Source organism: Pan troglodytes, chromosome 19 (assembly GCF_028858775.2).
Source record: "Pan troglodytes isolate AG18354 chromosome 19, NHGRI_mPanTro3-v2.0_pri, whole genome shotgun sequence".
NCBI lineage: Eukaryota > Metazoa > Chordata > Mammalia > Primates > Hominidae > Pan > Pan troglodytes.
Window position 1 is genome coordinate 70,976,265 of NC_072417.2, and position 142,208 is coordinate 71,118,472.

Sequence of the window (142,208 nt, forward strand, 5' to 3'; positions counted from 1 at the left end):
GCTTGTGCCCAGGAGTTCACGGCTGCAGTGAACTATGATCGTGCCACTGCACCCCAACCTGTGTGACAAAGTGAGCCCTTTTCTCTAAAAAAAGAGAGAGAGGATTATATCAGGATCCGTTAAAAAAAAAAGAATTGTAGGCTTCCTGAGTCTGAGGACCAGGAGGATGAAGGGCAGGGAGGGCTATTAAAGGAGGAGGCAGCCAGGCACAGCTGCTCACGCCTGTAATCCCAGCACTTTGGAAGACCGGGGTGGGTGGATCACTTGAGGTCAGGAGTTCGAGACCAGCCTGGCCAATGTGATGAAACCCCGTCTCTACTACAAATATAAAAATTAGCCAGGCATGGTGGTTGGCACCTACAATCCTAGCTACTCGCTACTCGCTACTCGGGAGGCTGAGCCAAGAGAATTGCTTGAACCCAGGAGGCGGAGGTTGCAGTGAACTGAGATCGTGCCACTGCATTCCAGTTGGGGCGACAGAGCAAGACTCCATCTCAAAAAAAAAAAAAGGGGGGGGAGGCAGAGTACCTTCTCTTTCCTTCCGGCTGTTGGGCTTGTGCCCCTCTCCTGAGAGCTCCCCTTCAAACCCCCTTCCTAGGCTTCAAGGAACTGTCAAGAATCAGTTCAGGTGGAAAAGCTTTTCAGCCCCCAGCACACACTCAGTAAGATCAGGTGAGTGCCCAGACCTGCTCCCTCCCTTCCTATGCTTATCTCTTTCAGGGCTGTGTCTGTGTTGTAACTCTGTTTACCTGTCTGAGTCTGGCTACAGGGGCCTTTTTGAGGGCAGGAACTAGGACTTTTAGCTCTGCCTCCCCACACCCGGCCTGGTGCTTGGCCCACAGCTCTCAGAGTTTTCCAGTGAACAGCATGGATAAATAAAGCCAAGTTAGGACAAATGAGGATGCTGTCATCTGAGCCTTCCCTTCACTGCCTGTGCATACCCTGCCCTCCCTCTCTCCCAGGCCCAGCTTTCCTTTGAGGCCTTCCCCAGATACACAGATAGGGAGAGAGCTGTGGGTGAATGGAAATAATCCCCTACCTCACCATTCACTTCACATCGTGAGCATTTCCGGTCTGGCTGTCCTCTGTGCCTCACTGACAGATAGTTCTCTTTTACAGTCCTCTGGGCCTCAGCTTCATTTGTAAAGTGGGGATAATCATAGCACCTAGCAGAGGGTTTGTAGTGAGGCACCAGTGGGTTCATACCTGCTAAGTGTTTAAAACAGTGCCCGGTATATGGTAACTACTCAATAAATAGAGTGATGGTAATTTCGGACTATGCTTTAGAGCAACAGTGTCCTTCAATTAAATCTCACCTGAGGCTGGCTGCCATGACTCATGCCTATAATCCAGCACTTTGGGAGGCCGAGGTGGAAGGATCAATTGAGCCCAGGAGTTTGAGAGCAGCCTGAGCAATACAGAGAGACCTTGTCTCTATTAAAAATCAAAAAATTAGCCAGGCGTGGTAGTATGTGCCTGTAGTCCCAACTACTCGGGAGGCTGAGGTGGGAGGATCGCTTGAGCCCTGGAAGTCGAGGCTGCAGTGGGCTATGATTGTGGCACTGCACTCCAGCCTGGGTGACAGAGCTGAGACTCTCTCTAAAAAAAAAAACACCTCACCTAACAACATACAAGCTACTATTTTCCTTTCCTCTTGCCTTTCGTTTTTTTTAGATAGAATCTTGCTGTGTCACCCAAGCTGGAGTGCAGCGGTTAGATGGAATCTCGCTCTGTCACCCAAGATGGAGTGCAGCGGCACAATCTCGGCTCACTGCAACCTCCACTTCCTGGGTTCAAGTGATTCTCCTGCCTCAGCCTCTTGAGTAGCTGGGATTACAGGCGCTCGCCCCCATGCCCAGCTAATTTTTGTATTTTTAGTAGAGACCGGGTTTCACCATGTTGGCCAGGCTGGTCTCAAATTCCTGACCTCAAGTGATCCACCCACCTCAGCCTCCCAAAGTGCTAGGATTTACAGGCGTAAGCCACCGTGCCCAGCCTACAAACTATTTTCATTTAGCTACCCACTCTTTTCTTCACCAAACCTGGGCTTGCCCCCAGGAAGAATCCAGTTCAGGAAGAGAACTAAGTACTTTATGCCCTGGGAGGCCTATGTCACTGTGACCAGGGAAAAAAGGGCCAGCTAGGCCTGGAGCAAGAAGCTGGCCTTTTATTGTTGGAATTCAAGACCAGTTGCAATCACTCTGTGGGGTTTTGCAGCCCACCAAACCCCTTGAAGGCATACATTTCAGGACCAGTGTGGGCCCCTCTCTTCCTGGGGAAGCCACAGCAACTCGATCTTTAATATGCACATGAATTTGCTGCGGATCTTGGAAAATGCAGTGTGACTCAGTAGGTCTGGGTCTGCATTTCTAGCAACCTTCCAGGTTGATGCCAGTGCTGCGAATCTGCAGTTGGGATAACGAACCCACCCGAGTATGCCCACGACTTTCCCAGTTTTGGCACTGAAAGTTCTGCATCCAGGGAAACCAGGACAGTTGGTCGATGTATCCAAAGACCACACTTTGAATGGCAAGGTCAAAGCAAGGAAGCATGTGCTGTTTGTACTGAGTTTCATAGTTCCTCCCACTGGAGTCCCTGGAATAATCCTCTTGTCCTGATAAAGAACTGTGACTCTTTACGCTCTAGAAAGGCCACCTGACTCCAAGCCTCAGCTCTTCAGGGTAGATGCTGGTTTTGGGGGGCCTGAAGCTTATCTAATCTTAGTGGCTCTCTTAAGAAAAAATTTGGCCAGGCGCAGTGGCTCACGGCCTGTAATCCCAGCAATGTGGGAGGCTGAGGTGGGTGGATCACCTGAGGTCAGGAGTTCGAGACCAGCCTGGCCAACATGGCGAAACCCCGTCTCTACTAAAAATACAAAAATTTAGCTGGGCGTGGTGGCGGGTGCCTGTAATCCCAGCTACTCAGGACGCTGAGGCAGGAGAATCACTTGAACCCGGAAGGCGGGGGTTGCAGTGAGCTGAGATCACACTGTTGCACTCCAGCCTGGGCAACAAGAGTGAAACTCCATCTCAAAAAAACAAAAAGAAAAGAAAAAATTTAAAATATCTTTGTTTTGCAAATTTTAGAAAACATATAACCATGTGAACAGAGTAAATTTCCCTCTGTCTCTTTGGCCTAAGGCCAAACAGGTGCTCGCATCTTCTTTCTGGGAAAATGGTGCTGGGTGTCTCAGTGGCCAGTGACTGCCACTTCTGCAAGATGACCACCAGGTGGCAGTCGATTTACACAGCCCCCTTCACATGCCTGCCCTCTCCCGCCTGGCCACCTCCAGAAATTTCCAACTCTTCCTCCAGCTGGTGCAGCCCATTAATCCAACAAATTAATCTATGCTGTGATAATGGGCATAAGGAGTTCATGTGCTTCTCTCTCAATAGCATATTTGCCATTTAATGGAAATGCTGAGAGATTGTTTTTAAAATCAGATAAAGAATGCTAATGGAGGCGTTCCAGGCACTCTGTTGGATCACGGATCACTTTGGTGATGTTTTTGAGCAAGTGGGCCCTTCTGTGCTCCACAGATTGCATCTGTGCAAAGGTGCTGCATCTTAACCCCATCCCCCTGCATCCCAACCCGACCCCACCATGCTTAGTGTTTAGGTATCATCTCGGGAGCTCAGCTGCCTGGATTCATATGCAGGTACTACCACCTCTTACTGAGGGTAGATATTGAGTAAGGACTTTAACATCTCTGGGTGAAACGCACGTAGTAATACTGATTTCATATAATTGTTGTGAAGGATTCGGTAAAGTACCCTAGGAGTGTCTGGCACACAATAAACACTTGATAAAGAGCTACCATCTTCATACCACACCTTGCCTGCCTCCTTCATTCTTCAGAGCAAATTCTCCTGTTTTCCCCCCAGACCCTATCTCCAACCAGTTGCTTCAAGAAAACAAAGGGAGGATTGAGACCCCAGCATGGTAATAACCAGGCAATTCTTGTGGGCACAGCGTTTTCCAGACCCATGATCGCCTTTTAAGTTGGGGCTGATCCCTGAGGACATCAAAGCATCATCAAGATAGGGAAGGGGCCCTGGCTGGACCAGACTTCAGATAGCCCAGCTCTGCATTTTTGCAGAGGATAAATCTGCAAGTATCACCTTGTGGATACCAGGAGTTCAGCACTTGCAGATGAGCAAGCAATGTGAGGGTAGGTGGCTAAGGCAGTCATCTGGTCCAGCCTGTCCCTGCCCCTGGACCCATAGCCATCCTTAACCAGGCGTCAGCGGCTCCAGCAGAGGCTTCATCTCCTGCACTCCTTGTTAGACCTGGTAAGCATTCTCCCTCTCTTTCTCTCTCTGATTACAATCATCTCCAGTGTCATCTACACTAACAAGTAAAATGGTGTAAGGGTCTCAAACTTGCTGCATATTAGAAGCACCTGGGATTTTACAATCTGATTCTCAGGCTAAATCCCAAACCAATTAAATCAGAATCTCTGGGAATGAGACCCACACATCAGAAATGATTCTAATGTACAGCAAGTTTGAGAACCAGTGTTCTAGAGCAGTGTTTCTCTAGCTTTAATGTGCATAGAAGTCACCTGAAGCGCTTGTTAAAATGCGAATTCTGATCCAGTGAGGCTGGGGCAGAGCCTGAGATTCTGTTTCTAACAAGCTCCTAGGTAATAATGAATGTTGCTGGTCCATAGACCAAGCTGTGAGTGGTCAGATTGTGGAACTGTGGTTCTCAAATTTGAGCATGTATCAGAATGATCTGAAGGGCTTGTTAAAATGCACGCCAGTTTCAGATTCAGATCTGGAATGGGGCCTGATAATATGCATTCCTAACAAGTTCCCAGGGAATGGCGATGCTGCTGGTCCACAGAGCACACTTTGAGCAGCAGGGGTGTAGAAGAGGCAACACAAGTTTTGGAGTCAGGCAGCCCTCAGCCTCCTTTTCTGGCCTCATGACATTCTAGCTCTGTGATCTTGGATAAGTTACTTAACCTCTCTGAACTGTAATTATACTATCTGTAAAGTGATCGTTATTGGGCAAGATCAAATGAGCTAAAACACCTAACACATTGCCAAGTGGGCTGGTCCTCAAGCTTGACGGCAGATTTAATTACCTTGGGAGCTTTTTTTAAAAAACAAACAAACAAAAAACCCATAGTTGATTTAATTGGTCTAGGGTACTGAACATCAGGACGTTTTTTCTTTAATAGAGATGAGGTCTTGCTCTGTCACCCAGGCTGGAGTGCGGTGGCTCAATTATAGCTCACTGTAATGTCAAATTCCTGACCTCAAACAATCCTCCCACTTTGGCTTCCCAAAGTGCTGGGATTACAGGCATGAACCACAAGGGCTGGCCAGGATCTATTTTTTTAATTGAGACACGGTCTTGCTCTGTCACCCACGCTGGAGTGCAGTGGCATGATCACAGCTCACTGCAGCCTCGACCTCCTGGGCTCAAGCGATCCTCCCACCTCACCCTCCGCATGTGTGCCACCAACCCAGCTATTTTTTTTTTTTTTTGTAGAGATGCGGGGGGTTGGGGGATGGGTCTCACTTCGTTGCCCAGGCTGGTCTTGAACTCCTGGGCTCAAGCGATCCTGCTGCCTCGACCTGTCAAAAGTGCTGGGATTCTAAGTGTAAGCCACTGAGCCTGGTCTTGGCCAGGATTTTTTTTAAAGCTACTCAAGTAATTCTGTGCAGCCAGTGCTAGGTACTGGCCTGGTACCATGGTTCCCAAACTGTGGTGTGCATCAGAATCACAGGTTGCTGGGCTGCACCCCCAGATCTTCTGACTCAGTAGGTCTCGGATGGGACTGAGAATTGGCATTTGGAACAGCTTCCCAGGCAATGAATTCCACGCAGAGAACCAGGGCTGGAGAATAATCCTGGTTTGCTCAGGACAGCTCATGTGGAGCGTCACCCTGTCCCAGGTGTGCCACTTTACAAGCCCCCCTGGGTCTGACTGGGAGTGGGGCCAGACCCTGATGGGTGGGGAGGCCCCTGCAGGAGTGCAGGAGGCACAGGAGTTGTCAGGGAAGAGAGAGGGTGAGGTCACTGAGCTGAAACATGGCATCAGGGGCAAGAGAGGCAGCCTTGGCAACAGTGACCCAGAGCCCAGGAGTAAGATGTGTGGTTGGAACCCCTAGGAGGTCGTTGGCTCAACACAAGGAAAAACTTCGACCTTGAGAACTGCCCTGTCTGGAAACGGCACCAGCTTCCTCTTCTGGCAGCGAGGGCCCTGTCCCTGTGGCGGAGGGCGCGGTAGTCCTGCTGAACTGGAGGAGGAGGAGGAAGGAGAGATGTATCAACTGGGGCGATCTCTGAGTTCCCTTTGAAGTCTGAAATTGCACTTCCCTGCAACCTCCAGTCTGCCTTTAATCCAGAAGCTGTTTATTTAGGGAGGTGGCCGTCTGGAGCTTTCTCAACAGACTGGCTTTCCCCATGGTGTTTCCCTTGCCTGATACAGCAAGCGGTTTACAGTCCTGGGCCAAACAGGAAGGTGACAGCGCTAGACACAGCCGGCAGGTCCGCAAGGCTGCGGTGCAGCGGTGCCGCAGGTGTCACCTCGAGAGTGCAGTCGGACAGCGCCGCGGGTGAATGGGCCAGGCAAGGCAGGGGTACCCTAGGGATGCGACGCGGGGCTCCTGGGGACAAACCCTGCCCCAGGCCGGGAGGGAGGAGGGAGCAGGAGGGTCCAGCCCACGCCGCTGGCCACATCAGAGCACCAAGCGAACACCAACTCTTTATTACAGGAATTCCTATGAAACAGCTCCAAGAAAAAACCCACACATAGGAGGAAAAAAAATACAAAGCAACACTCAACAGACGTGGGGCTGGGGCTTCCCCCACAGTGCGCCGAGTCCTGGCGCGGGGAAGGCTCAGAGACCCGTCGGGAACTCGAGCTGGGGGACCGAGGCACTCCTCGGAGACCCCCCCCCTCGCCTCCAGGGCCCCAGGCCTGGCGCGGGGAGCAGCGGAGGGGGCGGCCGCTCCTCGGCAGGGCCCCCCGAGCCAGCGTCCTGGCCCCGCGCGCGTTTCCAAACTTGGTCACGCTCGGCGGCGGCTGCGCGTCCCGGCCCTCCCCCAGCTCGGCGTTGCGAGTCCGGGCAGGGTGGGCGGGACGAGGTGCGATCGCCGGCTCGCCTTCGCTACGCCCTTGTGATCTTGGGGCCACGGAGGCCACCAGGGCCCGGCCAAGGATCGGATGCCACTCCCAACCTCCCAAAGCCGCGCCGAAGCCTCGTGCCTGCCCAGGCTTCCCGGCTCTCCGGAAGGTCTGCGCCCTCCCATGTCCAGGGCGGGGCCACGGGCTGGGCAGCCTCCCTCCCCGTGGCAGTGGTCAGTGCCGTGTAAGCGTTCCTAGAATCAGAGTTCTCCTCCTCAGATCACCCGCCCTTCTCAGGGCACCCAGCAAGCCCTTCTGCCCTAGGCGCTCCCACCCAGGCTGGCGGCCTTTCCGCCTTGCTCTTTAGCCATGTACCTGCTCAAAGGGGTCACTCCAGGACCCACCGCTGCCCACCCTCGGACAGCAGGGCTTCCAGTCCAGCTGGGGAGTCAGAGCCCCTGTGAGCCCCTACTGTGGTGTGACTCCAGAACTGGCTTTTGTCTGCTGCCAAATTAAAGACCCTGCCTCCCCAGAGTCCTCCAGCTCCAGGGTGGCCACCCTCCCCATCCCCGCTGGGTGATGGGGAACTGCTGGGAGTGAGCCCATCCCTAACAGCAGCAGCCTGATGAGGCCAGACGGGGCAGGGCAGTTGGCAGATGCTGTGCAGTAGCCCATAGCTCCTCAGAGTTCCTGGGGGACTGGCCAGGGACCTCCCACCCAGGCTGGGTGCAGGGCTCGTGTGCTGGGCCAGCAGCCCCGGGGGGAAGGCTGAGATACAGGAGGCCATCGAAGGGAGGGGCACAAGTGCCCGGAGGGAGCTGAGGAAGGGGGACCAGAAGGGAGCTGAGGAAGGGGGGTCAGGCAGAGTCTGTGACAGGAGAGATAGAGAACGGAGGGAGGCAGAGACTCCACCTTCAGGCCAAAGAGCCTCTGGTGGGGTCATCTTGCCCTTTTCCATATTCCAACTTTTATCTGCTTTCTGGATTTTTTTTTTTTTTAAAGGGAGGTTGGTTCCTGCATTTCCACTCTTTGACCATAGGAACGCCTGGCTACAAAAGGGGCTGTAATTGGCTGCTGCCTATAGGGGCCCCAGGTCCTTCCTCCAATTGCAAGGCAGCAACTCCGAAGTTCTAAGTCCCATGGAAAGTGGCAGTGGTTGGGCTGGACTGTGGCTGGAGGATCACTGGGCCTCGGTTCTCAAGCACCATCTGTCTGGCTGCAGCTGGGCCCTTCAGCTGGGGGCCAGTGTTGCTTTCCAGCTGCCCCCACCGGGTCAGATCATCTCTGGCAAGGAAGAGCTGCTGGCATCTGGTAGGGGAAAAAAGGGATGGGAGGAATCTTTTTCAAAGGAGCCCAATGGTCTTTCCTGGTCACTGGTTCCTGGAGAGACAGTTTTGGGAGAAGTTACTAAAGACGTAAGCCCTCTCCTTTCTCCAGGGACTCGAGGTCAACCGTAGAACTCTGCCTGGGTCATCCCCCCAAATTCCTAGAACCATTCCAGCTTGCCCAGCTGCAGGGACTCTGACAGCAGGAGATGGAGTGGAGGAATGGAATCCTGGGGTGAAGCAGCTGTAGGGGAGGGCTTCAACGTGGGAGGGTACCTGGCCCATTCTAATACGTCATAGCTCAGGGGAGCTAGGCCACAGAGACCTGTAGGTGGAGAAAAGTAAACTGGGGGCAGAACTTGGTAGGACTCAGACACCAGGCTGAAGAGTTCCTAAGACTTTACTCAGAAGACTCATTCAGGCCAGGCGCAGTGGCTCACGCCTGTAATCTCAGCACTTTGGGAGGCTGAGGCGGGCCGAGGTCAGGGGTTTAAGACCAGCCTAACCAGCATGGTGAAACCCCGTCTCTACTAAAAATACAAAAATTAGCCGGGCGGGGTGGCACGTGCCTGTAATCCCAGCTACTCGGGAGGCTGAGGCAGGAGAATGGCTTGAACTTGAGAAGGGGAGGTTGCAGTGAGCGGAGATTGCACCACTGCACTCCAGCCTGGGCAACAGAGCGAGACTCCATCTCAAAAAAAAAAGAAAAGAAAAAGAAAAAAAAGATTCATTCAAAGAGCACAGGAAGAATGGAACTAAAGTGGTGTTTTGGTGGTGGGATAATCAGAGTAGGTAGGGGCAGTGAAGAGAACAGGGCTGTGACCTAGGTGATGAGCATCTATCAGGGTGGTAATGGAAGGAATAGAAAAGAGAATGAAAGGGGGCAGTCAGGAGGAGAGACTGAGTTGCTATCCAAGGCTGAAAAGAAAATCTTGGGTGCAGCTGGGGACACGAAGCAGCTCTGGAAGCCTAACTGCGATGGAGATTCAGATGTAGGAGCCAGATGCGCAGAAGTGTTGCTGGTGCTATAAAAGAGGGCGGAGGCACTGCCAGAGTGGGCAGTGAGAAGACTTCGAAGAGGGTCAAGGGCAGAGCAACAAGGAGAGCCAGTATTTAGGGAGTGGGAGGAGCAACAGGAGCCAGGAGAGAGGAAGGAGAACCAGGCTTCCTGGGATCACAGGAGCCAAGGGAGGGCAGCTTCAGGAGAGATCAGGGGAGTGCGTGTGTTAGAGCACCATAAGAATGCGGAAGACGCTAAGGCCCTGAGCTGCTGGGTGACCTCCGAGTCAATCCGAGTGATGGGAGGGGCTGTCAGCCTGCAGTGGATGAAGGAGGACGGCAGGGAAGACTCAAGGACCCTTGGTGTTTAAGGGGAGGAGGAGGAGGATGTCAACTTGCAGAAGGAGCTGGAAGGGGACAAGCTGGAAGTCCTAGGACAGAAATAAATGATGAGGTGCAGGTACAGTGGCTCACACCTGTAATCCTAGCACTTTGGGAGGTCCAGGCGGGCAGGTCACCTGGGGTCAGATGTTCGAAACCAGCCTGGCCACATGGCAAAAATCCATCTCTACTAAAAATACAAAAACAAATTAGCCAGGCAAGATAGTGGGTGCCTATAATCCCAGCTACTTGGGAGGCTGAGGCAGGAGAATCGCTTGAACCTGAGAGGTGAAGGTTGCAATGAGCCAAGATTGTGCCACTGCACTCCAGCCTGGGCAACAGAGCGAGACTCTGTCTCAAAATAAATGAATGAATGAATGAATGAATGATGAGCAAGTTTCTGATGTAGGGGTGGTTTGGACAGGACCCGTTCTCCCTGGGGACCAGTAGGAAGGAGAAGGGTGTGGAGATAGTAGCAGCGTGGGGTGACAGTGGAGGCGATTCCCTGGCAGGCTCTATCTGGGCATTCCAGGACAGTGGGAAGTGGGCTGTGGCTCTGTGTTTGAGGAAAGCCTGAGGGGAATAGAAGGGACTGCAGTGCCTGGTGGGAGATGTGGTAGGGAGTCAGGTGGAGTGGGTGTGGGGGCCAGCTGCCCAGGCAGAGAGGAGAGGGCACTTGTATTTACTTGTTCTCGGTTTCCCTCCATTGTGACTATCCTGAGGCAAGTGAGTATTTCTCCATGGTCTGACACAGGGCCATACCTGCCACACCATCAACTCAAGAAAGCCTTGTAGATGCTGCCCACTGGGACCAGACAAGTGGCTGGGGAAGGCCGGGCAGCTTCCCCTCTCCCATGGTAAACGGGGGCTGGAAAAGGGACAGCTGTCTTGGCCAACTCCTGGAGGAGTCCTTGGTATTTTCTTTTTCTCCCCAAGAGGGTGCACAGGAAGCGAGGAGGAGAAATGGCTTGGAGCCCTGGGGCTTCAGCCAGAAACCGCTGCCTCAGGAGGGTTTCCTCATCCTGGTGTGGCAGATCCCAGCCCACCCAACCCAAGCAGGGGGCTGGAGAGAGTTGTGTGTGTGCACAGCCGGGTTGAGACCACCTCAGTTTTTCTTTTCTTTTTTTTTCTTTTTTTTTTTGAGATGAAGTTTCACTCTTGTTGCCCAGGCTGGTGTGCAATGGCGCGATCTCAGCTCACTGCCACCTCCGCCTCCCAGATTCAAGTGATTCTCCTGCCTCAGCCTCCCAAGTAGCTGGGATTACAGGCGCTTGCCACCACGCCAGGCTAACTTTTATATTTTTAGCAGAGACAGGGTTTCACCATGTTGGCCAGGCTGGTCTCGAACTCCTGACCTCAGCTGATCCACCCACCTTGGCCTCCCAAAGTGCTGGGATTACAGGCATGGGATACCATGCCCAGCCAGTTTTTCTTAAATCGTCCTCTCAGTGTGCTATGTGTGTCCTGGACTGTCTTCTCAACTGGACTGTAAACTCTTCAAGGTCAAAGCTGATTTTGTTTTCCTGTTCTCAGCATCTGTCATAGGCAGGTGTGCTCATCTTTTGTCAAATGAATAAATAACCAAAAAAGACATGCAATGAACTAGTTCCCACGCCCGTGTCCCTGCCGCAACTATGAGGGAAGACGCGTGGGGCCTGTGCTACCCAGTTGCCTGAGCCCAGCGCCTCTGGACACCTGGGAGGACACGTGGGGTGCATAGTGTGGGGGGCCCTGGCCTTGGGCAGTCCCTGGGTTGCTATGGCTCCAGGCCTTACCTCTTACTGTCCTTCTCGCAGGCCTTCCTCCACCTTGGGTGCCTCCTGACGCCTGCCCCGGAAGTCTTCATCTGAAAAGGAGAGGGAAGCTGCCTCATCCTCTACCCTGCAGGGCCTCGCTCAGGCACGGCCCCCAGACTGGGCAAGAGAGCTGACCCGACTCTCTCTGCCCCCTTCATTTGGGGCCCATGCAGATCCCCCCAGGTAGACGATGCATGGGTCCAGGGAGAGAGGCAGCAGGACACTCAGGTGCTGGCCAGGGTCCACCACTGAGCTCTGAGACCTTGGACAAGTTCTCCCCTCGTCTTTGGGCCTCAATTTCCTCATCTATAAAATGGGATGGAAAAGCTGGACTATCTAGATGACCTCTGAGGCCCTTCCAGTCCTTGTTTCTGGATGCCTCCTGACCCTCGAATGCGGCATGAGGATCAGGGTTCAGCTGCGGGCCCAGGAGGGTCTGAGGCAGAGTCTTCTGACCCACGTGGCCTTTGGAAGGGACTGGGTGAAAGTTGAGAAGCCTCTGGGCCCACAGACTGAAGCTGCCCAGTGCTTGGTTCTCAGGCCGAGGGTCCCCCATGGGGGCAGGCCTGTCTGCCACCTCACACCCAAAAGAATATTCCCCAGAAACAGTACCTGGCACTTCATGCTACAGGTACACATCTAGGTGGAAGTAGGGCTAGGGCCCCCTTTCAGGGGTTGCAGGAAGGGGGAGGCAATGTCGACCAAGTCAGGGGGATCCATTTCTTTGGGTCACCTGCCCACCAACCCTCAGTGTGTTCCTCCAGGGGACAGGGCGGGTGCTCCCATGAAACACCCAGGAACTCCGCTGGGAGATCACCGATCATAGAGAAGTTGGAGCTTACGACTCCCCTCCAGCCTCACCACACGCGTGGCCCTCCACATCATCCAGGAGGTTGGCTGTTGACGCGGCAGCCCCCAGCCTGCCAGGCCATTCAGGAAAACCGTCCCAGGGATGAGGGGACACTGCCCTAGTCCTCCCAGTCCCACTGACTCTCTGCCCCACCCCTCAAAGCTCTGGAGGTACCTGACACACCCACCTGACCCCCCACACCCTTAGTACTGTCCCCCAGGCTCATTTTCCTGAGGTCAGTGGTATGGCCAGGCCCTGACACTCTCGCCCAGCTTACATCTCTGGGGATGGAGAAACAGCTTCCTCCCTGTTTCCCTCTGGCTGCTGAGCCTCTGCTATCCTAGGCCCTGTTTGAGAAGCATGAATAGGAGTTCTGATAAAAAGGTGGAAAGCCGTATTTCTACTCGAGGAAGGGAGCGCCAACATGCTTGGAGTGAGGAGGACTCGTGCACCAGTTCAACTAGAGAAATGAAGGGAAGGTTTGATATTGATGGAAGAACCACTTTTTCTCCCAAGAAGTACATAACCTCAGACCAAAAAAAAAGTTAATAGGACAACTTCTGGGCCTACAGAAGGGAGATAGGAGCTGCTGCCCTGCTCCCTAGGCCTGGTCCCTGGTTGGCAACGAGAGACGGGCAGTGGACTGGTGGCCAAGCTCATGGAGGAGAGGGGAGGAGGAAGGGAAGGCCACAGAGCCCGGTTCCACTCCCAGGGGAGGGCACAGCTGCAGGGAGTCCAACAGGGGTCTTGCTCCGTGGCCCTTGGCTTCCACCACCCCCACCAGTGCCAGGCTGGAAAGGATACGACTGATGCTTCAACAAGTGTTTCCTCTTTGACTTCCTCATTTTGGTCTTCTCTGAGAAGGCTCGGGCAAGTTCAAACAGTTTCCTCCGGGTGGCTGGGGGCAGAGAGACCTGTGAGTCATTCTCTTAGCAGCCAGCACACCAGATGGCCTCCTCCCAGGTGTGGGAAAGGCCAGGGGAGGACCAAGGCCCCCCGGAGTGGGAGCAGGGGGCAGGCAAGCGTGGGAGCTGAGGAGGGAGAGGTGACAGGAATCGCAGACCCCTGAGGACGCCACCCCAGGAGCAAGAGGCTACATCCTGGGTCAGCCTGCAGGGGCAGCACAGGACACCCTGAGCCAGGCCCAGGGACCGCAGGCGGCTCAAGATCCAAGTATTCCCTCCCCAGCTGCAACACACTGCAACGCATCTTGGCTAGCTTTCCCGCCGCCACCGCCTTCCCGCCCCTCCCCTAGCCACCTCCAAAGTTGGTTCTGGGATTTCCATGACTAATCCGAGATTTTCCCTGAAATGGAGCCTGAAAGGATCGCAGCCTCATTCACACATGACTGTGGGTCTGTGTGGCGGGGAGGTGAGGGGGAGGGAAGGGGGCATTCAAGGCTGGTAGGACTTTGTGGAAAGAGGTCCCCCACCCCCACAGAGGCTTAGCAAGGGCCTCTCTGTGCAGTCAGCTCCGGCCAAGCCTCCTCAAGCCACAGAGAACGTGAACATGAGGATTGCGGTGAGGGCATGTGTGGCACGTTATTTTTCTGCAGACATCTGGCTCAAGAGGATTTAAAACTTAATTTGTATCTAGACTCAGCTGTAGAGGGAAGTGAGGCAGGAAGGCTGAGGGAGCCAGCCTGCAATGAAAATGTCACTGGTTCACCAAGAGTCAGCTGCATTACACACGCTGAGCGGCTCCCTCACTCCTGGGAGGCCACAGGGCCTGTCTCAGAAAAGCTGGGGAGGGAAGCGGGGCCTGAGTGGGACTCACACTTTCCCATGTGTTTCAGCTTGTCCCTGAATAAGGCATCTTCAGACACAGCGGGGTTGGCGTCGCCAGTTCCTGGAAGGAGACACCTGCTGAAGGCCGGCCACCGTGGCCAGCCATGGCCGCTGTCCCAGCCCTACCCACCCATCTGAGGACAAATGCAAAGAAAGAGCAGGCTTCTTCCCTGGCCAGAAGGGAGTTTAAAGCAAGGAGGATGTGGAGTTCCAGGAGCTCCTCTTTCCCCTTGTGGACTTTGTTTCCTCCTCTGTAAAAATGGGGAGGGTTCAGTGGTCTACTGTGTGTGCGGACAGCCAGCTCGTGTGTGCTCCCAACTGTCCACGCCTCTGACCAACTCCATGTTTCATGACATCACCTTGGTAGCTTGGGAGTATTTCCACCATGGAGGTCACCAAGCACTACATATCAGGCTCCCGCTGCACTCAGAGTTGGCTGTGAAACATTCACCAGCACACCAGGGGCCTCCTGCACCCCGACATTCATGTGACAGTCAAATGAGGTGCTGGCTCAGAGCCGGCATTCACCTGTAGCAAGTCCCTTGTCCTTCCTGCCAGGTAAGCCCATCCATTGCTCCCTCCCAGCCACAGGGTTTCTGGCTATTAGACAATGAGTAGGAATAGAATGGGACTAGTCCTGGAGTCAGAACCCCACCGGCCACCCAGAGTCTCCCGGGCTCGCTCAGCATCCACTTGGGTTTTTTGCTGCCTTTCTGAAGCCCCTGCTCTCTGTCCTGCAACTTGGTTAATCCCCAGTCACCTTGCCTGCTAAGTCCCCTTTGAGTCATTCTGATCCATCTCAGCAGCCCCGGTATCTCTAGTTAATTCAGGATCAAGGACAAGAGGCTCCTGCTTAAAACTCCCAGCTGCACATCTGCTGAGCCCTAAGCTCCCAGCCTGCTGCTTATGAGTCAGTTCCACAGGATTTTCTCCCTTCAAGCTGGGATCAGCTCAGCTCCCCATCCCTCTGCTCCTCCACCCCCAACTCCACTGCATGATGCAAGGTCTATTCCAGGCAAGAGCCCTTCTCCGAGGTGGGCAGCTTGTGTACATGTGGGGCAGGGGGCACTGACTGATGAGGGGCCACTGTTCGCACACAGGCACCAGGTCATCGTTCCCAGCTGTGGCTCAACCCAGTAGTCTGCGCATCCCAGGAGCACTGCTGCCCCCTCACCCCCATCCAACCCTCCTTCAGCCATTAGAGCTTCTGAGCAGAAAGGCCTGGCCCTCTTTACAGGCAATTCTTACTTCCCACCACCTTGTACACAAAGCTAGAAATTCCTCTTCCTCCAACACCTAGGGCAAGGCCCAACAGATGGCAGATATTCTCCAGCTATGTCATGAATGAATGAGTAAACTCCCCAGATTAATCCTGCCCTCCTTTTTTCCCATGCATTTGCTAAAATCAATAAGTCCTCAGCTTTGCTAGTTTGTTCTACCTGTTTTCTGGGCATTTCTCCTTACAAGACCATAAGCTTCCCCAGGACACAGACCAAGACTTATTAGTCTCTGAGCCCCACCACGGGGCATTTTGGGGTCCTTTTCTTCTTTTTTTTTTTTTTTTTTTGGAGACAGGGTCTCACTCTGTCACTCAAGCTGGAGTGCAGTGGCATAATCACAGCTCACTGCAGCCTCAACCTCCTGGGCTCAAGTGATCCTCCCACCTCAGCCTCCTGAGTAGCTGGGACTAGAAGCACATGCCAATATGCCCAGCTAATTTTTAGTACTTTTTTGGTAGAGATAGGGGGGTCTCATTTTGTTGCCCAGGCTGGTCTTGAACTCTTGGGCTGAAGCAATCCACTCTCCTCGGCCTCTCAAAGTGTTGGGATTACAGGCGTGAGCCACCGCACCTGGCCATGTGTCGCTGACTAGCCTACACTCGAGGCATAGGTTGAGAGTTCAGCCAGCCTATGTTACTTGATCACAACTGTGGGCTCTGAAGCCCAGCAGTGGCTGGATTGGAAAGACCCCAGAGCTGCTAAATGGAGTGGATATGGAGGTGGGGGCAGAAGCAGCCCAGCCAGCCTGCTGAGGAGGCCCAGCCCCCCTCCCACAATCTGTTTTCTCACCCTCCTCTCAAACTCCAAATATGCAAAGCAAAGTTGGGTGTGAGCTCCCCGCCATGCCTCTAGGTTTTCTTCCCCAGAAGGCAAAGTTACCTGGGACAGGAGAGGGAAAGCCAAAGTCGTTTCCGACAGCCACGCTGCTGGATTTAGATTTCTGGGATTCGTATTTCAATCGATCTGGAAAAGGACCACATTCACAGGTCAGGGAGGTTAGCTCCTGGGCTCCCAGGGGCAGGCTGGGCTGGGACACAGTAGTTTGCTAGAGGCTAAGTCTCCAGAATCACACATGAGTACACACGGGCACCCAAAATATGAGTGCACACATCTACCAGCTCTCAAAGAACCAGCAGTAAAAGAAACTACTGCCTGACAGCCATCTCAAATGTCAGAATTAAAAGGACTCAGAGAGACTGTAGAGTCCAAACCCCCTCATTTAAAAAGAAAGGCATGGCCAGGGATGGTGGCTCATGCCTGTAATTCCAGCACACTGGAAGGCTAAGGCAGGCAGATCACCTGAGGTCAGGAGTTCGAGACCAGCCTGGCCAACATGGTGAAACCCCATCTCTACTAAAAATACAAAAATCAGCCAGGTGCGGTGGTGTGCGCCTATAATCCCAGCTACTTGAAAGACTGAGGCAGGAGAAACACTTGAACCTGGGAGGCAGTGGTTGCAGTGAGCCGAGATTGAGCCACTGCACTTCAGCCTGGGTGACAAGAGTGAGACTATGTCTCAAAAAATAAAAAATAAATGGAAAAGCCTTGAGGCTTCCAGCACCTTTGCTGCAGAGCTGGGGCTAACCTTGGGCCTCAGCCCAGCCTTCTCCCTCCACAACTTGCTCCTCCCCCACCAACACACCATCAGTTACACACACAAGCTCTCACGCTGTGGCCATCACAGGGACAGAGCTCCACAGCCCTCTCGTCTCCTCTACCCCAAACACACTGCCACCCTGCAGGGGAAAGGCAGCCAGGCTGGGGAGCAGGGTCTCCAACCCAGAGACAACCCAAATACCTGCAAAGTTCCAGAGCCCCTGCTCTAAAGTCTTCCACTCAAGAGCCTCCCCTGCCCTGGCCTTCATGAACCCAGTCGTTCTGTTTCCGGAGCTCCAGACACATCACGCCTGCCTTGGGGCTGGGGCTCTGTGAGGAGGGGCAGTGCTCTTCTCCCTGCTGCCTTGTGCTAAGGCCAGTGCCTGGCACAGAGCAGGTGTGCAATGGGAAGAAGGCCTAAGAGTGCATATCCTTCTTCCTCTGAGTCCCGAGGGAGAAAGGGGTGGGCTAGTGACCCAGGTCCCCATAGGCAGAATTCTGAGGCTCCCATGGGATAACTTGGTGGGAGTCATGCCTCAGTAGGACAGAAAGCACCTGGCCCCCTCAGCCCCCAGCTCAGTGTTTTCCTGAGCCCCAAGGCTAAAGCCAGCATCACCTCCCTTCTTCAGCCAGGGAGAAGTGGCTGCAGGCGCTGCCCACCTCTCTCCAGAGCGAGGAGGAAGTCGCGGTTCCGTTGCAGCTCCTTCATGAACTCCTCGTTCTGCAGGAAAAGCGCGATCCTCTCGTCCTCCAGGTACTGCTTCCAGCGGCTCTCCTGGTCTCGGGGCCCTGGCTCAGCCATGGCAGATGGACCTCCCTCTCCACTCCCAGGCTTGGGGCCCCCAGCGTTACCCTGAGGAGGGAAGCGAGCATGTTGAATGTGTACACACAAGGGTACATGTTGCACAAACGTCCACATCCCTCTGGTTGCACACACGCCCTGTCCAACATCCTCCAGCCCTCACCTGAGGCTCACACCTCCTAATGGAACCTGGTTGTGAGCCAAAATCCAACGGACAGGTCAGAGCCATTGCTGCAGGGGACACAGCAGTAGCCTAAAAACTATTTTTCCCCCACGCCACGGACCACCTCATACCTTCATCTACAACCTGAACAGTCCTGAAAAGAAATCTGCAAACTGTGGAACAGCCTATACGTCAATTCCCAAACTCAACCCTCTCCCTGCACCAGCAGCCTCAGGGTGGACCTGCCCCGCTGTGGGGCACCTTGGGGCATGCCAACATCTAGCAAGAAGCAGCCTCTGGCCCTTTCCCAAGGGAGGAAGGGGGGTGCTCTGGCCCTCCACCATTGGCCACCCCATGCCCGCCTCTCTCCAGCCTGAGGTGACTGCTGCAGCAGACAGCCTCCTTAGGCTGTCACCTTCCCTGGATAGAACAGGAAACCTCCAGGCCCAGGCAGGAAGTGAGGCTTTCAGTTCAGCATTCCTGCCCTACGAACCCGGGGCAACAGAAATAGCTCAGCCTGGGTTTAAACATCAGGAAGTAAAACTGGCTGGCACAAATTGTGTGGGCAAAGAGGGATGCTGGACAAGCAGGTGGGAGTGGAAGGCGGGGGCGGCCCCCGTTACCTGTATGCTGTCCAGCTGCTGGGGCAGGATGCGGAGAAAGTCATCCGGGAGGTTGCCCAGCAGTGGTGGGTTCCAGTTCCGATAGCGTCTCTGGCTTGTAGGGGCTCCAGAGCCCAGCGCGTCGATACTAGGGGATGGCAGGTGACAGGGAAGAGGAAGTCATTAAGCCCAACCCCAGGTCTCCTGGCCCCATCACACCAGGTCCTCAGGCAGGTCGGATCCTGCTCAGAGATTCCCATGGCCTTCACTGCCTCCAGAACAAAGGCCCGTCACTCTGTCTCATCACTGGAGATGTCTCCACCAGCCTCAGCGAACTCCCCAGCCATTCATGCTCTCCAGTCACTCAGTGCCCTTCCAGGTCTCTGGACCTACAGAGCTGTCTGTCCACGGTGCACATGTGGAACTCTGTGGATTTAGCCATAGATGTTTACAAATGTCCCCTAAAGACAGCAGGGATCGTATCCTTTCATGCTTCTATCCTAGCACCTACACAGTGCCAGGCTCATGGTGCTGAGTGACAGGTATGGTCCAAAGGAACAGACACATAAGCCACCAACAGCACAGCCTGCTGCATGTTGGTTTGCTGAGGAAGGGGCATATGGGGACGCCAGGATCCCTACAGAGGGTAAAGCAGATCTGAGCTCCAGTTCTGGCTCAACCACCAGCCGGCAGGGTAGTCTTAGGTGGGCCCCTGTTCCCTCTAGGGCTCGGTTTCCTTATCTAGAAACTGCTGCCTCCCTGCCCAGGTGCTGGGGAGCCCCTCAGGAGGCCGTGTCCTGAGCAGTGTTCTGAAAACGTGCGTGGAGATGTGAGTGTGGAAGGGATCTCGCTCTCAGGGTGCTCTGGGGCCGCTCTTTCCAGGCCCGTTGTGTGTGTGGCAGGAGCTCTGTGCCATGGCAGAGCCAACAGCTGGGCAAGGCAGTAGAGGAAGAGGGGGTGGCACACACCCTCCCTGACCTCCAGGCTCCCGCCCTACCGCCCTGGGCCTGAGGGCAGCTCGGAGCCCGGCCAGGAGCTCCCCACAACTCCATGGCAGCCTGCAGCGTGGCAACCGCAGGACACGTGTTCCGCTGAATCAGGGAAACGGCACACTGAGAAGGCAGCCGACGGCCGGGCGGTGGGGGCTGCTCTAGCTCTCGGGCCTGGCTTTGATTTGGTCTTCAGCTCTAGGAATCCCGCCCGCCCCCTCACTGGAGGGGAGCTTTTCCGGGCTGCAGCTGACTATGGAAATAACTTCCTTTCCTTTTCTATTTCGGGCGGGTGGCCGGCGGCGGGGGCGAGGGGAAGGGGCGGGGGCGGCAGCAGAAGGGATAACCAGCTGCTAAGTGCCTGGTGGGAGCTCAGCTCTTGCAGACTGGAGCCAAGGGAACCCCAGCACGCCTCGTCCACCCTCTCCCGGCACAGACACAGGGGGAGAGGGAATGGTCTGGAGAGCAGCTTGCATCACAACCCGGGACTCCCATTCCTAGGCCAAATTTTTTTCTACATCACTGCCACCTTCTGTCACTGTTGGAGGCTTCATTTTTCTCCAAAGGCCAGAGATGGGGAGAGAGGAAGCCTCATCTCTCAGGGACTCGCAGACCACCCCAGGCTACAGCAGGGAGGGACCCTCGCCAGGGGTATTACCAGTTCTTGAGGTCTCAGGGTCTTCATCTGGGACATGGGTGCCCACCCCCAATTTAACCACACCTCGGAGCCACCCAGGAAAGCAGTGGAGGGAGAACCTCAGAGGTGCACCTGGACCCCTCTAGCCGTGAAGACTCCAAGTGGAGAAGGGCACAAGGTGGAGGAGGCCCCTGTTCTCAGCTGAGTTTCCTTGCTGCTAGGCCTGTGGTCCTGAAGGAAGGCCAGGCCCAGCCCCCTCCCGGCCCCTTGGCTGGCACTGGTAGAGATGAGGTCAGCCCACAGCTGCGTGAGCCAGGGGGCCCTGAGCACAGGCAGCCCAGGCAACTCCATTGTGGTTGGAAAGGAATGTCAGAAATGAGCTGAGACGCAAATAAAAAAAAAACTTCCAAGGCTGTAATTTTAACGGAAAAACAGCAGGCGGCCTGTGTGGAAGGGTCCCCGGGGTTTCAGAGACTGACTGTCTTTCAGACAGATGGAGGGAAGGACAGACTGGGGGAGGGGAAGGAGGGAGAAGCTGGGGAGGATTTCCCAGCCCAGAGCCTCTGCCTCTGGACCCCAAAACTGCAACTTCAAGCCCCATCGGACCCCCAGGTTTACCCATGGAACATCAGACCTGATGGAAAGGGATTTCAGAGACAGGACTTCCAGGTAAAATTTTTGGTAAGAGCTGGACATTGAGGTCCAGAGGGGGTTCAAGCCATGTCCCAGTACACACACATCATCCAGGCAAAACCTGGGCCCAGGGATTGTGACATTTGAAGCATGCTCCCCGGGATGGCCCTGCCTCTCTGTGCCCTGGCAGGCCAATACCCACGCTCCCAAACTCTGCCCCATCTGCAGGTTCTCGGCACCCCAGTGACTGGAGGTAGCAGATGGGGGCCAGGCCATTCCCCGACTCAAATCTGATCTCCCTCAGCAGCCAAAGGAAGATTCCTAAAACACGAACCTGATCGTGTCGCTCTCCAGGTTAAGGCCCTTGAATGGCTCCCCGCTGGCCGCAAGAGAAGACGGAAGCTCCCTGGAGGGCCACAGGGCCTTTGATCTGCTTGCCTTTCCAGCCTCACCCGCCGTTAGATACTTCCAGGAGGTCTCCAGATGAGCCCTCTTTCCTGCCTCCAGGCCTCTGCAAGGGCTCCTTCCTTTGCCTGAGCGCCTCCCTGTCCTCTGCTTCTCCACATTACTGCCAATGTGGCCTTCAGGTCACAGCCTGGACATCAGTTTCTCCTGGCAGCCTTCCCTGCCCTCGTGTCTTCGGCTTCCCTAGACCCTGATCTCCTTGGCAGTGTGTGGGCAAACAGGCAGCACCGTATTCACCTCCACGTCACACACACGGCTCAGCACATGTTCACACACATGGTTCAGCAGCGCCATATTCACCTCCACATCACACACACGGCTCAGCACGTGGTTCACACACATGGTTCAGGAGTGCTGTACTCACCACCTCATCATACACATGGCTCAGCACCTGCATATGGCAGGCAATCAGTAAATGCTGGAAATGAATGTCCTGGATGGAGGGACTGGACAAGGCACTGGAGATGGCCTAGAGGCCCAGGTCTAGCAGAGCCATCCTGGGGCAAAGGGATCTGTGCCTCTACTGAACACTGGCCTCTGGGGGAAGCCTCGCCCCTGGTCTCAATGTTCAATGTTAGAGCTAAACTCAGAGGCCAGCCAGTGTAGCTGGGGGACAGGAAGGAGCAGTAAACCACTGATTATAGGTCTGGTCTATACCTGGGTCTGTGCTAAGTGCTCCACACACATCTCATTCAATCCTCCTAACAGTGCTAAGGTGGAAATTACTATTCCCGTTTCAGGTGAGGCAAACAAAGCTCAGAGAGGTTAAGCAATGAGCCAAAGGCCACATTGCAAAGGTGCCTGAAGAATTCTAAGCTAGGCAGCTGAAGGAAGGGGTGGGGAGAACAGACCGCTTCTGTCTGACTCCACAAGTCAAGTTCTCCTCAGTGCAACCACTCCCAGCCCAGCAAAGCCTTCATTTCCTGAGTTAGGCTCCAGAACCTCAAGCAAGAGCAGTAACTTGTCTAAAGTCCACAGGGTCTCCTGAGCCTTGGTCTGGTGCTGAGGTTACCTTGCCCCCAAGTGGGGCTCCCATCACCACCCTAGCCCCCACCCACAGCAGGCTGAACACCCAGCCAGAGCAGGGAGAGAGGATGTGGCATGGATATCCATACCACATTTATACTGGGATTTTCAGCCAAGCATGATGGTATGCCCTGTAGTCCCAGCTATTTGGGAGGCTGAGGCGGGAGGACTGCTAGAGCCCAGGAGTTCAAATTCGCCATGGGCAACATAGTGAGACCCTGTTTCTATTTAAAGAAAAAAAAATCCTTTCTCTTATGGCCTCAGTTTTCCCTTCTGAAAAATAGGTGGAACCACTCTGCCTAGCAGAAACTGAACTTTTTGCAAAAGTGTATTGGAATATTAAAAAAAAAAAAAAAGGTGGGGGTGGGGGTGGGGATAGGCCCGGTGGCTTACATCTGCAATCCCAGCACTTTGAGAGGCCGAGGTGGGCGAATCACCTGAGATCAGGAGTTCAAGACCAGCCGGGCAACATGGTGAAACCCCGTCTCTACTAAAAATACAAAAGTTAGCCGGGGGTGGTGGCACACATCTGTAATCCCAGCTACTCGGGAGGCTGAGGCAAAAGAATCACTTGAACCTGGGAGGCGGAGGTTGCAGTGAACAGAGATAATCCCAATGCACTCCAGCCTGGATGACAGAGTGAGACTCCGTCTCAAAAAAAAAAAAAAAAAAAAGTCAAAGAAAGGAAAATCATTTAGCCCAGGGCTCTGTGATCTATCCCAGGCTGCAAGTCCTGCCTAGGTCTCACCCAGACCCACCCACTCATTCCCCACCTCCCACTCCAGTACAGCCTGCCAGCTCCTGGTACCACTCGTGACAAAGATCCCAGCTCTCTTCCTGTCCCTGACTCAAAACACTTCCCTCCCTCCTCCCCTCAGTAACTTTCTAGGACTCTATGAGCTCCGTAAGCTGCATTCACAGAGATTTTTCTCATTCGGGAGGTGACAGGACACAGCAGTGAAGAGTGATTAGCTTTAAGTCAGAATGACCTGGATTCGAACTCCAGCTCTTAGTCTTGGGGAAGTTATGAAATCTCTCAAGGCTCAGTTTCCTCGTCCATAAATAGGGGTGATGACAACAGTGCCCGCCTCTCCATTAAATGTGATGGTGTAGGTAAAGAACCTGCTCCGTTTCTGGCATTGGAAGGGTGCTTAGTCAATGCTAGCTACACTTGTATGATAACAGAGTTCACCACTGCTCTGGGGCTGTTCTGGGGAGAAGGGAAGATCTAACTGGGACAGATGCCCTGTCCCATCATCTCCCCACCCCCTCACCACTCCAGGCCTGAGCCATTCTAAGAAACAGCAGCTCTAGGGCAAAGAGGCCACACCCCAGCTCCAGCAGCCCCAGCACAAATGTGGAGCCCAGAAAAACAAGCACCCCAGAGACCCATGGGATCTTCTTGGCAACTACCTTGATTATTTATTTATTTATTTATTTACTGAGACAGAGTCTCACTCTGTCGCCCAGGCTGGAGTGCAGTGGCACCATCTTGGCTCACTGCAACCTCCGCCTCCGGGGTTCAAGCGGTTCTCCTGCCTCAGCCTCCCAAGTAGATGGAATTACAGGCATGCGCCACCACCCCTGGCTAATCTTTGTATTTTTAGTAGAGATGGGGTTTCACCATGTTGGCCAGACTGGTCTTGAACTACTGACCTCAAGTGATCCACCCACCTTGGCCTCCCAAAGTGCTGGGATTACAGATGTGAGCCACTGTGCCCAGCCTAGCTTCATTTTAAGCTTCCAAATTAGAGAGTCTCTAACCTGGAAGAAGTTTCCAGGAACCTTGCAGTCTACCTCCCTGCCTCCAGTTATCAAACTACCTTAATGAAAGAGACTTGCTCTCATTGCTTAAAAATCCTCACAATATCCCTAGCCCAAGGATGGCAGCTAGCCATTCCATCAATTACTGATGACTGGCTGGGAATGCTGTGTTCTGTGTTAAGGAGGATCTGAGGCTCTGTCTTGACTCAGCAGGAAAGAGCACAGTGATGAATCAGCCATGTTTGCTGTGGGCTTGGGAGGGGAAGTGTCAATACACATTCGCTGTTTGTCATTCCTACTCTGGCATCTCCCTTGACTATAAGCTCCCAGAAAGCAGAGGCTGAGCTTTACTTAACTCTGTGTCCCATATGGTACGAGACATACCGCCTAGCCTAGAGTAGGAATTTAGGAAATGTTTGCTCTTGCAATCCTTACATTTTGCAAGTTCTCCTTGGTATCTAGCTAAAATGTCTCTTGCTGCAGTAGAAGCCTGTTCTTTGAGAATATACTGAGCGGTCCAGCCAAGTTTCCTGTTGTTTGTACACAGCCCCAGCCACTGATCCTCTTCCCTGCCACCCTGTGCTCTGAGACATGACAGATTCTCACCGGGGAGGCGGAGTCGGGGGAGCCAGAGGGTAGGGCCGGTCGAACACGTGCATGTGGTAGGCTGGTGGGGAGTACACAGGCGGGGGCTCTTCATCCGAGCTATCGGGTTCCAAAGTCCTTTCCAAGATCTAAATCAGAGGCAACAGAGAAAGAAATATTAATCATCCCTCCTTGAATTTAAATACCATTCAGACAAAATCAAGTGTGGGAGGGCAGGTATAATAAAGGAACCCTGTGTGTTGCTAGTGGGAGTGTAAATCGATACAATCACCACTTTAGAAAACTGCCTTTTTGAAAAAGCTAAACACATGGCTACCTCTGACCCTCCAGTTCTGGCAACTCCACAGACATCAAAGTATATGTCCCCAAAAGAATGTTCACAGCAGCATTCTCCCTCCATGTGCAGTTCAAATACAGGCAGAAACAAATACACAGTGGTAAGGGTCAGGGCGGTGTGCCCTCTGTGGAGCGGGTAAGGGTGGGAACAGATACCAGGGGGACTCCAGGTTCTGGGGATGATGGTTATTGAGCTGGTGCTGATAATGTGGAATATTCGCACTGTGAAACTCCACCGAGCTGCACGCGTGTGACTCATGTGCTCCTGTACCCATGCTATTCTTTGATGATAACATCATTCATACCTTCTCTCAAAGTACCTCCACGTCTCTGATCTCATCTTAACCTCGAACAACCTGGCGCTGTAGGATATGGCTCATTACCCCATTTGACACAGAAGGAAACTGAGGCCGAGGCTAAGTGACATGGCAAAAGCCACACGCTTTTTAGAACTGAGTCTTCAACTTGGACCACAAGGGTCCCTCCTTCAGGCACACTGGCTGCACACTCAGGTTGGACTCTCAGGGCGGAGAGTAGCAAGGGGAGTGCCCGGGATGCCTGCTCTCCTTCCCAAGCTCTTGTCTTTATCCAGGAGCCAAGAAGAGGGCCAGGGAGAGGCCAAGGACTGGGCAAAGTCTGGGGTCCTGCTCCACTGACCGACTTAGATTCTTCCCCAGAAGCCCATAGAGGAGTTTGGGGCAGCTAAACACATGGCTACCTCTGACCCTCCAGTTCTGGCACACTCCGCAGACATCAAAGTATATGTTCTCCTGCCTCGGCCTCCCAAGTAGATGGAATTACAGGCGTGCGCCACCACCCCTGGCTAATCTTTGTATTTTTAGTAGAGATGGGGTTTCACCACGTTGGCCAGGCTGGTCTTGAACTCCTGACCTCAAGTGATCCACCATAGGAGGCGGCCCCTGACTGGGAGATCCCTCACCACACAGCCCAACCTGGCCTACACCTTCGCCTCCCACTCACTCCCCACAACTCTGTTCCCATCTCCTCCAAGATCAAAGAATATGGGAGGAGCTCAGAGGCTGTGAATCTCAGGTGCCCCAGAGCCCCCGACCTCAAGTGAGTTTGCAGAAGTCACCATAATAATGCTGCCTGTATAAGCCTGGGCTGGGCCAGGCTGCACTGGTACATCTCTGCTGTTGAGACCAGCCATGCCCAGCACACACAGCCTCCCAGGGGCACCTGGTGGGTAGGGAAGTGAGCCTGTGCATGTGAGCACACATACACACACACGCGCACATGCACACACATGCACACGTGCACTCTGCAGTGCTCTGCGCTTACATAGCTAGCTAAACCCGAGGAGGCCTCCCGCCCTGGAATGCACTCACGTTCTTTCCTTTGAGGCCGAAAGTATTTAAACAGATGCTTTTGCAGGAAAGGAAGAATGTAGCGCTTGGCAGGCCACTGCTCTGCTTACCCCAAATTTCCACAAGAAAGGAAAAAAGAGAGAGAACACTGTAAGCGCTGCTCCTGTTCCCTGGCGACTCTCTGGTGCCTGGCACAGGACAGTGACCCAGCAGGTACCTGGTGCATTCTGAGAACTTGCTGCTGCTGTCCCCCAGCCCAGGCACCCTGTTTCCCAGACCCCTCTTCTCTGAGGGATAGGGCTCTGGGCTGCGGCCTTGAGGCCAGTAGTGGTGGGTCTCAGTGGCTGGCCTGGGCTGTTCCCACTGATATGGGTCAGAGTGAGGTGGGTGAGGAGGGGAGGAGAGCGCAGTAGAAACTGTCCCCTAAAGGAAGCTGCTTGGGGTTTCCCCTGACCGTGGCTAGTGGCAGTCAGCCCCCCAGACTCAGGGCAATCAGCCCTCCCCAGCCACACCAGGAGGCCCCCTCCTGCTCCTCTGTGCAGCCTCCCAGGGCAGCAAGACCAGACAGACGTTCATCAGAGCCTCCTGGAGAGGACTTGGGAAACACAGAGAAGGCAGGCGGCCGGCCAGGCAAGCTCCAGAATGCAGGGCCCGAGTCCCAAGGAGAGTAACCCCAGCAGCACTGCTGGCCTCCCTGGCCTCTCCCTCCCACTGCCACCGCCACAAAGAGGTTGTTCTTCTGGCTCTAAAGGTGCTGAAGTTTTTGGGCTCTGCAGCCTCCTGGCTTAACTCATTGTGGGTGATGGATGCCTGCCAGGTGCTCCAGGGGGCAGGGTCTAGGCCATTTATCTGACAGGAGATATTTCTCCATGGCAAGGATACCCCTCGGGCCAGCCCACCATCCATCAGTCCCCAGAAAGGGTTTTTTTTTTCCAGTCAGCAGTTATTGTCATTCCAGCTGTGGCTCATAAATTTTCCGAAGCACTTTCCGCTGGCTCAGGAGCTGCCTGCCTATGGGCCCAGGCAGAGTTCCAAAGGTGGGGGGTTGGGGAGACTGCCAAGGGAGGGGAGGGGTACCGGGAGGGGGCTCAATTTGGAGAGCAAGATTCTTAGAAAAACAGAAGTGCACACACAGCAAGGGCCTACCTAGGGGGTGGTGAAGCCTTGCAGAGGGCTATAGGACTGTGGGGGCCGTGGACAAAGGAGAAAATACTACCCTACCTGCCAGACTGTCAGGGCAAATCAGACTGCAGAAAGGGTCAGAGCTTGCAGAGAGCTTTCTTTCCAGTTCACACTTAAAGCATATACAGTTGACTCTCGAATAACAAGAGTTTGAACTGCGTGGGTCCACTTATAGGCAGATTTTCTGCCACCTCCACCACCCCTGAGACAGCAAAACCAACCCCTCCTGTCCCTCCTCCTCAGCCTACTCAATGTGAGAAGATGAGGATGAAGCCCTTTACGATGATCTACTTCCACTTAATGAATAGAAAATATATTTTGTCTTGCTTATGATTTTCTTAACATTTTCTTGTCTCTAGCTTACTTTATTGTAGGAATACAGTATATGATACATACAACACACAAAATATATGTTAGTCGACTGTTTATGTTAAGGCTTGAGTTAAGGCTTGAGGTCAACGATAGGCTATTAGCAGTCAATTTCTGGGAAAATCAAAAGTTATATTAAAAAGTGGATTTTTGACTGCACGGGGAGGATTCACTGCCCCAACCCCTGCATTGTTCAATGGTCAACTGTATCTGCAGACACACACATACATACGCATACTCTCACTCTCTCTCTCTCCTTCTTTCTACAAAGAGGATCCATATTTTCCAATATTCCTTCCCCCACCTACTCCAAGTAGATCAAAGGAGTGGTCTCCCAAGGAGAGAGAGAATAGAAAACTGTACAAAGACAGCAGCAACACGTACTCATTTAACAAACACTCCCTGAGTGCTTGCTATGTGCGTGGATTGTCCTGGGTGCTGCAGATGACACAGGGATGAGCCAGATGTCTTTGCCAACAGAGCTTTTCCACCTCTAGGGGAAGTCTCAGCAGCACCCACTAAGGAGGAAAAGCAAGGAGACTTCGCCCTGCAGGATGGCTGATGAACAAGGGTAATAATAATGCCACAGCACAAAGTTTGTGAGGATTAGAAGAGATGACACATCGGGCCAGGTGCAGTGGCTCATGCCTGTAATCCCAATACTTTGGGAGGCCGAGGCGGGCAGATCACCTGAGGTCAGGAGTTCGAGACCAGCCTGGCCAACATGGTGAAACCCCATCTCTACTAAAACTACAAAATTAGCCAGTCATGATGGCACATGCATGTAGTCCCAGCTACTCGAGAGGCTGAGGCAGAAGAATCGCTTGAACCTGGGAGTTGGAGGTTGCAGTGAACCGAGATCGCGCCATTGCACTCCAGCCTGGGCGACAGAGCAAGACTCTGTCTCAAAAAAACAAACAAAAAAAAAAAAACAAAAAAAGAAGATATGATACATCTAAAGCACTTAGGATGATGCCTGGCACGGGTCGGGACTCAATAAAGAGTGGAGTTAAATCCTGCTGGGTCCTGGTCTTGTCCATGGCTGCATGTCCCAGATGGCCCTGTGGACAACACCGCTCTGATTAACAGGCTCTGTGTGCCTCACCCTTCTGCACCAAACACCTCAGGCTCTGCTGATACTGGGTGGCCAGATGTCCACTGAACTCGGGTGGGACTGGAAAGGACTCACAACCTCCAGCAGGTGGGTACTGATGCAGTATGCAGGTCCCCTCTCTCCAGCCACTTCCCTGGAGAGACTGCTTGGCTATGGCTCACTACTGTTTCCATCAGGCCACAGTCAGAGGGATTTAACTGGCAAGTCTGATTCCTCACTCCCTTTCCGTGGCTATGCTCCCAGGATACAGCCGCACTCTTTTTCTTTTCTTTTCTTTTCTTTTCTTTTTTTTTTTTGAGACAGAGCCTTGTTCTGTCACCCAGGCTGGAGTGCAGTGGCATGATCTCGGCTCACTGCAACCTCTGCCTCCCGGGTTCAGGCGATTCTCCTGCCTCAGCCTCCTGAGTAGCTGGGACTACAGGTGCACACCACCACGCCTGGCTAATTTTTGTATTTTTAGTAGAGATGGGGTTTCACCATATTGGCCAGGCCGGTCTTGAACTCCTGACCTCATGATCCGCCCGCCTCGGCCTCCCAAAGTGCTGGGATTACACGCATGAGCCACCTCGCCCGGCCCCAGCCGCACTCTTTTTCTCAGCGTCAGGGCTTTGTCAACCTCATTGATCTCCTCTCACTCTAGGACCCTGACAGATGGTCCTGCTGCCAGTTCCCTAGCCAGTGAGGCACTATTTCACCTCCCAGCCTCTGCACAAGCTGTTCCCTTTGCCTGCACACCCTTCCCCCGGCTTCACTCTTCCTTTGGGTCTCAGCTTAGGGTTTCGGCTTAGCCATCGCTTCCTCTGGGAAGTCACTCTTTTCTGCTGCTTCCACGTCTCCATCGAGCACTTACCATTCTGGCCGTCAGTACCCGACTCGCGCTTCTAGTCCACACTGGACTGTGAGCTCCAGGAGGGCAGAAATTTGGTCTGACTTGGCCACTAGTGGACTCTACGCCTGGAAGTGGAGTTCAGTATGTTGGGGTGGGGCCCAGGCACCTGCATTTTTAACAAGCACCTTGATTCTGATGCCTCCTGACTCAGGGTCTAGTGCCACGTCTCGCACACCACTGAATGGGTGCTCAGTGTTTGTTGAACGACTGCATCATTTCTGCCCATAAAATAAGGTGACTGACGGATGGTACTTTTCCCTAGGGGAAGTAAGGCTGCTTGCTAATTAGAACCCAGACAGCGGAGTAACCCAGGTTCTCTTAGAGGTTCCAGTGGTGGTTGGAATTACCCGGGCCGTGCCCCTACCTCCGGGGGGATGCTGTCCTCCAGTGGTGGTTGGAATTACCCGGGCTGCGCCCCTACCTCCGGGGGGATGCTGTCCTCCGAGTCGGAGCTGTCCTCATAGACGCCGCCGCCGCCGCCACCGCCCTCCAGGTTCATCTGCAGCAGCTGGTCGATGGTGGCGTCCACAGCGCCGCTGTTGGCGCGCAGCACGCATTCGATGATGTCGTAATCCATGTTGGGGAACATGGTCTTGAAGTCGTCCATGGCCTGGTTGAACTCCAGGCGGCGCACCTGGCGGGCAGGCCGGCTGTTGTTGAGCTCCTGGGGGGCGGCCGTGCCTCCCCCGCCCCCACGCGCCCCGGCGGTGCCACCCCCGCCGCTGCCGCTGCCGCTGCTGCTCCGGCGGAACAGGCTGGTCATTTTGCGGAGCCGCTTGGGGAAAATGTTTCTAGCCGGCTGCAAAGCCCCTTCCCCAGGGTCTTTCCGCCGTCAGCCGCTTGCTTGCCCTGCGGTCTCGGGCAGCTCACTCCTGCGCCTCCTCCGCCCCGGGTAGCCAGGCAGCAATGGGCTGCCGAGAGCTCCGGGTTAGGAGAGTACAGGCGCGGGGCCCCGGGCGGCCCTTGGAGAGCGGTCCTCGCGGGGCGGTGGCATGCGGGACCGGGCCGTGCTGGGGCTGGGCGGCCGGTCATCCACACCCCCGGTGCATCCTGGCACCGGCTTCACGGATGGTCCCACCTGAAACCGAAAGAGATGGAGTCAGGGCCGAGGCTAACAAAACATGAGCTCAGGGTGGCGGCCAAGGGCTACTAAGAAATGAGGGCAGGGAGCCGCGACTCCTACCACGGGCAAGGGAGACTTGCTTCTTCCTCATGCTTTCTCCCCGGCTTCAGTAATGAAACCCCCACAGTTCTTTACTAGCACAGGACAGCTACCAGTTAGCAAGGGATTCCTCCGACCCAGGCAGGTGCCATCCTAAGTGCTCTATGTGGGCCAACTCATGACAATACTGTAAGGTATGTGCTAGTATCCCCATGTTGCAGATGGGAAAAGTGAGGTATAGACGCTGAGTTAGTGGAGGAGCCAGGATTTGAATCTGGGACATATGGCCCCCAAGTCACTGGTCTCTACCATTACACATACTGCCAAAGACCCCTGAAGACCTGAGTGAGGCAGGAGGGGCTCTTTAAAGATGTCCTGCCTCTCTGATCTCTAGTCCCTGTTCTCATCTTCCCACGTCACTGCCCCAACATCGTGGTCCCACCACCAGGGCAGGAATCTTGTGCAGAGCTCCATCGAACCCAGGGGACAGCAGTGATGAGAAGCGGGACCCTCCAGTGTCACCGGGAGCTTCCAGCCTGAGAGAGGAAACAGGGTTCCATCCTTGCAGAGCCTCGGGCTAATAGGGGAGGCCCAGTTCCCACTCTTGGAAAACTCATGCCAGGCCCTAAAACTCAGTCCATTCCCCTGAGAAGCACCAGCCCAAAAGAGAGATGCAAGGCCATTGTCAACCCCTGGACTTCATTTTCCTTACCCCAATGTCAGGCCGACATGTTTTATTTATATCACAGACACTTTTGTTCTTATGGAACACTCAGTGTCCTTACATATTTTTTAAAATTCTAGAAGTTTTTTCTCAAAGTTGTCTTGAGAAACCATATACATCATAAATTCTGTTGTGTTTTTTTTGTTTTTTTGTTTGTTTTTTTTTTGAGAGGGAGTCTCACTCTGTCACCCAGGCTGGAGTGCAGTGGCGCGATCTCGGTTCACTGCAAACTCCGCCTCCCAGGTTCACGCCATTCTCCTGCCTCAGCCTCCCGAGTAGCTGGGACTACAGGCACCCGCCACCACGCCTGGCTAATTTTTTTTTTTTGTATTTTTAGTAGAGACAGGGTTTCACCATGTTAGCCAGGATGGTCTCGATCTCCTGACCTCGTGATCTGCCCGCCTCAGCCTCCCAAAGTGCTGGGATTACAGGCGTGAGCCACCGTGCCCGGCCATAAATTCTGTTCTTATCCCCACCAAGCCCAGTTCCCCTGCCCCAGCCAATGTGTGTCCCTCAGCCCCCAGGGTCAGCACAGAGTCCTGGCAACATGTATAGGTGGAACTGAAAATCAAGCACAATGAGGGACCTTAATCTGCCACAGAAAACCGCCCGGCCCACTCAAACCCAGGCATGTAAATCACTGCCAAGGTTGCATTTCTGTTAGCACAGACCACTGGGAATGGAATGCGCCTAAAAACACCAACTTCTGACAGTGGCAGCTTTATTTTAAGGGACAATTCCATCAAATAATATCCTTGAGTTTGATGAAACAGGTGCAAACTTGTTTTCACTTTTCTAGGATTTGGAGTCACAATCTTAACAGCTGATATAGAAATTTTTTTTTTTTTTTCGGTCTCACTTTGTTGCCCAGACTGGAGTGCAGTGCTGTGATCTTGGTTCACTGCAACCTCTGCCTCCCAGGTTCAAGCAATTCTCCTGCCTCAGCCTCTCGAGTAGCTGGGACTACAGGTACACGCCACCAAGCCTGGCTTTTTTTTTTTTTTTTTTTTTTTTTTTGTATTTTTAATACAGATGGGGTTTTGCCATGTTGGTCAGGCTGTTCTCAAACTCCTGACATCAGGTGATCTGCCCACCTTGGTCTCCCAAAGTGCTGGGATTACAGGCATGAGCTTCAACGTCTGGCCAAGATGTTTTTGTGAGTACATCAACCCCTGAGAAAATCTGTTCACACTTTAGTGTGTCTACATCTCGATTTTTTCTTTTCTGTTTCTTTTTCTTTTTTTTTTTTTGAGACAGAGTCTGGCTCTAGCCCAGGCCGGAGTGCAGTGGTGTGATCTTGGCTCACCGCAACCTCCACCTTCCAGGTTCAAGCAAGTCTCCCATCTCAGCCTCCTGAGTAGCTGGGACTACAGGCACGTGCCACCACGCCTGGGGCTAATTTTTGTATTTTTAATGGAAATGGGGTTTTACCATGTTGGCCAGGCTGGTCTCAACCTCCTGGCCTCAAGTGATCCACCTGCCTCAGCCTCCCAAAGTGCTGGGATTACAGGCGTGAGCCACTGCGCCCGGCATTATTTTTTCTTTGCATATACCACCATAAATGAATTTATTTTACTAAAATGTAATCAAACCATAAATTCTATGCAACTAGTTTTTTCCACATAATAAGATATTGTGGCCATCTTCCCATGTCAGAATACGTAGGGCTACGCCATCATTTTTAGTGCCTGAGTAGCATTCTGTTGACTGAGTGAAGCATGATTTATAATCCAACTCCCTCTACCCCATCTCTTCCCAGATGAGCAAGTCAGAGCCCAGAGACGCCCAAGCCATTTCACAAGAAGACACAGAGGGGTGACTTCAAATGATCAGTCCAAGAGTTTTGCTGTGAGAAGGAACATAGGAAGGTAGCCAAGTATGACATGGCTTCCCATAGCTGGCTTTAGACACCCCAACACCCCTACACCCACATCTCCCACCAACCCACACACATCAGAAGAGTATGCAGCTTCGCCTCGGCCAAAATGCCCTCCGAGGCAGGGCTCCACCCTGACAGCTGCCTTTGTCCTGGGCTCTGGGGACCTGCCCTCAAGCCTCTAACACAGACCTCAGGGCCAGGAGGCCCCAGAAGCTGATGCCTTGGGCTACTGTCTGCTGTCCTAGTGTCATCACACACAGGGGTCAGTGACTTGTGTTAAGGCCTTCTGGAGTAAAGCCATCATCTCTCTGCCCCTCCAGTAATTTACTAACAGAGATGGAGGGACCCAGGTCTCACTCTGCCAAAGGCAACCCCTCGGAGAAAGATGACCTGGGCCACCCCCAGGGGAGGAAGAAAGAAGATGGCAAGACCGACATTTTCCCCATTAGCAGCCCTCTGGACAGCTCCCTCGGGTTCTGGGCCTCTCTGAGTGTTGAGAAGCTCCAGAAGCCTCGCACTCTTGCCACTTATAGGGAACACGCACCAGTTCAGACAAGGCCTCCGCACTCCCCAGCTGTGGGACCTCAGACAAGTCTCCCATCCTCTCCGTGGCCCTATGCCCTCATCTGGATGTATCCCTTAGGGGGTTTCAATGGGAATGAAATAAGATAATCCTCAGCACACTGCCTAGAACGTGGCTATGCTGCGTTCGAGTTATCATTGCCCCAGGAGGCTGGTAAAGAGCCAGGAGCAGTGGGTAAACTGGCCAAGCTGCCCTCACAGGGGGGATGGGGTAGGGAGATTCTAGGGGGGTCTTCCCCAGCACCTGGATGTCAATCCCTGGAATTCTTTCAGCCCTCTGTAAGGAAATATTGATCCTCATGGCCCCAGGGGAGGCTGGGCTGGCCTGGGCAACTGGAGACACAGCAGCTCAAGCAGCCGCTTCCATTTGGCCCAAGTGCAAAGCTTTGAAAGCATCCTTGTGGGGACCACAAAATGTAAAGGACTGACAACTCCAGCCCAGCCCCACACCCTGCCTCACATTACAGGTGAAGAGCCTGAGACCCAAGTCTAGGAGGGAGTTGCCCGAGGACACACAGCGAGTAAAGGCAAAGTCTAGACTTTTCTATCAAAGGGTGGTTCTGTGGATGAGGAGAGTGGCTCAGAAACAGTAATGGGAAACACAAGGAAGCAGTAATGGGAAGCATTTTGATTAACAGAAGTACCATTTCCACAGGACTCTATAAGGTCTCAGAGACTCCCAGGCTGCCTATAGTTAGAACCAGGTGGACTATAGAGGCCCCCAATTCTCAGAGCACTGTCCCTCTCTCCCCTGGCTAAGCTCAGGGCAGAGTCTGAGGCCATGGCTGTGGTGTGCCTGGGAGCAGGGTCAGAGCTGTCTATGCCAGGCTGCCTTTTGCAACTAGCACTACTCAAATGAAAAGCAGTTTAAAATACATGAAAGGATTAAAGCAAGTAGGCGACAGGTTTACGAGCCTGTGCCAGGTGCTTTCACATTTAATCTTTATTACAACTCCATGAGACAGGTGTTGCTGTCTCCATTTCATAGCTGTGGGAACCAGTTCAGAGAGGTTGGGTAAATTGCCCAAAGTCACACAGCCAGTATATGGAGAGGCCAGAATAGGAACCCACTTCCTAAGAGGCAAAAAATGCCAAGTAAGGCTCACAGGGCTATGAGCCAAGGAGCATAAGAAATTCAGCCATGTGTGCCCCAGGCTCAGGAGACTGGGCACAGCCCAGAGGACATTTCAGCACAGGAAACATGACCCAGACAGCATGGTAGCAAGGTCTCTTGGCTCTGCTCCAGAGCTGGCTCTGTGACCTTGGAGAAACCATACCACCTCTCAGAACCCCAGCTGCTGAGCACTGGCAGGGAAACAGAGGGACATAACCCCTGACTGGCTTCTGAAAAAGGAAGCAAACAACCCACTGGGCTCATCAGACCTCTCGGAGGCTGACTCAAAGGCTCCCCTGAACTCATGGTTGTGGATGACCTGGCGACTGGGAAGCAGAAACCCCACACCTGTCCTCCTCCAGGTCCCAGGAAGCCAGGATCACAGTGGCCCTCCACCTCCCCTGTGAAGGAATCCAGGCCTGGCAGGGGAGGCAAACAGCCAACCTCCTCTCCTAGCATAAGCACACAGCCAAGGCCTGAGTCACTCCCGGCTTGGCCCACGGAGGTGGGCAAGCTGCCCCAGTGCAGTTCATCTGGCCTTGCCCAAGGTCATCCCAGCCAGCCTCCTGCCTGGTACATCAGGGCCAGCGAGGGTCTGCATGGGGGCTGTGAGAGCTGGGGAGCCAGAGTCCCGGGTGCACTTTGTGACCTTAGTAAGGCTGTGTGACTTGGGGAAATTGTTTCATTTCTTTGCACCTCAGCTCCCTCATTTGTAGACATAGGGAAGGAGTATTAATAGAACGTACACGGGTACCTGGCGTATAATAAGCACCGGTGACACAGGCTGCTGTGGCTTGGGGCACAGGCCTGGGACCTTTTCCCAGGCTAGACTCACTCCCTGAGCAATCTCATCCAGCCCCATGGCTTGGAATACCATCTGCATACTGAACACTGGCTCTCATGTGCTCCGACCTCTCATGGGCACTCCCCTCAACTCCACACTCATACAGCCTTCTTGCTGCCTCCACTTGGACATCCAACAGCAGCTCCAACAACATGGATCCATCCGACCTGTGATTCCCTCCGACCCCAACCTGCTCCTCCCCTGCCTTCTCCATCTCTGTTAATGGCAACTCTCCCTGGCTCCGGCCAAAACCTTTGGAGTCATCTTGGAGTGCTCTCATTCTCTTATACTCTACGTCCAATCTATGGCGAAGCCTGTCTTCTCCGTCTTCCAAATGATTTCTGAATCTGGCCACTCCTTACCACCTCCACAGCTACCACACCCTCCCTAGCTCCCTGCCTCCCACATGTTGGCCTAGAGACCCCTCATCACAGGGGTCATGCCCTTCCTCTGCTCCATGCCTCCCAATGGCTCCCATGTCCCCAGAATACCCAGAGCTTTACTGTGGCCAACCCACATGGTCCTGCCCATGACACCTTGCTGTCAAATGTGCACGCACACATACAGACAGAGCCTAACTCTCTGCGGCCACCTGGATCCTTGCTAGTCCACCAACGAGCCAAGCACACTCCCACCGAGGGGCCTCTGAACTTACTTTTTCCACCAACTGCTACGTTCTGCTCCCACATATCTGCATGGCTCCCTTCCTTCTGGTCCCTACTCAACCATCACCTTGAGGGGGAACAGAGTGGCAAGTCCACCCCCCAACATCCCAGTGTTCCTAACCCTTTAGGCTTCCCTGTCTTCTTCATGAAACAGACCACCTTGAATATTATACATTTGTCACTGATATCTTCTCCACTAGAATGTAAGCTCCATGAGGGCAGGGGCTTTGCTATACTCACTGTGGTATCCCCAGTGCCCGAATCAGTGCCTGGCATGGTCAATAGACATTTATTAGGCGAATGAGTAAAGAAGGGAAGGAAAGATGGAGGAGTGCCGTAACTGTGGATTTCTCTCCCTTTCCTTCCTCCTCCGGCTCACAGCAATAATGGGAGGGGGCCTTTTCAGTTTCCAAAGCCCTCTCTCCCCTACACACTCATTTACTCCTCACAACAAACCTAGAAGATATATAAGGGAATGCGTTATTATCTCACTTCACAGACAAGGGGTCTGAGGCCAAGGCAGCCCAGTGACGTGGACACAAGGCTGATGGCAGGCTGCCCCCTTCCAAGCCAGTGCCAGCACCAGGGGGCAGGAGGCTAACCCCCTCCTAGATCTGACTTGACCTTCCATTCTGCCCCCCAGGAGGACCAGGGCCCAACCCTGAAAGGTGGGAGTTAGAACAGGAAGCCACAGGTCCCAATTGCCAGCACCTTCCTGTGTCCCACCCAGAGGCCACTCTTCTGGAAGGAGGGTAGGACTCCTCAAACCAGCTCTGTCTCTGTGCACCCCAGGCTCCCTCCTCTGAAAATCACCAAGGAGCAGACCCTACGTCCATCTGTGACTGCCGTGATGCCTGCCTGCAGAGGGATTTGCTTCTTGCCTAAGATCTGGCACAGCCCAGTGGCGCTGCCAAGCCAGGCCACTAGGTGGTGTCCCAGAGCTCAGGCCCGGGCAGCTCCCAGGGAAAGGGCCAGATTGGCTTTTCTCTCAGAACCCAAGAATGTGCCCCACCCCCACCCTTGGCCTGATTAAAAGGGAGAAGAACCACCCAGTTGCCTCAGGGGTCTTAGTACCCAAGACCCGCAGAGTTGTCAAATCATTTAATCCTAGGCGGGAAATCTTTGGTACATGTGCCACCACCTTCTAGCCCTCATCCTTGGCAGACATCACTAATCCACCCAGGTATTACTGTCCTACAGAACACACACAACCTCAGAACCCTTTGCAACACCGCCTCTGTGCAAGCCACGACCAAGTGATTAGAACTGGCCTGCAAGACAAGCCACTTGCCAGCGCTCTCATTTCCCGTATGGGGACACGCAGGCCAGGCTCACTCTGTCTCATTAGGAATCCAGGCTGCAAAAGCCAGTGGGGCCAGAATGAGGTCATATGACCCTGGGAGGCTTGTGTAACCATGGTTGAGTCCTGCGGAAACCTCAAGTGTGTAATGGCAGAGGCTGCTGGGCTGGGGCAGCTGCATTCTCGGCCAATTGTCACCTCAGAGCGGGTGGGGTGCAGGGAAATCTGCCTGAGCTTCTTGGCTTCAGAGCTGAAGAGGCCCCAAAAGGGGGTGAAAGGAAGGGAAGAGGAGAGCAAGAGACAGGCGCTCTCAGGGTGTGTGTGTGTGTGTGTGTGTGTGTGTTTCAGGCAGCCCTGACAGAGACGCCTTGTCCTCCTGCCCCCTGCACAGGCTTGTTTTCTTCCCAAGCTATTAATGTCGCTGCAGCTTCAAAAGCCGGGTGACCTTTAAACGCTGAGCCTCCTGCTCCTGCCCAAGGCTCGGAAAAGGCTTAATGGAAACTCGACCCAAATGGCCACAGCTGCCGGGGCTGCAACAAAGCCAGCCTCATTCCCGAGGCCCCCAGAGCTGCTGGGCAGCCACACCTGTGCCCACCCCCAGGCAGCTAGGAAGGGCAAAGAGGACCCTCGGGCACAGCCATTGAAGAAAAGAGGCCACTGGACCTTAGGGGAGGAGGAGGAGGAGCAGGGGAGAGACAGACAATGCTGTCATGCGCTGCTGTGTGACCTTGGGTACTTCTCTGGACCACTCATCTCTTCTACATCTGTAAAACATGAGAATTTGGCAGGGCATGGTGGCTCACGCCTGTAATCCCAGCACTTTGGGAGGCCAAGGCAGGTGGATCACGAGATCAGGAGTTCAAGACCAGCCTGGCCAAAATGGTGAAACACCGTCTCTACTAAAAATACAAAAATTAGCCAGGCATGGTGGTGGGTGCCTGTAATTCCAGCTACCCGGGAGGCTGAGGCAGAGAATTGCTTGAACCTGGGAGGTGGAGGTTGCAGTGAGCCAAGATCGTACCACTGCACTCCAGCCTGGGTGACAGAGCAAGACTCCGTCTCAAAAACAAAACAAAACAAAACCATGAGGATTTGATAAAAGGACTCCTAAACCTCTTTGCCAGGAAGAAGCCCCACTGCCACCCAGAGAAGCAGGACACCTGGTTTCCATGCCCACCCAGCAGAGCTGCCGGCAGGGGTGAGGCTGGGGGCAGCCCCTGCCTTCCAAAGGCTACTCCATGAGCTGTGCAGGCTGGGCATGGCATGATGCCTTGGCCACCCCCACCCCTATCACTTAGATCTGTAAGGGTGGGGCATTCCTTTAAAAATTGTTTTTAATCTTTAAAAATCAGAAGAAAGGCCAGGCTTGGTGGCTCATGCCTGTAATCCCAGCACTTTGGGAGGCCGAGGCGGGCAGATCATCTGAGGTCAGGAGTTTGAGACCAGCCTGGCCAACATGGTAAAACCCTGTCTCTACTGAAAATAGAAAAATTAGCCCAGTGTGGTGGCGCATGCCTGTAATCCCAGCTACTTGGGAGGCTGAGGCACTTGAATCACTTGAACCAGGAGGCAGAGGTTGCAGTGAGCCAAGATCACACCACTGTACTCCAGCCTGAGCAAGAGTGAGACTCTGTCTCAAAAAAAAAGTCAAAAGAAGAAATACGATTCAAAAAAGACCTTTTCTTTTCTAATTTTTCTCTCTCCTGCCTCAACACTTGTGGCCAAGTCTGTAGCCAATGGGAGATGTGGGGCAGGGACGAGGGCAAGAGGTTTCAGAGGAGGTGAATGAGGTCCCTTGTGGACAAATTGGTCCCAGAGCCTCAGTCCTAAGGACATCATCATTCATCTCTGCTCCTGAGGCCCAAATATCAGGTGTGGCTGCCACAAAAGGCACCATCAAGAAGCCAATTCTGCCTTCCAGTGAAAAAGATCCAAGATGAGGCTTCTCAGCCGAGAAACATGTCATTTGTTTGGTTCATCTTAGCAAGATAATGGTCATAATAGTCATAATGAGAATAGATAACACTTATTGCCTGCTTCCTTATATGCTAGCCACTACTCAAAGTGCCTTATTGCATGTTAACTCTCTTCATCCTCTCTACAGCTCTACAAGGTGCATATTACTACTGCTATTTCCACTTCATAGTAGAAAAATGAGGCGTAGAAGGGTTGAGTAACTTGTTCAAGGTCACACAGCTAAGTGGCCAAGCTGAAATTTGAACCCAGAAGGTCCGATTCCAGATTTAACACTCTGTATCCATTGGGCTTGATCACCATTCCATATTCCCTAGAGCCAAGCACAGAGCTGGGCACACAGCAAGAACTCAATAACTGTGAGTTAAATTGAATACTAAAGGACAGGGTTGCCCCTGGAGAGGCTGGGGGTGCCTGGGTGCCACTGGAGGTATAAGGGATGGTGCTTATGTCCAGGAAGCAAAGGAGAAGACAAAACAGTGGCTGTTTCCTCACAAAACCTTTTTCCCATCCTACTGAAGTTGTCAAGTTGCCTGAGCAACCAACTGTTTTCCACCACAACCTGGGCTGGCTGGGGACTATTTCCACAACAGTCCCTCACTCCATAAACAAAAGCCACCGGCTCAGCCAAGATATTCGACTCAGGTGCCTGGGAGGAGATCAAACCTCAGCGGATTAAGGGGGCTACTGTCCCCCTGCCCCTCCCCTCCCAGGTGCCACAGCTCTAGGGGACCCCACTGGGCTGGCAGGAACACGCGCGTTCATGCTACCAAGTCAAAGGGCCCACGCTGGAGGAAGGAGGCCACTGGTAACTCAGGTGCAGGGCCAAGGAAGCTGGGTTGGCTCCAGGCATGAGCTCATACTGGACCAGGCCCAGCTTCTTGGGAAAAGGGGTCAGCTGCTCCTCCCTGGGCTTCTCCTATAGGCAGTCAGGCTGAAGGCCCAACAGGCTGAGTTCTGAGGTCTGGACAGCAGCAGGAGACACCTCTGGGTCCCCGGACAGGCAGCAATCCATGCCCCACAATTTAGCATCCAAACATGCCCAGGTAATCCGGGTCAAGGAACCCATGATTAGAAAGGAGTGCACAGGATGGGCAGAGGTGCGTCCTGCAAACAGAACTCCCAACCCCTGCCCTTACCCTCCACACTAAGGCACACTTTGCACCTACCTACTGATTCAGGAATTCCACTTCTATGAAATTTACCTACAGATGATATGTTTGCAACTGTGTTGAGTATGGGCATAAGGATATTTCTCGTAATAGTCTAACAGCAGAAGACTGGAAACACTCTACAAGTCTACCCGTAGCAGGCTGATGAAAATATGATACATTATCAGCATCCTCCTCTCTATATATAATGCTATTCGATAACAAACAAAAATAAGGGATTTCAATATGTCTCTTTAGCCCAAGACCTAAGGGAACAATGCAAGATACAAAACAATGAGTATAGTCACTCTACTATAGTGCATTATGGTGTGTGTGTGTGTGTGTGTGTGTGTGTGTGTGTATGAAATCCGAAAGGATTCACAAGAAACTGATAATATATGTTTCCCCTGGGGAGAACTGGGTCATAAGAGATAGATCAAGGAAATTTTTCCACTACAGATTCTTGTATACCTCTAAAATTTTGATTGATACTCATTTATTAATTTAAAAATAAAATATGCAAATAATCCATTATTACTGGATTACTAAGAACATTAAAGTAATAGCATTGCCAGTGATTTTTATATCTTTTTCTTTTTTCTTTTTTTTTTTTTTTTTTGAGATGGAGTCTCTCTCTGTCATCCAGGCTGGAGTGCAGTGATGTGATCTCAGCTTACGCAACCTCTGCCTCCCGGGTTCAAGTGATTCTCCTGCCTCAGCCTCCAGAGTAGCTGAGACTACAGGTGCGTGTCACCATGCCAAACTAATTTTTTGTATTTTTAGTAAAGATGGGGTTTCACCATGTTGGCCAGGCTGGTCTCGAACTCCTGACCTCTGATAATCTGCCTGCCTAGGCCTCCCAAAGTGCTGGGATTACAGGCATGAGCCACCGCACCTGGCCATGTCTTTTGCATATTATATTATCTACAGCAGACATAAGTTACTATTTAATAATAATTATAGCAAATGTCTATGAGCACTTGGTAGGTACATGCATTTTCTATATACTTGGCATGCATTATCTCATCAAATCCCCACAGTACAGCAATGAATACATCCATTTCACAGAAAAGAAAACTAAGGCTCAGAGAGATTAAATAACTTACACAGGGTCACATAGTCAGTGGCAGGGCCCGATTTGGAATCCAAACAGTCTGGCCCCGGAGTCCATGATCTTCTTAACTTCCAACCTATAGTGTCTCTAATTAAAAGTTTTTCTAGCCGGGCGCAGTGGCTCACGCCTGTAATCCCAGCACTTTCGGAGGCCGAGGCAGGTGGATCACAAGGTAGGGAGATTCAGACCATTCTGGCTAACACGGTGAAACCCCGTCTCTACTAAAAATACAAAAAATTAGCCGGTTGTGGTGGCAGGCACCTGTAGTCCCAGCTACTTGTGAGGCTGAGGCAGGAGAATGGTGTGAACCCAGGAGGCGGAGCTTGCAGTGAGCCGAGACCGTGCCACTGCACTCTAGCCTGGTCTCAATGAAAAAAAAAAAAAAAGTTTTTCTAGAATGTCTTTACTCTCTAATTAAAACAAAATTTTTAAAAACCTGAATTATGGCCAGGCGCGGTAGCTCACGCCTGTAATCCCAGCACTTTGGGAGGCTGAGGCGGGTGAATCACGAGGTCAGGAGTTCGAGACCAGCCTGGCCAACATGGTGAAACCCCGTCTCTACTAAAAATACAAAACTTAGCTGGGCGTGGTGGCAGGTGCCTGTAATCTCAGCAACTCAGGAGGCTGGAGCAGGAGAATCGCTTGAAACCAGGAGGCAGAGGTTGCAATGAGCCGAGATTGCACCACTGCACTCCAGCCTGGGCGACAGTGCGAGACTAGGTCTAAAAAAATAAAAACTGAATTGTGGTAGAAAAAATCTTAAGAAAGCAAACCCCAGAGCCTCCAGGGCTTTAAAACCTTTTCAATCCTAAGAATCCCAACCCAATCCTTCCTGCTCTGATCATTTAGGCAGGCTTTCTTCAGTCACTGCACCCCATGGTGCACCCTCCAACCTTGGTCAGGGACTCACCTGCCTCCTGCTGGGGATGCAGGGAAGGAATGAGGGCCGAGTGGACAAAGTGCTGGCTCATAGCATAGCTGTTTCAGAGGTAGAACCACAGTGTGGAGGGCCTGTTGGGGCACAACAGGGCTGGGGGTCTGGCCAGGAAGCTGCCGGTGGAGGGGAGACCACAAGTTGTTTACTGGTGCTATGTCTGGGGTAGGAAGCCATGGAGCGAGTGGTCAGGAGTGGGGCTTTAGCCTGAGTGGTCAGGAGTTGGGCAGTCCTCTGCTTACCTCCTGATCCTGCAGCTTATGGGGCAAGCAGGATTGCTCTGAGCAATCTGTAATATGGGGATACCTATACCTTCTCAGATGGGGCTCCTGCAGGGGATTGACTGTGGTGGGCATGCACAGCACCCCACAAGGGAAGCTGTCAGTCAGAGGCAGCTGTTAGTAAGACTCTATGAGCACGGGCCATTCACACCCCAAGGCCACATAGTTCCAAGGGGCTGATTCTAGAGTCTGGCCCAGGCGTCTGGCCTGGGAATCCAGCCCTGAAGGGAGTGAATGTGGAGCGCAAAGGCCTCCCCACTCAGGGACCTCCAGGACCTCAGGCTGAGAGGGCTCAGGGACCCTAAGGGAGGAGCAGGGAGCTGGGCCAGCAGCCCTGTGCCCATTCCTGCCCATACCCTGCCCTCCAGCTAAGCTTCCAAGGGTAGGAGAAGTGATTGGAATAATGCAGGGTGCCCACTCCTAACCAGGGGAAGGAGGTGGCTTGAAGGGGCCTGTCCCCCAAGGGAGGGGCTCCATGGGCCCTGGGCAGCAGAAGCACAGGCAGAGTGGCCCTCTCAGAAATGCCTTCTCTGGCAGCTGAGGAATGTAGGCCCAGGGCAGAGGAACAGAGGCTGGGAGGGAGGGGTGGCTGGCCCAGGGCTGAGCTTCAAAAGAGCAGGCAGCAGCTGCGGCTGGGAGGCCGCCCGCCTCAGGCAGCCGGGACACCATCAGAAATTCCACCCAGAGTGAGAAGGGCCCAGCCCAGACAGCAGATGGGATAATTTAGAGCCACTCACTGCTGGGCCAGCTGCACCCCCCCGAACCACAGACTGCTCCCTCCACCCAGCCTCAGCCCCTGCTCCGCCTGTGTAGCAGCAGCGATCCCCTTGCACAGTCAGGGGCGCCCAGAGCCCAGCTGCCCAGGTCCCCTCTCCTGCCCATCCACATACCCACGTGCCCACACATATACTCTGGAGCTGCCACGGTTAGGGAGGCAGGAGAAACCTCATGTTTTCACTTCCACATGGTGCATGTTGCCAGAGGTCAGAGAGCCCAGTGGCTGCAGCACTGGGATTCGAACCCAGATCGTGAGACTCCTGGCCAGTGCTCTCTCCTTGTATGGGCACATACAGCAGCACATGCCAGCACACAGCTCACATGCCTGCATGTGCTAACAGGCTCCCACTCACTGCCACACACACCAGCTCACTCAACCCCATTCACTTGCACAGTGCTACATGCTCCTCCCAGGCCCTCGCAGCCATAGGACACAGACAACACTTTAGGATTTTTTTTGAACCGTCCCACACAGCCCAGGCACTCAATGTACTACTCCCCTCTTCGCCCAACTCTGAAGCTATGTTTTTAAAATTACAGTCACTCTTCTATACACACTCGCTAGTGCGCACTGACAGCACCCTCAGCCCTCCCACAGCCCACCCTCCAAGCCACCCCCTTCATTAGGCTGATAGCAGGGCCAGATGAGGCCCTGGGATCCCTCTCTTCCCCCATCTGCACCCAGAATGGGTTTTACAGCATTGGTAAGGTCAGGCTGACCTGACTTGCAGCAAAACTGGCCAGAACCAGGAAGTGGCACACCCTGGCCAAGACACCAGCTTCCTGGTTCCCTGCAGGCCCAGCTCCTAGAAGGCAGTGCAGGGAAGGACCTCAGGCCAGCTGGGGCTGGTAGCCTCAGCCCCAAATCTAACAATCAGGGGAAGGGGACAAGAGCTTTTAGGGGTCCCATAACCAGCTTCCTTTGCCTCCCGAGGGCCTCAATCTCTACTTCTAGAAAATGGAGAGAAACAGTCCCTGTTTGGTCTGATCATTGAAATCTTCCAGGGATATAGGTGGGGGCTGGGGGAGCGGGTCAGGACCAGAGAAAGGCACCACTGTTCTAGGCACAAACCAGGATGAGCCCTCTGCAGAAACAGCCTGCTGCATCCTAGTCCCCCAGGGATGGAAGGGTCTGTACACTTTCTTTAGCTACAGAACCAGAACCCCTTTCTTCAAATGAAACCCTCAGCAGAAGTCCATTATGTAAAGGCATTAAACAGAAACCTGCCCTCATCCACCCCCAGCAATTATGCATCATCAGAGAAGCTGCCATTTACCAAGTGCTAGGCAAAGTGCTTCTCGTGCATCACATCATTTAATCCTCGTGACAATGTAGTAGTGCAGGTTATTACCTTCCACCATCATCATCACCATTTTATAGATAGATACACTGAGTCGTGTGTGACCTAGAGGTTGTCCAGGACTGCGCCACATTGAAACTGCATGTACATGTCAAGTCTCCTGACATACCACTTACTTGCAATGCATTTTAAAGCCTGGGTTTAATCCCTCATGCTCTCATCTCTCAAGCTGTTTGCATCTCTGCCTGTTCTGCTCACTGCTACTGATGAGGCTTCAGGAAATGCAATGAGCTTTTCCATCAGTCTAAGAAGTCAAATGTTCTTTGCACTATAGCAGGTGTATCTCAGAGGACGGTGGCGACCACCTTCCTCAGACTCCCCTGAGGTGTTTGCTAAGAACCCATATTCTCTAACCCACTATTAAATCAGAATCTCTGAGAACATGCTCTGGGGATGTGCTTTCTAACAAGCTCCCTGGGTCATTCTGATACACAGTAAATTGTGAGGACCACTCTCTTGCAAGGTGATACAGTTCAGAGACCTGGATGCTGGTTTTGGTCCCATCACTAACTAGCCAAGTGACCTCGGACACATCATTTTACCGACTGGGCCTCCAGGTTTCCATCCGGAAAATGGGAGGGTAGGACTAAATAATCTCCAAGACTCTTTTCACCTCCAACATTCTCTGTGTCCACTCTAGGTTCCCAGCTGGCCCACAGGTATACAAACTGACTTTCACAGACTGCTTGGTCCCTGTAGCAGCCAGCGCACACTGTAGACACTCATGACATAAAGTTCCTGTCTGGTTGATTTAAGGAAACCTGCAAAAATACCTTACCTCTGGCTCTAGGCCCTAAACAGATGGCTTTTGGATCATCCATGCCACCTACCCCTCCCCTGAATATTTATTTTCTTCATTCCAGCCCCAGCCGTGAGCCAACCAGGACTCTGTAAACACTGAGTCTGCACACCTGGGCTTAGTCAACAGTCATCAAACAAAGGCACTGCCAAATCACCTCACAAGCCCAAACTTGCACCTACTCTGTCTGTCACAGGGAAGCAGCCACCTGGGAGGTGTGAATGGTGTGCTCCCCTTCTCCCAACACAGAATGGGCATGAGGGATTGGGCTGTATAGAGGATGTAGCCGGAACGGCCCCAGCCTACAAATGGGTTGCAAGTTTAATCAGACTTAAGGGATATGAGAAAACAGCATGAGAAGCAGCCAGCAGTTGCTAGAATCTTCCAGAAGCAGCTAGACATTTCTCAGTCCCTTGGCTTCTTCGATAATCATCATTAAAACATGATGCACTGGCCGGGCATGGTGGCTCACACCTGTAATCCCAGCACTTTGGGAGGCCGAGGCAGGCTAATCACCTGAGGTCAGGAGTTCAAGATCGGCCTGGACAACATGGTGAAACCCCATCTCTACTAAAAATACAAAAATTAGCCAGGCGTGGTGGCAGGTGCCTGTAATCCCAGCTACTCGGGAGGCTGAGGCAGGAGAATTGCTTGAGCCCAGGAGGCAGAGGTTGCAGGGAGGCAGAGGTTGCAGTGAGCCGAGATCATGCCATTGCACTCCAGCCTGGAAGACAAGAGCGAGACTCCACTTCAGAAAAAAAAAAAAAAAAAAAAAAAACCATGATGCGTTCAGTGCTTGAACCTGGGAGGCGGAGGTTGCAATGACCTGAGATCACACCACTCACTCCAGCCTGGGCAACAGAGCAAGACTCCATCTCAAAAAGAGAAACCATGATACATTCAGGTAGTGCTTGAACACTGCTTGCTGGTGGCAAACATATGACTGACTCGTCCTGCAAGGTCTGTGTATCCCTAACAGCAGAGTTGTGGGGATTAGCAGACCCACAGCCCGGACACGGGTTGAATTGAGATTCATGCTACCTTTGTGTATGGTGAACCTGTGTGCATGTGCAAAATAACTAAAGAGGAAGGATGAACAGGAAAGGCAAAGATGAAAACCCAGCTTCCACAGGGGAATCATCTGTGAATTGTAGCCAGGATCTGCTGATACTAGTCATTTGAGAATCCCAAGATAGATTATCCTCTCACTCTGACCACACTGACTGTCCACAATGATTGTGCTTTACGTGTTCACAGCACTCAACAGCTTAAGACGTTGCGGGAAAGTCCCCGAACGCTTTGCATTCAGCCAGGCTCCAGGTTGGGCACAAACCCTATAGCAGAGAGCTGGCCCAGGTGCCATGCCATCCTCACAACAATCCTATGAAGTAGGGACTGTTATTTTGCAGAGGAGGGGATTGAAGTACAGAGGAGTTAAATACCTTGCCCCAAGTCTCGCAGCCAGGAGCAACCAGGTCAGGATTCTACCCCAGAGCCCACACTCCAACCCCTCACCATGCTGTCACCCCACTTACAATAATGAATCTCTGCACCTCTGCATGGGACAAAGAGGGAAACTGAGTCTTCCAGGAGGGCTGGGCACTTGAGGCCATCCTGGCAATGGTCCCACCTCCAGCCATCCTGGAGGAGGAGCGAAGCCACTGCGTTGAGTGTGTGGGTGCAGTGGGCCAGCCAGGGAGCAGGGAGGTAAAAAACCAAGGAGGCACCTCAGCTCTGAGCTGGGCAGGCCAGGCCCCACCTCATGCTTCCTCTGCCACAGCAGTCCCAGGCCAGGAGAGCACCTTGCCAGGCTCCACTGCCACCCACAGCATGGCCTCCCTGTCCTGGTCTGGGTTCTCCTTGAGTTGTATTTCCATGGCAGCCACAATGGGCAGCAGCCAGGGTGAGTCAGGCCAGGCAAGAGGAAGTGGCCACACTTGAAAATTATTAACATGCAGGGCTGAGCTTGAGTCCTTTGTTCTTGAGCAAAGACTGTAGCATTTCACTTTCAGGAAGGAGCTAGGAGGGTGGGGCAGGCTCAGAATTGTACAACCAAAGCACAGGCTCAAACACACACAGGTCCCAGGTGGAAGTCAGCTTAGACAGGCCACCTGCAGAAAAGTGCAGGCCAACCCACAGCCCCATACAGCAGGTCCACAGAGAAAGTACAGGCCAACTCATCTCCACTGTTTTTTAAATCAGAGGCTGGGCACAGTATATGAAAACCTATATAATCCCAGTGCTTTGGGTGGCTGAGGTGAGAGGACCACTTGAGGCCAGGAGCTTGAGACCAGCTTGAGCAACATAGAGACCCTTTCTCTACACAAAAGGAAAAATTAGCTAGGCATGGTGGTGCACACCTGTAGTCCCGGCTATTCAGGAGGGTGAGATGGGAGGATTACTTGAGCCCAAGCGTTCAAGGCTGCAGTGAGCTATGATGGCTCCACTGCACTCCAGCCTGGGTGGCAGAGAGAGAGACCCTGTTTCAAAAAAAAAAAAAAAAAAATCAGAGAGGGTTTCCAACAGGGATAAAATCAGGGTTTTTGTGGTCAAAAGTGTTCCAAGTCAGGGAGACCAAGCAAAGGAGGCACAAGGCCGGCCACAGAGGGAAGGATGGGACTCTGGGCAGCCAGACCCCAGTGGGAGCCCTGCGTCTGGGAGAGATGAAAGACACCCCCTCACCCCAGCTGGCAGGGGGCAGCCCCAGCTCTAGGAAGACTGCCTTCCTGCACCCCCTTGCCAAAAGATGGCATCTCTCCTCCAACCATGCAGCTGTCCTGGCCCCCCTACCCCACCGCGTCTCCTAGGTGAGAAAAACACCCATAACCATCCTCACGGGCACCCAGCAACCCTGAAACATTGTGTCTCGGGCAACTTTTCGAGCTGCAGCTGTTCCCTGAAAAAGTCACACATCAGCCACCAGGATTGGTGGGAAAGGCTGAATTCTGGAGAAGAGGGATGAAGGTTGGGGAGGTGGGAGGGAGGGAAGGGAATATGGTCACCAGAGGAAAAAAGTCAATCAACGAGGAAAAATCTGTTTCTAAAAATGTAATGCAAACAACAAAAAAACAGGCTTTGAGCAAGCCTTATAAGCCCTGGGGCCCAGGCCTGTCCTTAGTTCCCCGGGAATGGCCCCTGCTCCCCGTCCCATTTCACAGGGGTCATCAAGAGGCTAAGATTTCACTCTGCTCCCCTCCTGCACTTCAGGAGAGCTTAACCTTGAGGCCTTCAAGGAAATTGGGAGAAATGGGACCCCTGTCCTTTGGCAATTACAAAGTAAATGGCCCTAGGGGCTAGGCGTGGGGGGATCGCCCTACCATAGGGGAGTGGGGGGGCCTCATTCCCACCCTTCCTCGGCTCTGCAGGGGTGGCTGCAGCAGAGGTGGCTTGTTCAGGGAAGCTACCTGCTCCATCCGTGCTGGGACCACAGGGGCAGGCCACCCACCGGGTCCAACTCATCCCCCTACCAAAGCAGCTCTTTTTGTAAAGGGCTTTCGGGGACAGGAAGCAATAAACAGAGTCAAGCGGCCAAGATGCAGGGGCTGATTATACAGTTTATGGATTTTCCAGGCCTTTTTGTACTCTCCCACCAGCTGCCCGGGGCTCTGCAGAAAAAGGTGCTGGAGAAAGACCGGCTGGTCCCTGGCTTTACAGGTGGCCTTTTGCCAGGCCTAACTGGGCCTTCCTGAGCAAGTGAGGGGGCTGTATGCCTTGAGGGTCCTGCAAGTCACCACGAAGAACACTGCCACCCGGTACCACTAGAGACCAGCAGTCTAATGGCTACAGCTTCTCTCTCTCTCTCTGACACACACACACACACACACACACACGCACACACACACACACACACACTCCAGCCTGCTGCTCAACTCTCCACCCAGCTCTAAGTCACTCTGGTATTCCAGAGGGGAGGGGATGCCTGGCTGCGCACTGCCTGCGTGCTGAGGCCAGGTGGGTGGCCCTCCTTCACAAGGAAGCTCACAGCTCAGCTCAGTTTAGCTGCACTGGGGGTGGCAAGCAACTTGGGAAAGACTGAGGCTGGCGGGGAAGATGGCTCTGGGCTGGAGGGTCTCCCCAGTGCATGCTCAGCTCACATTCCCCAAACAGGCTGTGATCTGGTGAAACACAGGCCCACGTGTGCAAAGCCGTAAATGCAGAGCTAAAATGGGGAACCACCCACTTGTCTCTCAATACCCCATATGCAACAAAAAACATAGGGCCCCATATGCAACAAAAAACACAGGGCACATCCACATGCAGCCAACACCTTCCAGTGCCAAATAGAATCGCATGAAAAAAACCAAGTGGCCAGGCCATGTGTACACCGTACCATTTTTGTTCAAATGTCTGGATGCCCATGTGTATACTTGGGTACACACAGGAAGACGTCTGGGTGGATATGCACCAAATCCAAGGCAGCAGTTACCTAAGAGGAAGGGTTGTGTGGGGGCAACTCCTGCTCTTTGCTTCATGTACCTCTGCAAACTTTGGTGTTCTTACAAGAAATATGCCTTGTTTCTGCAGTTTAAAATAAGATATTAAACAAAATAAAGTTCATTGTTGGTGGCAATGTAAAATGGTACAGCCACTATGAAAAAGATAGTGAAACACAGTGAAAAACTACAGTTTGGTGGTTCCTCAAAGTTAAACACAGAATTACCATATGCTCCAGTGATTCCATTCATGGGTATATACCCCAACAAATTGGAAACAGGACTCAAATAGGTAATTGTACATCAATGTTCATAGTGGCGTTATTCACAATAGTCCACAGCTGGAAACAATCCAAGTGTCCATCAATAGACAAATGGATAAACAAAATGTACTCTACATATTTAGAACAATGGAATATTACTCAGCCACAAAAAGGAATGAAATGCTGACACATGCTACAATGTGGATGAACCTTGAAAACATTATACTAAGTGACAGAAGCCAGACATAGAAGTACAAATATTGTATAATTCCACTTATATGAGGAACCTAGAACAGGTAAACTCATAGAGACAGAAAGTAGAATAGAGGTTTCCAAGGACTCAGGGAAGGGGGAGAATTGGGGAGTTATTACTTAATGGGCATAGAGTTTCTGTTTGGGATGATAAACAAGTTCTGGAAATGGATAGTGGTGATGGTGGCACAATAATGTGGATCTACTAAATGCCACTGAATTATATGCTTAAAAATGGTTAAAATGGTAAGTTTTATATTTAGTATGTTTTACCACAAGAAAGAGAGAGACAAATAAGGCACCAGATTGTAGAAGACACCATGAGTCAGGCCAGGTGCGGTGGCTCATGCCTGTAATCCCAGAACCTTGGGAGGCCAAGGCGGGTGGATCACCTGAGACAGGGAGTTCCGAGACCAGCCTGGCCAACATAGTGAAACCTCGTCTCTACTAAAAATATAAAAATTAGTCGGGCGTGATGGTGGGCGCCTGTAATCCCAGCTACTTTGAGGCTGAGGCAGGAGAATCGCTTGAACCCAGGAGGTGGAGGTTGCGATGAGCCGAGATCATGCCATTGCACTCCAGCCTGGGCAACAAGAGTGAAACTCTGCCTCACAAAAAAAAAAAAAAAAGAAGACACCATGAATCACCATCACCAGGCAGAAGAGGGCACTACTCGGGCTATTTAGAGAGAGGGCAGCCAGCACACAGGAAATCCTGGCCTGCACAGAGGGGCTCTGTCCCCATCTGCATGGAGTGGGCTGGAAGACAATGACACCCCTGTTGACGAGGGCTGTTCAGATGGCCTGCAGAGTCACACATGCCACAAGGCTGAGGGAGACAGCACTGCAGGGATACTTTGTGGACATTTGAAATCCTTGGGTTATGATACGCTAGGAAACAGTATTTTAAAAGGCTAGTGTGCTGGAAAACGAAGCATGCATCAGGGAACCTTGGACAGGAGGGGACTGGGGAAGAGAGATACTGGAGGAAGTGGGCAGGAGAGGCTGGGAGAAGAGGATCAGCAGTCTGTCCTAGAGGGCCCTCAGTCAGGCTGGATCATTCACTCCACAGACAGGAGCATGCTCCCAGGTTCAGGGTAGTGGGAAAGTGGGGGTAAGGGATAAGAGGACCCTATTTACATCTAGTAAATACCTCTGTACATCTTCAGTACCCCCACAAATCTTGTTCAAAAGTACATACTGGGCCAGGTGCAGTGGCTCATGCCTGCAATCCCAGAACTTTGGGAGGCCAAGGCAGGCGGATCACTTGAGGTCAGGAGTTCGATACCAGCTTGGCCAACATGGTGAAACCCTGTCTCTACTAAAAATACAAAAATTAGCTGGGTGTGGAGACAAGCGCTTGTAATCCCAGCTATTCAGGAGGCTGAGGCAGGAAAATTGCTTGAACCCGGGAGGTGAAGCTTGCAGTGAGCCGAGATCACGCCACTGCACTCCAGCCTGGGCAAAAGAGTGAGACTCAAAAAAAAAAAAAAAAAAATACTGTACCTATCTAAAATGAGAAGGAAAACACTGCCAGTGCACCCCACCTCCCAATTCTTGCAGAAGGCCCAAATTCCTGTGACTTGAGGCCAAGCCATAAGATCCAGAATAGGGAATAAGATAAAAACTGCCAGGGTGAGCTGAACACTGTTGTGACTGGACCTCGTTCACACACGCATGCCCACGGGCCAGCCACCAGGCATCAGGTTCTTTTTGAGACGAAATCTCGCTCTGTTTCCCAGGCTGGAGTGCAGTGGCATGATCTCGGCTCACTGCAATCTCCACCTCCCAGGTTCAAGTGATTCTTCTGTCTCAGCCTCCTGAGCAGCTGGGACTACAGGTGCTCGCCACCACACCTGGCAAATTTTTGTATTTTTGGTAGAGACGAGGTTTTGTCATGTTGGCCAGGCTGGTCTCAAACTCCTGACCTCAGGTAATCTGCCTGCCTAGGCCTCCCAAAGTACTGGGATTACAGGTGTGAGCCACCGCGCCTGGTCATCAGGTTCTTCTTGAAGGAGAGAAGCACAGAGGAGCTTGGGCACACCCAAGTAGGGCCCCACATGCTGAGAACTGTGATGCCAAGACAGGCTTCCCAGGGGCACGGTTTCCTGAGGTTTAGCCACATATCTCCAATCATGCAAGGGCTAAGAGAAGCCTTGTGTGGGGCACATTTGTGGTCAGCGGCAGCTCTGCCTCACTTGAGATAACGATATTTAAAGAGTAGATTTTTTAATAAAAGGATGTTGTATCCAGGGGCTTCCTGAAACATGCCAGGTATTATTTGTGGCTGTGTGTGTGCATTTGTGTGTGTGCACGCATTAGAAAGAAGACAGGTAGCTTTGAAAGATCATAATGTGACCAGGTGCAGTGGCTTACGCCTGTAATCCCAGGACTTTGGGAGACTGAGGCAGGTGGATCACAAGGTCAGGAGATCGAGACCATCCTGGCTAACACAGTGAAACCCCGTCTCTACTAAAAATAGAAAAAATCAACTGGGTGTGGTGGCATGCACCTCTATTCCCAGCTACTCGAGAGGCTGAGGCAGGAGAATCGCTTGAACCCAGGAGGCAGAGGTTGCAGTGAGCCAAGATCGCGCTACTGCACTCCAGCCTGGGTGACAGAACAAGACTGTCTCAAAAAAAAAAGGAAGATCATAATGTAGCCACTATGGCTGTCTCAGAGACCTACTTCTTCTAGAACCTACTGTCCAATAAGGTAGCCACTGGTCATGTATGACAATAAAAATTTTAATTTTAATTAAAATTAAATAAAATGTATTTATTTGTTAATTTTTTTTGAGACGAAATCTCATTCTGTCATGGCGAGACGGGGTTTCACCACGTTGGCCAGGCTGGTCTCGAACTCCTGACCTCAATCTGCCCGCCTCAGCCTCCCAGTGCTGGGATTACAGGCATGAGCCACCGCACCTAGCCTAAAATTAAATAAAATTTAAAATGCAGTTCTTTGGTCATACCATCACATTTCAAGTGTTCATCAGCCATTATGGTTAATGGCCATCATATTGAACAGGACGTATTTTAGAACATAAGCCCTGATTCACTATAACTGGAAGAGCTTTATTATGACTTTCTGAGGGAGACCAAGGACTATGGATGGTCAATCCCCAGCAGAGGAGCCCTTCCACATCTCCTGGGCAGACAGAGCTGGGGTGAGCTCTGTGTCCTCTCATCACTGAGTCCTCAGCCTCATCCAAGATCAAAGCGCTGGCTGTTTCCTGTGAAACTTCACACCCAGGCAGAGAGAAGCTGGGGTCCAGCTGGGAGCCTAAATTCTGATGTCCACACTGGCAGGGCCCAGGCCTCAGAGGACCAGGCTCAGAAAGGCTTTCCCAGTTTGTCTCACCAGGAGGAAGGATGTCTTAACATCCCCAGGCTCCTCCCCTGTTCCCTGTCCTGGGTGTGCAAATGCAAAACTGCCTCCTTGGGCTTCTCCAGAGCAATGGGGAGGAGTCAGAGAAAAAGGGCAGCTGAGGCGGGGGTATGCATGTGTGTGCGGGTAGACAGCAGGTAAGTGCATATTAAAGAGAACCCAATGGTCAGGCTGAGGAAATAACCAAAAGAGGTTCTAGCAACACAATGACTGGGTGTTTGGTTCTGGTTTTGTTTTGTTTTGTTTTGTTTTAGAGATGGGGTCTCTCTCTTCTGTTGCCCAGGCTGGAGTGCAGTTGCAGGACCATAGCTCACTGCAGCCTCAAACTCCTGGGCTCAAGCAATCCTCCTGCCTCAGCCTCCTGAGTAGCTGGGATCACAGGCACACGCCACCATGGCTGGCTCCCTCCATCCCTTTCTTTTCCTTACAATTTCTATGTTGAAGAACACAGGCCATTCAATGGCAGCCTTCTCCACAGACTGGAGTTCATGGAGTAAGTTTTTTTTTTCTTGCTAAACCTCAGTGACCTCCCCTGCTCAACCCATGGGGCCCCTGTGACAATAAAAAGAAAAAGTACACCTGAAAGCACATAGGGAAATGCTTACGATAGTTTAAGCAAAGAATACAAGATGCAAATGAGCACAGAATACAAATTAACATATATATGTTATGTTTTCAACTACAGAAAAAAAATGCATAGAAAAAAGGATCAAAAATATATATGCCTAGGGCGGGGCACAGTGGTTCACACCTGTAATCCCAGCACTTTGGGAGGCCGGGGCAGGAGGATCGCTTGAGCCCAGGTGTCTGAGACCACCCTGGGCAACATGGTGAGATCCTGTCTCTTAAAAAAAGAAAAGAAAGGAAAGAAAAAGAAAAGGGAAAGAAAGGAAAGGAAAAAAGAGAAGAAAAGAAAAAAGAAAAGAAATATGCCAAATATATCAATAACTGTCCTGGATGGTACAACTCTGTGAACACCCCCTTTTTCTTCCTTTCTTATATTTTTCCACAATTAGCATATCATAATGTGATCATGAGGTGACAAGTCTTCTTTAAAACATTTCAAAGAAGAGTGCCCTTAAAGTCTGGCATGAGACCCAGTGTGTCACCAGGCCTTCACAGTACCCCCTGGCTTTGCTCTGTTACCATGGCCACCACCAATCCAGCTAAGACCCTCAGCCTCCCAAGCCCGCTTCCCTGATGCCTTCAAGCTCCTCTTGCCATCTCCCTCCCATTTTCTCCCTATGCCACCAACGGAAGAGCAGGCCAGGTCCCCTCCGAACTCCTCAGTCTCTTATGTAAAGATCACATCCCTCCCTCTGCATCAGCGGTCCTCATGCTCAGCAAGCATCACTGTCACCTGGAGGGCTGGTTACACACACATTGCTGGCCTCCACCCCCAGAGTTCCTGACTCCCTGGGTCTGGGGTGAGGTCCAAGAATCTGCTATCTAACAAGTTGTTAGGCGATGCTGGCACCACTGGTCCAGGGACCACACCTGTCTCCCTAACTAAGCCCTGTCCATCCTTCAAGACCTCGCTCAAGTTCCCCTGTCCCATGAGGCAATCTCTGAGAACTTCAGCCAATATTGATCTCTCTCTTCCCTTCCAGAGCACCTGTTCCTCTTAAGGGTGGTTTGGTAGATGGGGAGATCACTTAGTGGCCATAATCAGGGGCAGTGTAGCACTTCATCACCTGCTGTCTTGTGTGGCTGGCTCTCCTTCATCCTACCAGCTCTCTTTTTTCTTTTTTCTTTTCTTTTTTTGAGATGGGGTCTTGCTCTGTCGCCCAGGCTGGAGTGCAGTGGTGCGATCTCAGCTCACTGCAATCTCCGCCTCCCAGGTTCAAGCAATTCTTCTGCCTCAACCTCCCGAGTAGCTGGGATTACAGGCGTGCGCCACCACACCTGGCTAATTTTTGTATTTTCAGTAGAGATGGGATTTCACCATGTTGGCCAGGCCTGACTCAAGTGATCTCCTGATCTCAAGTGATCCGCCCTCTTCTGCCTCCCAAACTGCTGGGATTACAGGCATGAGCCACCGTGCCCGTCCCTATCAGCTCTTAAGGGCAGACTGGGACAGACATTTCTTAAGTGATTCCTCATTAACCAGGAGGCATTCCTCATGTCCCAGGTGAATTGAATCTGTTTCATTCTCAGGCACCCCAGTGACATTCACAAACAGACTTCTAATTATTCACTCGCTCATTCACTGGCAGTCAAAAAACACTTACTGAGCACCTACTGTATGTCAGGATGCGCAAGATAAAAACCTCTTTTCTTCACAGAGGCCAAGAATTACAACAGCATGAATGGCAGAAGCCTACAGAAGGTGCTCTGTGAGGATCCCTCCCAACTGCAGCCCAACGCCCCCACCCCTGGCCCTGGAGACCACTACACACACACAACCTTGGCCCCAGTTGCAGGTGCTGGTGCCTGCCAACAAGCACACACAGTTGCAGTCACACCCTCGTGTAACCATGGTGAGGATTTGGCTGCCGGTCATAGGCTCCATTGTTCCCCAGCTAAGCCACCCTGGACTCAGGGACAGGATTTATGGGCAGACATTGTTAGGAGAACAGATGTTCGGGCAGGCAGGCCTGGGACCCGCTGGAGGGAGTCAAGAAGACACTACCTCCTAATTAATAGGCGGTAAATGTCTGAGGAACAGACTCCTGTCCCATTTCTTCAAACATCTGGGGTTCCGGACACTTAGGCCCTCTGCCAGGTGAGACATTTGGAGCAGGCTGAAGAGATCATAGATTCTGGAAGGTAGATGTTGGTTTCTCTGTGATCTTGGACAACTTTTTACTGTTTGTGCCTCAGTTTCACTATCTACTAATATTTACTACTTAAAAAAACATAGTAAAGCCAAAAAAAAAGATGATAAAGACACCGTTTGGAAGAATAAAGGGAGAGTAAAAAACAAACAATAATAATGCCACTGTGTAAAAATAAACTGCAAAAAGACCACTCAGGGAAGCTCCATCAATGCCTTGGCAGGAAAATTCTAAACGTATACAGGCCTACCTGGCACACTGATTCTCAACTAGAGGGGTGCATCAGAATCTCCGGGGAGCCTTTTTCTTTCTTTCTTTTTTCAGAGACAGGGTCTCACTCTGTCACCTAGGCTGTATGTAGTGCAGTGGTGCAGTCATAGCTCATCGTAGCCTCAACCTCCTGGGCTCAAAAGCGATCCTCCCACCTCAGCCTCCAGAGTAGCTAGGCCTACAGGCTCATACCAGGACCAGCTGCTTACATTAAAACAAATTTTTGTAGAAACTGGGTGTCTCCGGGCACGGTGGCTCACACCTGTAATCCCAGCACTTTGGGAGGCCGAGGCGGGCGGATTACCTGAGGTCAGGGGTTCAAGACCAGCCTGGCCAACATGGTAAAACCCCGCCTCTACTAAAAATACAAAAAAATTAGCTGGGCGTGGTGGCAGGTGCCTGTAATCCCAACTACTTGGGAGGCTGAGGCAGGAGAATCGCTTGAATCCCAGAGGCGGAGGTTGCAGTGAGCCAAGATCACGCCATTGCACTCCAGCCTGGGCAACAAGAACAAGACTCCATCTCAAAAAAAAAAAAAAAAAAAAAAAGGAAAAGAAACTGGTCTCACTATGTTGCCCAGACTTATCTCCATCTCCTGGGTTCATGCACTCCTGCCTCAGCCTCCCAAAGTGCTAGGATTACAGGCATGAACCACTGTGCCAGCCTCTGGGGTGCTTTTTAAAGAAAAAGGCCCATGTGTCTTTGTCAATTCTACTGAATCAGAATTTCCTGAGGTGCACCCAAACCCCATCCCCAAGATCCCAAGTAAGTCAAAGAGGAGTGCAGGGAGGAGCAGAGGCTGCAGGGGCTGTAAAGCAGGGACAGGGCCCAGGGACTCTGGGGAGGAGAGGTCAACATTGAGCAACCCCTCATTTCTGCCCCCCATCCCAGGGATTTCTAGCGAGGAAATATCATCCTTCTCGTCTGAACTGACCAGTCCTCCAGGGACCTGCTGATTCACACAATGCATGGCTGTGTCCTGGGCCACTCCTCCTTCTGGCCACCACTGGCCAGCACCCCACCCCAGCATACTTTCCTGACCCTGGGTTCTAACTCCTTGGCCCCAGAAGCCTCACCCTGGCCAACTGCAACTCTTTATTTCAAGGATTCAGGTTGTAGATCTCCTCCTCCAGAAAGTCTTCTCACATGCACTTCTTGGCTCACTCCCACGTGGCTTTGGCCTATTGAACCCTCTCTCTCCTCCACCATCAATGTGGCAGCACTAGTCACATGTTCTCACGATTGCCACTGTGCCCGTTGGTGGCCCCAACAGATGGTGCCCACCTGGAAGGCGGGATTTTTTGGATCTCATTCAGTTCTCGGTCCCTAACAACCTGCTCAGTGCCCAGCATAGAGCAGGCAAGGAATATGTCTATTTATGTTGATCAGAAGAAAGGGAGAGGAGGAGATTTTAAATCAAACAGTTATCCTAGGCACATTTTTCAAAACTGTAGGAAAACTATAGCAAATACTTGTATTAGCATGTCCTATGTGCCAGAGAGAGAAGCCTGAGACACAGGGGGTAAATAAGTCCACAGGGTATCTCTGCTTCAAAGAGAAAAAGAGTTAAACCTTGGGGGGTCGGGAGGAGCTACCTCTGAAGTCCTTGCTCCCTGTGCCTTAGAGGTCACAGTGACTCCATAACTTCACCCTTTGGATAAAGCACAGGTTTCAGGTTGCTGTGCACAGGGAGGAGCAATTTATCTCTGCAGGAGGTCTCTCTCAATGAGGTACCAGGGATCCTGTTGCATCCATTTGGGAGGGTCTGGGAGTCAGCAGTCCCAACTGGGAGCTCCTGGAGCTCGATTTAGAAAAGGGACAGGGATAATGCTATCTGGGGCCTTGGCATGAAAGGGCTTTTCTTTCCCATGTCCAGACTCCCAGGGGAGAGAGAAGGGTTCCAAGTCTCCTAGCCTGATGGTTTGAGAGAAACAGAGGGATGTGGCCTGCACCTGCCCCACCTGGCCTCTCTGGGTCCAGGATCAGGCCAGGGAGGAGGAGGCCCACTAATCCTGGGTGCATTACTCAAGAGAGACTGTGAAGAAAAGCAGGAACTCTGAGTGGCATTAAAGTAGGCAGGAAATAAAATTTATTCAGAGTCAGCTAGTGTAATTGAAAATGAACCATATGCCAGGCACTTGGCAAGGTGCGTCCCCACAGTCTTGATTTAATTTTCACACCAGCCCAATGAGGCAGCTACTATTCTCCTTGTTTTACCAACAGGAAACTCAGGCATTGTTCTGCTGGAAGGAGAGAAGGCCAGGAGGCAACCCTCAAAACCTGGGTGTGTTTGGCCAAGGCCAAGTAGAGATTTAAGAGTCTTCGAGTAAAGCATTAAGGATTCTTACTCTTCATTTGCTATCTTTCTTAAAGACAGAACAAAATAAAATGGGATTTAGGTTGGATTCCAAAAAAAACTTCCTGACTATAAAGAGGTATTAGAAAGTTCATTTCCTAGGACAGATCCCTGAAAGATGCAACCACATCAAATGCCCACTCTGCAGGCAGGAGACTGGACAATTTGACATTTACCACCACAGGCACGCTCAGAGGTCCCCTCAGGCAACTGGGCTCTAGCTCCCATCTCAAGTGAGGCTTGTGGACAATGCAAAATCTAAAGTCAAACACATCCTTTGCTAAATTTAACAAGCAGATAGGCATAGCGTTCAGATATTAAAATGAAGTCTTTTTTTAATGAATGGGCAGGGCTTGGAGTTTGCCAATGTCATCAATGAGGTTAATGTGGCTACGTTAAAGTTAGCACATGAGTGTTGGATGATGCAGTTTATCAAACCAGCAGGGACTGAGCAACAGCTGAGGCAGAAAGTTGGCGCCTGGCCTTAGGGAGCCCTGTCCGGCCTGGGTATCCTTGCCCACGTGCCACAGCTAAAACGCTGGTAGGACCTCGGGGACTTAAGGCAGGGTTGCTGCTACCCCCGGCTGTTTGGGCCAACACTTGAGCTCCGGCCTGGAACAGAAGGCTCCCTAATAGGTTGTTAAGAGCCTGGGAAGGCGGAACAAGCTGGGCGGGGAGGAGGGGGCCTCAGGGGGCTGTTATGATAAGCAAGAGCTCAGTCTAAAGACAGGCTCCCAAGCTGAAGGTTTCATTTCCTGCCAGGCAACTCACCGGTTTGAATCAAACACAGAATTTAGTATTCACCATAGAACAATCATATGACAAAAACTTTGCAGAGTTTACCCAGATGTAGGTTTTCCTTAAGGTAAAAGAGGAGTCATATTACGGAAGCCTCATCTTCTTACGAGTTCAAAACCTCTCAGGAGAAACCAAGGGCCGGAAAGGTTAAAGGCCTCACCCTCAAGGTCCCACCAAAGAATCGAAGCTGGTGCCAGCTCTCCGACTCCTACCCAGCAACCCGCCCCAGGTGGCCAGCAGCTGCCTCTGAGAATGCAGAAGGCCGAGGGGGGCTGAGAGTGTTTATAAATCACAGCACACTTGCTCCATCCCGATGGCCTTGTGATGCCTGAGGCATGAGGGCAGGCCAGGACAGGAGCCATGCAGCGGGGTCTCCCACCCCAGGCCCTCCAGGCCCCCAGAAGTCTTCCTGTCAGGCCCTGCACTGCCCCCTCCTCCCACTTTGATCCCAGAGAGGGGAGGGGGTGGAGAGTCCAGAGAAGTCCCCACTTGGCATCGATTTGCCCAAAGCAAAGGCAACACAAAGGCTGCACCTGTTTCCATGGAGATGCGACGGGGAAGCAAAGGAACAAAACAGGGAGAAACACAAACCCGTCACCACCTCCCAGGCCAGTGTGATCGATGCTGGCAGACCAGAGCCCTGACAGGAAGACAGCGGAAGGATGAAAGGTAATCAGTGGATCTAGAAGCCACACTGGGAGCCCTTTCAGGCCACAGAGAGGAGGCCAGCAGCCTCGCCCACCCCCAGGCTCACAAACTCGCCTGGGCCCCGCTCTTGAGAACCAGTCAAAGCAAAAACTCCCAGATGGAAATCCACAGCGAGCACTTACTTTACCAAAGGATTCCTTGCTTGACTAAGGGATTCCTTCAAGCAGCAAAATCCCACCTGGAGTGCACTGTCTGTTTTGTTCCATTATTCACTTCTCTGAGCAGGAGGAGGAGGGGGTCAAGGGAGTAACTTCCAGGGGAAAGTTTGTGAGAAGAGATGAGGGGATGGAGGGGTGGGGACTGGACTCTGTTCATAAAACATCTCCTAGGAGAGGCCCACAAGAAAATGGAGACGTGGTGACTTTAGAAGAGAAAGGTGAGCAGGCTGAGCACCTGAGGCCCGTCCAATAGGGAGGACATGGGAACCTGAACAGTGGAGAAGAATGGGCGGCAACAGGTGTCCCACTAGGTCCCTGAGGTTGCCACAGGTCCCATCAGGGCACACAGGTGCTCTCAAAACCACTGGGCTATGGGGAAATGTGGGGGCAGCCTCATCTCCCCCAGGGCAACAAGAAGGCCAGTGGCTTGATGCCTCCCCGGGTGAATGTTGGAGGAAGATGACAACAGGAGGCCCAGCAGATGGCAGCGGCTCAGAGGCTGTCATAAGGGCCTCTTGACTGGCACTCATTGTTCATCAGGTGACACATACTAAGTGCCACTTAGCACATTTGGTCATCCTGGGACGAAGGGGCAAGGCCATGCACCAACACAATCCTGCCCTTGGAGAGTCTCAACCAGGCCTTCACTCCACCGAGTCTCTTCCTGACTATAATTCTTACAGGGAACAAAAACCAAGGATAACAATAATACTTCCTGAGCACGCCATGTGGGCCTGACACTAACACTTGTCTCATTGATCCTCTCAACCATCCCATGAGAGAGAGGCCTTTCTTCTCCCCATTGACTGATGTGGAGACAGGCACAGAGAGGTAAATAACTCGCCCAAGGTCACACAGCGAGTAAGTGGCAAAGCTAGGATTCAAAAATAGGTCTGCCCAACTTCAGAGCCTGTGAACAGCAGGCTCAACACCTGCCACATCAGCCTCATTTAACAGGCAGAGACACTGAGGCTGAGAGAATGCAGGTGACGTGCACTGAGGCAGGGGCAGAGGCTGAACTCTGAAGACTACTCCTCCTGACCCACCCCAAGGCTTTTTTGCCTTGTGATGCCTCCACTAGGAACGCCAGCTGGCTTTTTTGGTGGGGTACATGGACTGCTCTGTGTAGTCACTCTCCTGTTCTGGACCTCAGTTTACCCCCTCAACAAGGTGGCATCGTTAGAGTGTGAGCCCCTGCTGTCTCACTGAGAGGAGCTGAGAAGGAACATGGGGCATGCATTCAAGGTGTTACCAGGGAGCTGGTGGGAGAAGCAGTCTCAGTCTCAAAGATCCACAAGCTCTGTAATGTCCACAGAGCAAAATCCTAGGTAGGATATCCAGGCTGCTACTCAACAGTCTTCCCACCAGAGTACATGTGCAAAACCCTCAGGGAACCTGGGGACTTCCCAGAAGTATTCAGACATGGATGGCTTCCAGGGAATCAACTTCTGAAAGCTCCACTTCCTGTGCTTCTTCCTAAAACTGATCAGCCGGGAACCCTCTGGGTCTGCCAGTTCTCCCCTCACCAAGGCCCTCCTAAACACTTCCCAAAAGAAAGGCCTACCCCCAGTCATCCCAACCTCACCCTGGTATCCCGCCCTGGGTTATAAAAGCCACCAAAGAGACAACGGAAGAATGCAGCCCTCATGGGAGGAGTTCCAGCAGGACAAAGAACTTCCTTAAGATGTTGAGAAGGGGGCCTTATCTATCTTACCTACCCATCCGTTTATTTTAGGATTAGAATTAGGAAGCTGACACAGGGACACCTGTTTAACCTGTTTAATAAATATTTGAATTAAAAAGAGGAGTCAGAGTTTTTCCGACACAAAGTATGATTTGGCTGGCTGGTCTAACCACAAGATCCAGCCTGGCCAATTAGGAATTATGGTGGATGTTTTCCACAACTGCCTGGGCTGGGTTTGCTGTTCTAAGGCTTTGACAAAAATAAATTTGAAGCAAGTAGATGGCATACAATAGGCCTGGAAATACATTCCACTTAAAGTTATGATAAAACATTTTATAAGTCAATTTTTATTTTTATTTTTATTTTTCTGAGATGGAGTCTCACTCTGTCACCCAGGCTGGAGTGCAGTGGCATGATCTTGGCTCAGTGCAGCCTCCACCTCCCGGGATGAAGCAATGCTTCTGCCTCAGCCTCCCCAGTAGCTGGGATTACAGGCGCCTGCCACCACGCCCAGCTAATTTTTGTATTATAGTAGAGACAGGGTTTCTCCATGTGGGCCAGGCTGGTCTCGAACTCCTGACTCCAAGTGATCCTCCTGCCCTGGCCTCCCAAACTGCTGAGATTACAGGTGTGAGCCCCTGCACCCGGGAATATATGTCAATTTTTATTTTTTCTTAATTAATTTTTCTTTTGTGAGACGGAGTTCTGCTCTTGTCATCCAGGCTGGAGTGCAATGGCGCGATCTCGGCTCACTGCAACCTCCGCCTCCCGGGTTCAAGCAATTCTCCTGCCTCAGCCTCCCAAGTAGCTGGGATTACAGGCAGGCACCACCATGCCCGGCTAATTTTTGTATTTTTAGTAGAGACACGGTTTCACCAAGTTGGCCAAGCTGGTCTTGAACTCCTGACTTCAAGTGATCTTCCCTCACTGGCCTCCCAAAGTGCTGGGATTACAGGCATGTGCCCGGCAATATATGTCAATTTTTTAATATATGAGGGGTTAGACAGTTGTTCAAAATTCTTTTGAGGTGTACAAGTGAAAGAAGTTTGAAGCCTGTTGCTTTCCTTCCCTGGAGCCATGATCAAAGGCTTAAGCTCCCACACCGACAAACCCACTAAGCCATGCACATAGTAAGTTTTCAAGAGAAGGCAGCTGCAATGTATACAACAAGCACTAGACCTGAAACCTGGGTGTAACTTTATTTCTGCTACTTCTTAGCTGTGTGGCTCAGAAGGTTAAGCCACCCAGCCTCCTTGAGCCTCAGTTTCTCCCTAAGTACATGGAGATAATACCATACAAGATATATTCAAAATCCTGATGACGAGGAGGACATTAAATGAACAAGGTAAAAGTGCATCAGCACAAACAGCCCCCAGTAATAGCCAACCAGCAAGCATTTTCTGTTTGGCTTGGACAAATTGATGGTATTTGTCTCTAGACAATATTAATAACTAACATTTATCGAGCGCTCACTATGTGCCAGGCACTGGACTAAGTGCTTCACAGGCCCCGGCTCATTTTGTTTTCACAACAACGCTGCAGGAAAGATGCCATTCTTATTCCTGATCCACAGGCATGGAAAGCTTAAAGACTTGCTCAACTCACTCAGCTAGCAATTAAGGGCCCAGTAGGTCTTTTTGATTCCAGTGACTGTGCTCTAAAAACCCTCCCTACTCAAAGTGCAGCCTAAAACCAGCAGCATCAACAGAGACTGGTACCTTATTAGCAACGCAGGATCCCAGGAGCTACTCCAAACAAACTGAATCAGTATCTGCATTTTAGCAAAATCTATGAGGGATTCATATGCACATCCAAGTTTGAGAATCACTGCTTTAAACCTCTAGTCTGGCTAATTTTACCATCCTGGTTTTATCTTGCTGAAGGTAATATTACTATGTTTGCTTTCTCCATGCACACACACACACACAGCTGTCAATTAAAGCAAGCAAGATGGTTAGGGATTACAATAATCCATCAGCAACACATGCAAAATGCATTTTTAGAAAAGGGCTAGGAGGATCCACATCAAACTGTCATCAGTGGTCACCTCTGAGAAATGGGATGGGATTGGGGGGTTGTTAGGAGGAGCCAAAGAAGGCTTTTTATTATCTGAATTTTCTTTTTCTTTTCTTTTCTTTCTTTTTTTTTTTTTTTTTTTTTTGAGATGGAGTCTTGCTCTGTTGCCCAGGCTGGAGTGTAGTGGTGCAATCTCGGCTCACTGCAAACTCCACCTCCTGGGTTTGAGTGATTCTCCTGCCTTAGCCTCCCTTAGTAGCTGGGACTATAGGCTCCCACCACCACCATGCCGAGTAAATTTTTGTATTTTTATTAGAGAACAGGGTTTCGCCATGTTGGCCAGGCCAGTCTTGAACTCCTGACCTCAGGTGATCTGCCCGCCTCAGCCTCCCAAAGTGATGGGATTACAGGTGTGAGCCACCATGCCCAGCTGAAATGTTTAATAAACAGAGTATAGTTGTATATAGGTTATACAATTTAAAAGGAAAGTATGTTTTAAAACACATGTACAGATCACTGGGAATTAGTTGTACTTTATGAGCTCCGTCTATCCAAGGTTATTGTCAGCTACCCAGCCTCTGACTGTGGAAAGCCAAGGTAGCGAGTTAATAGGGAGGTATTGGTGGAACAAAAGGAGTGCTGTGCTTGGAGCTGGAAGACAACAGTCCAGACTCTGCCCCTGATTTGCTGTGCGATCTTGAGGCTCTCCTCCACGGGCCTGTGTTTCCTCTGCTATAAAATGGGGGGAACCCCCTTCCCCTCTCAGGGACCAACAATGCAGTGAAAGGCATAAAAGTTCCTTGTGAACTGCAAGGTGCTTGGCAATGCAACGGCCGAGTGTTTTCTTGAAAAGAAAAGAGATGAAAAAAAAAAGCAGTGAAACATTCACCCTCACTCATTCCATTCCCCAAACACAGATATCCCATGACTTTATAAGGAAGATATACGGAGTAACCTGGATTTAGATTCCGTGGGAGCCTCAGGCTGATTTTCAAATCCTTATTCGAACTTAGAAGTTAGGCTTGGACGTGGTTCAAAATATGAAAAGAAAGGGCTATTTCTCAATGTCTGGCCCATTTGCTTTGTGCTTCTCTCCCGGTTTCTCTGCAGGCTCACGAGTGCTGGGGAGCTTCTGTCCCAGGGTTCTGTGTGCTTCCTGTCTGGGCGCAGTGGCTGCCCTCTCCTTTGCTTTCATGGCTTTCTACCAGCACCTGTCTCCAGTGCTACCTCTCAGCTGCTCTTAGAGCAAAAGACCTGGGGTCTGTGGTTCGGCTCAATTCTCACCACTGCCTCTGTTTTCCACTTTGTATCTTAGAAGTCAGATTTGGTCAGGCGCATTGGCTCACACCTGTAATCCCAGCACTTTAGGAGGCCAAGATGGGCGTATCACTTGAGGTTAGGAGTTCAAAACCAGCCTGGCCAACATGGTGAAACCCTGTCTCTACTAAAGATACAAAAATTAGCCAGGCATGGTGGCACGTGCCTGTAGTTCCAGCTATTCAGGAGGCTGAGACAGGAGAATCACTTGAACCCAGGAGGTGGAGGTTGCAGTGAGCCAAGATCACGCCACTGCACTCCAGCCTGGGCAATAGAGACAGACTCCGTCTCAAAAAAACAAAAAGAGATCAGATCTGCAGAAAAAGCAGCAAATGTTACCCCTGGCTCATCTGGAGGGTGTGGAGTTTGGATATGGAGGGATAAAGTGACTTGCTCAAACTCATATAGCCGGCTTAAAACAAACACAGTTGGGTGGGGTTCTCTGGCCCAAAAGTCCAGGCTTCTTTATCCCTGTTTCCTCTATGACCTTTGGAAATAACCTCCTTTCCTTAAGACTTGTCTACCATTCATTTGCAACTTGTCTGTCACTGACCTCCCCCCTCTGTTCATTCTAGGAGACATGAATCTGGGGATTAAAAGTTTCTGTGCTTTTCTTCAAACAGAACAATCCTAAAACCACATACTCTGAAAGTATCATTGAAACTGACCGAGAAGAGAATCCTCAGCCAGATTTTCCATGGAGAACCAGACCTGTCTAAACCAGTATGAGCTTTCATTACAGTAAAGTAATGGCAAAAGAAGCCTCGGGGCAGACAATTCCAGATTCACTATTTAAGTGGCCTTAGGTGACTGGATTCACCTCTCTGAGCCTCCATTTTTCTCATATGAAAGACAGGAAGAGTGCTACCACCTTTCAGTTTAAAAGGAAGATTACAAAAAAGGATAAAGCTCTTCCTACATAGCAGGAGCTCAATAAACAGCATCTATTACCATCATGATCACTGTCATTCCAGACCATCCATCCCAAAGACAGGGGTCTAAATCAGTTCTGCAATCCAGCTGCACATTAGAATCACCTAGGGAATTTCTCCCTCTCTCTCTCTCTCTCTTTTTTTTTTTTTAAATAGGGTCTTGCTCTGTTGCCCAGGCTGCAGTGCAGTGGCATGAACATGGCTCACTGCAGCCTTGACCTCCAGGGCTCAAGCGATTTTCCCACCTCATTTTTTGATTTTTTATAGAGACGGGGCCTTGCCACATTGCCCAGGCTGGTCTCAAGCTCCTGAGCTCAAGCAATCCATCCACCTCGGCCTCCCAAAGTGCTAGGATTACAGGCATGAGCCTCTGCATCTGGCTGTGAATTTTATTTTTTGTTTACAATTTCCAACTAGCTCCCAGGTGATGCCAATGCCACTGGTCCATGGCACCCAAAACTCAAGGTGTTGGGCAGATGGCTGGAAAGGTTACATGAATCTCTGTCTAGCCAGGCTAGAGTGCACTGCCTCCTGGAAGCAGACAGTCAACTATATGACCTCAGATTAGGGCATGAAGACTCAGAACCAAAGCTTGTCCTCAGTTGACTCTCTCTCTCTTTGGCTTCCTGTTGGCTTTTTGGGTTCTACCAAGAGCTGCAGACAAGTGTGGCCACAAAGATGCACTAGCAAATTAACCATGGTGCCACACCCTGCTTTCACATAGAGTTGCCATCTCAAGATCATCCAAGGGAGAGTCAGAAGGCAAGGGCCCTGGTCACTTTCACTCAGATAAGCAGGGTATAGGACAGCATGGCCTGCCTTGGCTGGATGTCCCAGCCAGAAGGAGCTGAAACAATGGCAACTCTGGTCAACCAGACTTCTCTGATCAGCCAACCAGGAAAGCTTCCCACCAGGAGCTGGCAAAGTAAAGGCACAGTTGATGGGCTCCTGTGAAACGAGAGCTGGTGGGGAGCTGGGTGGCAGGCCCTTCTGACTTTGAGGTTGGTGCATTTTGTGACCCTGAACATCAACAAAACAATACTGACTGGACACCTACTATGTGCCAGGCAATGTTACATAAATATTTTCATTTGATCATCACATCAACTTTGCAAGGCGGGCATCATCATCTTTATTGTACACATGAGGAAACAGGCTCGATGGATAAGTAACAATGGAACTTACACAGGACAGAGCCAGAAATGTAACTAAAGCCTGTCCAATACTTCCTACTTCTACTTTTTTTTTTGAGATGAGGTCTTGTTATATTGCCCAGGCTGGGCTCCTGGGCTCAATCAATCCTCCTGCCTCAGCCTCCCAAGTATCTGGTTCTACAGGCACACACCACTGTGCTCCGATTCTTCCTGCATTTTTTTTTTTGAGACAGCATCTCACTCTGTTGCCAGGCTGGAGTGCAGTGGCACGATCTCAGCTCACTGCAAGCTCCGCCTCCCAGGTTCAAGCGATTTTTATGCCTCAGCCTCCCAAGTAGCTGGGACTACGGGCGGACGCCACCATGCCCAGCTAATTTTTGTATTTTTAGTAGAGACAGGGTTTCACCATGTTGGCCAGGATGGTCTTGATCTCTTGACCTCGTGATCTGCCCGCCTCGGCCTCCCAAAGTGCTGGGATTATAGGCGTGAGCCACCACGCCGGGCCTCTTCCTGCTTCTTTACATTGCTGCTCAAAACTCTTAAAAATCTCTGTGACTCATTTTACCCTTTCATTTGGGGCAGAGAAGAAAGGGAAAAGTGTGTAAATCAATAGAACTGGAAGCGGTGTCTATCCCGTGTGTTGCGTGGCTAAGCAAGGCACCCAGCCCCAGGCCCAGGGAATGAGACTCTATCGGTGCACTGATGGGCACCGAGAGCCAATCTGAGCCTGGGTCCCATCACCCCACCCCTGTATAAGCCACAGGAAGCTTCCTGAAGCTGTCAAAGGGCGCTCAAATGAGTGTCCCACTTCTATGGAGCCAAGGGCTGAAGAGGCCATGCTAGAAGCCGCTGTCCCATCAAGGCCCCAGGCCTGTACCACAGCCAGGTCCCTCCTGCTAGCAGTTTGGCAAGAAGGGTCCTTGGCAGAGGCCCCAACTCTGGATTAATATTACACCAAGAGAACCCAAACAAATGGCTCCTGACTTTCACGCTCCATAAAGTTCTGAGGCTTAAAATAAAGATGAGTTTGGAGGGGAGGGGGTGTCAACAATAGTCAGCATAGCAGAGCCACAGGATGAAACACTGTACAGCCACTTAAAAGAGTGTTTTAAAACCACACCGTTCCATTAAAAATTCTCATTACGTAGTGTTACACCAAAAAGCTAGATTCAAAGGTATGTAAATCAGTAAGATCACAACTAGTTTTTAAAACTTGTGCACATTAAAAAAAAAAAAAAAAAAGAACAGAGGGAAATATAACCAAATGTTTTCAGCCGTAGTACTGAAATTATCAGAATGATCAATTTTACTGGAAATTAAACATTTTCCAGTTTTTCTTTAACGAGCATGTAAACTACCCAGGGGGCAAGGGGAACACATTCTGACTAAAATCCGTGTGACTGAGAAGTCAGGATGAAGAGCTGCTGGGATGGAATAAACCCCTCCAGGCAGCCCCCAGCAATGAGATGGGACAGGCACAGCTGTAATCTAGAGGCCCTCGGGCTCTGCTGTGGTCACACCTCAACAAGCAAGCCAGTGGGGTACTCTTCCCAAGGGGCAGAAGTTCTCCAGGGAACATAACCAAAAGCCCATTAGCCCTTAGAGTGCTCTAAAGGAGTTTGGCAAAGACACTGCAGTGAAACACAGCCTGCTCAAGTGCTCTGCCCCAGGCAAAGAGACAGAAGACAGCTGCCGCTGCAGGGTCCAGTGTCCCTGAGAGACCCCCAGCAGACGAAGATCCCTGCCAGCGCCGCCACCCCCAAGCATGAGGATATAAAAGAGATAAGCTTCACCATCTGGGGCACAGGAGCCTCCTGGGAATGCCTGCCTGAATGAGGGAGAATGGCAGGTCCCTAAGCCATGTGCAAATGTGAAGGAGGAAGAGGGTCAAAAGAGAAGGAGCCACAGCAGCTGTCTCTAAAAGAACACTAATTACAGGGCCGTCCTCCCTTACCCAGGCCTGGTACTGCCAGCAAAGATGCTCTCGAGCTCAGCGTTCACCTGACCGCCTGTCCTCTGCCACCTGTGGTTGGCCCAGAGGTGGCAAGGGTGGTCTGGCTGGGGCTGCAGGCCTGATGGCTCCCCAAGCTGGGTGGGGAGGCCCCAAGCCCAGCTTACTGGGAAGTCCTCATCCTAGGGTCAGGGGCCCTGTGCCAGGAGACCCTGGAACATGGGGATAACTAGAGAACTTCCTTCTCTGGAAATGTTAGAGACCCACCAATACTGGAATGGAAAAAGTGACGTATTCATCCCTCAAAGTTGCGAGAGGGGCAGAGTCAAGTGCAGAGGTGAGAAATGCCAGTTCTCCAGGGGTCCCTCACCTGCCACTCATAGCAAGGAGCTCAAGTTCACCATCACCAAAGGTGCCTCTGCATGGCCTCCTGCTGCTGGCATTTTGCTGAGACACTGGAGAGGACTGAAAAAGGCCCACACCAAGCCAAAAAGGTGGGCAGGAGGAAAGAGCATTGGCCTAGCAGTCAGACTAGCCGGATCTTGTCCCCATTCAAGCCCCTTCACCCCCTGAAATAGGTGTGATTCCCATCCTAGATACTACATCAAAACATTTACAGATCGGTGAGAAATGTATGGGATGGGACTTCTAAAAACAACCAAATTCTGGCCGGGTGCAGTGGCTCACACCTGTGTAATGCCAGCAATTTGGGAGGCTGAGGTGAGTGGATCACTTGAGGCCAAGAGTTCAAGACCAGCCTGGACAACATAGCAAGACCCTGTCTCTATTTACAAATTTTAAAATAAAAAATAAATTTAAAGCTGTCAAATTCTAAACAAATGGAAAGTGTGGTTAAGATGCACGGGAAGTCATTATAAAGTGAAGGCATTTTGCTTCTCTTTCAGGACAATATGCAAATTAGAGGCAAAAATATAACCACATCGTTTTTCTTTTCAAACCACTCATGTATCCACCATAAAACAGAGTTATGGGGCTGCTTCTGGAACATAGGAAATGGGGCTCAGCGGCTGGTGCCACACCGGGCCTCTTGGACCAAAGCGGGAAAGGAATGACTCAGACAGGGAAAGGAAGAGACAAAACCAATGAAACAGGAGGAAACGTAGGGAGGTTGGAACCCAGCATCTCTGAGAAAGAGGCCCAGATGAAAGGGAGGCGCAGCTGGGGGAAACAGGCCGGCAATTGTTTGTAGGGATGGCCGGCCCTGCTGCTTTGTGTGTTAATGTAATTAAGGGCTCAGTGGGGGCCAATGTTTAGAATCCTTTAACTCCCTGCCATTCTCACAGAGCGGCTGGGACAGAGAGTGGGGCTGTTATGGAGGGTGCCAATGGGTTTCTGGGCAGCTCACTTAAAAGGGCATCCAGGGGCAGGCGGGCCTGGGCAGCAGGAGGGGAAGCCCTCATTCCAGGGTGCCTGAGAGGCACTTCCTCCTCCTCCCCACTCCCCCCGGGAGTCTCCAGAAGCCCTGCCATTGCCCTGACCCCAGTTAACACTCCTGGTAATTGCTGGGGCTGCTGCAGAAAGCCTAGGGAGAAAGAAAAAAAAAAAAAAAAGCCAGAGTTAGAGAGAGAAAAAAAAGTCTGCTTCTCCAGTGTTCATTGAGGCTTCCCTCCTGCCCACACCCTCTGGGTTGGGGCATCCAGTTTCAAGGACGCTCCCAAGGCAGGGCTCTCCATGCCTGAAGCCAAAATCAACAACAGCACATGGAAATTACTGAATAGGAGCAGCTGGGTTTAGCAGGCTTCTAGGAGCCCTGCTCCAAAGCTCCCAACCCCTCAAATTTCCAAGAGGTATGTCAGGGGATCTGCCCCCCAACCCCACTCATCCAAAGAAAGCCTCACATTAACCCACAGCCCAATAACCTGTTGCTCTGCAACAAAGACAGTGCAAGTTCTTGCTACCAACATGAGATTCCTCTGGATGGCAATGGACATTCTGTAGGCAAAACAATTCATGCAATGTAAGCTTTAAAAATATTATCCCATCTAACTTCACAACTACCCTGTAAGGTCGGTACTGTTCTTTCCTCCACTTTATAGATGGGGAAACTGAGGCTTAGAGAGTCTAAATAGCTGTACCCAAGGTTAACAAGCCCACAAGTAGCAGAGGAAGGATTCAAACCCTGGCACCCTGACTCCAAAGCCTGTGTATTTAACCCCTAGTCTATGCCACAGGGCACTCAGGTAGTCACTGGGCAGTGGAAACACGCCTTGTGAAGCTTACAGCCTGGCACAAGGTTCTTAGCGAAGGCTCTGTGAGATTTCTGTGAGGTCTATGGACCCCCTCGTCCCCAAAATCGAATGCAATTTAATGTGTTTGTGTGTGCCTATGCTTTTTGGGAGGGGTGTCAAAGTTCTCTTTAGATTATCCACGGGATCTGGGACCAGAAAAAAGCTTAAGAACCTAGGGCCGATGGGCGTGGTGGCTCACGCCTATAATCCCAGCACTTTGGGAGGCCGAGGTGGGCGGATCACGAGGTCAGGAGATCGAGACCATCCTGGCTAACACGGTGAAACCCCATCTCTACTAAAAATACAAAAAATTAGCCAGGCGTGGTGGCGGGCGCCTGTAGTCCCAGCTACTCGGGAGGCTGAGGCAGGAGAATGGCGTGAACCCAGAAGGTGGAGCTTACAGTGAGCTGAGATCGCCACTGCACTCCAGCCTGGGCGACAGAGTGAGACTCTGTCTCAAAAAAAAAAAAAAAAAAAAGAACCTAGGGCTAATAAGGTAACAACCCTCCGATGCCTTGTGAAGTACATTCTAGAACACAGATCTTCCGATTTGAGTCCTCTACGTTTTCACGCAACCTCTTTGCTATCAAGAAATAGCGAAGAGGGCAACTTGAGTTTCTCCAGAAAGGGAGAATATACTGGCATTCGAGAATTAGAGGTACCTGGCACTGAAAGTCCACCCAGCCTGCCTGGGAGACAGTATCCAGGATATAAACTCGGGGTGGGGGGCGGGAGGGAAAGGGTTAAGAGTCAGGTCCTGTGGGATTAAAGGATTTCCTACTCTGTGTTTATTACTTCTTTCCATCACTTAAAAACAAGTTCCAACATTGTCCCAATTCTGATCCTGGGTTTTACTTGGATCCACACTGAGAAAAATAATTCATTACGGCAGCCCCAAACTATCAGAAATTAGCAGGTGGGGAAAAAAGTTTCCATTCCATACTAATTTGCCACAGTTTTAAAGGCCACCGTCTGTCTAAAAACAAGGGTGTTCCTTAACTGAGGCCATTGTCCTCATTTCCAGATGCTCCAAGACAGCAAACAATGACAATGATGCTGCTGCCAACATTTGACACCCAATATTATCAAGCCCAAATTCTGTGTGCTGGGCTCTTAACGATAAGCTTTACCCAAACTTATCTCATTTAATCCTCACCCCAGCCCTATGAGGCAGGGGCATTATCATCTCCAATTTAGAGATGACAAAATTAAGCCCCAGAGAGGTTAAACAGCTGCCCAAGAACACACCGCAAGTCAGTGACAGTGCCAGGATTCAAACCTGGATCTATCTGACCCCAAAGACAGGGCTCTAGACCAGGGCCACTAAAAGTATGTCCACAGACCACCTACAAACTGTTAGTTGTGGGTCCTTACCAAATAAGTACAGAAAAAGAAAGGAAGGAAGGATTTTAAAATGCTTCTAGCAATCTGACCTTAGCACAATATCCAAGCATGTGATCTGTGGACTTCCCTCTTAGAACAGGGTATAGACCAGTCTGGATGTTCTCAGACTGGCTCAGACTGGTCATGCTCATCGGTTCCTGAACTAAGGAATAGAGCATATTGTCCTTCACCTCAGATACTTTGAGAAGCACTGTTTTAAAGCACTGCAAAGACGGGTCATACAAGACACTCAAACAAGGTTCAGCACGTCCCCAGCTGTCCCTGCAGCATCCAAAGTCTTCTAGCACAGCGCTTCTCAGTCTGTCTCTCTCTCTCTTTTTCTTTTTTGAGATGGAGTTTCGCTCTTGTTGCCCAGGCTGGAATGCAGTGGCGCGATCTTGGCTCACTGCAACCTCCACCTCCCAGGTTCAAGCAATTCTCCTGCCTCAGCCTCCCGAGTAGCTGGGATTACAGGCAGGCGCCACCACGCCCAGCAAATTTTTTTTGTATTTAGTAGAGACAGGGTTTCACCATGTTTGTCGGGCTGGTATCGAACTCCTGCCCTCAGGTGATCCACCCGCCTCAGCCTCCCAAAGTGCTGGGATTACAGGCGTGAGCCACTGCGCCCGGCCACTTCTCAGACTTTAATGTGCACACGAACCACTGGGGACCTTGTTAAAATGTAGATAGATTCAGGAAGTTCAAGGTGGGGCCCGTGATTCTCCATTTCTAACCAGGTGATGTCAGTGCTGCTGGTCTAGGGACCTGACTTTGGGTAGCAAGCACAAGCAGACCAGAGCCAACGAGGCTGATGCTGTGAACTCCACCTGGCAAACAAGTCAGACTCCAGCAAAGGCTCACCAGTTAGCACTGGCTGTGAGGAGGCCAGAAGGTAGCCCTTACAAACACCTTTCCCCAACTCAGGCTGAGTCTGGGATGCCCAGGGGCCCTTTTATCCTGAGTCAGAAACCAAAGCCCTCTCCGTCCCAGGGGTTTAACAGAAGGCAGAGAAAAGCAGCTCAGAAGCATTTGCAAACATTGCGAGGAACGCTACCCACAACCACAGCAAGAGGAGGGAGCATTTTGAGAAAACTGTGCCCACTTCTTTGGTTCTGCTCAAGCCAGACTGAAGCTGGGTCTCCGACAGTGATGGCCTGGGAGAATCACTACACACATGTGTTTGGACAGCACTTTCTACTTCTTAAAAAGAAGATATCCACATCTATCGTGAAAGCTGAGAAATCTAAGAGCTGGAAGTCTCGGAGGAAGGGATGTGCTGTGGCCAACACAGGAGGGCAGAAATGACCCCTCTGTGACCGCTCCTGTAGCCAGAAAGAGCCACAAACAGTCCAACTCCAAAGGGGAAATGGTCCCCATTTCCTGCAGGTAACCTTCTCATGACCTGCTCTACTCCCTGGAAATTCTTGACACTAAAGACCTTCTTCCTTAGTGCCAACCTCAGTCTCTCCTAGTTCCATTTCTGGCACAAGGACTGAATGACTTATTAAAGGGGCTGGCCGGGTGTGGTGGCTCCTGTCTGTAATCCCAGCACTTAAGGAAGCTGAGACAGGCAGATTACTCGAGCTCAGGAGTTCGAGACCAGTCTGGGCAACATGGCAAAACAGTGTCTCTACAAAAAATACAAAAATTAGCTGGAGGTGGTGGCACACACCTATAATCTCAGTTACTTGGGGGCTGAAGTGTGGGATCGTCTGAGCCTGGGAAGTCGAGGCTGCAGTGAGCTGTGTTCACACTCCAGCCTGGGTGACTAAGTGACATCCTGTCTCAAAAAAAAAAAAAAATGAAAGAAAGAAAAAAAAAACAAACAAAAAAAGGGGGAGAGGTACAATTCGCAGGAAAAAACCCAGATCTCCCATTCATTCCGGGCAGTCGCTCATTCATTCAAAAACACTGATGAAGCCACTGCCACATGCCGGGCACTGTCCGGAAATGGGCATAGAGGCACAGGCTGGGGCCTTCTCCTTACCCTCCTCTAAAGAAGTGGGGAATAAGCAAAAAAGGGGTCATGAGGGCATTAACTAAGTCAAAGGGCACTGCTGTTCCTGCAGTGGGGGGAAAGAGAGTTCCTGGGCAGAAGCTCTCACATATGCACGGACTCAGGGAAAGCCAGTCCGAGGGTGGGACTGGGTATTCAAGTTGATGGTGGCTGACAGATCTCCTTCTCTTTACTCACACAGGGCCAAGAAAGGCCTGAGGGTTAGGAACACACAAAGGAACACAGTCAGAGGGACTTCCTGTCCCAACCAAAGGTGGCTCAATAAGACACAATCCCGAATCCAGGGAGGATCCGGCTGAAAAGCCTCCTCTGGATTGCAGAGGACTCCCGTGAAACCACGAGCCTCTTTCTCCTTTGCAAAAACCAAATCGTATTCTCCTACCTCCAAACCCTGCCATGTGCTGCTTCCCTACACGATGCCCCCACCCTGCTCCTCTCACCCACATGTGTCCTTCCCTCTCTCAGAATTCTGCTTAAAACGTATCTCTAGGCTGGGAGTGGTAGCTCATGCCTGTAATCCCAGCACTTTGGCAGTCCAAGGCAGGCACATCGCCTGATGTTAGGAGTTCGAAACCAGCCTGGCCAACACGGTGAAATCCCGTCTCCACTAAAAACACACACACACACAAAATAGCTGGGTGTCGTGGTGCATGCCTGTAATCCCAGCTACTCGGAAGGCTGAGGCACAAGAATCTCTTGAACCCGGGAGGTGGAGGTTGCAGTGAGCCGAGATCGCACGACAGCACTCCAGCCTGGGCAACAAAGTGACACTGTCTCAAAAAAAAAAAAAAAAAAAAAAAGGCCAATGCCTGTAATCCCAGCACTTCGGGAGGCCGAGATGGGCAAATCACGAGGTCAGGAGATCGAGACCATCCTGGCTAACATGGTGAAACCCCGTCTCCACTAAAAATACAAAAAAAATTAGCCGGGCATGGCAGTGGGTGCTGTAGTCCCAGTTACTCGGGAGGCTGAGGCAGGAGAATGTTGTGAACCCAGGAGGCAGAGCTTGCAGTGAGCAGAGATCACGCCACTGCATCCAGCCTGGGTGACAGAGCAAGACTCTGTCTCAAAAAAAAAAAAAAAAAAAAAAAGTCTGTTGGAGGGCCAAGGTGGTTGGATCATTTGAGGTCAGGAGTTCCAGATCAGCCTGGCCAACATGGTGAAACCCCATCTCTACTAAACATACAAAAATTAGCTGCGCATGGTGGCAGGCTCCTGTAATCCCAGCTACTTGGGAGGCTGAGGCAGGAGAATTGCTTGAACCCAGTGAGCCGAGATTGCGCAACTGCACTCTGGCCTGGGCAACAAGAGCAAAACTCTGTCTTAAAAAAAAAAAAAAAAAAAAAGTCTGGTCCAGGCGCTAGAGCAAGGGTTCTCAACCTTAGGCACTACTGACATTTGCGCTAGAGAGTAAGGGGCTGTCCTGTATATTGGAAGATGTTTAGCAGCATCCCTGGCCTCTACCCACAAATGCCAGTAGCAACATCACCCCCAGTTGTAACACTGCCAATGTCTCCTGGGGGGCCAGATCATCCCCACTTGTGAACCACTGCACTAGATAGATGGTTCTCAACCCTGGCTGCCCAATAGAAACACCTGGGCAATGTATAAAATTTACCCCTGCCTGGGCCCCACCCAGCACTAGCAGAATCAGACAGCCTCACGGGCAGCAAGGGGGAGAACCACTGAACAGAGCTGCTCTGGACATTTTGGATCTCTTAGCCAGTCTAAGATTCTACAAGTAAACAACAATGTCTGTAACTTTATATAGCCTTGATGTTCTAACATGTTGGTCGGTTCCTCCATTAGACCAAATCTCTCCAGAAGCAGGAACCATATCTTCTTTTTCCCTGTCTCCACAAAGCTGTATGCAGTGCCTCTTATTTTATACTAATCAAAAAAGCTGGGCAAGTTCATGAGCCCCCCTCCACCCCAATTTCAGATGAAGAAGCCACTTTCATCTCCCCCAGTTCAACAGCATATGACAAGGGAGAATTTGCAAAGGGAGGAAGGGACAGAAGAGATGGGAATCCAGGAGGACCCAGCCACCTGATCTAGCCTTGGAACGAGACTGCTCTCTGCCAGCTGTGGGGAAAGCTTGCTGAGTTGCAGGGATGCAGGGCTAGGTATACTCATACTTCCTCAGCCCCACCTCTCCCGGCCAGACTGGAAGGCATGAAGCTGGGGTCTTCAGCAGTAAACTCTAGTCTACCAGATCGGATGCTGCATTCCCCAGGCCGACAGTGACTCGAGAACAAATGAACACAGGCCCAGAACAGCTCTATTTGGAGCCCGACTTATGGGCTGGGATCTTTCTCCCTACACCTCCTTCAAGACTCCCCAGGAGCATCTGGGGACCTGGCTGAGAGAGGCCAGCCCAGTGTTAACAGATGCAGTCATGTCTGCCTCCTGCTCCCCTCCTCATCCTGCTCACCACCTCTTCAGACAAGGCAAAGAGGAATGCAGTGTCAAGAAAGAATATTTAAAGCCAAGGTGGGAGGACTGCTTGAGCCCAGGAGTTTGAGACCAGCCTGGGCTGGGCAACATAGTGAGACCTCTTCTCTACAATATAAAAATAAAGGCCAGGTGCGGTGGCTCACACCTCTAATCCCAACACTTTGGGAGGCCAAGGCAGGAGGATCATGAGGTCAGGAATTCAAGACCAGCCTGGCTAGTATGGTGAAAGCCCGTCTCTACTAAAAATACAAAAATTAGCCAGGCGTGGTGACACGTGCCTATAGTCCCAGCTACTCGGGAGGCTGAGGCAGGAGAATTGCTTGAACCCAGGAGTCGGAGGTTGCAGTGAGCCAAGATCACACCACTGCACTCCAGCCTGGGAAACAGAGCAAGACTCCATCTCAAAAATAAAAATAAAAATAGCCGGATATGGTGGTGCACACCTGTAGTCTCAGCTACTTGGGAGGCTGAGGCAGGGGTATAGCTTGAGCCCACAAATTCCAGGTTATAGTGAGCCATTACTGTGACACTGTACTCCAGCCTAGGCAATATAGCAAGACCCTGTCTCTCTAAAAAAAAAAAAAAAAAAGGAAAGACAATATTTGGATATGAACCCCTATCTTTTTTAAGAAGTGGAAGTGCATTTGTTATCTACTCATTCCTTAACAGATATATAGAGAATACTTAGAGGGGCAGACATGCCATCCTTCCCGATTGTTTTTTTGAGACAGAATCTCACTCTGTTGCCCAGGCTGGCATGCAGTGGCGTGATTTCGGCTCACTGCAGCCTCTACCTCCCAGATTCAAACAATTCTCATGCCTCAGCCTCCCGAGCAGCTGGGATTACAGGCATGCCCCACCATGCCCAGCTAATTTTTGTATTTTTAATAGAGACAGGGTTTCGCCATGTTGCTCAGGCTGGTCTCGAACTCCTGAGCTCAGGTGATCCACCTGCCTCAGCCTCCCAAAGTGCTGGGATTACAGGCATGAGCCACCACACCCAGCCCGTTCCCCATTTTTATACTTGGGTTAAGCTCACAGACAAAATGATGGGGATAGAATCCAGGGACCAAGCTCCCCAAGACAGCAAAGGCTATTCAAGTGCTCGCAATCAGCTTTCTTACTAAAACTCACTGGCTAATACACAAGAATGCAAATTGCCAATGTGTTTACCTTACATTTAATGAATGGTTTAGTGTTTTCTCTGAGATTTTACTTATTTGATATTCCATGACAACAGGATGAGCAATCCTTAAAGATCTGCTTCAGGCAGCCCTGGCTGGCTTGCTGAAATCAGTGTAGAGCAGTGAAGGCTTCCATCCTGAGTGACCAGCGTGACAGTGATTTTTTTTTTAAGCTTCCCTCCCTTCCATTAGACACACACACACACACACACACACACACACACACACACACACACACACCCTGTTGCCTAGAGACTGGACACATTCCTGGTGCTTACTCTTCTTTTCATTCTCCAGAAGCAGGAGCTTTAGAAACTGGGGCCTCCAGGAAATATGCCTGGGGCCGGGGTGAAGGGGGTCCAGGAGTGACATTTCCTCATAGCCAGGCCCGCCCCATCCCCGCTGCCCTCCCTTTCCTCCCGAGGTTTGAAAAGCCCCAGCAGGCTGGAACTGAAAGGCTTCCACAGGGAACAAAACAAGGCCCCCTTTGAAAGCCTGTGTTTACCCCGGGTGCAGCCAGGGGTTGCCATGGCCACGGTCCACCTTGGCGGGCCAGGCCCGCCTGGAGCAGCCTCAGCGCCTGGCCGTCCCACCCCAATTCCTTCCTAGGGGACCCTACTGGCACCCCTCTCCTGGGCCCCCTTGACTGCTGGAAGCATGGATTTTCATCAAGTCCCCCAAGCTGAAAACATAATCCTGGAGAGACTGAAAGAGGATTAAGCCTCCCTCTGGGGCTCCTGAGAGAAAGACCAGGGGACTTGACCAGCCCTGTCCACACCCACCTCCGCTGCTGCTGTCCTGTCTCCTGGGCCAGTGACCCACCCGCTGCTAATGAGAATGACTTATTTATGTCATTCATTATCGCTATGTCCTGGAGCCAAGCAGCATCAGGGGAGGCCAGACCAGGAGCAGGGCAAAGAGGAAAGGGAGGGTCTCTCCTCTCAGCCTCAACCTGAATCTGTCAGGCCCTGTGGGCTGCGGGAAACCACAGAGGCCTTGTGACCCAAGGACAAAAGCGGCTGAGGACATGGCAGGACAGTGTGGACTCCCAGGGCCCCTGAGTGCACAAGCCTGGCCAGGGAAGCTCAGCCCTCCCTGGCTCCACATTCCTCCTTTGGCCCTTCCCCAGGAGAAGCCAGAGGGAGCAGAGGCTCTAAATAATTCAGCCCTCAAATTGCTCTGTGGTCAGAGCTTCTTCATTTATTTTTTAACTCTCCAGGCTCCACAGTTTCGCAATGGAAGCACTCTAATCCCAGCCCTCACAACCAGGTGCCTCTCAAGCCCCCAGCCCAGGATGGCAGGGAAGGAGGCACCCAACTTCTAGGATTCTGCAGACTCATCCCTAAGGTTCAACACATCTTGAGGCCTCAGGGACAGTGGCTGGGATGCAGATGGGCAGCGGGAGGAGAGGAGGCAGTGCTGGCTCCAGGGCTGTTTCCACAGAGCATGGCACTACTGCGCTGGCAGAACTGGATTAATAGAAAGACCTGAGCCGCAACCCGGGTGAGGCTCAGATCCACCTCTGTCAGCAGCTCCACTCTCCTGCGCACTGCTCCTCTAGCCTCCTATCTATCCTTTCTCAGGGCTTCTTCCTGCACCCCCAGCCCATCCCGCCCCCACACAGCCCTCCGTGTTCATTCACACTTTTTTTTTTTTTTTTTGAAACGGAGTCTCGCTGTGTCACCACGCTGGAGTACAGTGGTGTGATCTCGGCTCACTGAAACCTCCGCCTCCTGGGTTCAAGCGATTCTCCTGCCTCAGCCTCCGAAGTAGCTGGAACTACAGGCACACACTACCACGCCCAGCTAATTTTTGTATTTTTAGTAGAGACAGGGTTTCACCATGTTGGCCAGGATGGTCTCCATCTTTTGACCTCGTGATCCGCCCACCTTGGCCTCCCAAAGTGCTGGGATTACAGGTGTGAGCCACCGCACCCAGCCCTCATTCTTACTCTTAAAGGGCCTGGGCACTCTGCCGTGGTTCCCTGGAATCAGCCTGGCCTCAGCTTCTATTAATAATATTAGTTAACATTTGATTGCACATTCATTTCATGTGATCCTCACAGTAACCACACAAAGCAGGTACTATGGATATCCTCATTTCACAAATGAGGAATCTAAAACTCAGGGAGGTTTAGAAATCTGCCCAGAGGCCTGGCGCGGTGGCTCACACCTGTCATCCCAACACTTTGGGAAGCCAAGTTGGGAGGATCACTTGAGCCCAGGGGTTCAAGACCAGCCTGGGAAACATGGTGAAATCTCATCTCTACAAAAAATACAAAAATTAGTGAGGTGTGGCAGCATGCACCGGTAGTCCCAGCTACTCAGGAGGCTGAGGCAGGAGGATGCTTGAACCTGGGAGGTCTAGGTTGCAGTAAGCCGAGATTGTGCCACTGCACTCCAGCCTGGGTGACAAAGTGAGACCCTGTCTCAAAAAAAAAAAAAACAGAAAAAGAAAAAAATCTGCCTAGAGGCTGAGCACAGTGGCTCCTGCCTATAATCTCAACACTTTAGGAGATTGGTAGGATCACCAGCCTGGGCAACATAGCAAGACCCTATCTCTACAAATAATTTTTAAAATTAGTCAGGCATGGTGGTGAGTGCCTGTAGTCCCAGCTATTCAGGGAAGCTGAGGTGGGAAAACCCCTTGAGCCCAGGGGATCCAGGCTTCAGTGAGCTGTGATGGTGCTACTGCACTCCAGCTGGGACGACAGAGAGAGACCTTGTCTCAAGAAAAACTAAAAAATAAATCTAAAATTCTGCCTAGGTAGGAAATAAGCATGAGAAGCCAAAAAATAAAATAAAATAATTGTAATAAAAAATTTGTTATAATCTGCCTAAGTCACACAGAGAGTGAAGAACAAGACTCAAAGCCAGCTGCCTAATCCCAGTCTTCAGGCCTTAACTCCCATGCTATATGGACACATGCTGCACACACACAGGATCCTCAAGCCCAGAGTCACAGGCACACAGCCAGTTGAGACAGTCTGGGGACAAGGACTTTGGTCTAGGGACCAAAGTGCCATATCCGGCCTAACATCCTTTCTCCATTACACAGTTTCAAGTGTAGAAGCATCTGTATTTACGCAGGTGATAAATACACGTTTACTCTCTGGTTTATGATGTCATGGCCTAACACCCTATAAACCTAGCTTAACCCCAGCAATGCCCTATGCTGGCCCCGGCCCTGACCACTCCCTCCCATCCCTGCTCCATGGCCTTCCAACAAACAGCTCGCCTGCCTCCACCAAGACTTTTAAATTCTCCCTCACAGCGTTATAATCCTTCCCATGCCCCTTTAGGGCAGTACAATCTCCATGATTCCTAATGAGAGAGCTGGCACCACCATACCAGAGCACACGTATGCAATACCTGATAGTTCTCAGTGTTCTTACAGACATTACCCAGCCAGCTCAGCAACCCTGAACCAGCTAAACATGGACAACAGCTTTTTATTTTATTTTTTAATTTTATTTATTATTTATTTATTTATTTATTTTTAAGACAGAGTTTTGCTCTTGTTGCACAGGCTGGAGTGCAGTGGCGCTATCCCAGCTCAGCGCAACCTCTGCCTCCCGGGTTTGAGCGATTCTCCTGCCTCAGCCTCCTAAGTAGCTGGGATTACAGGCATGTGCCACCACGCCCGGCTAATTTTATATTTTTAGTAGAGATGGGGTTTTTCCATGTTGGTCAGGCTGGTCTCGAACTTCTGACCTCAGGTGATCTGCCTGCCTCAGCCTCCCAAAATGCTGGGATTACAGGCACGAGCCACTGTGCCCGGCCTTTTTTTTTTTTTTTTTTTTTTTTTTTTGAGAAGGAGTCTCACTCTGTCACCCAAGCAGGAGTTCAGTGGCATGATCCTGGCTCACTGCAACCTCCACCTTCTGGGTTCAAGCGATTCTCCTGCCTCAGCCTCCGGAGTAGCTGGGACTACAGGAGTGTGACACCACGCCTGGCTAATTTTTGTATTTTAGTAGAGACGGGCTTTCACCTTGTTGGCCAGGCTGATCTTGAACTCCTGACCTCAAGTGATCTGCCCGCCTTGGTCCCCCAAAGTGCTGGGATTGCAGGCATGAGCCACCACGCCCGGTCTAGCTTTTTATTTTTTTGAGACGAGATCTCAGTCTGGGTGAAGACTGGAGTGCAGTGGAACAATCCCGGCTCACCGCAGCCTTGAACTCCTGGGCTCAGGTGATCCTCCCACCTCAGCCTCCCAAGTAGCTGGGACTACAGGCACACACCACCACGCCCAGCTAATTTTTCAAATTATGTGTAGAGATGGGGGGGGGGTCTCACTATGTTGCCCAGGCTGGTCTCGAACTCCTGACCTCAAGTGATCCTCCCACCTTGGCCCCCCAGAGTGCTGACATTACAGGCGTGAACCATTTCGCCTGACCTGAACAGCTTTTGGAGATGTCTGGCCAGCTCATATCCCTCCTGTGAGGACCGCCTCTACTCCCATTCACAGGGGAAAGCTCCCACCCCCTGGTGCTGCGTGATCATGCCCTCCTGGCCCCAGCTGACTGGCCCAGTGGTAGATAGCTGATCCACACGAGCCCATCAGACTCTCTCCTCAGGAGTTCACATCAAGGTTCAGACACCATTCAGTAACTAAGGGTTACTGGAAAGCGGATGGGTGTATTTGGGAGCTGAGGGGCCATACCACCTGTTGCACATCCACAGCAGCAGCGGCGTCCTGCAGGTGCACCATGCAGACTCACTGAGAACAGCTGCGTCGGCCACCCCCACCACACCCCCACACACACCCGGCACTTGGGAGACCAGGTACTTCCTCCTTTGAGTCTTCAATTCCCCTATGGCTTCAAATAGCTCAAGCTGGTTTCTGTTACTTGCCTTCAGTAGAGTCTGAACTGAGAGACAAGCTGGCATCACTATCCTCCCTGTACAGATGAGGAAAGAGGCTCTAGAGGTGACTAAATCAACATCATATAGTCAACATGTAATAAAGGAGCCGTTAAAAACCCTGCCATGTGACTCTTCTTCAGTGCCATCCCATGCCTCCTTCCCTGGATTAAAGGAAGTGGCAGGTATTCCATTTCTGTCAGTGTTTAAAAAAAAAAAAAATGGTGGCACAGTAAGCGATTCAGCCAGAGGCACTCCAATGGACTGAAGCTGGAAACAAGAAATTCAAAATCCTCTCCTTTAGATCGGCAAAGACAGCTCTTCTCTCCTCTACATTTGCCAGCCTTCCTTGCAGTGAGGTCGGCCCCATGTGACCAGCTCTGGACAATGTGAATGGAAGTAACAGGTGTCAGTTTCCTCCATCTCTCTCCTCCCCTCCCGCAGTAACCTTGAAGGCCCTATATTCCAGATGATGTGGCTACAGATGGAGGTGCACTGCCTGACCTACAAGACTTTCCATGAGCAAAAAATAAACCTAGATGGTGTCAAGCCCCTGGGATGTCAGGATTTGATTATTCCTGCAGCATAATCCAGCCTCTCCTGACTAAAGCACAGGAATTTTTCAGCCTGGGCCCTTCAGCAGGATGCTGCATTCATTTGTTTAACATTCATCTGTTTAACAAATATTTCTGGAGCAACAGTGCCAGGTGCTGTCATGGGTATAATCAAGGGCACAGTAGTTTTTTTAAAAATACAATAACTACCCTTAGGAAGCACCCTATCTGGTGACTCATAAGCCCCACTTGGGACTAAAAGAAACAGTTCTACAGGTGCAAAGCAGAACTCCCACGCAGCCCCTGGCTAACCTGAGCCCCAGAGAAGCTAAGCTGCCAGGAGGCAAAGACAGCTTGTCCTAGTGACTCCAGGAGGGTGGCAGCCAAGAGTGAGTTCACACCAGGCTTTCACACCCAAGGCTCTACCAACTCTACTCCTGCCAGCCGTGTGGCTGTAGACAAGTGCTTCCCTTGCTCTGGGCACAGACACACGGGAGAAGGCATCAAGGAGGAGTCATCAAGACAGCAGGTGGCTGATGGAAAACAGAAGCAGCAAAAGACACCGCTCATCTTCCCCACCCTCGTCTGCAGCAGAAATGTCTCCTCTGGGAATCATCTCCCTGTTTCATTTTAACTGGAAAAGTCCCCCATGACTGAGCTTTTCTCCCCCTATCCCACATAGCAGAGGACTGAGCAGAGAAGTCATTATTCTGTCAGGAACTGGTGTCTGGGTATAGTCTCCTTTCTTTATGCCAAAAGCTAGATAAGAAGTTAGGTAGACAGGGTTGCCATATACAGTTATGCAGGCTGTTCACTACAACGCGCCCATCCAAAGGGGCAAATGGAGCTCAAATCCAGCCTACACTCTGCCTACCAAGCTGTGTGACCTACAGGAAGAGCACCTTCTTCTAATTCACCCAAAGGTGTCTGCTGTATGCCACAGAAGAACTGGAGCCAGGGCTTCTCCATAACAGCAAAGGGAAGTTACTATACTAACCTCTCTACTTTTGTAGATGTTTGACATTTTTCACAGTAAAAGGTTAAAACCAAAACCAAATAAACACCTCACCAAGTGAGTGTGTGTGTTACTTGGCCAGGTTACTTAACCCTCAGCCTCAATTCCCACAACCAAAAAGACAATAATCGCTGGCTCCTAGGGTCAGTATAAGGACTAAACTAAATTACATAAGTAGCATGTTTGACATGGAGCAAGTCCTCTTACAAATGGGAACTATTAACAGTAGCCACTGCTGATGGCTGGGGCCAGGAAGGAAAACGAGGTGAATGGGGACAGAGGGACATTGTCTAAAAAAACAAGCCTTTGGGAAATGTGTGTGGAGAAGCCAGAGTCCGAAAACAAGACCACCCTATTCATGTTCCTAAATTGAGCTTGGGGGGCAGGGCTGGTCTGAAGGAGTTCTCATGCAACCCCTTCTTCGGTGGCAGCCTTTACACTTCCCTGGGGACCCCAGGCTCGGCTCAGAATCCAAATTAAGGTCAGTGATCCACAGAAAGACCACAAAGAGTGGCTTAGAAAAGGATGTGCTCCCGGCCTCCCGGCAAACTCAGAGAAGGGCCCGGCAGCTGGGAGGTGGAGCTGGCTGGGCTGGGAGTGCTCACATCTGAAGTCCTGAAAGAGAACGGGACTTTTCCTAAGATGTTCCAGGAGGTCAGCCATTAGCACAGAGAGGACACCTGCCACCTTCATGGGGTGCGAATGGCCCACTCACATCCCTGTAGGTCAAAAACTATTTTTGAATTGTCTAGTTTTTTTTCGTTTGTTTGTTTGGTTTGATTTGTTTTTTGAGACAGAGTCTCGCTCTGTCACCCAGGCTGGAGTACAGTGGTGTGCTCTCAGCTCACTGCAACCTCCGCCTCCTGGGTTCAAGTGATTCTCCTGCCTCAGCCTCCCAAGTAGCTGACACTACAAGCATGCACCACCACACCCAGCTAATTTTTGTATTGTTACTAGAGATGGGCTTTCACCATGTTGGCCAGGCTGGTCTTGAACTCCTGACCTCAGGTGATCCACCCGCCTTGGTCTCCCAAAGTGCTGGTATTACAGGCGTGAGCCACCACACCCGGCCAAATTGTCTAGTTTTATGAGATGAATTTTTATGTTAATGTCTTCAAAATAATCACTGCTGCCGGGCGCTGTGGCTCACGCCTGTAATCCCAGCACTTTGGGAGGCCGAGGCGGGTGGATCACGAGGTCAGGAGATCGAGATCATCCTGGCTAACACGGTGAAACCCCGTCTCTACTAAAAATACAAAAAATTAGCCAGGCGTGGTGGCAGGTGCCTGTAGTCCCAGCTACTCGGGAGGCTGAGGCAGGAGAATGGCATGAACCCGGGAGGCGGAGCTTGCAGTGAGCCGAGATCGCGCCACTGCACTCCAGCCTGGGTGACGGAGTGAGACTCTGTCTCAAAACAAAACAAAAACAAAAATGATCACTGCTATATGTGAATTTTACCAGTAGTCTATTTTTAACGACATGCCTCCCTATTCTTTTCCCTTCAAGGCCTTAGGTTCCAGAGCCTTACCAGGATGAGAGGGCTGATGGTGACAGTGGCAGTGACCGGAAGCTGGGAGCCCTTCCCAAAGCCCCTGGAGGGAACTCACCACTAGCACGAACCGCCAAGGCCCTGGGTGCCAGCCTAGTGCCCGCGCTAGGAGACTGACATGGAAGGCTTCTGGCTTCAGTCAAATGCCATCTCACTCATTTGCCTCTCCTTTCTTTCTTTTCCAGAATTAAAGCTCATAGGATGATTCATTCTCTTATTAAATCAGCTCATGAGAAAAAGGGAAGTCACCCGAGTTCCCATCCCTCTCTCCACCAAACATAAGCCACGCTGTGGCTCATTCCCCATATGCATTTAATAGAAATGCTACCACAAGGAAGAAATTCCACTAAGAACCCCACCCTTCACCTTTCCTTTCATGTCTCAAGAATTCACCATCCATGGCAGTTTTCTAAGTTTCTAAGGCTGCCAGGGGGAGAGGTGAGTTGGAATTTAAAGATAAGTTCCCAAATAAAATGGGATAGGAGGGGAAAGAGTCACATGGCTCTTAAATCCACATACATGCAACCCTCAAAGCAGATAGTAAAAATCCACCCCAAAAAAAATCCTTCTCTATCTCTGCCAGATCTCCTCAGCTCTGCCCCACACTTAGAAACAGCTGTTTCCCCAGAACTCCAAAAAAAACTCTCATATATTCCATCCCTCATTCTTTCCAAGACTGTGATCTGTACACTTAATCTACCTCTAGGCTCAGTTTATCCCTCCCTGGGATTGTCAAACAAGAACAGTAACAGTCAAAGAATAAGAATCCTAACGCTACAATGTTATAAAGCACTTTTGTAAATACATCTATGGACTCAGCCTCCTGGCTTTGGAGCTCAGATCCTGCCTCCTCAGCTAACTAGCAGTGTGACCTTACGCAAGTTAACTTAACCTCTCTGTGCCTCGGTCTCCTCCTGCATAAAGTGATGATACTACTGTCTCATCTAGGATTGATTACATAAATTAATATTCCCAAGATGCTTAGAAAGCTTACTGGCATATGCAGTAAGCATGCAATAAATGTTAGTTATTATTATTTATTTATATATATATATTTTTTTTTTTTTTTGAGACGGAGCTTCGCTCTTGTTGCACAGGCTGGTGTGCAATGGTGCGATCTCGGCTCACTGCAACCTCTGCCTCCCAGGTTCAAGTGATTCTCCTGCCTCAGCCTCCTGAGTAGCTGGGATTACAGGCATGCGCCACCACGCCCGGCTAATTTTGTATTTTTAGTAGAGACAGGGTTTCTCCATATTGGTCAGGCTGGTCTCGAACTCCGGACCTCAGGTGATCTGCCCGCCTTGGCCTCCCAAAGTGCTGGGATTACAGGCGTGAGCCACTGCGCCTGGCCATTAGCTATTATTAGACTATTACAAGAATCTTGTGCCACAGAGATTATTCTTACCAGCTCTATTTAACATATGTAGTCAATAGCCATGTGTTGTTGTGGAGTATAATAATAGATTAGCCTCAAGAAAACTATAAATTAACAAACTAAGTGACCTGCTCAGAATGACACAGCCCACACATGGCAGAGCTAAGACTGGAACTCCAGTCATCAACTCCTTTGCACACTCACACATTTCACACTTTAACACACTGTCTCCTTCAGGCATGGAGATTTGAGAAGTCCCACGGATCAGCATCAAAAACAGATTTCAATCTCTACAGAGCGACAGTATCTCCAGGAATCTTTCAAGATTCACCAAACAAAATTCATTTCCATTCGTCTTCATATTCCACGAAAACACACCAAAGCTGCCTTAGGGAGAGGGTGTCGCCCCATCAAAGGTGTCAAGGACCATGCAAGGCCAGGGGTCACACTGGCCTCAACAATGTTTCAGACAAAAACGGCTCCCTTGGGAGGCTCCGAGGCTGTCATCGATTTGCTAAAGGTCAGTACAGATCATTTGGGAATGGATTTGTGTAGGCATGGCCTAAGACACATGGACTTCTGCCAAGCCCATATATTTTTTCAAAACATCTGCACTGTCTTCACCCTTGATAAATAGCAGCCAGGCTACAGAAATATTTCCATTACACACAAAAGCCTGCTTTGCCACCACAATTCATTGAAATGGATGTTTCCAACTTGAGAAGAACTCTTCAATGAAAACATCTAAAAACACCCCAATCTTCCAGCAGAGGCAACCAATCTAGCATTCAGGAAACCTTCAAACACTAGTAAATAATATTTGTGGAAACAAATTCTTTGGTAGACATATGCCCCCATGCCCAAAGTCTAACTATATCTAATAAATAGGTTAAGCCCATTTCTTCTAGCTGTATTATGAACATTCATGCGAAGACATCCGCATAAACATTTTCGTAAAGGTTTTCCCATATTTCCAGACTGTGGTGAAATCTCCTTATGGCCATGCTGAAAAGAATTGGAATAAAAAGAATTTAACATCGTAGCCCTGGCTTTACCACTAAGTAGCTGTGTGATTTCACAAAATGAAAATAATAACAATAACAGCAGCAGCTAACATTTAATGAGGACTTACAATACGCAAAACATTGTGCTAGGGGCTTAATAAGTATTTGGTAGTAATTAACAATCATTATGTAATATTTTGGCTGGGCGTGGTGGCTTATACCTATAATCCCAGTGGGAGGCTGAGGTGGGCGGATCAGTTGAGGTCAGGAGTTCGAGACCAGCCTGGCCAACATGGTGAAACACTCTCTCTACTAAAAATACAAAAATTAGCTGGGCATGGGGTAATGGAGGGCGCCTGTAATCCCAGCTACTCAGGAGGCTGAGACAGGAGAATTACTTGAACCCGGGCGGGTGGAGGCTGTGGGTGACAGAGCAAGACTCCACCTCAAAAATAAAAAATAAAAAAAAACACCAAAAAACCATTTGGTAATATTATTACTCCCACTGTATGGATCAGGAAACTAAGACTCAGAGAGATTGAGTAACTTGCCCCAAGAACACAGCAGCAACTAGCAGAGGCTGGGATGAAGCACAGGCATTCTGATTCAGTATTCTTAATTACATACCATTGGTCTTGTCAAAGCACTTAACGACCCACAACCTCAGATTCCTCCAGGAGCCAACCAAGCAAGCAGTCTTCAGAATCCTTTCCAGCTGTAAAATTCAGTGATTCTCTTTTCAAAATAAAATGAATTTATAACTTTGAGAAATAAAATGTAATGATGCTCTAGTACTGCTGAGGGAAGGAAACATCTGTGTATGCCTCACCCAGAACCAGTCAGGGGAGGAAAACTGCTGATTTTCTAGGGTAATGATGTCCTGTGAACCAATCAGACTGGCCTCAAGCCGTCTCAGGAAAAATGACAGCTTGAAGTTCTCAGAGGATCCACCAACATGCAAAGGTCTGCAAGTTCGCAACTATCAGTTCTCAAACTTTAATTTGACTTTCTTTTTTTAAAGGAAACTCATATGCAAGAAAATGCTGCACCGTAGAGGCTGATCTTAAGAATGCCAGTACAAGAAGTATGTTGACTCTGTGGCATGCTCACACTTGCTTTCCTTTCAGGTGTACACCTGCTCAGGGAAAATCCACCCGGCCCAGGCAATCTGTTTTAAGACTTCCCTAGCCCGAGGCTCAGTGGTCCTGTAATTGGGTGGGGGTTTTGTCCTTTGCACATCTGATATCTTCATACGCTCCCTCCTGCTCATCATCACCAGCCCGGTCTCTGGACACACAAACACGCAAGTGCTGCCTTCCCCAACTCCATCTCGGACGCATCTTCTTCCTCTCTCTGCTCAACACATGAGTTCCCTGTTCACACACCTTGCCATCAGCTGACACAGCCAATGGTGAAACTCCCCCAGCTGACCCTCCCTGGAGCTCACTAGCTCTCTCCCAGCTGTGGGTACAGCCTGAAACCGAAACTAATCTCAGACCAGAGCAAAGTGAAATCATTTCAGGAGCCTGATCACCCTACATGACCACAGAGAGGCTTCCCCTTAACAGAGCTCCAAATCCAGCTTGCTGGTCACCAGGAGAAAAAAAAAAAAAAAAAAAGCTTTGCAGTGCCCTCCTAACATCAAATACTTTCTTAATGAATAGGGAATCATGGGATTAGAGGAGGAAGCAAAAGTTCTTGCCATCGTGTTTGCTGCTGCTACTTCTCTCTTATTTGCACAAGTCTATTTCAGTTCACCCCGTGAGCTAAAGTTCACCACCCGGTATTATTTTTAAACTCATTGTCCAGCATCCGTTCATATTTGGTTCACTCTTAATCAGATTATCTTCCAAGAGCAAGCTTTGTTCTCTTCTGAGATCCCTGTAACCATCTTGCTGTAATGTGGCTGAGACTGTTATACTACATGTTTTTCGTAAATTTGAAAAATGAAGCGTTTTACTTTTGTGCTCGGGCCAGGCACGGTGGCTCACACCTGTAATCCCAGTACTTTGGGAGGCTAAGGCGAGTGGATCTCTTGAGCTCAGGAGTTCGAGACCAGCCAGGCCAACATGGGGAAACTCCATCTTTACTAAAAACACAAAAAAATTAGCTGTTTGTGACGGCGTATGTCTGTAATCCCAGCTTCTCGGGAGGCTGAGACACAAGAATCGTTTGAAACTGGGAGGCAGAGGTTGCAGTGAGCTGAGATCACACCACACTGCACTCCAGCCTGGGTGAAAGCGCAAGACCCTGTCTCATAAATAAATAAATAATAAAAAATAAAAACACTTTTGTGCTTGGAACAATAAAAAAGAAAAAAAGCAAAAGCCATTATGACTGAACATAATGTCAGGCCTTGATGATCCTTCAAAGAAGTATAAATGTTGAGAAGGATCCTAAACTGTGTTTTCTCTTCTTACCCTTGCCCCCAGCATACTTGTGGGCACCTTTCTTTGTGGCTAGGCAGTATTACGAAAAAAAGCCTACTGTCAGCTTAAGCAAAACAGAATAAGAAGGGTTAAGTGCACTGGCCCAACAAGGGTATGGTCAAAGAGAAATTAAGTCTTGGATTATCTGTTATTTACTCATTCATCCAACAAAGTTTACTGAGGGCCTCATATATATGCCTAAAACTCTTCTAGGTGCATCTAGGAGATAACCCACTAGCTCCAACTGAGAGTGCCATTCTCAGAAACACTGTGTGTATGGGGGCTGATGCTTTCTGTATTCCAATACCAAGACAAATGCTCCACTACTTTCAGGTTTCCTGAGCTCTCCTCACACGGCTTGGACTCCATCCCCGAGAGCTGTAGGTCCCTCCCAGTGAGCACCCCCGGGTGACGCTGACCAGGAACATTGCGGGCCAGGGTCCCAGCTGTTGGGCAGACTCTGTTTGTGCCTTGGCTCACTCATTAATGGATGAGCTGCTCAGTGTTATCGGGCATTCTTCAATCACTCCAACAGTCAAAGGAGGGGTTAGGCCAGATTTAAGTAATCTTCTAGCTCAAAAATTCCAGCTCCTTTTATCCTCCGATCACCGAGCTGACATGGACCTCTAGGGGCCTCTACTTCATCTTCCTGTCTCCAGAAGAAACCTCTTAAACCACAAAGACAAATGAAACTTGTTCCCATTTCTGAAGACCTTCAGGGGAGGCCATTCCCCTCTGTGCCTATGAGTCACTTTTCTTACATCTCACATCCTATCTGGAATGTCTTCCTCATACCTTACTTGAATCCTCCCTCTGTAGTTTAAATTCATTTGCCTCTGGTTCTAAGTGCAGAGAGACAAGAGTGAATCACTGTGTTCTGAGCAATGACTCTTAAGGGACTTTTATGTCTTCTTCACCATGTTCACTGCAGGCATTACAAGAGGTGGCAGTGTTTCTCAGCTGTTAAAAACCACAAAGGCATCAGGAAAGCTGACCAAACTGCCCAGTTCCTGCCTCACCCTGGCAAGGGTGCTACAGAATCCAGAAAACCTGACCCTTCTCTGAAACCCACACCGCTACTTAGCTCTACTCAGAGTTCACCAAGGGGGAGAACAATGTGCTCCCATGCCAGATCAAAAGCCCAGGAGGCAGCAGCCACTTTATCTTGTCCTCACTCAGCTCAAGCGGCCCCTCCTCCAGGAAGCCTTCCCTGCCCCAACTCCTCTTCTGGCTGGCAAAGTGCCCCCTTCCTCAGTGCTTTGTCTTATCGCAGCACTTGCCACAGAAACTGAAATTCCAGGCTAACATGTTTGTCTCCCTTACTAGACAGGAGGCATCTTGAAGGCAGGGGCCATGGCTTGATGACCTTTGTGCTCCAGGATGGGCCCCAGCAGAGTATCTGGCACTTGGCCAGTGGTTCTCAGCAGACTCTGTTAAGCTGAACCCTCCAGGCATGTTCCAACGATGCCTGGACATTGCACTGGCAGCCCTTCAAGCAGGACACAAATCCCACAACCCCCCCAGCTCCACCCTCCCCCACCACGACCACCCCCGAGCTCAGTAGGGGTGTCTCTGACATACTTTTTTTTTTTTTTTTTTTTTTTTTGAGGTAGGGTCTGGCTCTGACACCGAGGCTGGAGTGCAGTGGTGCAATTTCAGCTCACTGCAACCTCAGCCTCCCAGGCTCAAGCAATCCTCCCACCTAAGCCTCCTGAGTAGCTGGGACTACAGATACATGCCACCACGCCTAGCTAATTTTTGTAGAGATGAGGTTTCACCATGTTGCCCAGGCTGGTTTAGAACTCTTGAGCTCAAGTGATCTGCCAACCTCAGTCTCTCAAAGTGCTAGGATTACAGGCATGAACTACCACACCCAGCCCTGACAGTTTCTCTAAGGGTGTGGGCCTGCAGCCAGACTTCCTGAATTCAAATCCTGGCTCTGCCACTTTCTAGCCATGTGATCTTGGGCAAGTTATTTAAACTCTTGATGTCTCTTATGTCTCTATTTCTTCACCTGAAAAATTGGTATAATATCTCATAGGTCCTGTGAGGATTCAACGAGCTAATCCATGTGAAGTACTTGGAAAAGGTCCGACCCCTCTGTGAGTGCTACAATGATTATTTCCCAAGCCTATTCCTTCACAGAAACCCTTGGCCCCCACAGCTTCCACTCTTTTCGTTTTTGAGACAGAGTCTCACTCTGTCACCCAGGCTGGAGTGTAGTGGCGCGATCTCGGCTCACTGCAACTTCTGCCTCCTGGGTTCAAGCGATTCTCCTGCCTCAGCTTCCCAAGTAGCTGGGACTACAGGCGCCTGCCGCCAAACCTGGATAATTTTTTTGTACTTTAGTAGAGACGGGGGTTTCACCATGTTGCCCAGGTTGGTCTTGAACTCCTGAGCTCAGGCAATCTGCCTGCCTCAGCCTGCTAAAGTGCTAGGATTACAGATATGAGCCACCGTGTCCAGCCTCTTATTTTTTTTATTTATTTATTTTTTTTTTTGAGACAGAGTCTCGCTCTGTCGCCCAGGCTGGAGTGTAACGCTGTGATCTCGGCTCACTGAAACCTCCGCCTCCTGGGTTCAAGCTATTCTCCTGCTTCAGCCTCCTGGGTAGCTGAGATTACAGGCGCCCACCACCATGCCCGGCTAATTTTTGTATTTTTAGTAGAGACAGGGTTTCACCATGTTGGCCAGGCTGGTCTCGAACTCCTGACCTCAGGTGATCCGCCCGCCTCGGCCTCCCAAAGTGCTGGGATTACAGGCGTGAGCCACTGCACCCTGCGAGCTTGCACTCTTGACTGCCTACTGGGCCTGCCCCAATCTCCTCACTAGGTTCCCTTCCTCCAGGGAACTCTGCCCTGTTCCTCTGGACCAATGTTAGTATTAACTTTATGCCATTCAACCCTTCTCACTGGTTATGCCTCCTCACCCCTCCCCCAGCTTACAGGGCAAATTCTCCAAAGAAAAGGAAAAAGAGTTGGTTCCACAGCAGGGCTACAGATGCTGAGTCATTCTGCCCCCAAATATGCTTAGCTGTCACCCATGACATTTCAGTCTCCCCACCCCCGCCTCCACTGTGCGGTCCTCTCTGCTCATCATTCAAGAGCCTCACCCCACCCCCTCCCACTCTTCCAAAATCCACCCTCAGCCTCTACAGTTTTTACCAAAGATTTTCCTTAATAATGACCCTCAGAATTTGTGTACCGCTGTGCAGAAATGGCAATAATAATAATAGCTTCGATGTAATGAACACTTCCTCTTTGGCATACACATGAGATCTCTTTTAACTCTTTCTAAATATAGGAAACTCTGGCACTTACAAAGTCTTAGAGTAAGATGGAGAGCTGGGATTCTACCTGGAGATGCCTAACTTCAGATCTTACACTCTAAACAACTAAGCTATGATGAAAATGTGCACAAAATAACTCAGTTGCTTCCTAGGGGTGGAAGTTAGGCCAGTGGAGTTGGAACTTTTTTTTTTTTTGAGACAGAGTCTCACTCTGTTGTCCAGGCTAGAGTCCAGTGGTGCAATCTCAGCTCACTGCAACCTCCGCCTCCCGAGTTCAAATGATTCTCCTGCCTCAGCCTCCCAAGTAGCTGGGGTTACAGGTACACACCACCATGCCCGGCTAATTTTTTGTATTTTTAGTAGAGACAGGTTTCACCATGTTGGCCAGGCTGGTCTCGAACTCCTGACCTCAGGTGATCCACCCGCCTCAGCCTCCCAAAGTGCTGGGATTACAGGCAGGAGCCACCATGCCCAGCCTAAACATTTTTATCTTACCAAGAATTCCTCAAAGACCCTTGGTGCTGCCACAATGGAAATGAAATGGTCACATTTATAAGAAGGGAGTTTATGTTTACAAGGACTGTTATCACATTTATCATTTATGACCTGCTTTAAAGATAAGACATTTAGCTGCATCATCAAGAGTCTGTGATAATGCGCTGACACATCAGAGGTTCTGGGAGCCTGGAAGCCAAGGGGATCAGAGAAACACTGAGTGAGCCAACACAGCTAGCATCCTGAACTCACCAACCCATGGTAGCCAGGGCCACAGCATGACTGAGAAGTCATGGCCACTGGGGAAGATGAATCCTCAGTCACTGCAACAAGGACCTTTGCATGCCACCAAGACACTTCCAATTCCCAAGTCAAGGACCACTGGACCACAGTGCTTTAGGGTCTCCAATGCCCTTCATTTTATTTTATTTTATTTTATTTTATTTTTTTAATTTATGTATTTTTTTTGGAGACAAAGTTTTGCTCTTGTCATCCAGGTTGGAGTGCAATGGCACAACTTCGGCTCACTGCAACCTCCACCTCCCAGGTTCAAGCAATTCTCCTGCCTCAGTCTCCTGAGTAGCTGGGATTACAGGCACACGCCACCACACCCAGCAAATTTTTGTATTTTTAGTAGAGACGGGGTTTCACCATGTTGGCCAGGCTAGTCTTAAACTCCTGACCTCAGGTGATCCACCCCCCTCGGCCTCCCAAAGTGGTGGGATTACAGGCATGAGCCACCGCATCCGGCCTCCAATGCCCTTTATAGCTCTTGCTTCCTGTAAGTGCAAGAGCCAGCAACACAGAAGCACCACCTCCTCCAGCTCACCTTGGATAGTCAGAGGTGACCCCTGTCAGACACCCAGCTTCCTGTGCCCAAGGCTCTAGAATACTCCTGCCTCTGCTGCTTATTACCAGAGCAAATGTAGGAAGCTCTAAAGGAAGAATACCAGTGTGAGTGCTGCCATATGCCAAACACTGTGCTCTCTAGTTAAACAAAGAAAAATCCCCTACAGCTCTCTGTGGGGGACTTGAGCCTAAGGAAGTCTTCTCAGTCCCAAGGTAGAGAAGTCACAAATGGCAGATCGTCCTAAAGCTCTTCCAGATCTCTAGCAAGTGTAGATGCCACAAACACCTATGCAGCAGCCCAGGACCCAGTGAGCCAAGAAAGGAGAGGCAGGCCAGGCCTCCTCTGGCCTGGGGCTGCACTGGGGATAGTGACAGCAGCCCTCTGGCCCCCACTTGCCTTCAAGAGTCCAAAGGGATCTAAGGAACCGACAATACCCAGATCATAGCCTTGGACAATTCTGCCCCAAGACCTCCTTAAGAGTCGTCTTTCACACTTAACACTCTCTACTAAAGCACCGCAACCCCATTTCCCCAAGAACAAGCTGGAGCTCTTAAAGGCCTGGATCTCACACCCAGCTGAAACACCAGAATATCCACCTCCACCCAAATCCCTTTATTTACCTCTAATTCAATAGACCAGTGGGCCTAGTCCAGTGCCCAGGGCCTTCCCACCACACAGACAGCAAAATGAGCCCCTGGAAAAGGGCCACCTCATCTGCCCCCATCCTCTAGCTAGCTGTAGGGAGCTGGGATCTGTCCAGACACTCCAGGTCTCCATGGCCACAAGCCCAAAGTTGCATAGGGAGGTCATGAGAAAAGACCTTAGAAGCAGTCTGCTCTTTGAACCCTGGGATTATTCACTGACCAGCCAAAAAGGTGACAACTGTTCTGATGGCCCAGGTCAGACCAGTAACTCTAGGGCAGAGGTCTCAATGGAGGTCCTAGTTCCAAGGGGGTATATTAACCGTCTGGTGTTGAATACAAGTGTCTCCCTACACACATGCATTTTGGAAGGAGAGGAGTTAGAGCTTTCACCAGATTCTCAAAGGGGCCCATGACTCCAACCTCTGGCCCTAGTTGGCCTGGCCCAGGAGCTGGGGATACAGCCCTAGTCATATCAACATCCCTGGGCCATCCTCGCTGTCCAGGGTCTCTCTTCTATTCAAGGATGTGCCCAGGTCGGTAGCAGTATCCTGTTTCCCTTGTCCTGGCCCTTCCAGCTGCAGAAAGTGGACAGCGGGTTTCACATCCAGCCCTGCTGCACACGCTCCAGCTTCCTGGAGACCCGAGCCAGGTTTCTCCCAGCAGCACCTCTCCATCCCAGAGATGGCACCATATTCAAATTGAGGTACCAGTGGCACTAACCCCCAACAACAGAGAGGACCCAGCTTCACACTTGATCCAGCAGGGGCCCACCCACATGGTGAGATGACTTCCTCCGTGAGAGAATTCCTGGGGTCCCTCACCTCCTTCAGGCACAGCTGGCTATAAAGAAAAGGGGTGAAAGGCCCAGTACATCTCCCTGAGTCCTTTCTCCTGGGCCAGGTGGCTCAGGTGCTGCGGGATCACCCAGGGAAGGCTCATTCCTCTCGCTACAAGACGCTGACTGCGGATCAGGTGGGGAGCATGGTGGATGGTCTTCTTGTATCCTCTATCGCCTCCAGGGCATCTTGTTTCTAAACTCCCAGGGAGTCCCCTCATCTTCTACTCCACTACTCCACCAAAAAAAGGAAAATCTAAACCCTCCCTCCCCTTAAAACACATTCCGTCTCAGGAATTTAATTTCAGTGTACGTTTCTTAGAGCTAAAACTTTTTTTAAGGGGAAAAGAAATGGGCAGGGCAGTGCTGGGTGTAAGGCGACCACGCGACCGAGAAAAGGAAGAGGGAGGAATGAATAAACGCTGACACCAGCCCCCCTTGGAGCTCAGAGCCTGGGGCACAGGAGCCGGCGGGGCGGGGGAGCAGGGGCGGGGACAGCGCATTCCCAACTTTCCCTGGCCGAGCTGACGGGAGATACAGCTCCCAGGGGACCGGGAGGGACCAAAAAAGGCTGAGCCGACCTGTGACATCGGCGGGGGGCAGGAAGCGAAGCTCCCCTCCCCCTGAAAGGCGCTCGGCTCCCAGCAGGCGCCCCCGCCTGCCGTCGCCGCCCAGCCTGCGCCCCCAGGCCCGGGCACTGCGGGGAGGGGCGCCCACACAAAAGGGGGAGCGGCGGGAGAGGGGACTCGGGCGAAGCCGGCTCCGGGAGGCCTCGTCTCCCTTCCCTGCGGCGCTGGCCCGCGCCCCCCGGTCTAATCGCGCGCCCCGCTCCCGGCCCCCCAGATGCCCGCACGCCCCCCGCGCCCGGGGCCCGGGATGAGGTGGGGGTTCGGGAAGGAAGGGCGGGCGGGGACCTGCCGCACGCGGAGCTCCCGGGGAGCCGCGCCGACAGCCCCGGGAATCAAACTCGCGACGGCCCGGCCCTCCCGGCGGCGCCTGGGCAACGGGTCCCGAGAAGGTGGGGCCGCTGGGCCGGGGCCGCGGCCGGGATTGCGCGCGGGGCGCCGGCGAGGACCGCGCCCGGGGCCGGGCGGGAGCCGCGGGAGCGCGGGGGTCTTACCGGGCAGCGCCACGCGCGTCCGCTCCGCGCGGGCCGCAGGGGCCGGGCCGCGGGCCGGGCGGGGGAGGGGCTGCAATCCGCAGCGGTGGCGGCGGGGCCAGGCTCGGCGGCGGCGGCGCGGCTGGGGCGCGGGGAGGCGGAGAAAGTGAGGCGAGGCCGGCTTCCTAGCGGCGGGCGGCGAGAAATGCAGCTGTCCCTGCGCGGCTGCCGGCAGGGCCACAAGTGGGGCCGCGCGGGGAGGAGCGGGGCTGCGGGCGGGGCGGGGCGGGGGCCCGGCTGCGGCGCCCCCGGGCCCTTTCCCTATGGCCGACCCCTTTCCAGAGAGGAGGGAAGCGGACCTGGGGGTCCGGAAACCTACATGGTTGCCGGGGGTGGAGAGGGGAGCACCCGGTGAAGGCTGGAAAAATGCCCTCCGTGTACCTCCCTCCCCGGCCGCAGTGACTCCCTAGTTTGCGGGCAGGAGGGCGTGAGCGGGGCGCCTCGACCTCCCGCGCAGAGCGGGGTGCGGGGCATCCTGCCCCTCCCAGCTGCGGAGAGGGTGGGCGGAGGAGACCTGAGACCTCCGAGACTCCGCGGGGAGCTAAGAGCAGGGCTGCCCGACAGGTTCCAGGCCAGTGCCAGGAACCCAGGGTGAGGACGCACAGGTGGGGCTTGGTACACAGGTGTGGAGGAGGGGCAGCTCCCTGTAATTAGGGCCCCGGAAAGGAAACCAAATCAAATGCTGAGGACACAGGAGATGGTGGGAAGGGGGAGCAAATCAAAGCTATCACTCGTCCACACCGACAGATACCACCTGCCATCTCCCATTTTCTCCTCCCCCAACCTCCCCAGCATCCCTGATCACTTCAAGGGCTGCTGAGCCCTGGGAAGATTTTCCACGGAAGAACTTGTTTAATAAACGGGAAACTGACCTTTGCTATACTTTTCCCACGTGCTTTCATTTCAGACTCCAATTTGGGAGTAGGTAGCCTAGGTCAGGTGGTGACCACCAAGCACCCTGCTACCTAGGGGATCTGAGGAGGGTGAAGAAGGCCAGATGCAAACTAAGCTCTGTCCCCAAACAACTTGCAAAGGGTCTGCACCCTCCTCCTGGAAAAGTCTGCCTTACAGACCCGTTTGCCCATCTGGGCCCAGAACCCCAGGAATAGCCCCCTCTCCCCTCCTCTGAGCGCTTGCAGTTTGCTAGCCTTGCTGAGACAGATCGACACGCTCAGCCTCAGAGACAGCTGACGGTAAAAACCACAAACCAAAGTGCCCCAGACACCAATGTGTTTCCATCATTTGCATGTCAAGGGCAAGTTTCTTCAGCAAGGTGGGAAACTGGGAGGGGGAGAAACCTCAGAACCACACCCTCCTCGGGGAGGCCCAACATTAGGTTAGCATGTTGAACGGAACTCCAGGACTGGGTTTCCAAACCCCTCTGAGGATCTCCTCTCTCCTGCTCCTCTCTCCCCACACTTCACTCCCTGGTGCATTCAATTTCCGGGGGAGGCAGGGTGCTTGAAATCCCAGAAGATGGTCTTCAGGCCCCAGGTTAAAGATTCTTAATCCGGAGGGACAGACCCATGCCTCTATACTGACTCCTGGCTCCTTTCCCAGGTTGTAACTGAGAGCTCAGGATTTGTCCGCCTGGCCAATATAGTCTAGATTATGTTATCAAGTGTATTACCTTACACTTACCCATAGTGCAGTTCATTTGTCACTTTCCTGCTTACTTGCAAGATCCCTCTGCAGTTCATTCCTGTCACCTTGGCATTTCAGGAGCAGAAAAATGCATCTGCAAACCTGGAGATTTCCATTTGCACTCGCCTATGGATTGCTCATAATTTTTTTTTTTTTTTGAGACAGAGTTTCGCTCTGTCACCCAGGCTGGAGTGCAGTGGCACGATCTCAACTCACTGCAACCTCCGCCTCCCAGGTTCAAGCAATTCTCCTGCCTACGCCTCCTGAGTAGCTGGGGTTACAGGTGGGTGCCACCACGCCCGGCTAGTAAAATTTTTAAATACATTATTATTATAGTCATTAATAAAACCAGTTGCTCTAATGGACACTCTTCCTTGAAGCACACTTTTCTTGGGCTTTGCTAACATACTCCTCCTTTTGGGTCTGTCCTTCTGGAAGCTTTTTCTCAGACCCCTTCCCTGCCTCTCACAACTTCCCCACCCCCAGACACCTCCACCCACTCCCACCACTGCCTCTGAGCCCCCAGGGCTCCAGCCCCTCACACCAGCCGCCTACAGAGGGCCACCTGTGAGTCTCCCAGACACCTAAAACTCAAGGAGGCTAAAGGCGACTGAGACCGCTTCCCTACCTAAGCCACCTCCTCCTACTCTCCTGAATCCACCTCTGGCTCAGAGGCTGGAAGCCTCTGTCTCCTGTGCAGCTTCCCTGGCCCTCCACTGGTTATCAGATCCTGTTCATTTCTCCTTCTCTCCCCGCCTCACTCCTCCACTTCTGCCTGGTTCAGGCCCTATTGTCTCTGCTCTTCCAGAGATGTCCCTTTTACTTTCCAGCCCAACCTCCTATGTGCTTCAGGAGACTCTGTTAGTTCTTCTTTCTCCTCCCCTCTGCTTCAAAACTACAAACACTTCAGGATACCCCCTTCTAAGGGAACCTGGCCCCAACCCTGCCCTGCCCTCAAGTCATTGCCCTGTTTCTCTCTTCTGCATTCATCAGTAGGCCTCCCCTAAGAAGCAACCAGACCCACTCTCTGCTTCTTCAAGCCCTATTCAATCCTCAACTTCCTACAATCTGACTTTCTTCCCCTTCATCCTAGGGGAAGGTGATTTTTACAGGGAGGCACCGGCATCTTTCTAGGGGAAGATGCCTTTCCAAGGGAGGCACCCTTAGGCTCCTCATTGTTTCAACCCATGGGCCTCCTCCCTATCCCATTCCTTCACTCCATTAGAGCCCTGGATGTTGCTAATGCCTCCTTGAAACCATTCCCACCCTCATGGCTTCCTAGCCTCTGCGTCTTTCCTCATTTCTTCAGCTCTGCCTGCCCCAGGGGTTTCTCCAAGGCTGAGTCCTCTTAACTTTCTAACCAACCCCTCTTTCCAGATGTTCTCACAGGGGGAATAGAGTGGGGCAGGTACCAACCCCTCATGGCTCCACCTGCAGACTGCATATATATATATATATGTATATATATGTATATATATATACATATATATGTATTTTTTTTTCTTTTTAAGACAGAGTCTCGCTCTTGTTGTACAGCTTGGAGTGCGGTGGCGCGATCTCGGCTCACGGCAACCTCTGCCTCCCAGGTTCAAGCGATTCTTCCAACTCAGCCTCCTGAGTAGCTAGAACTACAGGTGCACGCCACCATGCCCAGCTAATTTTTTTATTTTTAGTAGAAATGGGGTTTTACCATGTTGGCCAGGCTGGTCTCAAACTCCCGACCTCCGCCCGCCATGGCCTACCAAAGTGCTGGAATTACAGGCGTGAGCCACCGCACCCGGCTGTTTTTTTTTTTTGGTTGTCTGTTTGTTTTGTTTTGTTTTGTTTTTGAGACGTGGTTTCGCTCTTGTTGCCCAGGCTGGAGTGCAATGGCATGATCTTGGCTCACTGCAACCTCCACCTCCCAGATTCAAGCGATTCTCCTGCCTCAGCCTCCCGAGTAGCTGGGATTACAGGCATGCACCACCACGCCCAGCTAATTTTGTATTTTTCGTAGAGACAGGGTTTCTCCATGTTGGTCAGGCTGGTCTCAAACTCCCGACCTCAGGTGATCTGCCCACCTCAGCCTCCCAAAGTGCTGGGATTACAGGCGTGGACCACCGTGCCCAGCCAAATTTTATTAATAACATTACCCCCTCTGCACCTAGTGGAGTGTGCTGATGACCTGTCCGAGCACCCCACTCCCTCTCTCAAGCCCCTGACTGGCATGTGTTACTGCCATTGGACAAGCTGTCCCACAGCCACTGCACCTTCAGTGCGGGGAGCCTAGAGCCCATCATCTCCACATCCTTTGCAAGAATTCTCTGTCCTGGATAAGCAGCACCTCCCATTCGCTCAAGCTGCAGATGTTACATGCTGCCTTCCTCCCCTCGCACATTCAACCCCCTCAGTAAACTCAGGGCTTTCTGCTTCTGAGTTTCTCTGGAACCTGCCCCCTCTCCTCTGCCCTGGCTCAGGCCCTGCTGCCAGGGCCCTGCCTTTCAATCCATCCTCTTCAGTGCCAGCAGTTACTTTTCTAATGTACAAACCGGTGATGTCTCTGCACTGCTGAACAAGGTGGATGACTTCCCATTGCTTGGAGAATGAAATTTAAACTCCTGAGAGAGGCCCTTCCCAGGCTGCCCTTAACTTCCATTCCAGCTCTTCCCATTTTCTGTCCTCATGCCACCCACCTACTCCCAGGCTAGAACCAGCCAAGAACAGGGCAGTCACCATGGCTCACATCTGTAGTCCCAGCACTTTGGGAGGCCGAGGCGGGTGAATCACTTGAGGCCAGGAGTTCGAGACCAGCCTGGCCAACATGGTAAAACCCTATCTCTACTAAAAATACAAAAATTAGCCAGGCGTGGTGGCAGGCGCCTGTGGTCCCAGCTACCTGGGAGGCTGAGGCAGGAAAATTGCTTGAACCTGGGAGGTGGAGGTTGCAGTGAGCCAAGATCGTGCTTGACTCCAGCCTGGGTGACAGAGCGAGACTCAATCTCAAACAAACAAACAAAACCAGCCAAGAACACTTGCTGTTTCCACAGACTGAATGTGAAGGTGATGGAAGCCTTTTGCTAAGTCTGTGGCTGTATGAAGCTCAGATCGCTGGAGCATATGGCATTATCTACTGTGAGAATGAGGCTGATGGAGAGCCACTGGGCTCAGGCTTGGAAATGGTGAGCTCTGATCGGACCGTGGGGAAAACAGGACATTTCCCTTCTGAAGTTCCCCCAGCCCAGGGCAAATGCCAGGGCACGAATGGTTGATAAGGAGAGCAGACGGTTGCGGCTCTGCTACCAACCACATTGTCCCTGCCACCGTGAGACCCACTCCTCCTCCTAGGACTACCAAAGACAGCTTAAGAAGGCTGGAGGTAGAAAAGCAAGTGGTGTAAATTTCCAAATAATTTGGATAATCCTGACCCTTTCTCCTCTGACCAATTTAATCAAGGAACTCAGAGGAAACTTGCCACCTCGAACTCCTGGGCTTAAGAGATTCCCATGTCTCAGTTTCCTGAGTAGCTGGGGCTACAAGCTTGTACCACCGCACCCGGCTATTTAAAGAAAAAACTTTTTTGTAAAGGTGAGGTTTTGCCATCTTGCCCAGGCTGGTCTCGAGCTCCTGGGCTCAAGCCATCCTTTCGCCTCAGCCTCCCAAAGTGCTGGGATTACAGGCATGAGCCACTGCACCCAGCCCAGCCTAGGAAACTTTTAAGGAACTGGTAACATCACTTGGGGATTTGAAAGAACACACAGGTGAACCGTGGAAGCAGTCACAATAAATAAAAAATAAATAAGCAAACAACTCCCTTGTGAGATAATAGCTGGATGGATGCCTGTGGGCTTGCCGATTTGATGGCTATCTGAAAGGATTCCTGGGGACTTTCACCCCTTCCCCAGGGTGCCAGCATGAACATCATGTCTGTGAGCCCTTCTTCCCTTGCATAAGGAATTGCTCCCTTGCACTCCCTGTGTCCATCCCACCAGCCTGTATAGAGAGAGAGTGCGTGCCATTATAGTTGGTCTCTTCATGAACTCCTGGGAGGTAAGGGGTGTTTTCCATCTATCTCAGTGTCTGCACCCCGCGAGATTGAGTAAATATTTGCCAAAGGCCTGAATTGTAACAAGTGAGTGAGACATGCCCGGTTTGCCTTTATAAAAACCACTATCTTCCCCTTGATTGGTAACAGTTTGTGAGGCTCCAGGGATCTTGCCCCCTTGTACAGAGGCTGCCAGCTTGTCCTCTACAAGGCCGCGGGGTGGAGATTAGACCTAGATAAATGGAATCCCCTGTAATAATTAAAATTGTTCTTAAAGAATAGTGAGGCCGGGTGCGGTGGCTCACGCCTGTAATCCCAGCACTTTGGGAGGCACGAGGTCAGTAGTTCAAGACCAGCCAACATGGTGAAACCCTGTCTCTACTAAAAATACAAAAATTAGCTGGGCGTGGTGATGCGCACCTGTAGTCCTAGCTACTTGGGAGGCTGAGGCAGGAGAATTGCTTGAATCCAGGAGGCAGAGGTTTCAGTGAGCCGAGATCGCGCCACTGCACTCCAGCCTGGGTGACAGAGCGAGACTCTGTCTCCAAAAAAAAAGAAAGAAAAAAGAAAGGAACAGTTAGTGAATGTAAAAAATGTTCATGATACAATGTTGGGGGAAAGGAATGCTACAAAACAAAATGCAATGATCCCATTTATTTTTATTTGGTAAAAATAAAATATTTTTTTGTAAAAATAAAAATATAAACATAAAAGAAAAAACTTGAAGAAAATATATCAAAATGTTAGCATCATTAGATGAGGGTTTAAAGATAACTTTTATTTTGTTATTAGTATTTTTCTGGATTTTCTGAATTTCCTACATTATACATACATTGCTTTATTATCGATTATGTATATATGTCTATATTTAGCCTTCAAAATCATTATAATTGGAAGGAGGAAAGTTAAACATAAATGACTTTCCTCCATAATTATTCTTAAGCTATTTCTTTTTTTTTTTTTTTTTAGATGGAGTCTCACTCTGTCACCCAGGCTGGAGTGCAGTGGCACAATCTTGGCTCACTGAAACCTCTGCCTCCTGTTGCCCAGGCTGGCCTCAAATTCCTGGGCTCAAGTGATCCCCCCGCCTCAGCCTCCCAAGTAGCTGGGACTACAGGTGTGCACCAGCATCGCCTTGACTTGTTCTTCATCACTCTAATACTCAATGAATGATGCCTGTTTTTCTTATTGTCGTTCTTGCAATTCCAAGAAGGGATACCTGAGATCAATTTGGCCTAGATTCTCAGATCTGGTTCTTCCCAGAAATGAAGCTCCCTAGAGGAGGTTGTGGGGTGGAGCAGGATGAATATTCCTGTGTGGGACTTGGGGAGCAGGTGCTGCAGGTGGAGGAGCCGCATGGCCCTGGTGTCCTGGGGAAGGATCCTCCCTTCTTGGAGGGAGAGAACCTCTGCTGGGCCAGCAAATGGTCAGGGAAGGAGGAGAGAGGAAGCTGGCACTAAATCATTGACCCCTGAACAGGGTTCTGGGCACTAGCTGAAATGTCAAAAATGTTTTACTCTTTGGAGGAAGAGCCTCACTTGGGTTGCACAGCAAAGTAGTGGGTGGAGGACCCTATAGAGGGCTGACTGATGTCTTCAGAGTAGCTTGTTTCTTAAAAAGAGAAAAGAGAAACCCCCTCCTGGAGGCAGGGCTGAGCCTCTGGGGCAAGAGGACCCTGAAGCTATGGCAGGACTGAGTTCCTAGGAGCCAGACCCTCAGCCTCAGGCCTCACACTCCAGTCTATAAAGCCTGCTCCCTTTAGGGTAGGGAAGGTAAAGCCCAGGGCTCAGTTCGGCTCCATTCTACAGTCAGGAAAGTGTCACGTGATCGTGGCAGGTTGAGAAGCACAGCAGGAGATGGTAGCATAGAGGGGCACATCTCCCACTGAGGCACAAGAAGGCTGAACTGAGATTTAAGGGAGCAGGAGGATGTAGTCACCCATTTCTTTATGAATTCATGGATTACTATCTTCCTTCGATTGTGTATAATTTGTTATTATCGTTATCTATTTTGGCTTAGATTGTTTCGGACTTGGCCATGTGCCAACTCCTGGAATTCTGCGGCTGCATCCTCATCTTCTTTGAGCACTTCCTTACTTTCTTATGCAAAGAGACATTTCAACCATCGTGGTCAAGATTTAATTAGATCATCAATGAATGCTAAATCTAAGATGAAATTTTGTTGAGGAGTAGGATATATAGATGGTCTTCAAATGTCTCCCCACAGACTACTTATTAGTTGCAAGGGCAGGGGAAAGTAATTATGTGATAGAGAAAATGGGTAACACCTTGCCCAGTGATCAAAGTTAACATCATGTATGAAGGACAGAGGGACATTGTGCGTCTCCAGGTGTGATATCCTCAGGACATGTGGCCTATGCAGTATTCCCGCTGAAAATGTAGAACTTCATCTCTCTCTCTCTCTTTTTTTTTTTTTTTTGAGACATTCTCACTCTGTCACCAGGCTGGAGTACAGTGGCACGATCTCAGCTTACTGCAACATCTGCCTCCTAGGTTCAAGTGATTCCCCTGCCTCAGCCTCCTGAGTAGCTGGGACTACAGGCACATGCCACCACACCCAGCTAATTTGTGTAGTTTTAGTAGAGACGGGGTTTCACCATGTTGGCCAGGATATTCTCGATCTCTTGACCTTGTGATCGGCCCACCTCGGCCTCCCAAAGTGCTGGGATTATAGGCGTGAGCCACCGTGCCTGGCCAGAACTTCATCTTAATCATGAGGAAAAGCCAGACAAATACAAAATGGAGAATGTTCCATTAAAAAAAAAATAAGGCGGGGTCTGTATTTTTTTTAATGCCAGTTATGTACATGTTCCAGATTTATGGAGGCTAGAGAGACATGACAACTCAAGAGTGAGCAGTCTAGAAGGATTTGAACTTCTCTTCCTCATCCTACTGGGTAGGTGGTAGTGCCCCTTTTCTTCTTACGAAGGAAAGAGGAGGTCAGGCCTGTGCCAGGCTTGCAGCTAGAGAAGAATGAACTCTTTGATTATTGGGATGATGAGATTATAAGGGGAAGCTGTACAGATACCTTCTCTGGATGTAGTGAATATGGGGAATGAAGGAGATGGAATAACCTGACCCTAGACTAGATCTTTTACTGGAATGGAGAAAATGCTGTAAAAGACATAATTAGGGCCAGGGTCAGTGGCTCACGCCTATAATCCCAGCACTTTCAGAGGCCGAGGCGGGCGAATCATGAGGTCAAGAGATCGAGACGATCCTGGCTCACAGTGAAACCCCGTCTCTACTAAAAATACAAAAATTAGCTGGGCGTGGTGGCACACACCTGTAATCCCAGCTACTCGGGAGGCTGAGGCAAGAGAATAGCTTGAACCCAGGAGGCGGAGGTTGCAGTGAGCCGAGGTTGTGCCACTGCAATCCAGCCTGGGTGACAGAGCGAGACCAAAAAAAAAAAAAAAAAAAAAAAAAGAACATAACTACATCACCTAACTAACAACTGGAATAAGGATGGTAGATTAAATATAAGTATTACATAAATGTAAGTGTATAAAGTTAATAACTGTGCTGTGGTGTAACAGCATATCTCTATTTTTAGGAAATACACACAGAAATATTTAGGGGTAAGAGCTATGATGTATGAAACCCTAGAATGGTTCAGAAAAAAAAACAAATTGGATAGAGCCCCATATGGTGATTAAGCAAGGGATAAAATGTTAATAATAGGTGAATTTGGGTAAAGGGTATACAGGTATTTCTTGGACTATTTTCACTTTTGCAACTTTTTGTAAGTTTGTAATTGTTTCCAAATATATATTGAATGTTCCAGGCTCACTTTGTGTTTTCCCTGCCCAAGCTCTGCAATCGGCTTTTTCTCCAGGAGTCCTAGTGAGCAGGAACTTTAGCCACATTTTAAAAGTAGGTGAATGAGAAGAAGGCTTTCCTAGTATATGGAACAGCATGATTAAAGACAAAGAAATATGAAATACAAGTGTAAATGGTAGGAAGGACTGCCGGCGAAAGTGGGTGAAAGCCTAACCCAGCAAAAGGTCTCGCCGGATAAAACCATGGCCTCGCCAGGCGCGGTGGCTCACGCCTGTAATCCCAGCACTTTGGGAGGCCGAGGCAGGCAGATCACGAGGTCAAGAGATCGAGACCATCCCTACCAACATGGTGAAACCCCGTCCTACTAAAAATGCAAAAATTAGCTGGGTGTGGTGGCGGACGCCTGTAGTCCCAGCTACTCGGGAGGCTGAAGCAGGAGAATCGCTTGAACCCGGGAGGCGGAGGTTACAGTCAGCCGAGATCACGCCACTGCACTCCAGCCTGGTGACAGAGGAAGACTCCGTCTAAAAAACAAAACAAAACAAACCGTGGCCTCACCTGGGTATGCAAAACGCAGCCCCCACAGTTCCCATAAGCCTGGTCCCATTGACTCGTACAGCTGTAATTTGGATATGCGATACAATAAACGGACAGATTCAGCCATCCCTGAGGGGCCAACACTGCATTTGGGGGCATGTCATCTGCGGAAACCATAGAACTGAATTGTATCTATTTACATCAAATGAGTACAGCTACTGTGCAGAGTGCGGAAAGTGAAGCAGCATTCGAGGTCCAAAGCTCCAGCAGGAGAGAAGCAATGCTTTCTGTGAATGAGATACAGGCCGCCGCCCGCCCAATCAGAACACGGGAGATATCAGCCAATCCCGGCCCGCCGATGCTCTAGTATCGGGCGGGGCCCACACGCCCAAGAGTTGTTTGTCTGCCTCGGGTCCCCTCCAGCCCTACCGTTGGAGGAAAGAGGCGGAGAGGAGGCCAGGAGGCCGGCAGGGTTGATCAGGCCAAATGGTGGGGGGCGCCAAATGCCAGGCCAATGTGGAGCCAGTTTGGGCTCCACAGCAGGGTGACTGATCCAGCCATGGCAACACTCACATTTACCTTGTCCCCTGCGGGGCTGGTTCCTCTCCCGGATCAGTGAGTCCCTGACGCCTTTGGGAGGGGAGGTTGGAGCTGTGAGGGCTGACTCTGGACTGAGGGGGCTAGACGGATTTGGGCTTCTCTCCCTCATCCCACCTGGCTAGTTGGTGGTGTTCCTTTTCTTCTTAGGAAGGAAAGAGGAGGTCTGGCCTGTGCTGAGCTTGCAGCTAGAGAAGGACGAACGAACTCTTTGATTGTCAGGACGGTGAGATTGCGCGGGGAAGCTGTACAGTTGCCTTCTCTGGATATAGTGAATGTGGAGAACGAAGGAGATGCATCTGAAGCAGGATGCACCATCCCCAGATAGGCACATATCGGATCTCCCAGCCTGGTGACTCTTCCGTGGTCTAATCTGAACACCTCTGGCCTGCCACACCTCTGGCCAGCCTCCAGTTAGCTGCTTTTCAGGAGATGTGCCATCCCTCTCATTTTCTCATTCCTCGGATGAAGCTCGTTCCCCATGCTGGATGCCAACCCCCAAAATCTGAGGTGAGAAAGCAATGCAGGAAGGCAATTCAGCTCCTTTGCAGGTCTGTCAGAGGATGCAATTGGTGCCTTTGAGCAAAGTGATGCTGCCATGACCCAAACTGGAAATAGGAGGACCAGATAGAGATGGTCTACATTGAATTGGAGGCTCCATCCTCTGTACCAGGCCCTGGGCTAAGCACTTTACATGCTTCAGATTAAAACTTTACTAGGAGCAGGTGCAGTGGCTTATATCTGTAATCCCAGCACTTTGGGAGGCCGAGGTGGGTGGATCACCTGAGGTCAGGAGTTCAAGACCAGGATGACCAACATGGTGAAATTCTGTCTCTACCAAAAATACAAAAATCAGCCGGACGTGGTGGCACGTGCCTGTAATTCCAGCTACTCTGGAGGCTGAGGCAGGAGAATCATTTGAACCCAGGAGGCGGAGGTTGCAGTGAGCCAAGATTGCACCATCACACTCCAGCCTGGGCAACAAGAGCAAAACTCCGTCTCAAAACAAAACAAAACGAAACTTTACCAGGTTGGATTTATTGTCATGCTTATTTTACAGCCTAGGAAACAGAGGGCAGAGAGGCTACATATCTTGCTGAAGGTTACATAGCTTCAAGTGGCACAGCTTGGATTTGTACCCAGGCCTCTCAGATTCCAAGTCTCTGCTCTTGATCATAACCCTAAACTACAGCACCTCCCAGCTGTTCCTTATGCCAAATCGCCCTCTGCTCTGGATCCCCTGCGGGCCCTCCTCACTTACCTTGGTGCTTACTCCTGTTTCTGGCCTTGGTACTTGGTTCCTTGTTGTGTTTCAGGTCTCCTGGACATTGGGATTCATCAATACAGGGCAAAATCAGCAACAATCACAGGCTGCCATGAAACCACTAATTTGGAATCAAAGATTTAGGAATGTAGCAAAACTTTTGGAAGCTATGGTCCAATTTGGAAACTAGCCTCCCTTCTGGGGGTGCTAAACTGCCTCCACCTTTATTTTGATATCTCCCACCTATTCCTGTTATACCAAGGAAGAATAAACTAACTGCCTGACGTTAGTTCAGGCAGGGGAAGGTTTCAGAGGAAGCAACATTTAAATTACACTTTCTGCCTGTCTAGGGGTTCACAGTGGAGAAAGAATGTTGGAGGGCTGGTTATGGGGAGGGCATTCTAGGCCTAGAAAACAGCAGAAGCAGTGACTCTGTCTCCTTTCTCTCTCTCTTCGCAGACTCCCCCCTCCCCATTCTTCTCCTTCAGAGGTGCCTGATAGCCACAGAGTCTCTGGTGTTGACAAAGTGACAGAACTTCCCTTACGTTGACAGGGCCACCCTGGAATCAGGACCTACTCTTTTGGGACAGAGCTCTGGGATTTCAGGAAAGGGTGGGACCCCACTTCTTCCAGCAAGAAGTGGTTCACAGGTCCCCACTCCTAATTACTTGAATCTTGCCTGTTTCTTCAGCTACTGATTTTTCTCCTTTTTTTTTTTCTTTTAAGACCGAGTCTCACTCTGTTGCCCAGGCTGGAGTACAATGGTGCAATTTTGGCTCACCACAACCTCTGCCTCCCAGGTTCAAGTGATTCTCCTGCCTCAGCCTCCCGAGTAGCTGGGATTACAGGCATGCGCCACCATGCCCAGCTAATTTTTGTATTTTTAGTAGAGATGGGGTTTCACTATGTTGGCCAGGCTGGTCTCGAACTCCTGACCTCGTGATCTGCCTGCCTTGGGCTCCCAAATTGCTGGGATTACAGGCGTGAGCCATCGCACCCAGCCTTTTCTCCTTTATCCGGTGAAGAAAAGCACGTCTTCTTTCCTGCCTATTGGCTGAAACAAATCATCACAGCTGGCTCGGACTAGCAGCCTGTCTCCAAGTTCCCTAAGTAATCATGTCTAGCCCAGGGCAGGTGCATGGAGAGGGTGGTCAGGGTGGGAGTGATGTCACAGGTAGCACAAGAACATTTCCTCCAAAATGTCTCTTTTCCCTTCCTTAGCCTCTTCCTAACCTCCAAGACTCCCCTTTTTCTTCCTCCATATACATGCAAGTCTGATTTCTCTCTAGCTCTTTTCCTGCCACTAACAAAGATAAGAATTCCTTGGCTCATGGGCAAGGGCCTTGGGGATCCAAGCTCCTTCAAAACAGATCTGTCTGGCTGACCCTGTAGGGATAATAAGCCTCTGGCAGTCCCCAGTTGTCCCTAAGATTGGCAAAGACCTGGCTTCCCATCCCAGTCTTTGAGGATGGCTCTCTTCTCCATGGGCAGCCTCCAGAATTGGTGCATCTGTCCCAGCCTAGCCTGAGCACTGACTGCCAGAGAGAGCTGCTGGACCAGTCATTGGAAGGGCATATTGCTCCCTTTCATTCCCCTTGATCTCCTCATCCTCTCAGCTGTCATGCCAAAAGAATACCTCACTGGCAGAACAGAATATTTTCCTCAAATGTCCTTTAGTTTCTGACACAGCCAGATGCAGGTGGACCTCACTTTAAGGAAACTCCATTAATGAGAGTTCTTCCTACATGGTTAGCAGTTACATATATTACAAAGGAGTCGTGATTTTAAGTTCTTATTTTATGTTTTATGTAATCTTGAAAGAGATATTTAGGGGTTGGGAGGGAGGTGGGATGTCAATTTAAGATAATTAGAGATGAAGAGGACTTCTAAAATTATGATGCAAGTCAGTAGTGATAGAGAATCTTTTTTTGTTTTGTTTTGTTTTTTTTGAGACGGAGTCTGGCTCTGTCGCCCAGGTGACAGACAGAGGCTGAGACATAAGGATTGCTTGAACCTGGGAGGCAGAGGTTGCAGTGAGCTGAGATTGTGCCACTGCACTCCAGCCTAGGCGACAGAGCAAGAAGCTGTCCTAAACAAATGGGCCGGGCGCGGTGCCTCACCCCTGTAATCCCAGCACTTTGGGAGGCCGAGGCGGGTGGATCAGTCAGGAGATCGAGATCATCCTGACTAACACGGTGAAACCCCCGTCTCTACTAAAAATACAAAAAATTAGCCGGGCGTGGTGGCGGGTGCCTGTAGTCCCAGCTACTGGGGAGGCTGAGGCAGGAGAATGGCGTGAACCCAGGAGGTGGAGCTTGCAGTGAGCCGAGATGGCGCCACTGCACTCCAGCCTGGGTGACAGAGCGAGACTCCGTCTCAAAAAAAAAAAAAAAAAAAAAAAAAAAAAAACAAAGAAAAAAAACACAAATGAACAAAAAACCACCCTGATAGTTTTTGTTGTTGTTGTTGTTTTTGAGATGGCGTTTCACTCTTGTTGCCCGGGCTGTAGTGCAATGGCGCGATCTCGGCTCACTGCAAGCTCCGCCTCCCGGGTTCACACCATTCTCCTGCCTCAGCCTCCCGAGTAGCTGGGACTACAGGCGCCCGCCACCACGCCCCGCTAATTTTTCTATTTTTAGTAGAGACGGGGTTTCACCGTGTTAGCCAGGATGGTCTCGATTTCCTGACCTTGTGATCCTCCTGCCTCAGCCTTCCAAAGTGCTGGGATTACAAGCGTGAGCCACTGCGCCCGACCCGGTAGAGAATCTTGAGTATAAAACTTCTTTCTCTTATCATGTCATGATAAAAACTATAAGGGCGGGGCTGGGCACGGTGGCTCACGCCTGTAATCTCAACACTTTGGGAGGCCGAGGCGGGTGGATCACCTGAGGTCGGGAGTTCGAGACCAGCCTGACCAACATGGAGAAACCCCGTCTCTACTAAAAATACAAAATTAGCTGGGCATGGTGGCGCATGCCTGTAATCCCAGCTACTTGGGAGCCTGACGCAGGAGAATCACTTGAACTCAGGATGCAGGAGAATCACTTGAACTCAGGAGGCGGAGGTTCTGGTGAGCCGAGATGGCACCATTGCACTACAGCCTGGGCAACAAGAGTGAAACACCATATCAAAAACAAACAAACAACAACAACAACAACAAAAACTAACAGAGCGGTTTTTTGTTCATTTGTTTGTTTTAAGACAGCGTCTTGCTCTGTCGCCTAGGCTGGAGTGCAGTGGCACAATCTCAGCTCACTGCAACCTCTGCCTCCCAGGTTCAAGCAATCCTTATGTCTCAGCCTCCTGAGTAGCTGGGACTACAGGCTTGCACCACCACGCCTAGCTAATTTTTGTATTTTTAGTAGACAGGGGGTTTTGCCATGTTGGCCAGGCTGGTCTTGAACTCCTGGCCTCAAGCGATCCAGGGCGGTTTTTGTAAAGTGATGTGTACTTGACCTTCATGGTCCAGGGCCAAGATCTGGGTTAAGTGCCTATCTTGGGAAGAGGAAGGCTAACTAGCCAACCCCTAATGGGTAGGTCTAAGGAGAGGGCTACCTCATGCAAAGATCCAAAGGAAAGCCTGCGACCCTTCATTCCTTTATTCGGTACTACATGGGCCTTAGATTGCTCAAAGGTGGGCAGCCAAGAGAAGCTGGAATCTGGACTAACACACAAACTCAGTCAGTATTCTGCCCTGGATCATTACACACTAACCTGCCAGCCCCCTAATTTTTTTTTTTTTTTGAGACAGAGTCTTGCTGACACCCAGGCTGGAGTGCAGTGGCGCGATCTCGGCTGACTGCAACCTCCGCCTCCCGGGTTCACGCCATTCTCCTGCCTCAGCCTCCTGAGTAGCTGTGACTACAGGCTCCCGTCACTACGCCAGACTAATTTTTTGTATTTTTAGTTAAGAGACAGGGTTTCACCGTGTTAGCCAGGAGGGTCTCGATCTCCTGACCTTGTGATCTGCTCGCCTTGGTCTCCCAAAGTGCTGGGATTACAGGCGTGAGCCACCGTGCCCAGCCTAGCCCCCTATTTTTACAAGGGGAGATTTTCCAGTAATCTGCCAATGTCAGGCCAGCTGTGGGGGAGATTTACAGACCCAAACCAGGGACAAAAGACATTCTTTCAGGATACAGGACTCTTTAAGGAGGAATTGGAAAAAGTGCAAGACTGATGGCCAGACCTATTAGGGCAGGGAGGAAAAATTGATTACTGTCCCATGAACAGATTGGACTTTTAGGTCCAATGATCCTTGAGGATACTGAAGTGAAAACCTCCACTATCTCCTCTACATCCTAAACCCAGGTCTATTCAGAGGACCAAACTACAGGGCCCCTTGAGAAGAGTGGAGACACCTGAACAGCCGGGACTGGAATGATTAACTAGCAACTCAGTGAAATAACACTTCCCTTGTTCCTAGGACAAACACAGCACGAAGAACACTTTCCTCCAGCTGTGTTCACTGAGTCACTAAAGGCCTAAGACAATTATCACAGGAAGTTTGGAAAGCCTCAATTCTATATAAAACAGATGTAGGTATCCAAAACTTTTTCATTGAATGAAGTGTCACATTCATCCTGATTTGCTGTTTGGTGATACCATCACTCATCCTATCTTCCTTAACAGCCTCCTTGGAGGCAGCAACCATGTCTTAATCAACTTTTCACGCCCCTTAGTGCCTAATAGTGCGTGGCACATTGTTGGTCCTCAGTGGGCATCTCATAAATCTAGTTGAACACAAATGGGCAAGGGACCCAGCTTAAAGCCCCTTTCAACTAAGGAAATTAGGTCCTAGAGCATGAGAAGAAATGTTTTAAACCCATCTTCTCTTTTGGGTAGGACAGGGACCTAAACCTGTGGCCACTGCCTCCATCCTAGCTTCCTGGGCCTTACCTGAGCTGCTTGGGAGGGTGCACCTACCAAGGGCAGTCAGTCTGGTGCCCTTCCACCCTCCAACCAGCCTGATACTGGTCCCTCCCTCTCTCTCCAACCCAATACTGAGATGTGTGCACCTGAAAAGAAAGTACTTGAAAAATTCCTCTATTATCAGAGCAAAACTGATGAGGCTTCTGAGGTATTAAACAATCCATCATAACATTTGTGACCGGTTAACTTTAATTTTCAAAATAAATCTGCAGTATTTTGCATGTTAGTAATACAGTGCTGGTATTGACAGGTAAAATCATCATCTGCTTACATAGAAACCTTCATTTAGGAGCACACCGTAGGAGGGGAACGGATACACAATAAAAAGCAAACGCAGGCCAAGCAGCGAGCCCTAGAGCGTAACAGGCTGGATGTCAGATTTAAGGATTATCTAATACAACTGTTTAGCTGCCAATCTGATAAAGGGGAAGCTCTCAACCAGGTTACAACCAGAAGGGAAAAACGTACTCTGCCTTTTCGTAGAGCAGTGGCCGTCGTGCCTTCAACACCTGGTTGAATCAGTTCATCAACATCGAAACTCAATTCCAGTTCCAAGACACAGGAGAATTTCATCACACAACCTATTCGGTACCCCTTTTCAGTGGCCCACCCAAAACCCCCTCCTGCCATCGACTCTCTCCCTCCCAAAAGAAGACATGACGTGGCTTTATTATTGCAGACAAGCTTCTTAAGTGAATAAAGAATGCATACAAAATAGTATTTTAACTGAAGTCATACAATGAAGTCTCACTCCTGTTTATTATACAATGAATTGATAAAACAATTACTTCTAGTATATATCTTTTTTTTTTTAGAACTAATACTTTCAGGGTTCTGACAACCACATTCTAGCTTAGGGGTAGGGCCCACACCTGCCCCCACTGAGGACTGCTCCTTGGACCACTGTGGAGGAAGCCTGGGCTGTCTGAATTGTGAATTATGACTGCCAGCCCACCAGAGATAACAGATCCCAGCAGGCAGAGCCAGAACCCAGTTTTGGGTCTGCAGGCCAGGAAATGTGAACTTCCTCCAAATGTGGCCACTGTGCCTCCCAATCCAGGCCTCAGCAAGGTCATTCTTGGGCTCCCTACACGAGTCCTTCCAGTAGTCCACACATAATGCTCTACATATTAAAAACAAACCATTTTTGTACTGTGGATAAGAACAGTTGTAACAAAGTCATAGCTACATATTTTTCTCTACATTTTGTTTATTGAGACAAACTAATTAAAAGGCACAAACATAGGGCATGTTTACATGGACATTATAACAAACATATACATTAAAAGTGTAGGAATGTGTTGCCTTCCTGCTAAACAGAAAGTTCCTAAGCTTTTATATATACAAAAGTTGTACAATTTAATGTCCTAAAGTACAAAAGATCATTTATAAAATTATTTTACACTAAGTACTATTTATTTTATTTTTTTACTATGTAGTTCAACCCCCTAGAACTGTTTTGTATAATGACACACAGATACCTGTCCCTGATGTAGGAAGTCTGTCTCAGATGCAAGGTATTTTGATGCTTGAACTGACACAGTAGGGTATAAACGGAAATCATCCAGTTTGATAGTCAGTCCTGCAAACATTCTGCAAGATTAACACAACTAATTTCCATTTCTCTTAACTGCAATGATTAAAAAATGAAAAAAACCAAAAACATATTGCAACTTAAAAAAATCACAGCGTCTTGGTTTAGTTAATTTTTTTTTTTTAACGCAATGCTTTAAAAACAATGCGTGGCATGATGGTGTAAAGAGTATCTGTTTCCCTAGCTTTTGGTTTCTACTTTATGTACAGAGATAAAATATCTTGCTAAGAAATAAAAAGCACATGTCTCAACGTGCATAATCATTGCTGGGTTTCTACAGGGAATGCAGACAGCTGTCTCCCTGAAAACACCACAAAGCTGATACAAGTGTTTTCTCAAAGAAAAAAAAAAGTGATGTCCATATTTACAAAGTTGAACAAATCTGCGCAATACTTAAGAAACGGAAGGAGAAATTTAAAAAAAGATACACTCTGCATGTTCTGAAGGGGCATACACTACCTAGTTAGTGGTTAGAATAAAAACTGTATACAATTTAATATAAGACATAAACTCTAGTGAGCAACTAACACATCTGTCCCTGTTGTAATATCAACAGGCTCTGATTGGGAGAGAGAGGGGCATATCACATCCCAGTGCCTCCAGCGTCTTCCAATTTAAAGCAATATATTTGAACTGTTCCAAAGTACTCCTTGGCTCCTAAATACGAATCCCACTGGACTCTGTTTATTAGGAGCCTGCCTGTCCACACACTTGACTTCTCCTCTGTCAGTTGAGGCTTTTCTTAGCAAAACACAATTTGTAGATTTTTTTTAAATTTTTTTTTTTTTAAAAAGTCAACTACAATGCTATATTCCATCGGGATTAATATGCTGAGCAATATTTACATCTCCAAATATCAGGTCACAATCCCTATTATACGTTGAAGTTAGAATGATAAATTATCATATGCTTTGCATATCAGAGCTGGTATCACCTTTCCCATAGGGAATGCTGCCTGAAATTAACATATTCCCAAAGGTAAAATGCATATTCTCTGAAATGCATTTTATTATGACAATGCATGTATTTACTCATAAAAACAATAAACACAGACAATTCTACACTAGCTCTCAATCTGTGGATTTAAAATTTCAGGTTAAAATCAGCCATCCACCTTGTATAGGGAGAAGAGTTCTGCTAGTGTTTACAATAAAGTGATTCCTTGGGATTAGAAATAGTAATGCTGTTTTTTTATTTTGAAGTGGGTTCTACTTATGATTGGTTTTAATTCTGGCATTTCATCTTGCCAACTACTATCCTGTTTAAGCAATGTTGTCAGCTAAAAGGAATTTCTGATTAAACTAAAGTGGTCCAGTGATAAGTTACATACACACCCTACTTTGAATAATCCCAGCCAAATTGGAGGAAAATGCTACCACACTCTTATTAACTAATGTAATAAAATCTCCCAATTTCATGGTTTAGTTTTTGCTTTAATCAACTAAAAGTTAAGTTGCTGGTAAATATTTACTTTTACCCATATTTTGATTTTATAATACTGTTTACCAAGGCGGTGATGTAGGCAAAGCTTGGGGCAAGAAAGGCATGCTCTCTACAGGTCTCATTGCTATATTGAGAGGGGCGGCTAATGTCATAGGTGTGGGTAGATTCATTGGAGATGTGATGGTGACAGGGTGTGCTATATTCACTGGGGCAGTGACGGGGGTGGGGAGGTTGACTGGGGTAGTGAGTGTTAAAGGAGAGGTCATGGATAATGGACTGGTTATAGTTACAGGATGCCCTATGTTCATTGGGCTGGTTATGTTAACTGCACTTGAAACATTTACTGGACTTCTCATGCTCATTGCAGCTGCCACTGTGACTGGGTTTGACATAGTCCCAGACGACACAGAGGATGTTATACTGAATGGAGTAGTGAGAGTCACAGGTGTCGTAGCAGCCGTGGAGGTTTGGCACAGGTTAGCAGCTTCTAAAATAAGAAGAAAAAGGGTCTTTAGATTCTCAAAACAGTGAGCAAAATTCACAAAGTTTCTGAATCAATTTCTTTTCATTAAAAATGTCAAACATTTAATAAATCAAATTCCAGTTTTCTATCAAGCGGTCAACAGAACAGAGGATCTTTCTGAGCACAAGCCTGGGGGCCAGGGATCCCAGTGTATGAATCACCTTCTGATGCTATACCTCCTGCAAGGACTTAAGCAACTTGTTTAGCCTTGCACTTTAGGTTTCAAGTTCAGATTTACTTACCTACCTCACAGTGATGCTGAGAGGATCAGTTAACTTCTGCAATGCAGGGCTAAGTGTTCTCACTACTACTTCATGCAGTTCCTCTGAGTTCTAAAAACTTTCTTGGGAAGAGCCAACCTCCAGCAGGCCAGGCTAAAGAGCTTGTTTACACAGAGCTGGGCCAATGGTTACACAATAACAGATAATCAGAAAAATCTTCTCGTAAGGCACACTGTAACTAGCAGAGAGAGGTGTGCATACTCAATAAGTATGTTAAAGCCTGAGACATGAAGCCACATTCTGTGAAGGTTTTAAAAATGCATAATTGGGGAATGATAAACAAGCTATTTTAGTATCATCTGTTTGTTTCAGTTTTAGAAATATGTTTCAGTTAAATAATCTGATTCTTTCTGGTTATGTTTCTTAACTACATTAGGAAAGAAAAAAATACTCCTCAATAAGTTCATGTTCTCCTCACTCCCATTTCTTCTTGTTTCTGATGTTGACACAATCACCTATTTTATGCCTAGTATCTTTAACTCTACATATTACACATACCACCAAGCATACCAAAGAGAACTAGCTAGGCAAGGAGACCCTGCAGTGAGTTAGAGGACCCTGGTCCTTCTTATCCAACAAAACCTGGACACTTTTTTTTCAGAGACAGGGTCTCCTTCTGTTGCTCAGGCTGGAGTGCAGTAGCATGATCACAGCGTACTGCAGCCTCAAACCCTCAAGGCTCAAGCAATCCTCCCACTTTAGTCTACCAAGTAGCTGAGACTACAGGTGCATGCCATCACGCCCAGCTAATTTTTGTGTTTTTTGTAGAGACTGGGTTTCGCCACGTTGCCCAGGCTGGTCTCCTCCTAGGCTCAAGCGATCTGTCCACCTCAGCCTCCCAAAGTGCTGGGATTAAGGTGTGAGCCAGGTCTAGACACTTCTTAAAAAATACTTCCCCTCAAGGTGACACCCCCAACCCACCCCTCAACAAAATTCAGCACCAGAAAACAGCAGTAAAATGATGGGTAGGCTAGCTGTGACTTGGCTATCAAAATGGAGAAATATACTTGAACTAAAGATAGAGATCTGTATATGATCCACAAAGGTCTTATCACCGCAGGGGGACCCTTGAGTCAAGCAGCCCTTACTTGATCAATACAATGTAACTTTGGCATACACCATTCTCCCTATCAGGGATTCCCAAACCTGGCTGATTATCAAAATCAACTATCTAGAGGACTTCAAAACAAACAAACAAACAAACAAAACAAAAACAAAGGACTCCAGGAGAATCAATAGTGAAATGTGTATTTTTAAAAAGCTTCCCAGACAATATGATTGTCGATCAGGTTTGAAAACTTATGTTACCTTATTTAGGCCTAATATTTAAAGGACGTTATAGATTCAAGTTTAGATTTTCAGGTCAGGAGTCTCCTCTCCTCTAAAATGTGACATTTACTAACATGAATACAGAGGTTTCTAAGATCAGTGGTCTTTTTGAGAGAGATTCACACTACAAATGGGAATACAATAACATTTTGTTTCATGGAAGTCAGAAGATGAGCTAAACAATCAAGTCTTACTGTGCAAGCAAATTGAAATACAATACCAAATAGAGGAGTACACCGAGAGAGATTGAGAGAGAAAACCAATTCACTTTAAGGTGCTGGGAGTATTGCTGAGGATATTCTCCACCTGCTTTCACCAAAGAATTTTTACTCTCTTATCTCCTGACCCCCTTACCTCCTCCTCCGTGTTTTCTTTTTAATCTAACAGTGTCCTTTTACTATGACTTAAACATTTTTACTCCTTCTCTAAGTAAAATACCCTTCATAATATACTTTCAACCCACTATACAATTATCACAGCACTACACTTTTTCCTCCCCATTGCCCGTCCCCTCTCCCCATTCTAACACAAAAGTTCATTTGTTTTGTTTTTTTTGAGATGGGGGTCTCAATCTGTTGTCCAGGCTGGAGTGCAGTGACGCAATTGTAGCTCACTGCAGCCTCAAACTCCTGGGTTCAAGTGACCCTCCCACCTTAGCTTCCTGAGTAGCGGAGACTACAGACACGCACTGTCACGTCCGGCTAATTTTTTTTTTTTTTTTTTTTGAGTTTTTGTAGAGATGGGGTCTTGCCATCTTGCCCAGGCTGGTCTCAAACTCCTGGCCTCAAGTGATCCTCCCACCTTGGCCTCCTGAAGTGCTGGAATTATAGGTGTGAGCCATCACACCTGGCCAAAACATTTTATTAAAATAATGACAAATCTTCAGATGGAAGCTAGGAACAAGCAGCACCTGAGGAATGATGAAAAGCCTATACGGACTGCTGCATTCTTTTCTTCCAATGCCAGTAAATGTATGAAAAAGAATGTCGCCAGGGCCCAGTAGCTCACGCCTATAATCCCAGTACTTTGGGAGGGTGAGGCGGGCAGATCACCTGAGGTCGGGAATTCGAGACCAGCCTGACCAACATGGAGAAACCCTGTCTCTACTAAAAATACAAAATTAGCTAGGCGTGGTGGCACATGCCTGTAATCCCAGCTACTCAGGAGGCTGAGGCAGGAGAATCGCTTGAACCTGGGAGGCGGAGGTTGTGGTGAGACAAGATCATGCCATTGCACTCCAGCCTGGGCAACAAGAGCAAAACTCCATCTCAAAAAAAAAAAAAAAAAAAAAGAATGCTATTCCTTTTATTTTTATCCAAGTATAGGAGGTTTAGAGATCACTCTGGCCAGGTGTGCTGGCTCATGCCTGTAATCCCAGAACTTTGGGAGTCTGAGGCGGGTGGATCACTTGAGATCAGGAGTTCAAGACTAGCCTGGCCAACACGGCAAAACCCTGTCTCTAGTAAAAATACAAAAATTAGTCGGGTGTGGTGGCACACACCTGTCGTCCTGGCTACCTGGGAGGCTGAGGCACAAGAATCACTTGAACCCAGGAGGCGGAGGCTGCAGTGAGCCGAGATCACGCCACTGCACTCAAGCCTGGGCAACATAGCGAGAGACTCTGTCTAAAAAAGAAAAAAAAAAAAAAAAAAAAAAAAACAGAAGGGATCACTCTGAGGAAGGGAAGAGCCACACTACATGAAAGCAAAAGATGGAAGAAACTACACAGAAAAGGAATTACATACAGAGGAGCCCACAGATAGAGGATTCCTTAACATTTAACATAGTAAGACATTGTAGAGGTGGAGGAGGAAGAAGGAATTTACAAATCTGTCCTTTGGCTCATGATACATTGACAAAATGATTCATCTGAAATGGCTGCACAATAGTCCAGAAGCCAAAGCTGTACTAGTAAGTTGAAAAGTACGTTGAAAACTGATACTCCAACTGATTCGTTAGAAAATATACACATGAGAGAAAAGCAAACCATTTAAAAATTTTTAAACAATTACAGTAAAGTCCTCAGCAGCAGAAGACTAGATATGTTAAGGCCAGCCAGTGATAGACTGAAGGAGATTAAGGGTGTGTCCAAGAGAAAAGACATCAACACTACAGAATCTGAAACATGTAATAAATAATACCATGAAAAAGAACACTACAGAGCAAAAATAGCACAGTTGTAAGAAAATGAACTTATGTACACACAAGGATATCCACCTCTAAAAGTGGGGATATTTTAGAAAGGAAAAAAAAGCCCATAATGCATGGAGGTTGACATCAAATTGAATATAAAAATGCAACTCTGAGCATAGCAAAGGACCAAATTTGGATCCAGGTTTGTAGCAAAAAGTACATCAAAAGAAAGAACATGATAGGAAGTACTGAGAACTTTTAATTCCTAGTAATAACTTATCTGGACACTTTATTGCCAATAACTATACTTTACCAGATATTTCCCAGCATGCACTATTTCCATGTTTCCATTAAGCTAGATTTCCTAAAACTGTGGCTTCTCTACTTTGATCACTTGGCATACTAAATGAAAACACTTCTCTAGCCATATTTTCAACACTGGAAGCTGTGCCTTACCTTTCTTTCTTGCTTTAACAGCTTCTTCCCACAGTCTCAGTGTTTCTACTTGCTTCCCTGGCCAGCTTGTCACATGTTGTTGTTGTTGCTGCTGCTGCTGCTGCTGCTGCTGCTGCTGCTGCTTTTGGTTACTGGTCTCTTCACTCATGCATGCTATTACAAAGACAAACCAAAAACACTGTATTTACCTGTAAAACTGTTGCCGTTTTTTTCAAAATTGACTTCTCATGCTTCTGTGATCTTAACCATTTAACCTGATAGCTCTTAGTAAGTGCATCTTTTTTGCTGCTGTGTCTATATTGGTCAAAATAAACAAGCACTAAAAAGTCTAGAGAACTAGCAAAAATCAATATAAAAGAGAAAAGGACTCTTTGCTATAAAAAAAAAACCATCAAAAAAAAAAAGCAAGTGTCTTTAAAAATGGAAGTTTGATATTAATATAGGACTAATCAACATTCAACAAAATTTTTTATTTGACCACAATAATGTACACTAAAAGTGAATGTTTATAGGCCGGGTGCAGTGGCTCATGCCTGTAATCCTAGCACTTTGGGAGGCCGAGGCAGGTGGACTGTCTGGGCTCAGGAGTTCGAGACCAGCCTGGGCAACACGGTGAAACGCCGTCTCTATGAAAATACAAAAAAAGTAGCAAAAGTAATCGGGCATGGCAGTGTGCACCTGTAATCCCAGTTACTTGGGAGGCTGAGGCAGGAGAATTGCTTGAACCCAGGAGGCGGAGGTTGCAGTGAGCCGAGATCGTGCCATTGCACTTCAGCCTGGGCAACAGTGTGAAGACTCCGTCTCAATAAAAAAAAAACAAAACCAAAAACAAAACAGAAGTGAATGCTTATAAAGTACAACATACTAGATAACAAACCCAGTGTACTTACAAAGAAGTAAAAATGGATAGATTAACACACATTAAGCTTTCTTCCCCATTCTCTTGTGGCCACCTATTTTTTTTGAGAATTTGATGTTTCTACTGCATAAAGTACATATATAATAGAATAAAGGATTAGGAAAATGCCTTCTTCTAGTGGTTAGGGCAATCTTAAAAGAAAAAGCCTGGGTAAATGCAAGTATTCTATCTTCAACTCTGAATTTAAGGCAAGCAAAGCATTTAAACCTTCAAGTGGATATGATATCTCATTTCTCTACAGATTTGGGTTTGAAAAGCAAGCTTATTAATACTGCTTTCACCTTAAAGGTTATTATTAGCTTATCAACGCTGTTTGCATACATGAAAGTAAAGCATAGTTCTGACATTAATATACTCTGTCCATTGTTGCCTGTTTGCACATGTTGGCAATAGAAGGAAACATGTAAGGTGAATATTAATACCTTTGATACAATATGAAAACATCATATTTCACCCATCTGAAATATAAAAGAAATAAAATCTGAAGCACCACCTACTTTTACTGATGCCTTGTTTACATGTATTACAGTTGATACTTTGGCTCTGCCCATGAGTCTTTAAGTGGCTGGTGATGTATGCTGCACTCAGGAGCTTCCCACAGATGTTACATGATACCTTGCCTTCGTGGCGCACCATGTGTGTCCGCAGTCTGTCTTTGGTGGCAAAGGCAGCAGTGCACGTCTGCATGAGGGAGGAAAACTTTTTTTAAATATAGACTATCCTGTTCTACTCATTTTGAAGTACGTTATATTCTGTGCATTACCCTATCCACATCAGCAAGCTGACAACTAGTTGAATTTTAATTGCATATGTTACCTAGAATCATAATCATAATAAAACTCTTGATAAATTTTAGACTCTTCCATTTTGAAGGAAGAAAATACATCAACACAGAGTAGCACAAAAAATGTAAGCTTTAGGGTAAGTTAAACCTGGGTTTAAGTTGAGCTCCACAATTTACTAAATGGTGTAATGTTGAACAAGTTGGTTAACCTATCTGAAAGCTTCCTTCATCTGTAAAATGGGGATAACATCTCTCACAAAATTACTGGTGGATTAAGAAAAGCCTGGTATACACAGCAGGCACTCACTCAATGACACTAGCTTCCTTCCTCCAATTAGATCTTTCTTAGCATTCAAATCATTTACTTAATAAAATCAGTCATTAACAAACTTAACTGAAAGGTGTACTAAAAGACTTCCAGCAACAAACTAAAATTACCAATGCCTAAAACAGTCATTTGATTTAGCAAAATTCTTAATGTTTTCGTTATTATAATTGATGTCAAATAAAATCATTAACTGGAATAGATTTTTAAACAACTAGAAAGTGCTCCAATTTGGTAATAATGAACAAAAATCTAGTAAGTGGTAACATTTGGGAGAAAAATTCATTATTTTCTCCTATTACAGTTAAAACAACTTCAATAATCAACCCAGAAATTAAAGCCCTTTATTCTTTTATTCATTTCAAATACACAACCACTTTTGCAAGACTGTAACTTTTTTTTCCTAACAAAAAATACTATTGCCCAAAGAAAGGGAAATATAGCTTAAAAAAAACAACACGCTTAAATTTTTAAATGATCTTGCTTTACAGAAACAGAAGCTGTCAGTTATATTTTATAAAACTAGAAGTCAAATGGGCCACATTTACTCAGGTCAGTGATTTTAAGACTATTCAAGAATGGTGAGATTCAACTGGCTCAGACCTTCTGGATAATGTGCATTAAGTGCTACACTAAGGATAAGTCATTTTAACTCTTACTTGGCATTTGAAGGGTCTTTCTGTTGAATGGACATGTTTTACATGACAGCTTAAGTGGTCAGGCCTGTGAAAAAGAGAGTTTCAACAGAAGATATAATCGAACACACAGAGAAATGCTACTTATGTGATGCTTACATGCTTGGCAGATTGGGAAGGGGTGCATTTTAGGGAAAGCTAGCAGAATTACCAACCTCCCTCCCCCAGTGCAAGTCTCCTTCCCTCTCTTACCATGAACAAAGTCTTAGGCCTCTACCTGTTAATTTTCTCTCCTAGTCAACATCAAATCATATTAGGTCTTGATTCTTTACAATTACAAAATACCCGAAGTTTTAGTCTTAACACTTGCCAGAAACAGCTACCACTATATTAACTCTAAAAGCTTTTATAAATGAAAATTAGTGAAATGTTGATGCTCTCAGAAAAATGAAAAAACATTCTAAAAGTTTAATTAAGAGTATCCAAGGTCATCCCAACTTCCAAGAAATGTTACTTTAATTTGCCCAGTGAGCCTCATGTCTAGTCCCCCAACTGAACTGAAAACTGGTGGTTTTGCAGTGATAAGTATCCATGTGCCAAATGAAAGCCTGAGTCCACCGAGGCACTTGTTAAGTGAAAAAAACAGGTTAATCACTATGTCACCACTTGTCAATCACACCAAACTGGGGTTAGACCTGGAGGTGTTAATACTTATCTATCACCAATCTCCTCTAATAACACAGGTCTGCCCACATCTGTTCTCACATAAACATTCTAGATCACATGGAGACAAAACTGAAGTACACTGATACCATAATGAAGCAAAGCAAAGCAAAGCAAAATGCAGTACCTTGAGAAGCCTTTCCCACAAACACTGCAAGTATAGGGTTTGGTGATGCCTCCTTCATGAGACCTCACATGATAAGTCATCCGGTCCTTCCTCTTGAAGCGCTGATTACAAATAGGACACTCAAAGGGTTTCTCATCTGAATGGGAGAGCTTGTGCCGATTGAGATGGTACACATCTCGGAAGGCCTTCCCACACATCTCACAAGCATGGTTCTTCTTGACAGGCTTACTGGGTTTCTTGACAGACTGGGTCACTGGCATAGCTGTGGTGCTGGCACTGCTACTGGGGTTGGTGCCCGAGGAAGATGTAGTGACTGTTGACAAGATGCCTGCAATGGTCGAGACCAACGAAGTTCGGCTGCTGTCCCCAGCGATGGTAGAGATAAGGGGAACCACCGTGGTGGGGGTTTTCTTTGGCCGGGACACCAACTTGATCCCTGTGTGGCAGGATTCGTGGCGCCTCAGGTGATAGCTGTCCCTGAAAGCTTTACTGCAGTAAGTGCACACAAATGAAGTTTTGGGTTTTTCTTTTTTAATCCCAATGGCATCCTTTAATGTTTCTGGTGCACCCTGAGGTTTCTGAGTTATTGGTATTGGAAGCAATGGTTTCTGATCAGGGGGCTCCACGGCAGAGCTCAGGAGGGGCAGCAAGCTGTTCTGTGCTGCCTGCTGTTGGTGATGGGAAGCTTCATGGGCCTAAAACCAAACATTTACACTTCAGAAACTCAGCCTCTCACAATGGCCTTCGAAATTCAACATGCTCCAGACAATAGAGACCAGAAGAAACAGTCAAAGAACCTATAAGCTACTCTGCAGCGGTAATCCAGCAACCACCTAGTTACTCTAAGAGCTCACAATACAAAGCATTGAAAAATCACTGTGCAGACACAAAACTTTTGCAACTAAGTTGCTGACAGTGATCTTGCTTTTAAACAGCTGACTAAACTACACACTATCCTGGTTCATAAGGGACAGACCAGCTGATGAAATCAGTTTGCATTAGTCTGTCAGCGCTGAAACCAAGTTTAAATAACTTACTTAAAAAAACCACTCCAGATTTAAGTATTTAATAGTACCTTACTGCAGCAATACACACATACACACTCACATACACGCAATAACACAATCATCTATTTGTCTATTATCCAGAAGAAAAGCATCATGTCTTTCTATCAGAAAACTCAGATTGAGGAAGGGGCTGTTGCTAAGTGATGAAAGAAATCTAGTTCTCTAAATACATTTGCTAGTTGTTAACTTTAAGTTTTCACTTGACTCTACTAAAAGGTTTGGTTGAAACAAAATCTGCTATTAAGCAACCTGCAAGGCATCTGTGAAGGTAGCCCATAGCAAACACCTGTCAGTTGTTTCTCAGGTCATTTAATTGTATACTGAAGTCTGCATCTTTCAGCAACACTATCTGTTCAAATCCCAAACTCTCAAAGACAGACTAATGAGAAAAACAAACTATAAACACTTAAATTCCTTTCATATTCATCTTCTTCCAGCAGTTGTAGGTTTCAATAAAGTATTAGACATTTGCTGTTATGATGTGCTTCTCCACTCCCAAAACTGGAGGCTGCACACTGGAAATTCTTTTAGCCGCAATGAAACCAAAATTTCACCATGGATCAGGTTCTTGACATTTATGAGTAGTTACTCTCTTGGTTCTGATACTTTCAAAATTCTCCATACTGATAAACATTTAGGAAATGATGGAAAAAATTCCTGAAATAGTTCTTCCTAATATGTTGTTCTTTACCAACATTATTTTTGAAACTCTTGACAGTGAGCCCAAGCCCCTATGCTTGTGTTTTGTAATCCTAATAAGATGCATGCACTCAAGAGGAGTTTCAAATATTTTAAGCATACAATGTCCTACTAGGGGCCCATCCCATCATTTTAGACACTTTAGACAGTTACTTACCCTTCTTACTCTATAACCACAAGTCCCACAGCTAACTTAAGGACAAAAAAACAAAGAGAAACACACACACACTCACAGCTCCTCCTCTGATGGGTAAGAACATCTACCACACATTGCTTCTATGTTTACTTGATGGCAGCATAACAGTTAAGCCTGGAACTAGTCTCCCCCAAACGATTAGGAGGTGTGGTATCCAGAGTTCTCAGTTTCAATTTAATAATTTTGATGTAATCACCCTTTGAGTCCTGGAAGCATTCTCAGAAATTATGTGGTTACTTATGAGTCTCTTTCTGGACTTAACTGCTCCTAGCAAATTACAGTCCGCTTTTAATCTAATTTGTGAAGCTCCTGTAAATGTAAGGGTCTATCTACCCAGGTGACATCACTAGAAACTTCACAGAATTTGGACTCCAGTTGTAACCCCTTTTCCAACCTGGCTGTAGGATACTCAAGTTTCCATACAGTATACAAATAGTTAATAGCTGAAGATAGCTGAAGATATACAATTTCAAAGGCTAACAGATCAGATAATAGGGAATGCAGATCTTCTGGACAAAGTTCAGACTTATAGCATTTAGAGGCATTTTTCAACTCTAAACAACCATTAGTACGATGGAGTACTAAAAGCACTTACTGCCATTTTACCAATTCAGATGTCTGTGGCAACATAAAGTATTTTTACAGCATTGCTGAAGCTCACTCTCACACGAGGGTCACACCAGGTCCCTGCTTCTTGGGTGAAATGCTGCAGAACCACTACAGGAATCACTCTCTGAGGATTCCTAGGATCCCCACACTTCTACATGAAGCCTTCTAAGGGGGAACTGGGTTTTCCCAACTTGTTCTCTGGGGGAGAGACAGAGTAAAATAACAACCACGGCCAGCCTTCAGTTAAGTGATTTATTTTAAAAATATAACTTCTGGGTAGGCTTTTATTTGACTAGCATCATCAAACCAAAGTTTTAATTTTATATCCCATCTCTTTCAACTGCAAGGCTTTTTAACCCTGCCCAAGCTTTCCTTTTCCTGGGGCTGGCAAGAAACAAAACAGAAATGTTATTTCATCACCCAGGGTAGTAGGATATGGCACCATGAAATCTCCAGTGCCAGAGGGTAAAAGATTTTGTACTGAACAAATTAGCATCGGTGAGTCATATCTTGAATGTCCTGTTAGAAGAATCATCCATCAAACATTTTAATAGCTATAGCTTTCACCTTCCACCAAGTTATCTGGAAAGCAAGCAGGTATTAAATTGTTTCAAAAAATAAATTCAACAGGATGCTCCAGGAAACAAACAAGATAATTTAACTCCATATCCCCAGTGAAAATTACTTAAAACCAGAACTGATTAAGTCTATTCATACCTTTCCATAGAAAAGACTGAAATATTCTCTTTACCCATTCAACTGCTCTCGGCTCTAAATTTTAAGTTTTCCAACAAATTTCACTGCACACATTGCCAAGCCCAGGATTAAATATTTGTTTTCACACTTCTCCATCAGGTGGAAAAAAAGATTTTAATAGCTGAAAAAAATTAAATAATATAAAATCTAATTAAAAAGTTGATCAATAAACGCTTGGCATTTGTTTTACCCAGGGGAAAAATAATCTTTACAAAAGTATTTCAAAAGATTTTTCAACCAGCTTTCCAAAGATGCGTTATGGGTTTTTCCTTTACATGAAGAACACTTTTTTTTTTTCAATCTCTATAGACACCATGCTTAATATGGTTTTTAATCACATGAAAATCACTTCAGTGGCCCATCAATCCCATATTTTAAAATAACCATTTGAGCTTTTTTCTGGGGAAAGTATTTGCCACCTTTACACCAACCTGGATGCATGCTAGTTATATATCATTTCTTTTCCAATGCATTTTCAAGTTGGTTTATCACATTATTAGCAAGCTGATCAAAGTACAATAAAACAACACTGATCAGAATGAGAAAAGGGGGAAGTTCATGAATTCCATAATGTTGGGTATTTTAGATTTTAAGAAGCCCAAATATATTTCCATAACTACTTAAAGATCAAATTGCCCACATTTGAAAAAATATGTCTTAAAACAACAGGCCAGTCTACACAGTAGGTAATTTCTGAGTTATCCAATTCTCTATATTAACTCCACTAGGATGAATCCAGTGGCTGGGAGAATAATTTTTTGAAAATTCTGCATCCGTTCCTGTTAGTTTCAAAAGGTATCAAGCGCCCCAGCTACGCGTTTGGGATTTCACGAAGTATTCAAAGGAAAATAACTCAGAGAGGCGGGAAGAACGCACTTAAAAGTGACGAGCTTCCTAACCTCCTCCAGTTCCGAAGTTTCCCCGTGAGCTCATCGCTACTGCCCACTGAATGCTTCGTTTTGCAAACAGAAACGAAGTAGGAAAAAAATAAGTTCCAGCCTAGATCTGCCAAACAGGGGTCCCCCATCTAAAGTGGGCGGGCCAGAGAATTGCCAAAACACATCGGCTACAGTCACTTTCAAGTTTCTTGCAAAAAAGCGAAGACCAACATCCCAGAGAGTGACTCATCTGGGGGCTTTGTAAGCGGACTTTGTTTGCTCTCTCCACTTGGTTGGAGGAAACGTTCGAGGTGGGCGAGAAAGAAAAGCGCTTCGGGAGAAGGTCGGGCCTCCAGGAGTCCCGGCCCCCACCGCTCCCCGCCTGCCCCGGGCCGGCCCGGCTGGGGGATTCCCCAGGCTGAATGGGACGGCGGGAGAGCTGGACAGAGGGAGAAGGTGTCAGCTGCCAAGGCTCGGCTGAGACTTGGGAAAAAAAAATGTAAATCCAGTGAAAAAGTTTGGGGAGGGGATACACACTCACAACATCCGCCCCCCCCAACTGGGTAAACACGAGAGGGGTGGTGGCGGTGAGGGGGAGTGGCGGGGAACCTAGGGATACCCGCTATTCGCGGGGACACGGGAGGGGGTCAGAAAGTCAACACACGCACGCACACACACAAAAAGACGAGGAAGGTGAAAAGAGAACAAGCGAAAGATGGATGAAGTGGCGGGGAGGAGACTCAGGGCAGGACCTGGGGACCTCCTCACCCCACCGTGCGGGACCGGGCCGGCACGCAATGGCCCAGCAGCCCGCGCTATCCAGCGGCCCGGCGCCCTCCTTTCTCTGGGCCGCGGGGTGGTGACAGCGACCGGCCTCCTCCCTTCCCCTTCAGAGCGAGAGGGAAGGGTGTGTGTGAGTGTGTGTGTGTGCGTCTGTGTGCTGGGGGGCCCCCGGGTTCACCCCGAGGCCTGCTATCTCCCCCGCACCCCGTGAGGCCGCCTCCTTTCACCTCAGCAGCCCCGCTCCGCCGGGGCGGGCGGGCGGGCGGAAAAACAAAGGGGGATTAAGGCCGGGCCGGAGAGCGGAGCCGGGAGGGAGGGGAGGAGGAGCGCCCGCCCGCCCGCCAGCCCGGGGCCCGGCCCCCCTGTCCCCCCCGTGCCCCCCCGGGGGGGCCCCCAGTACCTGGAACAGGAACGCGGTCCAGTTGGCCTCCATGGCTGCGGCGGCCGACCCCCCTCCTCCCCACTCCCCCCGCTCGGGGAGCCTCCTCAGCCGGAGGAGGCGACAACAAAGCGGCGGCGGCGGCGGCGGCAACGGCAGCGGCGGCTCCTCAACATGGCAGCGCCGAGCGCGGCCACTTCCGGTAACCTCCGGGACGCACCACCGCGGCGGCGAGCGCGGGCGGGGGGGGGAGCCCCGGCCCGGCCGCCGCCGCCCCCAGTCGCCCGGACCCCCTCTGGGCGTCCCCGCTGCCGGCTCGCCGCCTCGGAGCTCAGCCAGTGCCCGCTGGCGGTGGGGTCAGGGCCCCCGCGGGGGGGCTGGGGTGGGGCCCGGGGCGGGGATGGGGCGCGGCGTCCCCCCCCGCGGGGGTGTGTGGTGCTGCGGTCCGTGGCTCAGGCAGCTGGAGCAGGGGGAGCTCAGGAGAGAAGATGGAGGACGCCAGGGTCTGGCGCTGGCCCGCTGGGCACAGCTGGGCCGTCTCCCGTGACTCAGACACGGTGTCCAGCACCGTCGCGTCCCTGTTAGACCCTCAGCGGAGGGCACAGGCCACGGCGGACACTCGGCTCTTCAGTCGCTCATGCACAGCATGGTCCCCACCTCCAAATTGGGGGAAGCCCTTTCGACTTCGAGCCTCTCTTCCTTTTGGCATTTCCTCCCCGGCCGGCTAAGCCCTCTGCGCTCTCGCTATGATATGCATCTCATGGCGAGATGGCCTTCCAACTCAAGCAGGGAATCCCACTGGGGTGCAGCCTCAGATCCTCTCAGTGTGGAGGGAAACACTTCCCACGCGTAGAGATGTCATTACTGGGTTATTCTTGGGTGAAGGGCTGAGCCTCCCCATCCTCCCCTTCACTCCAAGATAGGATGTGAAATTCTATCCCAACACCCCTCCTCTCCCGCCAAAAATAAAAACAAGTGAGATAGTATAGACAAGAAATTATTTTAGTCCTTTAGTACAGTCTGTTTCCTCCTTCACCCCCAGAACAAAAATCGAACTTCTGGTTGGACAGCGTCAGATGTCACTGAGGTGACCCCAGCCTGTTTGCAGTTCCAAGTCTTCCGTGTAGGCGTCACTGCTACTGGAACTTTGTAGATGAGGAGCCTGTATGATGATGTCCTGAACATTTCTATCCTTTCCTCACACAGAGGGAAGCTACTGGGAATATCAGAGACAAGCTATTATTAAACAAGTGTCTCTAGTCCAAGACATCTCCTGTGGCAGGGAAATGAGGGGGCAGGCTGTATCAGTGATATTTTTATAAACTCTGGTTTTAGAAAAAATTCTTCAGATGGACGCATTATTTTAAGACTTTAACATTTTCCAAAACCAACTGAATCTTATCCCCTCCATTTATCCCCCTCCAGACACTTCTAATCAAGGTCACCATCTCCAACTTCCCCCATAGACAATAAAAATATGGCTGGAGAATTCTACTGTAATAGAAAACCAAGGAGATATAGTAATTTGACAGTGTGTTTCCTTTCCATCCACTAGACAAGAATACCCCCTCCCATTCTTTCCTCCCCTCAGTCACCAGAATGAAGGGGCTGGAAAACGTTGGTCTGGTTCCTTTTAGAGCTGATTCCCCATTGGATACTGCCTGGAGGCCTTGGGGATGAATGAGAAGTTCTGCAGTTTGGATCAGTAGCAGAAGCAGGTAACACATCAGGGAACCGGTCAGCCTAAGATAGGAGGGGACAGAAAATGATGAGTTTCTGATACATTTATCAGCTAAATTGCTATGGTCACCCCCATGTCTCCTGTAATGTCCAAACCTAAGGAATTAACTAAGTAAACTAAAACCTTTGTGTTCTTGCTCTGACCTTGGACAATGGAATTCTTTTTATTTTCATTCAGTGGATAGCAAATCTGCTTCTTCCCTGCCTTAACTCACTCAAGGTCTCTGTGATGCACTCCAGAGTTTTCCTCCTTCCCTGCATAGTCTTCTCCTCCCTAGCTGCCTTTCAAATTGGTGAAAATGAAGCTTCAGGATTATGAAAACTAGTACTTAATGAAGACCATTATTCTAAATGACAATATCGCTGGACTCTTTTGAACTTGTTATGCTGGGATCTAGAAACCCTTTCCCCAGCAATCTTTCACACAGCACCTCTGGGAAGCGGTTTCCCACTAACAGGAAATAGAGGGTCAAGTGGAAACAGTCCAGTTCTCATTACTGAAGAGCTAAGATTCAGAAGAATCACTTTTCTTGAGGAAAATGGCTAATTCTATTTCTATCCATAAGACAAAATCAGAATTGATTGCTCCTCAAACTTTTTTTTAAAAAGATTAACCTTTTAAGTTCATGTAAATTTTAAACACTGAGCTATTTTCCAGAAGGAAAATACTCAGAAGTTTGAAACAAGTACTCAAAAACAATCGGTTCCAACTGTTAGAGGAATATAATGAAACCAGTATGATCAAATGCTCCATCCTTACCTAGAAGGGGCTATTTCTACTTTTAGGACAGAAAATTTCTCTAACCAAACAAAAAGGAGCTCTCTCCTTAAGTGAGCTTCCACAGACTATATACTGGGGTCCAGTCAAAAGACAGATGTCCAAAGACAGCAAATTCATCTAGATTATTGTAAACAATTTTCGGTGAGTGAGTAAATGGTATTACCTTCAGCCATGATGAATAAAGCATCTAAGCCAAAAATACAATGTGCCTACATCTACCCAAACAAAAGTCAGATCCCCAACTTGCCCTGTTCAGGTTCCTCTCTCCTCCTCCCACACTCCAAGTTGTATAACCTGTCACCTAACCTTTTAGGGTCTCAGCTTCCTCATCTGGAAAATTAGAACAAAATATCTACCTCACAATGGTCACCTGTGGATTTAATGAGAAATATATGTAAGATGCTTAGAACATTTTCCAGATATATAACAGATGTGAAATAAATATTTTTATTGGTGTTATCGAGTAGTTCTAGATTAACTTTGGGGCTTGGAACTCTGCACATAAGCTCTGAGCCAGTTAATTATCCCTTTTACTTTCGCCAAGTGACAGGTTTTCTCCCATCCATTTCTCCTTCAAAGAGCCCTAAGGTAAACGGGCAAAGGGCTATGACACATAACAAAGGAAGATGCCTATTAAAATCTGTTGTTCTAAACACAACTTTTAGTAAACATTAGAAAGCAACAGGATATTTCCTTCCTCATTTGGAGAGAATTTTAAAGTCCTGTGAATACATTGAGGATGTGGATTACAGACTTAGAATCCTAGGAAAAGTATCTCTGCCGTTGTCAATTACCTGTCCCCAGCTAAGACTGCTCCACAAACTAAAAACAAATCCAAAACTTTCAGTAGGGAATATCTAGTTAGAAGCTTCAAATTGGCAAGTTAATGGACCAACTCTTTATGCAAAAAAGCCAGAACTGACAATTAACAAATTTAATAGTAAAAATCAAGATTGCAATATTTAGAAATACCAAAAAGTATTGGCCAGAAAGAAATAACCCTTCCATATCAGCCTCAATACAATCAGGAGAAAAAGCAACATATTTTCAAAGTGACACCCCCCCCCCATCCCCCCTTAAATACTCCAAACTCCTCAGGGAGGAAAGCAGAGGTTATCTCCTCACTGCCTGAACTGGATAAGCACACTAAGGGCTTTGAAGCCATTTGCCTTTTGCCTTTGACCCATGTGGTCAGAAGTCAGGTTTGTGTTTCAATTCTACCACCTGAAGTGTCACCAGGAGTTATTTAACTGGCAAGGTGAGGAAAGGGAAACAAGAATTCTTTTTCCTGAATACCCATTTAAGTTCCTTGACAACTGGAACAAAGTCATAGAGAGCAAAGGGACAATGTAATAAATCTACCCATTTTCCTAGTAGACACTGAATTCAACTGGTAGTCGAGGGCTTTTAATTAAAACATTTTATTGTTTCTAAGAATGTTCACACAATCCAAGACTTCAAAAATGAGTCTAAAGCCATGGAAACACATTTATCACCTTCATGCTTGTTGAAAGACACCAGCAAAAATCAATGCTAAACCTATCAGCTTCATCCATTAAAGCATTTGCATAGAGAAACTAACTTCCATTTTACAACTCTTTAATGACAGGGAGAATATCCAACAAATCGCAAGTAAAATAGCATAGACCACAAGGAAAGAAACTAAGACAAGTCAAAAATACACCAAGTAAGAAATTCAATACAACTGGAAAACATACTCATAGGCACCAACATTCCTCCTTTGGACACCTGTTCCTTACTGCCCTCAGATGCCCCAGGACAGGGTAATGGCTGAGCATGGAAAAAGTAGGTAATGGGTCACACAAACTTGGTGGTCCTGCACCAAACTACAAAGATTAGCTCAATTATAGCATTGTGCTAACAGTAAAAGTAGTAAAAAATAAAAAATTAAAAAAAATAAAAAAATAAACTAAATTCCTACACAAAGTTTCTCGAGTACAGAGGTGAATGTCTTCTCATTGGCTATAGCCTCCACCCCAAATACAACCCACCAGTTAAGAGGGATAACACTAAACAATGCTGTTTAGTGTCATGTGCACCCATCTACATCACCAGAAAAATACTGTTCATATGCAAAAAAATTTACTAATTGTTAATACCTGGCCAGATGTTCTTGTGAAGAGCAAGGCAGGGGAAAAACATGTTATCAAGTGAATACTCTATCCAAACTCCAAGAGAAACATCTCCAGTTTTTCTTCAGAGTCAATTTGATCTTCAACTGAGGGTCCCTCCATTCTTGGCAGTGAGAGGAACAGTGAATAATGAAAACAGGTGTTCAGAAACCTATGCAGTATACTCCCTGGGTAAGGAAGGTGAGCAGCAGTGACCTAAGACACTGACATGACCTCATGACTAGCAAGACCAAACTTTGAGAAAGCTGCTCCATTCCAGAAATCAATGCTAACAGATGGCAACACAAGGCCTAGATAAGATCTGGCTTAGGCTCCAGAAAAGGGAATTAACTTTTTAAAGGATGTTTCTTGACCTTGAGAAGTAGAAAGTGCCTAAAGGGCCGGATCTGGTGGCTCACACCTGTAATCCCAGCACTTTGGGAGGCCAAGACAGGTGGATCACCAGGTCAGGAGATTGAGACCATCCTGGCTAACACGGTGAAACCCTGTCTCTACTAAAAAATATAAAAATTAGCCGGGCATGGTGGTGGGAGTCTGTAGTCCCAGCTACTTGGGAGGCTGAGGCAAGAGAATGGCGTGAACCCGGGAGACAGAGCTTGCAGTGAGCCGAGATTGCACCACTGCACTCCAGCCTGGGCGACAAACCGAGACTCCGTCTCAAAAAAAAAAAAAGTGCCTAAAGTTCTACATTCAGTCATCTGGTCCAGGCATAAAAGCAGGTGAAGGGGCCTGCTGAGCTGGTTATTAAAAGCTCTACACATGGACAACAGCTGTACTCAGCATCTACTCTTTAAGCTGTGAATAACACATCAAGCTTACCTGCTGCTGTCCACAAATACTACTTGAAGCACTTCACCCTTGGTTGCCTGAGTAGTGGCAGAAAGCTCTCTGCTAGGCCTGAGGGAAGACCAGAATTCCTAGAGGACAGGATAGATTTTGACCTGATGAACAATTATTAAGGTACACAGGGAAGAATCTAGATTTTTTTCCTTTGAAGTACCTTTGGTCTCTAACAAAGCACACAAGGCTCTATTCAACTAGCTGACATAAGTTAATTAGCCCTCTACCCCAAGGGCCTGACCCTGCCCTCTGCTAGCTTTTTGTTTTACTGACCTTACCTCCTCAACTTCACCTCCCTCCTCCAGCTGTTTCCTCTTATTTCTGCAGCTTCCTCTTTCTTCCCACCTCTCCTTTCACTTTCTCCCCTTTCATTCAGAAATGAATGCTCAGAGAGCAGATGGCAAGTAGTCAACCCAAGCCAGTGAAAACACTTCCTGAGCACCTGGTACAAAGACCAGAAACACACTGTGGCTGCTGGAATACAGAATACACGTTATCCCTGTCTTTTAGCAGTTCATACTTTAAAGGAGAAAGGCATCATATACTTATTCCTCACATATGAAAGGATATTTTCAGGCCAATTTATTTATAATATGGGACAAAATGATTGTTTACATCAGAACTGATAACTTTTACTACTACGGTAATTTTTCCGTGGCCTCCTACATAGCACATCTAGTGAAACTGATTCTGAAGCCTGATGAAGCCCCATGTATGTTCTATACACTTTAGCTGAGGTGTTACTCTAATCAGTTAAGAAAAGCACATGAAGAGTCCAAGTTGGTACTACAATGTGTGATTAGTCTTCTCGCAAGAGAACTGAGAAAATTCAGGTAAACTTGACTATTAGAGGGTAGGTTTGGAGTTTGTTCCAGTGATCTCCTTAAAAATGGCTTAGGAGTTTGAGATAAAACTCCTGTGGGAAACAAGGAGAAAGGGATGCGGCACAAATCCACATCTCAAATCAGTAGGTTACTCTTTAGCTGTTTCTCCCAGTGGCTTGAAGAGCCCTGGTAAACACCCAGTACTCGATATATCAAATGGACAGCACTCAGAGACAGCTCAGATACAGCCCCACGTTCAGGCTGTGGTGAGAATTCCAACCCAGAAAGATGTAGTGAAGATTTCCAAAGGCCAGCCAGGACACCCCAGGGACTAACTTCCCAGTTCATAATTAATTTTAATCATCTTGAATACAAAACAAAGACCTCTCTAATGTGGACTCTCCTTAGAAAAATGGCTTGTGTTTAGAATTGTCCCAGAACTATTATGGAAGTATGAGTATTTCAGTAAAATAATTACTGAGCACCTACTAAATGCCAGGAGCTGTACTGTCACTGGGGATACTTCTAAGAATCTTCTCTACTGAAGAAACCAAGCCTTGCAAAGAAATAATTATAAAACAGTTACAGACATTTGTATAAAGTGCGTAACGAGCACTGGGAAAGGAAATTTTTAAAGGGCTATTTGCTCATTTGTTTTCACATAAGTGATAGTTTTGACACTGTAGATTACCAACTAGGGTTGCTGAATACAAAAACTGATACCTAAGAGATAGTATATGTAGGCTAAGTGTAATGCAAACATTTTTATTGGAAACTGGAAGTTACCACACATTGGCTTTTAAAACTTAAAATTCCTAGAGTGGGTCATTTTTGTGGATCTGTTACTAATACAAATTTAAGTGTATACTCAGCTATCAACACAAATGCAGATGTTTTAAACATTTACCCTTTCACAGGTTCTTTTCTATGATTTTTTTGTGGGGCTGCTGTGTAGTCATTGAGTGGCTAGCCAGGCCCCAGCCACTGTGTGACCAGCTGTCCTCCTGTGGGGCCAGCCTCAATAGTAGGGGTCAAAAGAGGGCCAGGGCTTCTCTGAGAGAGCTGGCTGTGCACTGCACACTGGAAAGCCAAGGAGCTAGGCATCCCTCTTTCTTGCTGCCAGGCTCTGGAACATGGCCACTGTGACTAGATGTAGTCCTACTCTAGAACCCTCAGCACACAGGGTAAGAACATGGATCAAAGACAGCACCATGGGACACCCTGCTGGCATCTGGTAGATATTACAGGTGTTTCTCACTTGGGTCAGACTTTTCTCCCCGAGGCCCCCCAACTGGAAAAAGCAGGCTGGCTTTAAAAAGCAACGTGATAGTAAAACAAGAATTTCTCACCACAAGATCTGGATTCAAGTTCTGGGCCTGCCCCTTTAACATCTCTGGGCCTATTTCTTCAAACTGCAAAATGAAACTAAATACTACGTGAGAATTAAAATGAGCCACAGTGTCGACTGGGCGCAGTGGCTCATATCTGTAATCCCAGCACTTTAGGAAGCCAAGGTGGGAGGCCTGCTTAAGCCCAGGAGTTCAAAAAGTCTGAGAAACAGAGCAAGATCCTGTCTCTACAAAAAACATAAAAAAGGTAGCAAGGGTATAAACCTTTGAGGTTACTATTCTAAGAATATGCATGATCTGACTGAAGAACACAGTGTCTCAGATTTAAGCTATGTGGCACACCTGCCTAAGATTTCAATAATGTATTTATTCACAAACATTTATTAAGGTGCAGGTACTAGCATTCTGGACATCTTAGAAGAAATGTCAAAAAGTTTAAAACATAAGACTTTGGGGGGCCGGGCGCGGTGGCTTATGCCTGTAATCCCAGCACTTTGGGAGGCCGAAGCGGGCAGATCACGAGGTCAGGAGTTTGAGACCAGCCTGGCCAACATAGTGAAACCCTGTCTCTACTAAAAATACAAAAAATTAGCTAGGTGTGGTGGCAGGTGCCTGT

The 142,208-nt window shown here is 49.4% G+C and overlaps 2 protein-coding genes and 2 long non-coding RNA genes across 15 annotated transcripts; 1 reads left to right on the plus strand and 3 right to left on the minus strand.

Annotated features, from left to right (window-relative positions):
* Positions 1-6,701: 6,701 nt before the first annotated feature.
* Positions 6,702-100,621, minus strand: CUEDC1 (CUE domain containing 1). 4 transcript variants are annotated; one of them, XR_001711012.4, is made up of 11 exons: positions 100,433-100,600; positions 30,424-31,080; positions 24,785-24,912; positions 18,686-18,812; positions 17,758-17,950; positions 16,381-16,464; positions 14,211-14,282; positions 13,239-13,332; positions 12,427-12,504; positions 11,564-11,634; positions 6,702-8,391 (listed from the first exon to the last, which is right to left on the minus strand). XR_001711012.4 is itself a non-coding variant. In XM_009432900.4 (11 exons), exons 2-10 carry the CDS (start codon positions 30,763-30,765, stop codon positions 11,567-11,569), a joined length of 1,167 nt encoding a protein of 388 aa, XP_009431175.1. In that variant the 5' UTR covers positions 30,766-31,080; positions 100,433-100,621; the 3' UTR covers positions 6,702-8,391; positions 11,564-11,566. The 4 variants fall into 4 exon arrangements, 3 of the variants coding, with proteins under 3 accessions (XP_009431175.1, XP_054527445.1, XP_009431178.1); XM_009432900.4 differs by having other exon boundaries at positions 12,446-12,504; positions 100,433-100,621; XM_054671470.2 differs by lacking the exon at positions 100,433-100,600 and adding an exon at positions 91,398-92,321 and having other exon boundaries at positions 12,446-12,504.
* On the plus strand, positions 57,527-68,043 carry LOC134808891 (uncharacterized). The gene is made up of 2 exons (XR_010153024.1): positions 57,527-57,725; positions 67,660-68,043. It is a non-coding gene; the product is annotated as an uncharacterized LOC134808891 (long non-coding RNA).
* A 16,811-nt stretch (positions 100,622-117,432) lies between the features above and the next one.
* Positions 117,433-134,173, minus strand: VEZF1 (vascular endothelial zinc finger 1). Of its 9 annotated transcripts, none has more exons than XM_024350532.3 (7): positions 133,927-134,137; positions 131,096-131,307; positions 128,539-129,233; positions 127,713-127,776; positions 126,442-126,625; positions 125,026-125,178; positions 117,433-120,790 (listed from the first exon to the last, which is right to left on the minus strand). In XM_024350532.3, the coding sequence occupies exons 2-7, from the start codon at positions 131,099-131,101 to the stop codon at positions 120,363-120,365; spliced, it is 1,530 nt and encodes a 509-aa protein (XP_024206300.1). In that variant the 5' UTR covers positions 131,102-131,307; positions 133,927-134,137; the 3' UTR covers positions 117,433-120,362. The 9 variants fall into 9 exon arrangements, 8 of the variants coding, with proteins under 8 accessions (XP_024206300.1, XP_016788114.1, XP_063655099.1 ...); XM_016932625.4 differs by having other exon boundaries at positions 126,442-126,643; positions 133,927-134,115; XM_063799029.1 differs by having other exon boundaries at positions 131,096-131,986; positions 133,927-134,033.
* A 713-nt stretch (positions 134,174-134,886) lies between these two features.
* On the minus strand, positions 134,887-138,500 carry LOC134808892 (uncharacterized). The gene is made up of 2 exons (XR_010153025.1): positions 135,501-138,500; positions 134,887-135,121 (listed from the first exon to the last, which is right to left on the minus strand). It is a non-coding gene; the product is annotated as an uncharacterized LOC134808892 (long non-coding RNA).
* Positions 138,501-142,208: the final 3,708 nt, after the last annotated feature.

Bases quoted from the DNA above. Each gene is read 5' to 3' on its own strand.
- VEZF1 (XM_016932623.3), bottom strand. From the start codon at position 133,959: ATGGAGGCCAACTGGACCGCGTTCCTGTTCCAG. The intron at 129,234-133,926 runs GTACTGGGGGCC...GTTTGGTTTTAG, and splicing joins GGACCGCGTTCCTGTTCCAG to GCCCATGAAGCTTCCCATCA. The intron at 127,777-128,538 runs GTACTGCATTTT...TCTTTTTCACAG, and splicing joins TGTGGGAAAGGCTTCTCAAG to GCCTGACCACTTAAGCTGTC.
- CUEDC1 (XM_009432900.4), bottom strand. From the start codon at position 30,765: ATGACCAGCCTGTTCCGCCGGAGCAGCAGCGGCAGCGGCAGCGGCGGG. The intron at 14,283-16,380 runs GTAACTTTGCCT...GTCTCCTTCCAG, and splicing joins CTTTCCCTCTCCTGTCCCAG to GAACTGGCGACGCCAACCCC. The intron at 13,333-14,210 runs GTGAGTCCCACT...CTCTGCCCCCAG, and splicing joins GCTGAAACACATGGGAAAGT to CCACCCGGAGGAAACTGTTT.